The 144,179-nt window shown below is 36.9% G+C and overlaps 1 protein-coding gene across 1 annotated transcript; it reads left to right on the top strand.

Annotated features, from left to right (window-relative positions):
• The first annotated feature begins 48,014 nt into the window (after positions 1 to 48,014).
• Positions 48,015 to 131,256, top strand: LOC145690005 (uncharacterized). The gene is made up of 10 exons (XM_081764478.1): positions 48,015 to 48,222; positions 73,535 to 73,607; positions 84,618 to 84,722; positions 94,718 to 94,838; positions 98,624 to 98,806; positions 108,038 to 108,168; positions 121,411 to 121,641; positions 125,811 to 126,418; positions 129,089 to 129,456; positions 130,844 to 131,256. The coding sequence occupies exons 1-10, from the start codon at positions 48,209 to 48,211 to the stop codon at positions 130,867 to 130,869; spliced, it is 1,860 nt and encodes a 619-aa protein (XP_081620604.1). The 5' UTR covers positions 48,015 to 48,208; the 3' UTR covers positions 130,870 to 131,256.
• Positions 131,257 to 144,179: the final 12,923 nt, after the last annotated feature.

Below are 144,179 nucleotides of genomic sequence, written 5' to 3'. Positions count from 1 at the left end.
AGCGAAATTATGGCTCCGAAACTAAAGTGTGAGGTAGCTAAAGCCATAGTGGTTGTAACAACAGTTCTCGCCGGTTATATTAAAAAAAAACGAAAACCACAAAGAAGTATGTGGACAAAGAATTGGTTATTCCGGAGAGATGCTAATATTTAAGTTCTTTCTATGGTAGAGAAAGAACTGAAGCCTGAGGATCCTATTGCATTCAAGAACTTTCTGCGTATGGATAATCAAGCCTTCGAAAAGTTCTTCGTACAAACAAGGATGCTCCACATATTTTTCAATCAGCATAGTAATATCATCCTTACTCCAATTCATCTTTCTTTAATACAATTTAATTGCCCACACAAAACAAGAGCATGGATATTTGGTGCAAAATCTTACACTTCCTTTTAATACACCACGGCGCTGCAACCGGACCAGAAATGCTGAGGGAAGTGCTACGAAACAGAGCAGGTTCTATCGACAAGAAATGCCATAGGATATGCCTTGGCATGTGAAATGTTATAGCATTTGCTCCTTTACACCGTAGGATATCGGCATGCTATCGGATACGATTTTTGGTACGATAAATGCTTCCGTCTAAAACTAGCCTAACTGTACCCCAGGCATGTACCTCAGGTATCTAATCCGGATCACACAAACAGAAAACTTGCGTTAGCTACTCGGCGAAACGAAGGGGGAAATTTGCTACGATAAATGCTTCTGTCTGAAACTAGACTAACTGTTTGTACTCCAGGCATGTACACTCATGTCCAAAATGATTATCGCATATCTATAACTGTCTTCCCATAATAATATAATTTGATAAGTATTTTGCTGGGTACTTTTAATACTGATACTATGTGTATAATTGGGAAATGTGTATTTGTGGTAAATTTCATAGGAGAAGAATTGTAAATATGAAAATTAGAATGAGTAAAACAAAATGTTGCTCTTCAGAGTATGATCAAGAATTACATTTGTGCTTACAAGCTACGGTGTTGGGTTAAAACCTGTAATTCACTCTCTGACGTCATTCATCCTAGCAAGTACTGGAAACGTTTTAATGCTCTTTGCGGAAAACATGCTAAAACACCATATCCATTATTAAATGGTGACTTACCTATACAAACAGATTCCGCCAAAGCTGACGCTTTTGCTGATTTCCTCCAAGACATCTTCACACCACTCAGTTCCACATATTCATATAGTCATCCAGCTGACACAGTCAATCCATCTTCTCATGCCCTTCATACTCTTCCGCAAAATAAACCTCTAACAGAGCCAATCACAGTTCAAGATATTAGTACAGTTGTTCGCAACAAAAGGAATAGTGCACCTGGCTTTGATACAATAACCTATCTCCATATAAAAGAAAGCCCGCTTATATTGCTTACTCTGTTAGCCACGATTATTACTTTCATTCTGCGAACTGGCTATTTTCCTGTCACCTGGAAAACTTCTAAGACGTTAATGTTTCCAAAACCAAAGAAACCTCCTGCCAACTTATCATCCTACCGCCCAATTCAATTAACGTCTACTTTTAGTAAAATCCTAGAACGTATTTTAGTAAGACGTCTGCATGCATACATAAAAAGACGCCAGTTACTTCCCATACACCAAGAAGGATTTCGTCCAGGTTATTCGATCAACTACTTCGGTTAACCACCATCGTTACATAACACTATAACTCGGTCAAACCATCATGTCTTGTATTATTTGACATCGAGAAAGCATTTGACAGGGTATGGCACATCGCACTTATATACAAATTAACTCATCTTCGATTTCCTGTTCCATATATAAGACTGATATACAACTTTTTAATCGTCCGTCTGTCATATGTTTCAATAAATAACTGCCTCTCACATCCTATTTTCCTTCACTGTGAAGTACCTCGAGGATCGGCTCTGTCTCCACTTCTCTATCTTCTCTATGTTGCCGATATGCCTCCATTTCCTGATAAAATTCACCTATTTCAATATGCCGACGAGACTGCCTTTCTTGCCTTAGGATCTACTATACAATCCATCAACACTGCTCTACAGTTAGTAATTAACAATTTTCTTCGCTGGTGCGACAAATGGCAGCTAACGATCAACGCCACAAAAACGCAGGCCATTGTCTTCATTCCTCCGAAACGAACATCAAGAATCAGAAGAAATCCTAACCACCTTTCACTACAAGTAGACCAAACTCCCATCCAGGCACGATCAACTGTAACTTACTTGGGGCTCACATTCGATAAACATCTCACTTGGAAACAACATCTTCAGTCATAACTAAAGGCTACAATAGACTTAACTTATTAAAAAGGCTCACCGGAACGTCCTGGGGACTAAAAGCAAACACAATTCTGAACACATACAAGGCTCTTTTACGGCCTCTGCTGACTTACGGGAACATTGCATGGATTGCGGCCACCCGCACAATTTATGAAAAGTTATTAGTGTTAGAACGACATGCTTTCCGCATTGCATATCGAGTCAAACTGCCTAGTCCCACAGCAGACTTGTACGACCGAATTCAGTTTCCTACACTTCAGTTTCATCTTGAAACTTTACGTCTCACGTACATATGCTCTCGTTATAAAACCCAACACCCTTTACTTCTGAATACTATGCACCACTTAGCTTTCCATCCTTCTCCATCTCGATATTACCCTCCACCGCTATCGTTGCTCTATACTCTCTACTGCTACTCTCTACCCCCTGACGCCTTAGACCAGGAGCTCCTCACAGACTATCAAGTTCATGATCATCTTCCATTCATATTTCCATCATTTGTACGTACGCTGAATCCATCTGCTACTAACAGGACTCCCATTGTCTACTTTGAAGCCTAGAGCAGCCCCTAGGCGTGAAGATGATTTCATCTGTTGGACTAACACTTTTAGTGTTGTGATGTGATAGCACGCCTCGCCTCATCCTTCATGCTCATCATTCACAATCTATCTATGTATATGCCTTATCACTAGGTACCCTTTATTACTTTCATATTTCTGTTGTTCCAGTTCTGTACAATATTAAATTAACTGCAATTTCCTCGTTAATTTCCTACCAAATGTTAAGGATCGGAAAGATCCTTAAGACCTTAGCAATTATTATAATAAAGAACTTCTCTGAGACCGTCACAAAATCCCTTAAATCTTCCATTTACGCAACACTCTTCCATAAGAGAGGGCATAACCCTCTAAAAGGATGCTAGTCATTATGACTAGCTACAAACGAACGAACGAACGAACGAAATGTTGCTAAACGGACAAGAAAGTTTTATTGTTCTTATTTACTGGTCTTTTTACATGAAATTTATCACATACATGTCTTTGCCGATTATACACATATTAACGTTATAAGAAATACCAGACGAATTCGTTATCAAATTATATTCCTACAATAACATATTTATAGACATGCGACAATAATTTTGGACATGAGTGTACCTCAGGAATCTAATCCGGGATCACTTAAGGGTTGCGCCCTTTCTTTGGGGAAGTGTTGATTTTTTTATTATGGATACTATAAAAATTTTGACTGATCTAGAACTTCAATGTAAATCTAACCTCAGTCTATCATAAACATATACTGTTGCCATCTACAGGCAAAGCTCACAAAAATGGTATTTTTAGAACAAGGTAAATCTCCCAACAAGTATCTATAGTTGTATTTCATTCACAAAGGCGTGTTTGTACGTCCACACCTTTCCACAAAATAAAATTGGAAATTGAGAGACCCCTAAAACGGCAGTCTCTCGTCAGGAAAAGTCAGGGAATCGATCAAGTGACCAGGCACGCACCCTGACCTATAAACATACTCAAACTAACAGGGTGTATTGTTATTCTTTTAAAATACAAATAAAGAAACAAGATGAAAACTCAGAATGTTTAATCACTACCGGTATCTAATTTTAGGTTATATACTTTTCGTAAAGATGACTGTAAAGAAGACAATCTGAAAGTAAAGAATCACACAGTCTCCAAACTACGTAAGTGCTACCCTCTGTTGACAACATATTAATCTTTCTTTATAAAAGAAATTTATATTTTTCCTATACACCGTTACGAAATATAAACAAGTGAATTCTAAACGATACGAATTCAAAATTTAAAATTAAAAGTAGTACATCTATAGTTATATTGTACTTGTATAGAGGATTAAGATCAAATATAGAACTGTTCCTCAGAGACTGAATTCATATCAGAAAGCCTTCACTCGTTACCTCATTATTATTATTATTATTTGCTCTATGGATATTAATATTGAAACTGGAAGTGCTAATAGATGTTTATTAGTTCTGGTTGCAATAGAGGAACAAATTCAGAAGTGTCACATATTCTTCTGGCACTGAATCCATATCAAAAAACACTTTTCGATACATCTTTCCCTATTTGCTATATGAAAATAAGTACAGAGTGCCCCAAAAGAAGGTATGCAGACCAGCATCGACCAAGTATGACATTTTGATTTACTAAGATAATGCATTTATTTGCTTTGGTTTGTTTCGAGCTTAAGGTATAAGTGAAAATACATTAAGGACAGATAAGGAAGAAACTAAGTCAATACCTATATGGATAACAATAAGTAAATGATATAAAATGTCATGACCGATGAGTACAGGACTGTACATATACTTTTGGGCCACTCTGTATTTAAACCGGAACAACTTGTAAATTTCAACTACTTCCGGTTTTGATAGCCTGTTGCGGGTGATGGCAGTATGTTCTCTTGAGACACTGAATCGATTGCAAAAATAAGCTTATCATTAATAGGATTACAATTTTTTTGGTATGGAGACCTTCGTTCAAATCGGAAACGGTTGATTTCTACTACTTCCGGTTTGAAAAGAGGGCTAACGGAGGAAATGGAACCTATTCTTGAGATCCTTAATCGATTGCAAAAAACGACACTTTTCGATATTTTCTTCCGCTTTCGCTCTATTAAAATCAGTATCGACACCGGATGTAATAAATTTGTCTGACTTCCGGTTTCGATAGTATGTTGTGGATAGTTTTTTTTTTTTTTTTTTACGTTAAATCGTTTGTAAAAGACTGATACTCGCTTTCTATTAGACCTCTATCGTTTGCTTTTTCTGGCGATAATAATCGTTGAAACAGAAAATTGTTAACTTAAACCATTTCTGATTTAATAAAGGGTTAACGGAGAATATGGAATATATTCTTAAAACGCTGAACCAATTAAAAGAAAGAAAAAAAAAAGCTTCATGACATTTTTTGCGGTTTCTTGTTATACGAAAATCAGTATTGAAATCGGAAGTAGATCTACTAGTAAATTTTAACAACTTCTCATCTTGTGGACAGGCCCGTAGCCAGCCCAAAAATGTAGGCTGAAGTTACGGGGGGCCCGATCCAACCATATGATAGTTCATCACCATATTATAGTTCATTTGCAAGCCTACCGAAAAATTTTAGGGGGCCAGCAAAAATTTATAGGAGGGCCTAGATCCCCCCCTGGATACGGGCCTGTTGGCAGAGTGTTGCTAATAGTCATAATATGTTGTGTTAAGACGCTGGATCGTTTGCAAGAAACAACTTGTAGCTAGGTGTTAACCGTTTTCGGTGTCTGGTAATAAACATTGAAACCTAAAAATGACAAATTTGAACCACTTCGAGTTTAAATACAAGGTTAACTGAGGAGATAGAATTTAATTTTGTAATGCTGAATGGATATATATTAAAAAAAAAAAAAAAAAAAAAACGCTTCTTGATATCTCTTACCGTATTTGATCTGATACTTACCGACAAAGGATGGATTGACGGTCAGATAACGCCATTCTATAAAACTTCTGCCATCTATGCATAACGTAGAGCTCCTTTGTAGCCCTCTGCATTGCGTATGTGCCTTTGGCGCAAGGATCTTATAAAATAGAGGATCTGCCCTTACAACAAAATCTTGAAGCCATAGGTCACAGTTTCGCCACCCCTACTCTGCCCACTCCGCCCAATAGGATCGCAATGTTTTGAGCCAACAATCATGGCGGAAACGAAAATAGCCAATCAGACGATGACGGAAACGAGAGTAGCCAATCAGACGTGCCGATGCTCGGTTGTTCACGGTTTTGGCTTCATCGATTTAATAGGATGACGATACATATGGGCAGATCCTCTATTTATAACATCCTTGCTTTGGCGTAGGAGATCTGGATTCGATTCCCGGCGTAGCTCATCTGGTTCGAATACCACGTTAATTTGTAGCTCTACGTCTCGTATAGTCTCATTTGTGAGCGGAACGCAAAACTGAATCCAAAAACAATTCAATTGTGAACAGCATACTTTAGAAGTCTAAAAAGAAAGAATTCGAAGAGAACTGAAGAGAAGTAAGGCTTATTGATTCTGAGGAGGAATTATGGGAAAGACGGCCCCGGAAAAAATCGGACTACAACTCAACGCGACCGTTTTACTAGGGTTCATTTTATTTCCCTCAAAAATTCCATTTTTTTTTTGATACGTCGCTAAATTTTGTAACCAAATTTCAATTAAATTAGAGGGATTTTTTTTCAATGTAGAAATTGTCGAAAGTTTCGCTTTACTTTACTTATACCAGATCAGTGGCAAATTTAGAATTTCATTAAGGAGAAATTCGAACAATCTTATATATTTACAGAGCAGTGATTCCCAACCTTTTATGGCTGACGACATACGGTACTTTACTGAATACCCGAGTTATCCGTGTTGTACTATTGATTACAAGATATATATTACCTGATGTATATATTCAAAGGCGTCAAAACTGATATTCTATTAAGTTTTTATTAGAGACTTCATCTTTAATAATAATAATAATAATAATAATAATAATAATAATAATAATAATAATAATAATAATAATAATAATAATAATAATAGTATATGTCTGTCTCCAGATCTACAACCTATTTTCTTTTTCGATTTTCGGCTCAGGAGATGGGGAAGGGTCAGAAAGTATGCACATTTTTTGCAGTTTATAAGAACGCCTGACATATATACAACCAATATAATATATCTGTTATGCGGTTTACATACAGAACAAGATAAATACCGGGCAAAGGAATGGTTATGATGACATTTCTTTAAGGATATCCATCTTCTATTTTCATTCAGCTTCTGAATTTAAAGCCCGTAACGACGGGGGCTTGCAGCTAGTGTTAAACAGGGTGTTTTAAAACAACTCCAAAAACGTTTCAGAGGTGATTCCTTACACGAAGATAAGACAAAAAAGTATATACCTACCTGGGTGCAGAAATCTATTATTTCGGAGTTATATGCTACCGAAAACATGAAAAAAAAAATCAACTATATAGGTTCATAGCTCCAAAACTATGAGACCTACCGTAGTCGGGTCAAGACTTCACCTAGAAACTAGTATGTGCCCCATATATTATCATTTCAGATTCCTGAGGTACTCACACAACTATTTTTATAGAGGGAGTCTGACTTCGAGCATATAATTTGAAGTATTCACTAACTACGGCAGATCCCATACTATTGGAGCTATGGACTTTTAAAGTTTATTTTTTCATGCTTTCGGCAGCTTATAACTCCGAAAGGAAGCACGTGTGCACCCAGGTTAGTCTATACTTTTTATCTTATCTTGGTGTCAGAAATCACATCCCAAAAGTTGTCGGTGTTGTTTTGAATCGCATTTCTCTACTTTCAAAGCTTTTGCGTATCTATTATTGTTCCCGTGCGAACATCGGGCATTTCTGCTTGTGTTCATAAAGTAAAATATACCATATAGCTTCTAGACTTAAGGCTTCCTCTATGACAGAAAATTTAATTTTAAATTCTAAAATTTCGCGACACATTTCATGCTTCTGCTCGACACACCTGTTGAGAATCACTGTCTCAAGACACGTGTAGTCTTTGTATACCCTATACATTGTAATATAATTAATATGTATTTATTATTTATAGAAGGCCGCGGTGGCTCAGTGGTAGAGCGTCCACCTCTGGTGGTGAGGTTCTTGGTTCGATCCTAGCTCGCGCCAAGTGAGCTCTGTGGTGGACAAACACCGTGTGCGTGTTCTCGGGGTTCTTCCGTTTCCTCCCAGTTTCTTCATTCCACCATTTCATTCATTACTCATTACCGTCTCGTTTAGTCTCGCCGGCATAACAGTGCGACGTAAAACTTAAACATTTCATTTTCGTTTATTTCTCACATCTTGCTTAAAACTCCAAACCTCTCTGGCATACACGACTTAACAGACACTTGTGTTTACTTTATAAGTGCATATATAGCAATTTAACATTTTAGAGCGTTATCGAAATTGCCTCTTTATCAATATGTAATTCATTTCATGGAGGTAAGTTAGCAGCTGTGATAACGTTGAAAATGATAAGATTTAGTGATGTTGAGATAATGTATCATAAAAGTGTTATCAAAGTTACATATATATATATATATATATATATATATATATATATATATATATATATATATATATATATATATATATATATATATATATATATATCCATCAATCGGTTTACTTTGTTGAATCAAAATACCGAGAACTGAAAACTAAAAATAAAATATGTAGATAATACAAATACTGATAGGTGTTAGTGGTGCAGGCAAAAGAAGTTCTTGCAGGGTTGTTATTATTAGTAGCAGTACATGTTGGCTTTCTTTAAAAGATCCACCAACGTCTGGATTTAAGCGTTATCGAATTTTGGGTGGTTATATATACACAGGGTGGTAGGTAACTCCACCGACAAACTTTGGAAGGCGATTCCTTATATGAAATGAAAGAAAAAGTTCTTATAAATATAAGTCGAAAATCGTCTCATTTCAGAGTTATGAACCGCCGAAAATTCGAAAAACCATGTTTCGAAACGCCCTGCCTTAGAAACTATAGGACCTATAACAAGCGGTTTAAGGAATTACACAGGAACTAGTATGCGAACTATCTAAATATCCATGTTTTACCATCCTTCGTTATCGGTGAAACGAACGCGTTATTAGTACTTAAAAGAGTATCCCTATACCTCAATTTCCTTTTTACAGTTCGTTTGTAATTCCTTAAACCGCTTGGGATCGGTCCTGTAGATTCTAAGGCCGAGCGTTTCGAAACGCGAATTTTCAAATTTTCGGCGGTTCATAACTCTGAAAGGAGACGTTTTTCGTCCCATGTTTATTAGAACTTCTTTCTTCCATTTCATATAAGGAATCACCTCCCAAAGTTTGTCGGTGGAGTTATCTACCACCCTATATATATATATACTGTATAACAGAAAAAAAATACCTGTACAATCTTTTTTAAAAAAGAAACGTACCGGTATAATGTTTTCTTTGTACGTCACGTCTTTTCTTTGCTGAATTCATAATACGGCTATACAGCAGCCAGGGGCGCATCCATGAAGGGGGTCTGCTGGGTCCGGACCCCTAAATTTCCTAACTCAACGTACATTTGTATACTTTCTCAATATAACTATACTCGTTTAACAGAAAAATGATTGATGTAGCATGAAAATTTGGTCTTGCACTCTATTTGTACTCTTTCTCTTATGAAAACAATCTAGTTCTATCATTTTTATTCTGAAAATATACAGGGCGCGCTCGGTAGTTCAACACCAATGGGGATAGCAAGGTGTTGAACTACCGTGACATGGGGATACTTTGATCAAATTTCATGTATAAGAATCAATATCTCCGTATCTATCTACATTAGAAAGAAAATAAAGAACACGACAAATCGGTCTTGCTGTATCTACATATTCTATAATTGTAAAGTCAAATTGTTTTGTACTAGCCGAGAAAAGAAAGCAAATGTGTGTGATCAGTTATACTTGGTGTGGGGGATACTTTGATCATTCTTGATTTTGCCATGCAATATCAAAGAAAACCCACCGTAAAAGCTAGAAAAAGGAAAGGAATTTGTCCGTTAGCATATAGTAGGTTCATATGTAGGAGATGGAGGTAGTAAATAACCAAAGTAAATGACGTTACAAATATGTATAAACTGTTGATAGTGAGAATGTAGATGCAATACGGTACATTGGATGATTCGAAAGCTAGAAACATATAACGATACCAAACAGTGAAACACGTGAAAAAAAACGTGGTGAGATGTTAACATGGCTTGTATTTCCATCTACTGGTTTGGATCCTCACTCAAAGTACATGACACAAAACATGGCAAACAAAAGAAGAAAATGTAAGAAATGTGAATAAGAAACTTTAAACTCCAATCCATAGATGTTCATTTTATTCCAACCTCACTCAACCTCGCCCTCGCGCACCCTCGTCCTCGTGCTGAAAACTTGCCCTCGCCCCCATACTGGAAACTTCTCCTCACCCTCGTTCACCTTTGCCCTCGCGATGCGAGTTATCCATCGCCCTCGCCCTCATGCTGGAATCTCGTCCTTGCCCTCGCATACCCTCGCCCTCGCAATGGTAGTTGTTCATGGCACTCTCTCTCCCTCACCCTCATATCATTGAGAGTGAGGAAGCCCTCACGAAGGCCTCCCACGCGAGTATCATATCCTCAATTGTCTAGCCTATTTGCTGAATTATTTCCCTAGTATAAGTCCTAAACAAATAAAACTAAACATACCATCGTATAACTTACTACAGATCACCTAAAATGGAACAAATCATTGACTACTCCACGCTTAATATCACCATGAATATGTTCAGATAAAATTTGAATAGAGTTTCCTTTACATCTTTCGGTGCAAACTGGTGTTGCCCATGAGACGAGACGAAACATAAGGTTTGTCATCTCGTTTCATAAATCTTATAGGTCTCGTCTCGTCTTAATTCTCGGAAACTTCTTTATTGTCTCGATTCTCGGGAACTCACTTCTCGTATCGTTCTGTAAATTTACGTACACAATGTATTCCTTTATCTAGAAGCTCTGCGAATCCTTCTGCGTCACGAGAGTTGTAAGAAGGTGTATCTAACAACTAGTGCTCTCAAACAGGTCTGGATGACCCGACCCGACCCAACCCGAGTCGGGTCTGGTCAGCTCGAGTCGGGTCAGTCGGGTCAGTTCATTTTGGTCAACTAAGTTTAGTATGAGCTTAAACTCAGCTGGAGTCGAAAGCTACTGTTTTTCACTAGCTGCCTAATTAAAAATAGCAATTTTCAATTGATTTTATAGAAGCCATAAATCTATTTTGAGTACTTGCAGCTAGTGTTCTTATGGTAAATGCTTATTTTTGTACTTGTGTGTACTTTAATTTTTAAATGTGGAAGATTGATTTTACAAATCGACTGTAATATTAATATCTACGCCAATATGAAGTCTGTATTTAGAACAAAACTAGAAGTTTTTTAAGCAAGGCCAAAAGAAAGATTGGATATGGACGACCAAGCCCAAGCAGGGCCGCGGTAGCTCAGTGGTAGAGAATTCATCTCTGGTTCATGTCCATGGTTCGATCCCAGCTTGTGCTAAGTGGGCTTTGTGGTGGAGAAACGCCGTGTAGTGGGTTTTCTCGAGGTTCTCTTGTTTCCTCCCACTTTCTTCATTCCACCATTGCATTCATTTCTCATGGTCACCATATCCCTTAGCCTCGGTGCAGAATCGAGGGATCTTAAACTGAATATTTTATTTTATTTCACCAAGCCCAAGAACATCGATACAAGAATAAGATAAAGATTGGATATGTAAGACGAAGTGCATAGTAATCTTGCTCTTGGCCTTGTTTTGGTGATCACGAAGTAGCGATGAGCATATTTTCTTGCTTTCTGTATATATTATGAAAGACCATAACCAAAATCACATTTGGCCTTCATTTGTACCGATGAGGCGAGCATTCTTGGCTCTTGTATAGCATGAAAGACCACCAAGACTACGAAATGCAGGACCAAAACTTGACTGTAAGACGCAGTATTGCTGACCAAGACCCAGGGTGCGAATTGTTTGAATTTCATTTGTTGGGCTGAAAGTGATGAAATAAAATTAGTACTTTATAATTAATTATCATGCTGTATTTTTAATTTTTAAATTAAAAAAATTCATATTATGTAACTTCTTACTTGCAACTATATATACTGTAAAATACGTTTTAATTACCGAGAAAGAAAAATCAAAGTGGCGCTGGTTCCGGAATCATAAGAACCTATTTTGGAATGAAAGTTGAAGGCTTGGAAAAAATCACAGGTATTCTCCCGTTTCCTCAACCCTTATCATTGTAGTTAAACGATTTCCTTTTGTCTCCGCAAAGAGACTCTTGCTTATGCCTTCCGAGAAGAACCCCTGCCGTCCGAGCAGGTGAGAACACTGTCCTTGAATAAAAATTTCGTCACATAGAACTAAAGCAAGAAAAAAATAAATTTCTCCCACGTCGGACACTGGTATCAGTTATAAAAAGAAATAACCAAACCTCAAAAGTGCCAAATATTCATTAAGATGCATATACAAATCCCCCGCTTGATCTAGCTAGTGGTTAACATGTAAGACTTCGGTACACGTGGTCCGGGTTTAATTCCCAATGGGAGTGCATTTTGACGTTCACCCAGTGTCGTGACCATAGTGCTCTCAAATGGGTCGGGTCGGGTCAGTCGGGTCAGCTCGAGTCGGGTTGTCGGGTCAGGCTACTCGGGTCGGGTTGTCGGGTCAGCTCGGATCGGGTTATTCGGGTCAGCTCTGGTCGGGTTGTCGGGTCGGGTTATTCGGGTCGGTTTGTCGGGTCAGGTCAATCGGATCGGATCACGGGTCGGGTCGGGTCTGGTTGAAGACCGACCCGACCCGTTGAGAGCACTACTAACAACATATAAGCCATATTTATTATTGGAATATATTGTGATTTGAATATCTTTAAACGTTTATAAATGCTCTTTATTCTGATCGTACAATCCCTTTTATCAATTTATAGGTTTTAGGTACGGATCATTTAGCACCAAAATAACGTTTGACACCTAAGACTTGGGAGAACTAACGTTGCTCACGAAATTTGAAAAAATTCTCGTCTTGTCTCGTAGTGCAAATTGTAAGAGTGATAAGAGTGATGAGGCTTTAAAAGTGTTGTTTTCAACATAAGATTTACGTAAAAGATTGAGTTATTTGCTCGAAATTAGTTTGGTGAATTTTGTTTACAATTCCAGCAATAACACCCTTCGATTTCTTATGTGCAAAAATCTTTGACTCATTTTTTAATGTTACTTTTGTGTGTGGAATTTAGTGTCTATTTGTACTACAGTGCTAAGGAAGACGCCTCGACTAAATTCAAAGAAATCTCTGCGTCAGCACAGGACGAAGTGTCCTTTGTCCCTTCCCCTAGCGACACCATATTGCGGCACCTTCAGATCAGCGGAGAAACATTTCACTGACCCTACCTCCCTCCCAGGAGCCCGTCGTGAATCCAGCCCTGAGTTCCAGTCCTAGATTACCTGTAGGCGTTGTACCTGCAGATAACAACTTTTCTTCGGGTACCGTAAATTGAAGGTTCGTTCTGACGACTTTCCAAGAAATGCGTATTGGTTGGTGAGTAGGTAATATTATTTATTGTCTAATAATAATAATAAAAAAGTTAAGAACATGTGTCCGACCGAACTTTATTATTACTGCAAAAAATTAATTAAGAAATTATCATATTTAATGTATGTTAGCAGGACAATATGTCTTCGAACATATAATTAAAAGTAGAGGCTGTTCCTGAGGGAAGTCATATATTTAAAAAATTAAAGCTTTCTTGCTTCAAAGTAAGGAAAAAAAGGTAATCTAATGGACTTAGAAAGTGCAGGGCCCGATTGGGAATACTATTGAGGGGCCCCAAGCTCCCAATTAACTTCCATATATATTGGATATACTATATTACCCCAAGACACACACACACATACCCCCCCCATATATATATATATATATATATATATATGTGTGTGTGTGTGTGTATATGTGTGTATGTGTGTGGCTTGGAACATATAAAACTTGCTTTTGGATGAGGGAGAAGAGAAAAAACATAGAAAGAAATAGCACTAAGGCTATACCATCCGGATGTTCATGGACGTATTACATCACTTAATATCTATTTTTACAAGAGAAGTGGAAAACGTAAAGAAATCAACTACTGCTCAATCAACTTTAGAACACATTGCTTGTTTCCAGAAACTTAATACAGACTATTGAATCAGAAACTTAATACATAGTATTCATTTAATATTTAAGCGCCAGCCTCAATGAAATAAATGAGCGCGAGCCGAACTGAGGGAAGTGAGCCCGAGCCCGAGCCCAGTTGAAAGAAATGAGCCCGAGCCCGAGCCTAAGTGAACACGAGCCCAGTTGAAAGAAGTGAGCGCGAGCCCGAGCGAGCTAAGTGCAAAATGGCCATCTATGAATCAAAGTCATTCCATCAAGTCTTTTTCCATCTGATTTACTGCATTATGTTGGTTCTTTCTCTCACTGATTGTGTTTATGCAGATATCAGCACTCTTAAGATTACGTCATTTACTGCTGAATGACGTAAGTGACTGTCTGTCTACCAGCACTCTTTAAACATGACAGAGTAGATTTTTTTTTTTTTTAATCTAAAAAGTCTCTAGCACAGGCAGGGCAACAATGAGACATACTCGCTTCTAAACGTAGCTCTATTTCTATCCGGAAACTTTCATGAGAAACATGCAAATATTATGTTCATTTGCATTATTATTTTTGAGTACACAAGAGAAATTGTCTACTGCAATCAAATGAAAGGAATAATACGACCAATCTATAATCTTGCTATGACATCAACTTTTCATCTAGGGGACATGGCAGATGTTATTTTAAATATTATATCTCTCCAAAAATGGTCAAACAACAAATTCAGAATAGTTGTTAAGGAAGCTTGTCCTCCTTCGCGTGCCCTTGTTCTCGAGAAGAAAATTGTTCCTCGACGTCGAGCACCATCACCATCGCAGTGGAAGTTCGAACTCACTCTTGTTCACTGTCGCTCTCGCGCACCCTCGCCCTTGCAGTGACAGTTGTTCCCAGCGTTGCCAACTCGATCAGAAGATATTATCGTATGTAGCAATTAAAATTATCGTTTTTGCCGTAAAAGTATCGTATATTTTGTTTCAAGTCTAAGTATCAAGCTGTATTATTATTATTATTATTATTATTATTATTATTATTATTATTATTATTATTATTATTATTATTATTATTATTATTATTATTATTAAGAGAAAACTAGCGCGAATGCAAACAGCTAAAACTATATTCTTGAATCTTTTTAAAAAACAAGAATGAAGTTCTTTTCTTCACGAGTCTATCGAAAACAATTCTGCGGTTTTCCTTCAACATTTTATATGTTTACTTGTAGAAACTTATCTACATTAAGTAGCTAGTAATTCTCCCTTACTGATCGAATAGATAACGCGGGTTTCATGTTTATGTGTTCAGTGTATGTTAAATCCCAGTGATCCGATTAACCAATTACGTAGTAATAATAAACATGAGTAAACAGGTGAATTGGTTCGCATTTGTAACGTTTTGAGTAATTTTGTCACATTTGTTGCAAAATTCATACCTTTTTCACGCAATGAATGAAATTTCTTTCGAATTTCAAATAACTCCAGAACTATCTTTGCATTTTACCTGAAGCTTTTAAATTATCGTATGGTTTCCTTTTATCGTACATCAGCTATCGTACATCATACGGGGGTCAAAATTATCGTATGATTCGATAATTATCGTACATGTTGGCAACACTGGTTGTTCCTCGCCCTCGTTCACCCTCGCGAAGGGAGTTGTCTATCGCCCTAGCTCGCCCTTGCCCTCGTGTTGGAATTTCTCCTCGCCCTCGCGACTTTGTGGGCGATGGAATTTGGGTGATGATGCCCTCGAGAGGGTCACTCTCGCGAGGGTGAACATCCCTGCTTCAATCACATGGATATTCCTAGGAAAGACATGTTCCCATCGCAGTCTACATCAGAGGAAGGGGTTCTAAAGGATCTCAACTATATCGTCTGGTTGTATGACGCAGACATCATCAGCAAGAAGCTTGAACTCTCTTTTATTTGCTCCAATCCTTTTGAAGCCTATGATGAATATTTAGGGTTCAGCGTCTGTTATTTGACACTGTAAGTTTTTTTCTCTTCTCGCTGGGAAGCAATCTTTGCCACAACATACTGACCAACTTCGTAAACCTGTGGCTACTCTTGGCTACTGGGAGACAAGTTTGTGTGTGCGCCATCTCCGGATGATGGACGCTCTTCTATTCCAGGCAAATCAGTAGGGTTGTCGCTGTCAGTGTCTTCTTTAGATGTAGTTACAGCCGTAGATATACTACATCCAGGTGCAACATCCAGTCTTTTCTTCTTTCTGGGTAGTTTGCTTGACGTACCGGTGCCGAATCGCTGCTCTTTGAGCAGAGTGGTTAAAACATCTTCGACACCATGGATGCGATCTTCTGCATCATGTTCTGTGGGAAATCTGTTAAACAGTTGTTCATGATCAGTGGGATATATGCTACACCTTTGGAATCCATCGATCAAATTTCTCTTGATTGCTGATGCTATTGTGAAGTTGTGATCATGAGTATGTGTGGCACGTGCTACTATTGCGTCCATCTTCTTTAGAGTTTTAGTCAGTGGAGTTGAGAACATGTTGTTTGGTCCCAATGTCACGGTACTTGACATATTTGAAAAAAAAAAAAAAAGCTGTGGGGACGGTTTGATTGCGTGTAAATACGTAATAAAACGGCATTACTCTATGTACTGTACTTAAAAACACATTTACTGGTAAAAATTTAAGTCAAAATTAGAATCACATTTTTCAATCAAAATCATACACAGTACAGTTGAAACAAAGAAATTCAACAATGCACGCTTTAAATTACTCGCTTGAGTCGTGTCGTTCGGCTCCACGGTGAAATAGAGGGTTGAAGAGAGGGGGGAATTTGTTTACATCTATAGTACAATGCTGCAGTAGCGCCTTCTATCAGGGCTGTTTGTCAACAGCGCGTTGAACTACTGGGCGGCTGAACCTCAAAACCGTTGAAGTACAGAGCAATCTGCTAGCCATTTTGCCAAATGTTGAACTACCGAACATAGTGGCTGCTAAACCGTTGAAGTGTAGAGCGGACCCTGTGCACCAAGAAAATACTCAAAAGTATTGAACTACTGGGCTTTGTTGAAGTATCGAATGTTGAACTACCGAGCATGCCCTGTAGGTGGAAGCATCGTAGAATTATTTATAGTCTTTTCGGGTACAGAATAATACCCATTCAATACTACATGGACGTAGTGGTTTGTAATATTGGACTCTTCCTCTCAGAGCTTGGAGCTCTCCCAACAATTTTGCAACAACGAGTAATTTTGCCTTAAAACGGATTCAACAGTGCGAAGACCTTGGAAATGTTGGAAAAGTGTTTCGGCAATGGCGCTCTAAACAAAATAGCGGTTTACCAGTGGCGAGCACCCAATGGGCCAAGATCGCACGTGGTTTTCAGTCGGAAAAGGTGATGCTCACGGTTTTCATGGATTACAACGGTGTTGTACATCATGAATTTCTACCAGAAAGTCAGGCAGTCAACAAGAAGTATCATTCGGGCGTTATGAAGCGTTTGCGTGAAGCGATCCACCTATAAAGAAAAAATATATCTGGGAAAACAACTCGTGGATTTTGCACCATTTCAACGGAGCGTCAACGAATGCTATCATTAACAGTGAATTTCTCACCAAAAACGTAACGGATACCATACCAGCCACCGAATTCACCGGATTTTGCTCCATGTGACATTTTCCCGTTTGATGGACTCAAGAACCCTTACAGGGAACACGTTTTAGCAGCCGAGAAGAGATAATACGAAAATCGAAGACAGCTCTGATGGACATACCGAAAATCGAGTATCACAAATGTTTTCAGAACTGGATCAAGCGCTGATATAACTGTATTGCAGTCTATGGCGATTACTTGGAAGGGGCAACATCAATTTTCAGAAATAAATTTATATTTTTATTTTTGTGAGTGAATTTCGGGATCTTTTTGATCACGGTAATATTATGCTTTGAGGTAGAGACATATTCATATTCATATTCATATCGTCTTTATTGCAGAAACTTCAGAGGACATCTAAAGCATTACAATCGTCAGATCTTAAAGTTACAGATTAAAATGCATATACAATATTTACAAAAGGAAAAAATTTGGATACATAATATTTACAAATATGGATACAGAAAAGAAAGAAAGAAAAAAATATATAAAGATATAACTGTAATACATATCAATTGTAATTCCAATACAAAGAATAACGATCACTACAGAATACAATAGATAACTACTCGTACTATACACGTCTATTTATTTCTCGCATAGTTCTTCAATTTTTCACTTTAATTGCTTTGTAATTTCGTAAAACTCTTCTATATCATATATTGGATTGTCTAATAAGAGTGATTTGAGTTTACTTTTAAAAGTACCCACTTCGGTATCTCTCAGTGCTTTTGGGAGAGAGTTGAATAATTTTGCGGACGTGCCAATAAAACTCTTTTGTGTTTTGGTATAATTGAAATACACTGCCATTATATTATCTTTGTATCTTGTGTTATATGAATGATACCTGGAATGTTCAGGGAAGTTATCTCTATTCTCTTTTACATACATTAAACATTGAAAAACAAAAATAGCAGGAAGAGTCATTATTTTGAGTAGCTTGAAACTAGGTTTGCAGTGACTACGAGAAGGAAGACTACATAACAATCTGACAGCTTTCTTTTGCAGCTTTAAAAGCTTATAAATGTTACTAGATCCACCCCAAAGAATAGTACCATATGATAGAAAGCTGTGGATTTGGGCAAAGTAAACAATTCTTAAGATTTTCAAACTAACGCAACTTCTTAATTTTCTCAACATGTATATACCCTTTGTTACATTAGCTGCCGTGATTTCAATGTGATTATACCAGTTTAATTTTGAATCAAGTTCAAATCCCAAAAATTTAACTGTAGAATATTTTTCTGTGTAATCTAGATTGTTATATGTAACATTAAGATCTTGTATTTTACTCAGGTTTAAACACAAAAGGTTTGCAGTACACCAATCCTCAACTACGGTTGTTATATTTTGGGTTAATTGTTCTCTTTCGATAATTGATTTAGAACTTACACAGACTCCAAAGTCATCAGCGAAAAGATAGCCTTTAGCGGGAATAGTAGCTACTTTGGGAAGGTCATTGATATAAATAAGGAATAAAATGGGACCTAGAACAGAAGAACCTCTTCCTTTCGCTAAGCTTCTGATAGAAGTTTCTTATATAATAACATATTACTGAACATCGTACCTCCAAAACAAAGCACTCGACGACAGTTTTAGACATTTTTTAAGTAACCTTTTTTTTTTTTTTTTTTTGAAAGGGACAATTTGGTTACTGCATTCCCGTAATCTGCATTTGGAAATCTCATTGTCAGCGGGGAAAAAATGCTGAGATCAAGGGGAAACATTTGTCCACTTGATGGCGCATGATGTATTGGTTTCAAATATTTAATTCTGTGATCCATCAGTGTTTGAAGTCTACATAATAATTGAATTATCTTTCACGTCAATCATCATGAAGTTAAATTCAGAGAAAATACTTGTATGACATCATGGATCGACGTATACATACTTTTTGAATGATTTATTTTCGAAAGTGATGAGGTGAAGATGAAAGTTAATATTAACAAATACTAATTTTTCAGTTAAAAGAGAGTTTCAGCATTATGTTACCTATCTTTCTATAATGGAGTCCACAACTAGCGACACGAAGTTTCAGTAGTTCACTGGTAGAGTGATCATCTCTGACAGTGTGACCATTTTCGTACTACATCTAGTACCTTTTATAATGTTTTAGTGTTCCAATACGTTCACCAACAAATGTAGTACTTTTCTCCTGCTCTTCTTTTTCTCATAAATACATTTGGGAGACAGAGGACCTAGGGATGTTTAGGAGTGTGGAAATCTCGCGTACAGACTTCTGACACAAGTGATACCCAATCACCTGACCAGGTTCGAAATCCGTGAGTTCCGCGGATCCCAAGAGCTTCAGATATCCTCTGATATGATTGGCCGATACAGATAAGACATCACGAGTCATGATCTAAATATAGCACAAAGTAAACGCCTGCTGCTGTCGGCTCTCGTGACCGACAGATCTAGCGCATCATGCCAGCAAGTAAAATCGTTTTTGGCGTGGGTTCAAACCCTGCCTCCTGCCTAAGGAAAGTTTTTTATTAGTTTTAAAATTTTTACAACACTTCTTTTGTTAAAATAATATTCAGAAAGTGATTTGACGATTATTTTTTAAAATTTTCATTAAACTTCTTTCATTAAAACAAGTTTGCCCTTGTACTACACAGATCCAAAGTGATTTAACGATTATTTTTTAAAATTTTCATTAAACTTCTTTCATTAAAACAAGTTTGCCCTTGTACTCTACAGATCCATAGAAAAAGTAGTAGTAGTAGTTGTTGTTGTTGTCAAGGTTCGTGGTTGTTGTAATAGTAGGTGACGTCAGTGGTACGTGGCCAATAAGAATACTACTTCAGCCGTGTTTTGGATGAACCTCTTGGGATCGGCGAAAATGCGTTCCGTGGAGCGCCCCATTCTGCTTTCTCACGATGCCTAATGACTACAGAGGTTGCTGATAATAAGTACCTGGCAGTAGGTGGCAGCACAATTCACCTAATATGAAAAACGTATGTTTTTTGGGGTATCCGGATACTTTTGATCACATAGTGTAGGTGCCGTTCGGTCGCCTCCTCCAATGAGAAGGAATTTTGCTGGCTCCTCACTTGATAATTCATAGGGCTCGGGAAACGGATGATGGACCTAGTGCTTCTTTATGAATCGCGGCAAATATTTTTTGGGGAAGTCTTAGAGGAGGGGGAGGGGGGAGAAAATGAACCATATAGCACTAAAGCGAGATATCTCCGGCAACAACAATACGAAGAAACGGCACGGCAGATATCATCTGTAGATGATCCTTGGGCTGAGAAGAGAAGGGGGACTACCATAGGGAAGGGGGAAGACATTAACGAAATAAAATATCATAAATAGGGTGAAACGGGACCAAATAAAATTTTAGTACTTTTTTCTGCACAGGCTAGTACGAAATTTTTTTTGCTGGATGGTCACACTGATCTCAGGCCAAGTGAGGTTATAACGGACAACATCATGGCCGAAGGCTTTCTCGAGATTCTCCTTTTGTCTTCTACATTCTCATTCCATCAATACTTTAATAATTGATGGCAGAAAATGCAAGGAAAGGATGTATATCTCGATAGAGTCTGTGGATGATTGTAGTTCCTCATCGATGTAGACTAGTAGTAAACACAAGTTGTGTTTACTGCAGCAATACCTTTTCAGACAGCCCATGATAATCATCCAATAACACCTCTCTTTTTAGAAAATAAAAGTAATCATTCCTTTTCGCTATTGATTTGTCTCTTAGGGGTTAAATTAAATAATTCAATTCATTTTCATTAAAAAGTCAGTGATATAGTAGAATGCTCGTTAGGTTTAGGATCATGTTGCGAACTAATTTGGTGTTCGACTTCCTGTGGAAAACTTTGGTGTGATTAAATACTGTAGAAATGTCATTCAGATTACTTAGAAGACCATAGAGTCAAATGTCACTGGAGGGGCGAATTTAAAAAGTAAAAAAAATGAAAAATAATGAAGCGTTCCTCTTTTTCGTACTAGGGATTGCTGGTTTGATAACACCGTGACTCAGTTTTCTCGCGTTTGCTCACACATTCTCATTCCACCAAATGTTTTGTTTCCATTCCATTCAATTAATCCATACTGTACCTGTCATTTAGGGAGTTATTGACATATGATTAGCGCCATACTAAGACTTTGACTAATGCATGATTATCAGAACTATTCAGAATTTCTGATTAGAACGTAGTAGTTGACTAAGTTAATCACATGTGATTAATTAATCTAAGCAGAGGGTACCCTTGTTTAGCCACAATAAACTTACATTATAAGAATACAAAGGCAATTAATTTTGCCTGTCTTTTATTCTTTCTTTCACTCTTTCATTCCTTTCACCTCATCGGGTGAATTAACTATGAAGCAGCTATTAAGCCGAGGTCTCTACAACAGCAGAATTGTGTCTTAAAGTGAACAGTGATTGATGAGTAGAAAATTGTCAATTTTCTGAGGGATACATTATCTGTTTAATAAATTATCTTCCCTTATAATTACAAAATAATTTTTCTATTGCCATTAATATTAATTTACTTCTACTTTCCCCCCGTAAATACATCCGTCAGAAGTTAATTATAATTCGATTACGTAACTATTTATAGTTTCCATTTGGAATTCAATTTCATTTTTATGTCAAACCATAAAGAAAACATTTCGAACTTTCTATTTCATATATATATATTTTTTTAAGACTACGCATGCGCACATCTTGCTTTCAGTAGTTGCCACATTTCTTTTTCTCACCCGATGTATTGAGATTGTATTAGTTAATCATACCCAAATCAACTTATTACCCGAACTCCAAGTAGAAACTGAATACTAAAAAAAAATATACACCATTCTTAATACAGAACTAATACGACACTAATAACGTGACTAAAACTTGATTAACGAAATTCTGTCTGAATGAATACCCCCCTCTAAGGCATAAACGTTTGACGTAAAATTAGAAGAAGAGAAAGATTTTTTAACTACAGGAACTCCTGAATAGCTTCACAATGTTGATTCAACACGGAAAGTTGTACACCCCACTGAGAATCGGACCTATGTATTTTATTGAACTACATAGAAAAGAGACGGACTATTATTTTTCTAGGGAAGACGGTGGCTTAGTGGTACAGCATTCACCTCCAGTGCTTGGTATTCCTGGTTCGATCCCAGCTCGCGCCAAGTGAGATTTGGGGTGGACAAACACCATATTCGTGGGCTTTCTCATGGTTCTCCCGTTTCCTCCCACTTTATTCATTCCACCATTGCACTCATTTCTCATCCTCACTCTTTCCTTTAGCCTAGCCGGCATAATTGTGGGACGTAAAACTAAAAACAAAACATTTTTTTATTATTTTTCTAAAGATGAAAATTTTTAGGTTCAATATTGACAAAAAAAATCCTTCGTGACTAAGCGGTTAGTGTATGCGTCTTCGGCGTGGGAGTCCCGGGTTCGATTCCCGGCGGAAGCTCATGTTCGAATTCCACGTTAATCAGTAAGTCCCGTCTCATGTAGCCTCGCTGCTGAAAGGGACGTTAAACTCAAAATCAACTCAACTCAATACTGACAAAATTTTTTATAAAATAATATTGGTACAATAAACATCTATACTTAATGCGTGTCAACTACTTACTTACTTAAAATCAATATTAACGTAATAGATAAAAAGTTATAAATGTTTCGAAGTTGAACGCTACGATAATGTAATTATTGTGTGTTCTGAAGAAAACTAAAAATCATCTTAGCTATGTATTGCTAAACTTAAAGATAAGATACGAACACTAAACAAAAGAAATAACAACACAACTTTTCCAGAGATTTATCAAATGGCTTCTAGGTAAGATAAGGAAAAAAGAAAAGAACGTAAGAGAACATTTTTCCTTTGCACATTGGTAATTACTAATTCAGCATTAGTTAAATTATTTTATGGATCCTATTTTTAGAAGGTATAAACAAAATTTTAATACATGCTGTACAACGTCAACTGATACAGAACAATCCATTTACGTACAAAAGTGATTAAGAAAGTAAGGTACGAATGTTTCATGAACTCATTTTATTGCACAGATAGATAACTATACACGCGTTATTTCCGCAGGCAGATATACACACTTTCTTCTAGAGACAGATATATTTATACACAATGTATTCCACAGACAGATATAGACACTTTATTCGGCAGGTCATATATTTATACACACTTTGTTCTACAGACTCATATATTTATATACACTTTATTCTATAGGTTGATATACTGATACAGACATTATTCCACAGACACATATGCACATTTTATTCCACAGATTCATATATTTATACATATTTTATTTCACAGGTTGATATATTTATACACGCTTTATTCCACAGATAGATATACATACTTTATTACACAGGTTAACGTACTTATACAAATTTTTATTTCACAGGAATATATGCATATACACACATTATTCCACAGGTTGATACACTTTATTCTACAGACAGATATACATAGTTCATTCCACAGATATATGCACTTTATTCCACAGATGGTATACACACCTTATTTCACAGATTAAAATAGTTATATATACTTTATTAGATAGGCTGATATCCCTATACACATTTATATATAGGCCCTATACTTTGTTGCAAACCCAGATACTCTTATACATAATTTATTCCACAGGTAGATATACATATACACAGTTTATTAAGCAGACATATATAGTTATACACACTTTACTCCACACGCAGATATACGTATTTTATTTTGCTGCCAGATATATTTACACACTTTATTCGAAATACAGATATTGTTATCCTCACTTTACTACAGAGATATATTTCTACACAGTTTATTACAAACTAAGATACACTTATACGCACTTTATTCCACATGTAAATATACATTCTGCATTCCATAATCAGATACTCATTTTATTCGATAGACAGGTATACACAGTTCATTCCACTAGCAGATATATTAATACACCTTATTTCACAGTTAGATACATTTATATGTACTTTTCCCCTCAGGCTCATACATTTATACACACTTTATTATACGAGCAGATACATTTATACACTCTAGTTTACACGCAGCTATATACACTTTATTCCACAGATAGATATTCTTTTAAACCCTTTATTTCACAGACAGATATACATACTTTATTCCATAGGCTAATTTACTTATGCACTATTTATTCTACAAGTAGATATACATACACTTTATTCTCCACGCTGATATATTTATACAGACTTTACTTCACAGGTTGATATGTTTATACAGCCTTTAATCCAGATACAAATACACACCTTATTCTACAGATTGATATACAGACTTTATTTAACATGCAAATATATTTATTAATACTTCATTCTACAGACATACACACTTTATTCCACAGATGATTACACACTTTATTTTACGGGTTAAAATACTCATATACACTTTATTCAATAGCCTGATATCTCTATACACTCTTTATTCTACAGGCATTATAGTATTTATACACATTTTATTCTACAGGTTGATATGCATACTTTATTTTAGAAGCAGATATGAACACTTTATTACGTAGGTAGATATACTTGTTCATAGTTTATTCCATAGGCAAATATACCCATTTTATTCCACGGACATACTTGCACACTCTATTCCAAACCCAGATACACTTACCAGTATACACAGTTTATTCTACAGGCAGATATACGTATACACATTTTACTCCACAGATATAGTTATACACACCTTATTCCACACGCAGATATATGCATTTTATTCCGCTGGCAGATATACTTACATACACTTTATTCGACAGCAGATATTGTTATACACAGTTTATTCCACAGAGATATATTTGTACACCCCTTATTTCAAACCCAGAGACATAAGTACTTTATTCCACAGGCAAGTATACATTCTTTATCCCACTATCAGATAGGCTATACATACAATTTATTCGACAGACGGATATATACTCTTTATTCCACAAACAGATATATTTATACACACCTAATTCCACAGATAGACATATGCACTTTATTCCTCAGGCTCATCATATTTATTCACACTTTATTATACAGGCATATATATTCATACACGCTTTATTTCACAGGTAGATATATACACTTTATTCCAAAGGTAGTTATTCTTATTAGTGTTGCCACGAGACGAGACAGACTACTTGTCCCGTCTCGAAAACGAGACGAGACACGAGACGAGACGAGACGTCTCGTTAAATGTCTCGTCTCGTCTCGTGTCTCGAGAATGAAAACGCATTACTCAATAAAATTATTTGGTTCCGAGCATTTTTTTTAAAAAAATAATAATTGCAACAAATCTAAACATGCTAAAATGGAAAGTAGTTTTTGGATTGGTATGGGTTAACACTGTGAAACCTAAAGGCTGGAATATATGAAATCAAAGTGTACACACATATCTCTCTCTCTATTTATCTATACATCTTTCCATCTCTCTCTCTCTCTCTCTCTCTCTCTATATATATATATATATATATATATATATATATATATACACAAGGGCGGATCCAAGGGGGGCTAAGGGGCTATAGCCCCCCCTTGACGCTCAGGTTTACACTGGATAAAATGGGCTTCAATTCTGCTTTACTCTGGATAAAACGGCAAATTATGGTTTAGCCCCTCCCTTGATCATATCCTGGATCCGCCACTGTATATATATATATACACTATAAAGCAAGTGGGCTGATAGTATACGATAGTGTCGGGGATGGTGACACCTTTACATCGAAATTTCCTTGTCGTGCAAACATTATTTGACATTAGTGTCTTCATCTATGACGTACCTATGAGCGATTTACTGTATATTCGTGTATTGAAACTGGTGAAACAAATTTCAATGTTTTAGAATCTTAAAAAAAAAAAAAAAAAAAAAAAGCCAGGGTCGAGAAGCCTCAGACAACTAACAGCAGAGATATACAGTATTATCTTTTAAACTATTTGTCCTCGTCTTGTGAGCTTATTTGAATATATTTTTAAGACATTTAGGCAACTTTGACCGAATGGATGATGATGGGAAAATTAGTGGAATGAAGAAAGTGGTAGGATACTAGACAACTTCGAGAAAACACACACATTCGAAAAATGAAATTGAAATCTTTGAGTTTTACGTCCAACGCTTATGCCGGTTAGGCTAAAGGAGACAGTGATGATGAGTAATGAATGAAATGGTGTAATGAAAAAAGTGGGAGGAAACAGGAGAACCCCGAGAAAACCCACGCACATGGTGTTTGTCCACCACAAAAGTTCACTTGGCGGACTGGAATCGAACCCGAGACCCCAAGCACCAGAGGTGAACGCTCTACCACTGAGCCACCGCGGTCCGTACACATATTCAATATTTGTCCACCACAAAGCTGACATGGCCCTAACCGAAATCGAACCGACTACCACATACACCAGAGGTGAAGGCTTCACGGTGTAGCTACCGTGACATTTCTTGTCTTGTGTGTTCTGGGTAATACTTGTAACTAGAGGTCTGCGCGGATGCGGATATATATCTCTTTTCTGTGCGGATAGCGGATAAAGTTGCGGATAATGTTTCCTACATTTTTTCCACCTAAAAAAATGCTGTGAATTTTCTGATAATGGTGGAAAGAGTACTAGAAACGTTCGTTTTCTGTTAAAAGTTTTAAAACCAGTTGAAAAATACTAAAATCGAAATACAAATGTGTTTGAAGCTTGTTACTCAGTGACAGCAAAAGGACAAAAAATGACACGAGAGAGTTATTCTTTTATTGCTGTTTTCAATATTTTTAGCAGCCGTTTTGTAGGTGAATGACATCTCTGACCTAAACAAAGAAACGACAGGCCCCATCGCTACTCCTCAAGTACCACTATTTGCTGTAAAAAAAAAAGTCAAATAATTGCCGCCAAAGCCCCTCTGATAAAGCTGAAAATTTTCAGACCATTCGCTTTGAAGAGGAAGAAATATCTTCAAATAAAGTTTTTCTAGCCCGAGAGGACAGGAACCAAAACACCGCGTCCTCTTCCATAAACTGAAAACTGGTCAGCAGAATTATCTTTGCCTTTTGTGACAAACTGGAGAAGCACGTAGGTCCCCGAAATAGTAAACAAATCACATCATACGCTCATCTTTCTCTCTCCCTCTCTCTTAAAAAAATCTTCACTGTTTCCTTTGAAGTACAGCAGATACTGAATGCACACTTGCGACCCCATAGATTTCTCTCTTCGGAGAGGTGCCACGGACCTCAATGAACATTCTGAGGGATTGGAGTTTTATAACAGCAATTGTTTCCCTCTCTCTCTCTCTTTCTTCATGTGTGTATGTGTATATGTATGTATGTTCTGGGCCTCAGGTAAAGAAAGAAAGAACAACCAATGCATTGTTTCTCCTATCCTAAATGTGTCCAACAATGAGTGGGGCCTGCAAAGGAAAACAGTAAATTCTAAACTTCCTCTATTGCCTCTTCCCGAAATTAACGGTATAGACTTCCTATTTGTATTCGAAGTTATTTTCACTTCTAGTTTCAGTAAAAGCGTGGTCGTGAAAGCTTGAGTTGATTTTGAGTCTAACGTCCCGTTCAGCAGCGAGGCTATATGAGACGTGGGCCTACTGATTAACGTGGAATCCGAACCATATGGGGCTCCCGTCGGGAATTGAACCCTGATCTCCCACGCCAAAGGCGCGTAGGCTAACCGCTTAGCCAGGAAGGAGCTTGGTCGTGAAAGCATGCATTGTATTGCGTTGTTAGTTTCGTCACTTATTTTTTTAAATTTAGTGCAATTACTGGTGCTAATGAAGTTCGGGATATGTGGATGTGTTTGCGGTCCTGTGATTAATTTTTATTCCTTAATAACGATGATTTCTATTTCGCCTTTGTGTTTAGAACAAATGCCCCCCTTTTTTTATGAGTATGATGAAGTTTAAAAACTTAGTGACGTGCTCTAAAATTAGTTGATTGAGGGGATATTACCTACGTGGCATTATTTTGGTCCGATATCTACATTTGAAGATCTTGGGTAAGTACATAAATCGTTCATTAATTTCTAATTTGTATCTGGACGGTTTATATTGCATTTTATTTATCGTAGTTGGTATTTGATCACGAGGAAACTGATATAATAGGCTATATTGTTTCGTTTAATTCAGAAAAGTACCTGTATTATAGAATATGTAAGTTGTATATATTTGCTACCTCATTATCTGCGGATGCGGGTGCGGATAGAGATGTTGCGGATGCGGGTGCGGATAGAGATGCTGCGGATGCGGTACGGATGCGGATGTGATATTTTGTATCCGCGCAGACCTCTACTTATCATCATCACGGATTTATATCTGCACGGTTTATATTGCATTTTATTTATCGTAGTTGGTATTTGATCACGAAGAAACTGATATAATAGGCTATATTGTTTCGTTTAATTCAGAAAAGTACCTGTATTATAGAATATGTAAGTTGTATATATTTGCTACCTCATTATCTGCGGATGCGGGTGCGGATAGAGATGTTGCGGATGCAGGTGCGGATAGAGATGCTGCGGATGCGGTACGGATGCGGATGCGATATTTTGTATCCGCGCAGACCTCTACTTGTAACTTAGTTGTATCTTGATTAGCATGGTGCAGTCTGCTACATTTTCGTTTCGTTTCCATGGTATGCTACTACATTCTTTACGAAACAAGACGAGACAAAACGAGACAAACTAGACGAGACGAGATGGGACGGGACAGAACCTCTCGAGACGAGACACGAGACGGCACGACCACATTTTTTCGAGACGAGACGCGAGACGAGACATGCTTTGCACGAGACGAGACGAAACAACCTGAAGTCTCGTCTCGTCTCGTCTCGTGGCAACACTAATTCTTATAAACACTTTACTTCACAGACAGATATATGTACTTTATTCCATAGGTAAATTTACTTATGTATCATTTATTTCACAGACTGCTATACATACTTTATTCCACAGCCAACTGCATGTTTCAGACTTACGCCCTTATTGCATCAGACTCCTCAATTCTGCTTCGCTACAGAAGCATAAGTTGTTCGTATCACGAAAGTGGCTGGATTTGTAAATTACCACATCGTCATTTAAAAATCGTCAATTGGAAAATGTGGCTTTTTATTGCTTTCTTAGGACTTGAATACTATAGAGTTAGTAACTACTTTTTTCTCCCAACCTGGCGAGACTGTCGCGAGGGTCAGACGCAACATATGCTCCATAAAGAAGAAAAAAAAGAAAAAAAAGAAAAACGAACCAAAGGCGGAATATAATACCGTGAAAGATAATACTTTGTATTACTTTACTTTCTGAAACTTTCACATAAATGCGGCTACAAAATATGAAACCAATGGAAGAAATAACGGAACACCTTAATAAAAAGCGTTTCACTCCACATGTCCGACACGATTCTTAAAACTCGTTAGGAGCCTCCTTGCAAAATCTTTTGGCAGCGAAATCCAGAACTATAGAATATTTGGTCTAATTTATAATAAAAGAAAATATGAGCTCTATAAATCTTTGTGGTTATTGCAAGAATGTAAAATCTTCAAAATTATAATTACAGTGTACAAACTAAGGTAGATACGGTATTTATTACATGTAATACTTTTATAATGTAGAAATGCATTATATACAAAATATAAAATAGTATATTTGGCTATTGCATTAGAAATGTGTACATTATCATCAATAATAATTTTTATATCGAAATAAAATTAATTAATGTTAGTTAGACATCTGTCTGATTTCGTTGGTATTACACACCAAAATATCTTGAAACAGTTTTGTATCTGTGCACTGAGAACATCCTTTCTTAGCAACGAGAGTTTGAAATTCTCATTTATGGGAAATGAAGGAAAGTAGATGAGACTGTATAAAGCAGAACGAAACATTGTAGACACCACTTCTTATGAATATAAGAATTGTTAAATCTCTTTTCTAAGAAAATATTATATCGGCTCTCAGATACGAAACTGTTTCTTAAATTTGAGAAAGTGTTTCTAACGATATCAACAAATTGTTGTGAAAAGTGTGTTCGAGAGTTATTTCATTTTTAAGAGTTACGTAAAACAAATGCACTTATGCAGCGTGACGTAATAAAATATGCATTCTTTTGATTAACTTTCAAGTTAAAAATTTAAAATTAACAATTACAAAAGTAATATTTATGGTTTATTATTTCTTTACGTAAGAAAGTTTGTCATTTGAATTTCAAGTTGATTTAAAAAAATAATATATGTATTTTAAACTGCGATATTTATTATCTTCTTGTCATTTATGAAGTATCTTCTAGTGTGTTATCGTTTCTGAACTGACGTGAATATTATAGAAACACTTCAGAATTTACACTACGTACAATTCAAGATAATAATTCTATCTTCTTTTCCTAAACTGATATGACACAGTTACGTAATTTGGGTAACAAAGGGAAGCGAACAGTTTACATCAAAGATTGGCACCCTCACTCAGCTTACTGTACTCACCAAGAATGTTATAAAATAGAGGATCTGCCCATACGTGTCTTTATCATATGAACTCAATGAAGCCAAAAAACAACCGAGCATTGTCTGAGCCAGCACGTCTGATTGGCTACTCTCGTTTCCGCTATGATTGTTGGCTCGAAACATTGCGATCTTAGTGGCGCGAAGTGGGCAGAGTAGGTGTGGCGAAGCTGTGACGTATGGCTTCACGCTTTTGTTGTAGGGGCAGATCCTCTATTTTATAACATCCTTGGTACTCACCCTTATTTTGGTGCATGATGTGTAGAAGTGAGGCACCATTATTACTTGAAAACAGAGTGTGAGGACGCATTTAACTTGAGGGTATTTTGGGCATCAATAATATTCTAGAGTGAGGGTAACTGTAAGGGAGTTAATTGATAGCGAGGCCATATTTGAAGATGAGGTCGAGCAACTGAGTGTGAGGAAAAGAGGCATTGTGAATCAGGGTGAGGACGTTACTAGTATTTAAGTGTGAACAGCGGGAGTTAAAGAGCGTGAGCAGGAACAACAGTAATGTTTGGAGATGTGGGAAAGTGAGTGTGACCGAGTTGAGTGAGGGTTAAGAAAATGTTAATCTGTGGTTAACATATTGCTGTTGGCAGTGGCGGATCTAGAAAGTAAAAACTGGGGGACAGGCAGAACCCAGACTATAATAGGTATATCATGAGTTTATTATAAACTTTCATAAATATATAAATAATAGCTTAAATTATCTTTGTCACTTAAAAAACTGGGGGGCCTAGGCCTCCTTGACCTGGGCTAGATCCACCACTGGCTGTTGGAAAGGGTCACGGAATTCTAACCTGACAACTCCTAATCTTATAAAACCTAAGTTGTTCAAGTGTGGATTCATATCATGGCAACCAATAAAGAAGGCACTGTGGACTACCGTAAAATACCCACTTCACAATAATCACAGATTATTTCCCTGACGAAACAAAGAAGAAACAGGAGTGTTCGTTTGTGTCGCTTTGAGCTATAGTAAACTCATTGATAGACCATCGACACATTTTATTCATTTGTAGAAATATTAGACTTTCAGGTACGTAGCTACTTTTCCAGCACTATTTATACGAGCAACACGGTTCGTACGTCAACAAACCTTCAAACAGTATTATGAGTATGCGTTCTTGATATATCTGAAAAGAAAAATTGGGATTAATTTGAGAAATTTCTCTTTAAAAAAATCCCTTAAGATAGCATATGTTAGAACTATCTTAGTGTTTTAACTTCTCATTTCAAGACACACTGTAATGCTCAATATACTTGGCCGATCTTAAGTGTGGATATTAACTTTTATTTTTTTTAATCATCTATTTATTTTATTTAGGTCACGTCACATGAAGGTATCCAAGACAATGCTTTTGCAGACAGTGCCACAAAAGATATATCGAAATAGAGGTTAATCTTACCCGATAAAGTCCCTTCTCATAGCTATAAGTACTGTACTAATACAGAATAAGTATGAACAATATATTCCATGCTGAAAAAACATTGCTACACAAGTAGGCAAATTATACTGGTTAGTAGCTGGACAACAAGAGAGTATGTAAAAAGTGGACAAGATCTCAAATAATTCTATTTATTTATTTATTTATTCACAAAGCTATACAATACTAGGCCAATTAGCTTAAACTGTACAACATAAAGACAAAAAGTAAACAACAACAAAAACATAAAAGAATAAAATACAGAAAAAAAAGTTCAATTCTCAATATACAAAGTTCTCATCAATTGAGTTCTAAAGTTTCTCTCAGAAGTAAAAATGTTACATTCTATTGACTATGTATTACAATTATGCGCTAGACTGTAAAACAACGAGCGCTTTACAATTAATAACCTAAGTGTCTCATAAGTTAGCAAGTTAGGAGAACGAGTTCGCCGCTGAGGAACACGGAAGTTAATCTGCGATAGTAAAAATTCAGAATCAATTTTGCCATTAATGACCTTTTACAGATAAAATAAATCAGCTCCGCGGTGACGTTTGTCAGGGGAACGTAAATTCAATAAAGACATTAGTTCTTGTTTTTAGTAATAACCTAACTCGGGAATTCTAAATCTAACTATGGCAAGAAAGAAGTTTAATACAGAGTGAATGCGAGATAGATTAGTAGGTACTGCCATGTGCCATAAAGGTAATCAATATTTAATGCTCGGAGAAATGAAAGCCTTATAAAACATAAGGGCAGGAAGACCTTGCATTTCCGGAAATCTATAGAGTAGATCAGGTAGTTTCATAGCTCTGAGTAGAAGGGGGCGCACTATATCTAGCCGATTCAGCAAACATTTTTGTGACGTCATAGGCCAAAGGTTAATGCCCTTGGCCCAGGGTCATTGACCTATGGGTGCCTAGGGCCACAACTCTAGATTTTGGCGCGGGACCTTGGCCCACCCCCTAAATTTTGGCAGGGGTGCTTAGGACCACCACTCTTAAATTTTTGAAATTGCAAAATCTAAAAATTTGGTATGGTAGCCTATAACAAGGGTATGTACCTCTATCAGTATTGGGGGTCCATCTCGTTCCCTTTTATGGGTAAAAAGTTGCCAAAAATTTAAATTTCTGAAGTTTTTGACCTAACTTATCCCCTTTGATGAGGTCATATAGGGTCCAATTTTCTTTCATAAGTTATGAATGTTTTCTTGGGCCAGGTATCCCCTTTCAATTTGGGAATTGTTCAAACAAAAAAATTTGGTAGGACCCTTAGGGTGTCAAATATTAGTACGGTCACGTGATCGATGAATTTTTGATGCGACGACAGATCCCTGGTCAATGTTCTCTAGTACATGTCAGGTGGAAATTTTGAGCAAGATTCATGGCATTGGAAAATGTTTCCAACTTTGAAACTAAAAAATTCAAACTTTTTAAACAAAAATTTTTCAAATAGAAAATTATAAACTAAAACTTTCAAAAAAATTTCAAACTAAAAAAAATATAAACCATTTTTCAAACAAAAATTTTGAACAATTTTTTTCAAACAAAATTTTGAAAAATTTTCAAACAAAAATTTCGAAACCAAAATTTTCTACCTTAAAATTTTCAAAGAAAAATTTGAAAGAAAATTTTCAAACCAACATTGAAAAAAATTGAAAAATTTCAAACAAATTTCAAACAAAATGTTCAAAAATCTCAAAAAGAAATTTCAAACAAGACCTTGAAACGAAAAAATTTTCAAACTAAAAATTTCAAACAAAAAATTTCAAGCAAAATTTTCAAACTAAATATTTAAAAAAATCAACCAAATTTTTGAAACAAAATTTTCAAACAAAAATTTCAAACAAAATAGGTTCAACAAAAATTTTGAAACAAAATTTTTTTGAAGCGAAAACAGTTTCAAATACAATTTAAGATCAGTGATCAACTTTCACGGTTAACCGTCAAACTTCATCCGGTTTTCAACTATTTGATTAACAAATAAACGGTTTTCCGTTTCTTCGACAACATTTAACAGTGAGTACAATAAATGAAACGAAAATGTTCAAACTAAAACAAAATTTTCAAACAAAAAATTTGAAATCACTTTAAATACGAATCATATTTGAAACAAGGTGTTAGTGTTCATCATGAATACACAGTGGAAACATCCATTTACATGTATTCTCGCAGGACCTAGTGGGTGTAGCAAAACGTATTTTGTAAAGCGATTACTGTCTCATCTCCCAAGCATGATCAATACGAAATTTCATAAGGTATATTGGTATTATGCAGAATGGCAAAACGTATGTGCAACAATACCGGTTCCAGTAGAATTTCAAGATGACTTTCACGAATGAAAGATTTGCAACCTCAAGATGGACCACATTTGATTATTATTGATGATCATGTGCGAGAAGTGAATAGTGATATTGTTGATTTATTCACGAAAGGATCACATCATCGAAATATTAGTGTAATTTTTATAACACAAATGTTTCATCAAAATAAAGCAAATAGAAATATGAGCTTAAATTGTTCGTACTTGGTGTTGTTTAAAAAGTCACGTGATGAGTCACAAATCAAGCATATGAGCTATCAAATCATGCCTGAGCATCCATTGTTTCTTCAAGAAAGTTATGCAGACGCAACAAGAAATCCACATGGCTATTTACTGATGGATCTTAAACAAGATACACCCGATGAAATACGACTTCGTACAAATATTTTTCCGACTATTTACATCATTACGTTTACGTACCAACATTTAAATTGTTGTGCATGTGAAAAGGATGACTTAGTCTATCACGATGTCTCCTACAGTGAAACACGCTGATCTGCTACGTGCTCTGTACAAAGCTAAATCGAGATTACGTAAAGCTATTATTACCAATGCAGACGCTTCATTAATTCATAGTGTCTGTGAATGTTGTTATAATGTCTTAAAAGGCAATGTTTCACTGACAAGTGCGCAGAAGTCAAGATTAAAGCGTTACAAGAACACGCTCCGCTATCTCGTAGACAATACAAAATCATTGGATAAAAAGAAGAAACATTTAGCCGTACAACAAGGAGGAGGAAATCCATACTTCTGTACAAATTTCACAAAGTGTTAGATTAATGCTTGGATTTGAACCGAAAACTGATTTGAAAGATATGCAAAAGGTACAATATACACCTGATGTACGATTAGGTTTACTATCACGAATGTACGTCTACTGTGACACTATTCGTTCCACCAACGTATGCAAAATTAAATTTACAAGAATAAGCGAAAGATAAGTTGAAAACTATGCTGGGAAATGGATATCATAAACGAAAGTGGGACGACTGCTCTCAGTTTGAGGTTGACCTTCCAACGATCAACAACGCCATCAATCCTACTAATGTATTTACTCTTTTACTATGTAATGTATTGAATGTATATACTATTTTCTTTCATTATTCTGTATACGTTTGTTACTTTTCTTTTCACTTTGTTTATTCTTTTCTTTTCTCTTTTTTTCTTTTTGTAATGTCCGTCTTTATCAGCTTTACTGTATAATTTTATAAGAAAAATACCTGTAATACCTATTGTAAAGGGAGCAATAGCTCTGTAATAGGTAATAACGATAAATAAAATAAAAGAGATGTAAATTATCACATAAGAAGAAGAGACCATTGACATCGTCAGCAGATATTTTTGATTAATTCAACGATGGTTTTCTTGCATCATCAATCCTGTGAATGTGTAGAAAGTGAATTGGACATTTTTGCAACGTTACCCACGCAAACCAGTGTTTTGGACAATCGTATTATTGGCTACAAACCAATTAGTTCAATAGCTGAAAATTCACCAATAGAATTTGTAGTGAGTGGCAACAGTGATGAATATATTGATTTGCCACAAACATTATTGTACATCCAAGCACAAATTGTGAAATCAGATGGTTCCTTCTTCACCGAAACGGATAAACTAATTACACCTGTCAGTGATTTTCTAAATGCCATGTTTAGTGAAGTACAAATCTATTTGAACAATAAATGATTCAATTTCCGTCACGTTATCATCCATATCGTTCATACCTGGAAAAACTGAACAATCATAGTGATGGAGCTAAAAATAATACACATTTACAAACAGCAATGCGTTTCAAGATACGGCTGGCCATATGAACACAACCACCAGTGAGAACAAAGGATTTTAACAACGCTATGAACTGGCAAAACAAAGAATGAAATTCGATATGATTGGACATCTTCATTGTGACATTTTTAATCAAGATAAATTTTTAATTTAGTGAAGTGGAAGTACGTGTGAAACTTATTCCTGCAAAACCAAACTTTTGTCTCATGGCCAGTGAAAGTGGTGTCAGTGCGAAAATCAATATCCTAGATACATCGTTGCAAGTGAAAAAAGCCAGCATTAGCCCTTGTGTCAAATTGGCACACAATAAAAGTTTACAATCTACACCGGCGAAGTAACCTCTGACAAGAGTTAAAATGAAATCGTTTACCATCCCGAAAGATATACAATTTTTAAAACTATTGATAACCTGTTTATGGGAGCATTGCCAAATCGTATTATTGTAGAATTTGCATCGAATGAAGCATCCAGTGGAACTATTAACAGCAACCCATTTGAATTTCAACATCTAACATTAATTTCTTTACCCTGTACGTGAATGGAAAAGCTGTACCTTCAAAACTATTGCAACCCAGCCTTGAAGAGAATCTCTACATTTCATCGTACCACACTTTGTTCTCACACTGAGGCATACATTTTACCAATACTGGAAATACAATTTCAAGAGCCATCCGAGAAATGGAATTTAGAACGACATGGAGCCATCCGATTGAAAGTTCATTTCCAAGAGAAATTAGCAGCACCTGCAAACTGTTTTGTGTATGGGGAGTTTTCCTTACTTCTAGAGATTGACCACCAGCGCAACATTATCCTGGACTTTTAAATAACAAGGTACATATACGTTACGTACCATTTCTATTCACGATGTTGAATACACTACAATTAGCTAGTACCTTAAACGGTAGTTCATTATTCAGAAATCATTTTATCGGGGTGTTTGCAAGCGATGAGTTGCCCTCACGGGGTGTTTGCAATCATTGCGAATACAGATCCATCCACAAAATTAGGAAGCCATTGGATTGCAATTTATATTGATAATCGTGATTACGGAGAATATTTTCACAGCTATGGTCTTCCTCCTTATGTACCACAACATGTTGCATTCTTAAAACTTCATTGTATGTATTATAAATATAATAATAGCCAAATGCAAAGCCTTGGTTCATCCGTTTGCGGCTATTACGCTTATTTTTTTTTTTTTGTGCTGTAAAGCCGAAGGAAAATCTCTGCGTGAAATTCAATACTTGTTCACAACAGTACCCACGGTTAATGGTCGTAGACTGCTGCCATATACCTTCCAGGTAATTTTATCATATTTATCATTAAGAGTGCATTTTTTACATGTTTTGTTTCATCATCACCTATTTCTATATTAATCATCTTTTTTCCTGGTCCCTTTTAAAGAATTCACAATACGAAGCTTTGCTAACCGATACTATGCCTCATAACATGGAAACAAATCATCACAATCAAAAAGAAGAAGAAGAGGTGGAGGAGGTCTAATGAAGAAACATCTCAATGTAAAAAATGTATCTACAAACATTGTCAATACCTTACTGTACCAAGAAAGAAGGAACCAGAAAAATGAATAAAATACAATTTATGCTTATCTATGTGTTTTTATTTTTCATTCCATGTCAAGGTATACTATCAATATGGTACACACAACGTTATCAGATTCAAAGTAATGTTCTCCTAAAGAAGTGTGCGATATAAGACGAGAACCCTGTTCATGAATCTTGTTCAATATTTCCACCTGACATATGTCGTAGATAAAATTGGCCAGGGACCCGTCGTCGCATCAAAGACTCGCGCACCCCCCCCCCCAAAAACGTCGATCACGTGACCTTACTAATATTTGAAACCCTAAGGGTCCTACCAATTTTTTGTTTGAACAATTCCCAAATTGAAAGGGGATAACCTGCCCAAGGAAATACCCATACCTTATGAAATAAAATTGGACCCTATATAACCTCATCAAAGAGGATAAATTGAGTCAATAACTGAACACGTGGTTGTATTAAAATTTGGCAATTTTGTACCCATGAAAGGGAACGAGATGGACCACCGAAATTTATAGTAATATATATTGAGGTCCTGTACTATGATACCGCATGCTTAAATTGAACAATTTCCAAAATCGAAAGGTTGGGCCTAGGTACCCATCCCAAAATTTTAAAGGGGTTCACCAATGTACCTCTGTCTTATGATAGGGAATCGACCCCTATACATGCCCATATAACCATATAGAGTAATAGGACCTTATCAAAGGGGATAAATTGGGCCAAAAAACCAAACACGTGGTACAACGTATTTATTGCATACATTTATATTTTAGCAATTTTTTACCCATGAAATGGAACGAGGTGGACCATCCAAGTTTATATTGATATGTATTAGGGTCCAGTACTATTATACAAATGCTTAAATTGGGCAATTTCCAAAATTGAAGGGGTGGGCCAGGGTACACCTCCCAAAATTTTAAAGGGTTGCACCAATGTACACATGTCTTATGAAAGCGAATGGACCCCTGTATATACCGCTATAACTATATAAGGTAATAAGACCTCATCAAAGGGGATAAAGTACGTCAAGAACCTCCGAAATTTGAATTTTTGGCAATTTTTTACCCATAAAAGGGAACAAGATGGACCCCCAATACTGAGAGGTACATAGTATGGTTATAGACTACCACACCCAATTTTTAGATTTGGTAATTTTCAAACTGAGGGGGGTGGGCCTATGTACCCCAGCCAAAATTTAGGGTGTGGGCCAAGGCACCTCCTACCAGGGAGTGGTCCTAGGTATCCCTAGGTCATTGACCTGGGCGCCAGGCGCCACTAGGGGCGCCAAACTTTTGATCAAGTCAGGCCATTACTACTCTCTGGATGAAGCCCAACTGATATGATCCACAAAGGAAAGTTTTTCATCAAAGACAACCTAGATCTTTTTGAGATGAAGCGTGTTTGATAAGTTCATTGTTAACATTATATATCTGTCGAAGAACATTTTTTTTAAGGAAATAGAGATTGTAGTACATTTATTGGGATTTAAAGACATATTCCATGTAAAGCACCAATTACATAACATATCTATGTCAACTTGCAGTGAAGAAGAATCGTTTGCAGTGTTAGCGACTCTTAAAAGTTTACAATCATCAGCGAAAAGCAATTTATTTGATGAAGAGGTTGAGAAGATGTTAAGTAAATCGTCCATATAGATTAAAAACAAAAGTAGACAGCATGCTCCTTTAAAGCACCCCGGATAAGACAGGACTAAATGGAGACACGGATCCAGGTAGAGTGACACATTGTTCTCTCACTGAGACATAACAATCTAGGAAAGAGAGGACAGTACCATAAATGTTATATCTATTAGACAGTTTGTAAAGAAGCAAATTGGTGTTTGTGATGTAAAATGCCTTGGAACGGTATTCTCATTCCGACCAAATTATATCAAATTACAGGAAAGGATACTTACCACTGCTTTGTGGCAAAGGTCCAGGCATATTTAACCATATAATATACACTCTATGAAAATAATCGAAGGAAACTATTAAAAAAATACTTATCAACATGCACGGCAGTGCATGGCAGCCAAGTTCCGCGAAGCAAATGAAAACTGGCCTGCACTGCCGTAAGCATATTATACACGAACAAGAGTTTTCGGTAAAATCGCCGATTTCGAGGCTTTGTAAAAACGATTCTATTAAGGGTAGAAACATGAAATTTAGAATGTGTGGAGATATCCCACAGATGTACTCATATGCCAAATCTCACATTCCTACCTTCAACCATATTCGAATACTGGACCCCCAAAATATGGAGTTTTCAGGCTCACTGACTCACTGACTCACTCATCAAATTGATTAGATACTTCCCAATTAGATAGAAACGTGAAACTTTGCATAAAGGTACCCTATAACAATTTGAGTATGGAAAAAGTCCGAAATCTGAGGAATGTGCTATGGGAATTTTTTTATAGGCAAAAAACTGTCCTTAGCCAGGAAAAAAATCGTTTCACTCACTCACTCATCAAATTGATTAGGTACTTCCCAATTAGATAGAAACCTGAAACTTTGCATAAAGGTACCCTATTACGACCTAAGTATGGAAAAAGTCCGAAATCTGAGGAATGTCCTATGAGAAATCTTTTATGGGCCAGAAACTGTCCTTAGCCAGGAAAGAAATCGTTTCACTCACTCACTCATCAAATTGATTAGGTACTTCCCCATGAGATAGAAACTTGAAACTTTGCATAAAGGTACCCTATAACAACCTCAGTATGGAAAAAGTCCGAAATCTGAGGAATGTGCTATGGGAAATTTTTTATGGGCAAAAAACTGTCGTTAGCCAGGAAAAAAATCGTTTCACTCACTCACTCATCAAATTGATTAGGTACTTTCCAATGAGATAGAAACCTGAAAGTTTGCATAAAGGTACCCTATAACAACCTCAGTATGGAAAAAGTCCGAAATCTGAGGAACGTACTATGGAAAAATTTTTATAGGCAAAAAACTGTTGTTAGCCAGGAAAAAAAATCGTTTTACTCACTCACTCATCAAATTGATTAGATACTTCTCAATGAGATAGAAACTTGAAACTTTGCATAAAGGTACCCTATAACAACCTCAGTATGGAAAAAGTCCGAAATCTGAGGAATGTACTATGGAAAAATTTTTATAGGCAAAAAACTATCGTTAGCCAGGAAAAAAATCGTTTTACTAACTCACTCACCAAATTGATTAGATACTTCTCAATGAGATAGAAACCTGAAACTTTGCATAAAGGTACCCTATGACAACCTCAGTATGGAAAAAGTCGGAAATCTGAGGAATGTGCTATGGGAAATTTTTTATAGGCAAAAAACTGTCGTTAGCCAGGAAAAAGATCGTTTTACTCACTCACTCATCAAATTGATTAGATACTTCTCAATGAGATAGAAACCTGAAACTTTCCATAAAGGTACCCTATGACAACCTCAGTATGGAAAAAGTCCGAAATCTGAGGAATGTACTATGGAAAAATTTTTATAGGCAAAAAACTGTCGTTAGCCACGAAAAAAATCGTTTCACTCACTCACTCATCAAATTGATTAGATACTTCTCAATGAGATAGAAACCTGAAACTTTGCATAAAGGTACCCTATAGCAACCTGAGTATGGAAAAAGTCCGAAATCTGAGGAATGTACTATGGAAAAATTTTTATAGGCAAAAAACTATCGTTAGCCAGGAAAAAATCGTTTTACTCACTCACTCATCAAATTGATTAGATACTTCTCAATGAGATAGAAACCTGAAACTTTGCATAAAGGTACCCTATGACAACCTCAGTATGGAAAAAGTCCGAAATCTGAGGAATATGCTATAGGGAATTTTTTATAGACGAAAAATTGTCCGTAGCCATTAGGTACTTCCCAATGAGATGAAGATATGAATGTCTACACGAAGGTTGCTTATAATGGCTTGAATATGAAAAATATCCGAAATTTAAGGAATGTGCTATGGAATTTTCTATGGGTGAAAAATTGTCCTTACTCAAACAGAGATCGGTTCATTTACTGACTCATCATTGATTAGGTGCTTCCAAATGAGATAGAGATTTGAAACTCTGCGTAATGGTACCTACCTTATGTAATGAACTGTGTAAATAAAGGTTCCAAATTTAAGGAATGTACTATGGGAATTTTTATGGAAAAACTGTCCATAGCCATTAGGTACTTCTTAATGAGATGAAGATGCGAAACTCTCCATAAAGGTACACTATAACGGCTTGAAAATGAAATTTGAGGAATTTGCTACGGAAATTTTTCATTAGAAAAAAAAAACGGTCCTTATAATCAGAAATTGGGAACGATTCCGTTATTGAACACATCATGTGCATAGTGATAATGTCAATCGTCTAAGTGGTCGAGTTGGTGCCCTCCTCGCTGGTGTATTGGCTATACTTAACATACGTTATTCATATGTTACATACGCACTGCCCTCTTTCCCGCTTAGATGTTACACAATGTCGTTGCAGGATGTCTGATATCTAATAGTCTTCCGTACATTACGTACGTCAGCTGTAAGCTACATACGGCAATCTGTATGTGAGATCCTGACCGCCTACATACAGTCTTTTCGTTCGTGTGGAAAGTACGTTTATTCGGAACACTTATACGAAAAGTACGTTCAAATATACTTTTTTAGTTATACGTTTAGTGTACGTTAAGTCCAACAACTACAGGATTTAGACATGTAACAAACGTTTTTACGTACGCCACATACAGTTTTTCTCAGTGTGCGAGTAAAATAAGTGAAAGTTAGTAATAAGTAGTTAAGCAAGTTAATGAGGCACGTTCTGTGAATCAGTTAACTTTTAAAACCGTGGGCTAAGACACGTACATACTGCCGTAAATTTCGTGGTTGGAAACCCAGACAAGGAAAGCCAATATTTTGTCGTTTTTCGGTGAATATTTGTCCTTTATTGCAGTCATTGGTATTAAATAGATATTGAAATTAATTTGATAAGTAAGATAATGTAGAGGTGAGAATGTTTAAAATTAATGAAGTTTTCGGAGAAATGAGAAATCCAATTGTTCGAATTTATGTGAGACTAGCAACAAAATGTAACCGATTTCGTAAATATATTGGTACCAGAGTTATATTATAGTTACCAAAGTCGTTATGTAAAAATGTTCTTGATACTTCGTGTCTCTATCTGTGAACAGTGTGAGAATCTCTTACGCATCAGCCTTTTCATCAACAATGGATTTCGTGCCTTTTGCTCTTCATATTTTCTGAATTTGCTCTTCGGGGGTTCGCTCCCACACCCTCGCTTTTGCTAGTCCATCTTCCTCACACCTCTTAAGCTTACAATTCCCGAATTTCAAGTTTCTTTTCCTATTTCAACTATCTAAAAGATAAGATTTTGTATTCCAGGAAAATGCCTATTTAAATAACATGGTGATTTCTTCATCTTCCTTTAGACTCCTTAAAAATTAAAAATATTCAATTCTAGCAATTTTCCTGTTGGTTAGTCCCGGGAGAATACAATCGTGCCAAATTTCATCATTCTAACCGTGCCGGAATTGCCTAAACATTTTGGGGTTTAGAAGACGTCCAATATAAATAACATGGAAAAAGTTTTTCTGTTCCCCATGAAACCACTCTAAATTTGGATAGTTTCATTTTTACTGACTTACTTAGGTAATACTAACGAAAGCGTTGATGCATATCGAATTTCACGTTTGTATTCCAGTTTCAAGTACCTAAAATATGAGATTATTTGTCCAAGAAACGGTCTATTTAAATAGCATGGGGAACTTCTTCATCTCCCCTTTAGACTCCCTAAAAATTAAAAATATTCACTTTTGGCAATTTTTCTGTCGGTTAGTTCCGAAAAACTACAATCACGTCAAATTTAATCATTGTAGCCCTACAGGAAGTGCCGTATAATTTTGTGGGTAAAAGGTGTCCATATAAATACGTACCATGCGAAAGATTTTTTAGTTCCCCAGAAAACCACTCTAAAGTTGGAATTGTTTATTTTTTACTGATTTTCTTAGGTAATACTAATGAAAATGTACAAGCATACCGAATTTCAATTTTTTATTCCAATTCCAAGTTCGTAAAACATGAGATTATATGTCAAAAAAAAAAAATTAAATAACATGGGAAGATCCTTCATCCCACTTCATCATTCAACTTTCCACGTCAACCGGAAGCACCCCTTTAATTTATGCCAGTTCATGTGGCTTTATATACAGTTAGGATATGTTGGTGGCAAATATTATTAAGTTTACAAGCTATTTGAAAGGAGTATATCATTGGAAGGAAAACCCGAGGCAGTATGAAACTGCGCAACATGCGCGTCATGTAATGAACTCCGTAATTTCGCAATGTGAAAAGGTAGAGAACAACTAGGTATATTGAAACACCAACTATGTCTAGTGATGTAGCAGCGAGGATTCAGCATCAAGGGTTTTGGGCCCTGTTGATACTGTTCTTATTTAGGCAATGAAAAATGAGATGTTAGCGATCGTGATTTTGTAGTTCGGGTAAATGAATTGGAATCTCGTTTGGACATAACGCTCTGACAGATATTTGATAGAATAAATCCTCCCCGCTGTTCTAGTGGCTAGCATGTGCGCCTTTCTTGTACAGGTTTTGGGTTCGATTCCCGGTGGGAGAGCCCTTGGGAACTAATGTTGTATGTGACACATTATGACTCCTTTAAAAATGTACAATTTTAAATTTAAATCCAGCAATATGCCACAATTGAGAATTTCAATATACGATATTGACACGGTGAACTACAAAAAGAAGTGAAATATGAGCAAAAACACCAGAGGTGCAAAAAGTGCAGCCAAGTTCGTCAGCTTCAAAAAGTGTTGAGATGAGGATGGATGAGCCAAGTTCCTTGGCCACTGCATCTGAAAGAGAGACTGGAACTTGGCGCGAGGTGTCAAGGAAAATGATGTTAAGGAACCTTAGAGATAATGGTGGTGGGCGTGGTGGGTTTGGGACCACCATCAACCTTAGGAATATCAACTTTGCTAATGAGCTAAGGCACATATACAGAATGCTGCAGTAAGATCGGTGTTTCGAAACCCAGACAAGGAGAACTTATATTCCTCCACGAAGTGTCAAAGTAAATGATGTTAACGAGCCTTAGGGGTGGTGTTTATGAGCGTGGTGGATTTGGCGGTCACCACTAGCCTTAGGACTGAAGTGTCCCGGCCGTGAAACTAGGAACAGACATCTTAATGTATTCGAATATGTTAGACACCTCGCGCCAAGTTCAAGTGTTCCTTTCAGATACAGTGGCCAAGGTACTTGGCTCATCCATCCTCATCTCAACACTTTTTGAAGCTGACGAACTTGGCTGCACTTTTTGCACCTCTGGTGTTTTTGCTCATATAGTAAAGTTTTACAGAAATATAATTGGTTACTAACAAAAAAGTACAATTTCTTCAAGATAGAGCAGAGGTATTAACTTTCAATAGTAACATAAGAAAATAATAACTTTTAGAAATACCTGAGAGACTCCAAGAGGAAAACATTCAAAGTTCACCAGTACTGTACGTTATTTACAACAATTCTTAGGACAGGTTACAACTGGATAGAGACAATAATATATGTATTATCTATTCTAATATCTTCCAGGAAAAGAGTGAGAGAAAAATATTATCTCTTCGTAACTTTGCGATCGTAGGGCAACGCAAAATTTTCCTCTTGGTTTGCGATTTTACTTTGCATACAATTAAATATAACGATGTTAGACACATTGCAAAATTACCATCTGGTAGAAGAGAACTGTTCTCGATACAATAACAGTACATCCGTTGTCCGTTAACAGTACATCGTTTCATACTTTAAATATATATATATATATATATATATATATATATATAATCTCTCGATTTTCAAAATCATTTCGTAATTGCGAATGACAAGAGAAAACAGAGAAGGCAAAACAAAAGGAAAAGATAAAACGTTGGTGCGTAGGAAAGAAAGAAAGAAAAATAATATGAGAAAACAGGAAATTCTGCAGACTTAGTTATAAAAGAAAAACCTCTTCTAATAGTTTGCCAGGAGGTAATGTACCTTAAATAGAAGCCACATTGCCTCGCTGAACTGCTATGCAGATACGTTGTGTCAGAAAAATTAGTACCTCGTTTGTCGCCAGTAACGTGTGCAATAAATTGGCCAAATTCTTTGATGAAATTTAGACCTTCGAGACTCCACCGCTCCAAGTGTCGCTCGATTCAATGGCCACGGTTATGAACATGTACACTCATGTCCAAAATGATTATCGCATATTTATAACAGTCTTCTTGTAAGAAGATAATTTGATAATGATTCTGCAGGGTACTTTTAATACTGATACTATGTGTATAGTCGGGAAATGTATATTTGTGGTAAATTTCATAGGAAAAGAACTATAAATACGAAAATTAGAATGAGTAAAACAAAATGTTGCTAAACGGACAAGAAAGTTTTATTTTCGTTTCATTGTTCTTATTTACTGCTCTTTTGACATGAAATTTGATACATACATGTCTTTGCCGATTACACACATACTAACATTATAAGAAATACTGGGTGAATTCGTTATCAAATTATATTCCTACAACAACATAATTATAGACATGCGACAATAATTTTGGACATGAGTGTATCTATCGAGTAGTTTTTTATATTTTCTTCTTTTCTCGCATTCTCTGCGGGCTGCAATAGCTCCTTCTTGTGATGAAGAAAGAGTGAGATTGGATGGTACGAAAGTGTTAGAGCAGGTGAAATCCCAGAGACGAATCTTCTCTCTTTTTCGTGATACCAGTGTCATGCCATCTGGTCTTTTGCCGTCAGATCTGTTACATCCGGGAGGTTCACGAACAGATGGAACTTCCGCTGATGTGAGTGTTCTCCAGATAATGTTATTCACGTTCGAATGTCTCACATGTCTTCCGGAGCTACTTAAGCAAGAGAGACCGTGTAGGCCTTTCTGGTTGGCTGATGTGCCACTTTTATTGGAATTGTGTGATTCATATATGTCTACCCCTAGGCGAAGTGAATCTGCAATACGGAAACTTTCATTTGATAGGTGTAGTCTTAGATTGTGTGAAGGTAATGCCCATAGCCAAAGATCTGAAATTGGAGATGAGGAGGCGAGAAGTCTGGCTTTGTCCTCTTGGCTGTCTGCTTCTTGTAGTAACACTGTTTGATGCAATTTGATGATCGGGTTGTCCCAAACTGATTGTGAACATCTGCCAGTTATTTCAGGAGGATTTAAACCAACTAGGTTAAACCAGCCAGATATGCAGTCATGGACAACAAATTCTATGTGAGGTTCATTTTCTTGATTAGGAGTATCTCAATGGTATGCCGGGATCCATAGAGCGACGCTTAATATGCAGGATACACCAAATCGACAGTCCGACGAATATCAAGACCTCCAGAATCAACTGGAAGGGAGGCCTGTATCCATGTGTTACTATTTAGATTGCAGTTGAGTAACGATTCTAGTCCACTTTTCAAAACAGTGCCAAAGTTCTCTATTAAATCGACTTCACGCCAAGGAGAACAACATAAAAAATATATTAGTCTTGATATGGGGAACAACGCGCGAAGATAAAAAGCTAAATGTGCTGAGACTAAGGCCGGACGTGACAAGAAGAAATCTAATTTTTTAGTTTTTTCGACTAACAAATTACATGTTGATACAAGTTATGTATTGCAAAATTATATTTAATTTCGTTCGTCGCGAATTGATTGCAAATATTGCATTGTGATTCACCTATTCATGTAAGAGACTTTCAGGGCACAGTCCACTAGGACTTAACTCTGGAACCTTTAATTAATCTGTAATAAACGTTTGAAGGAAGAAGGTTATTTTATATACCTTGGAAAAAGGGATAAAATGGCTAACAACACATATAGAAATGTACTATACATCTATCGTAAATTTAGTACATATACACATTCAAATTTATAATTTCTGTCCATATTCTAGATATACACGTATATGACACGAGCCAATGTCCATTTTTGAATTGTATTTACATCAAAGGATCAAATACATGTTCGAACTTCTAAATATGGAATCAGATGAAACGAGTGAAGTAAGTATATTTATTTGTAAGTAGAGTATTTGTAGACAAACTAAACACACGTTTGATCCATTCTATCAGACATACATTATAAGTGTTTACATTAAGTTGCATAAAACCAAGAATGAAAAATATGAAATCATTTTGTCCGTAAGAACAAAGCATGTACAAGTAATTAAATATTTAATCAACTTCTTTTCAATCTGTACTACATGCTCTGTTAAGAATAAAACCCTAATACTAAATTACATTATTCTTTTTGTATAGATTTAGAATATGCGGTCAAATTTTTACATTTAAAGTTTCAATTATTCGTTGAAATACTGTCCTAGTGCATTTACGTTATTTTTGTTGTTGCATGAAACGTGACTAGGATTATCATATGTCCCGTTTTGACAAGAACATGCCAGTTTGGAGGCTTTTATTACCCCTGGTTCCGCCTGTTTACATTTTATCCGCGTTGCTTACATTTTTCAGTATTAATATTCTTTTCTTTACTGGTCAAGTTTTCGCTCACCACATTTCGCAAAATTTATACATAAAATTTAATACTCTGCATGAAAAGATATATTTATAAGGAAAACATTCCTACAAGCGACAGAATTAAATACAATGTAATACAGCTGTATTTTACGTTTACAAGTGTAGAGTTACTAGTTTATAATCATTACAGGCGCCGGGACCGCGGTGGCTCAGTGATAGAGCGTTCACCTCTGGTGCATGGGGTTCCGGGTTCAAACCCTGCTCCCCCGAAGTGAACTTTATGGTGGACAAACACCGTGTACATGGGTTTCCTCGGGGTTCTCCCGTTTTCTCCCACTTTCTTCATTCCACCATTTTCATTAATTTCTCATAATCACCGTCTCCTTTAGCCTAACCGGCATAACTGTGGGACGTAAAACTCAAAAATGTCATTTCATTTCTTCATTTTTTTCATTACAAGTGCTTTATGACAGATAAAATAAATGAATGCATATGAAAGATGATTCTATTATACGTTATTTTCTTCTGCGCAGTGTATAGAAGCTGTATTTTATGTTTATAAGTGAAGCGTTAGTATACAATATCTAATCATTGCCAAAACCCACTTGTTTTCACTATCCTCGCTTATACGTATACTCACCGTCGCTGACCAATCTGCTCCCTTCAGATGCACTCCCGCGCTACTTCGTGGACTTACCGCTTTCACCCTGCACTGACTAGTTAGCATTCGTGCTTGTTAATGGCCACGTAGCACAGGTTGGTTTGTATATTTTGCACTTTTTGTAGCTTTTATGCCATACATCCGGACGCCGTATTTATACGCAAATCTTAAAAGAAATGTAATTTATCAACAATTAGTTCTGATGGTCCCCTTGAATTTTAGCTATGCCGAGTAAAATATTTTCATGTCGGTTAGCGCAAATCTTTTAGGGGACAATAAGAAGGAAATTAAAGAAAGAATTATAATTTTTTTCAACAATTATTTCGAGTGTTGCGCAAGAACTTCACCTGCACGTTCTTTTCACCTGTTTTTAGTGTGCCTTCTATTTTCATTACAGTATTCTAAACTATTAATCTTGATATTACAAAAGGTTCCATTAACAGCTACATAATACGCTAAAACATTGATCGAGTTCTTAAGGTCCGACATATAGTTTATTTATAATCTTTCCTACCAGGGGAGGATCCAGGACGGACTTCTGGGGTGGAGGTGGGGTTGTAATACTGCTACATAGAGCTACTTTTAAGAGTTCCAAACTCTGGGATGGGATTTATCTATATATATAATAAAATAAGAAAGTTTTTTCTTCCGGGGGAGGGGGATTGCCGTCCCCTGGATCCGCCCCTGTTTCCTACAAATCATTACTGACGCATCCAAAAGGAATTAAATATAAATGGGTATTTTGCTGGTTTAGTACGTTCTACTGGTGGAAAAAGTAAGAAGAAATCTCCTACCATAATGTTGCGGTTTGGGTAATTTACCTTCGAGCAAAATGTCCTGGCTTTGAAGAACAGAAATATGTAATATGTACACATAACTTACTTGGCACACATAAAGTTCAAATAATTCTTGTTATTCATTGAAGTCTAGTGTCCCTTTTCAGCACCGAGGCTAAAAGAGGCGTGGACCAACAATTGAGGAGTTTGATGTAATAAGCGCGTAAGCGAGGTTACTCTTTTTTTTTTTTGCATCAAACGCATAAGTGGCTTTTACCGTGCTTGTTTAGCATCCTGTGAAAATTTCAACTTAATATGGGAATAAAATGCTGCATATTACATTGTTTTATTCAAGAAGAAAACAGTACTTAAATTTTCAATATCGGTTTTCTTCAAATGCATATTTCAGACATACGCCCTTATTGCATCAAACTTCTCAATTTAAGCTGGAATCCAAACCACCTTAATACGATAACATTTCTGGGCTCTCCTAGAAGGAATTGCTTCAGGAATCATGTACAAAGAAGGTCGCGCGCTATAACTACTAGACGAACGGGAAGGGCTCACGCAAATATTTGCGTGAAATCTAAAATTATTCCATATTGTTATTTTATTGGCACTTACCCACTAACTACGTACAGATTTATAATAGGTCTGCAAATTAATTCGGTATGCCGGAAAATTACACGTTTGCAAGTTTACACGCCACAATAAACGAAAAATGCAAAAAAACATGTATCAACCTGTGCTAAATGATCACTAAAAGCTAACCATTTGTTTTTTGGAATTCAGGGCACGAGTGTTGACGTAAGAGCAACGCGTTAGCAACGGTGAGTATACTTAGGAAGGCAAGTGGGAAATACACGTTGCAACTTTTCATTAAATCTTTATCTAGCACTACAATTGCAAAGTAATCAATCCAGTATTTGACGCAGTTTCTATGTTCATAGGTGATTTACATGTTACCTGTCAGATAAAAAGAAATCCTTAAACGAATAAATACTAAATAACCTACATCAATATGCGATTAGGAATTGGTTGATTATTCGTGCATAACATCAGTCTGCTATGGGACTTCCTTCAGGACCAACACCAGTTTCAGTTCGATGACATACAAAAAATATAAAAAGGGCAGGATTATCTGGAAAACAGTCATTGATGTGTTATTTGTTACTCCTCTACCTTTTTACTTTGAAAATTCTGCGGTTTTTACAATTTTTCCAGGGCAATAACTATCAACAATGGTTGTGCTAAGCAAAACAAAACACAGAGAAAGTTATGTAGAAATTTGTGACCAGATATATAGAGAGATTCTTTGATATGTATCCTGTAGCGTCCTTTAGCAAGTTATTCCTTAAATATTAGTTTTCCTTTACGGATTATCAAATTTTACCTGTATTGTTATAATGACTCCGCAATCTTAATTTTGTTTATCACTTTCATAATAATTTTCTCTCTCGTAACATGAAGTATTTATATTGTTGTTTTACACTTTAACGCACCTACGCAAACTAGAGGGATACTAGGTAAAGTGGTTTAATGGAGCGGAACGATTCCATATAATTACTGTATGAATATTAAAGGTCTCTTATTATCAGTGAAGCCATATCTAGCATCTTGGTGCTAGATCTCGCATAATCCACAAGCATTTAGCATCTAGCATCTTGACTTTAGCATCCTGGCCAAATCTAGCATAATTTCATTTTACCCTTTGTTAAAAAGAAAAAGAACGAAAATTTAGATGGTTTAAGGACCGTCGGGAATTATTCTTTTTAGTTGAAGCGATGGGTTTAGCAATGAAACCAGTCAGTATTTCTGCGGTTGTAATTTTTTGTTGAATTCAGACCAAACACAAATGTTCAAAAATAGCAAAGGTGACTGCAAAACATATTTACTTACCCATAGTTTTATTACTGCCAACTGACACCTGAATGTGTGATTATCTGGGATATTTCTGTTCCTTTCAATTTACAACTTGAGAGGGGAGGGTTTTGAGCGTCAGAGGACAACTGGTAATACACTAAAAGAAATGCTTCAGGGCTGTGTCAGAAGCGGCATGTTGTATATATATTTCTTAAAATGTTATCCATTCATAAAATATAAATTCGACCATCCTCCCCTATAACGTGCCATTTATCATCATTCCTAACAGCGTCATATTAAATTTGTACATGAATACAGTTAATACACTTCATTAAAATAATGAAGATAAGTAGAGCGTGTCTTTAAAATTAGTTAGGAAAGATAATTTGAAAATCTGGCATAATTTACAAAAATCTAGCATAATTCAGACCCGTGTTTGGCATCATCGCGAGTATCGAGTGTGGCAACCCTGCTTATTATACAGTAAGGAAGTATGATGACATGTTACAAACATTACGTATTATATTGCTCCTTACACCTACATAACAAAGAGCAGTTAACATCTTATGTATAACCAAGAAATAGGATCAAATACACAGAAAGTTCCGGACTAACATTGTATACAATATTTTCATTTACACGCCATCACTAACGCGCGTGCTTTTGTAAACTCATTCTGTTTGTGGGTCCCTTCCTCGCCCTGCTCGATGCTGAGTTAGATACAAACAAGCTAGTAGTGATCCATCTTGCACAATTTGATTTAATGTTAAAATGTCGTATTAGTCTCCAAAAAAGAAAATATTGGCTGAGATTTCTAGCGGATAATGAAATACTTCGAAATAGTTCTTCATTCAATTAATAGTATTTGCCACTAGCAGTACATGCTGCACTAATTGGGAAACGAGATTTAATTTGGTACGGATGTTTTTCAAAGTATTACATATTGTATGGGAAGACATTCAGAAATTTCCAGCTCAGCCGATCGATCGAAAGTGTGGCGCATGACGTGGCTAGGTACAGATTAGTGTTGAGTTAGCACCATTTCAACAATAGAACAAAGAGTGAACATCAACTTCTGTGTGTGCTTAGAGGCACGGAAACATTTGAAATGTTGAAAGAAGTGTAGATAAACAATTCCCTTTGTCGTCGTCGTACTTTGGAATAATTAAAAGTCAGTGGTGACAGAGAGGGGAACGGACAGAATGGCAGGACGACAAAATGGCAGGAAATAATGACAGGAGGACAAAATGGCAGGGGCCAAAATGGCAGGCGGACGAAATGACAGAGGACGAAACGGCAGGACATAAAGGCGGAAAGTGTAATTATGTTCCAAAATTCGAACTGTTAATAATATTTCAATTCTAATTGATAGTCATCTACAAACACCTTACTATTTTTTGCAAGCTTTCTATTCATACCAGCAGTGTCTTAATGGAAGAAATTAGTTTTAGTTGTTTTCTTTTATATATAAATATTATTTAAGATTTTTTTCGGGTACTACTAGAATGAAGCAGCTTTTATCTTTATTTCTCACTCTGCTCTGTATTAAAAACTATGTTTGAAAATACAGGAACTAGAACTGTCCAGGCTATATAAAGAAAGTGACGAATTCGCTTTATACTATAGCCAAATAAGTGGTCTAGCGTTTCTTCCAGTTAATGATGTGTCACAAGGTATGAACTTGTTAAGAACTATTGCACCTGATGAAGCTTTAGAGCTTCTTGATTATTTCGATTCTGTGTATGTGCACTGAGAAAAATCCATTATCCGGACAGCGGTATATTGTACAAATACAAGGATTCGTTATGTTTACTAAGGAAATCTGTACGGAGCGTACTTTATCCATATACTACATAGGTACTGCCTTTTACCCGCTTAGATATTACATCATGTCGCTGCAGGATGTCTGACATCTAACAATCTTCCGTATTTTACATACGTATACGTATGTTAAATACTTCAGCTATATGTTAAATACGTCCATCTGTGTGTGAGATCCAGGCCGCCTATAGACACCTCTTTCTTTCGCCATGGCTGACGTCATTGAACTACCGTCTTTTGCTTGCGAAACGAGGTTGTTTACAAACGGAAAAGAAGAGAGGAAGGAAACAAATGCTTGGGTTAGTACACTAGTTAACTATTACTTTAGTTAAATATTCCATTAATTATATATTCTTTTAGTGTAACTTGCTTTAATATAGTACTAAGTAAGTAATGTAGTTTATGAATACAATTCTTACTATTGTAAAACTCGTTAATGATTGAGGACAATGGAATGGGTGAATCTGAATTTTGAGAAATCTTTGAATATTAATGTTTTGAAACATTTTACATTTCAAGGTAGCAAAATGAATGTTATGTGTTTATTCATTCCGTTTTATATGTGACAATTTATTACTTGGTGCAGATTTACTACAGGGCTGCTTAACATAATTGCTAATAAACCGTTTTCAGCGCGAAAATTCCCTTGTGTAGTGAAGATTTAGGATTTAGATTTCTGGGCTTTCGGCATCAATGGCCTTGTTAGCCCGTCGCATATGAGGGATGACTTCCCTCGGTGATCACACTATCCGGGGAAAGGAAGGGAAGAATGGATTGGGGAAAAATGGGGCCGCGGTGGCTCAGTGGTAGAGCGTTCACCTCTGGTGCTTGGGGTCCCGGGTTCGATCCCAGCTCCCGCCAAGTGAACTTTGTGGTGGACAAACACCGTGTGCGTGGGTTTTCTCGGGGTTCTCCCGTTTCCTCCCACTTTCTTCATTCCACCATTTCATACATTACTCATCATCACCGTCTCCTTTAGCCTAACCGGCATAACCGTGGGACGTAAAACTCAAAGGTTTCATTTTCATTTTTGGATTTGGGAAGGAAGAAAACGGCCTGGGACCTATATGTTAGGTACCACTCCGGCATTTGCCTGCTGTGAATGAGGAAAAGCCAAGGAAACCTCATTCAGGATGGCTGGACTTAAAATCTTTTGATACTTTTTCGACCGAGTTCCCCCACCGGGATCGAACCCGGGACCGTTCGCACCGAAGGCGAGAGCGTTAGCGAATACGCTACGCGGGGCCACTAGTGTAGTTTAGAAAACTCATTTTTACTAGGATATTTGCAAGATTTTTTTTTCTTTTAGTTTAACGCCCCATGATTGTACATCAATGTAAGAGAGAAGGTGACGATGAGATACATGATAATGGTGGAATCAAGAAAATGTAAGGAAACTGGAAAGTCTTAAGAATAACCACACCTACAGTGTTCACCAAAAGCCTATTTGTCGGGAGCAGGAATCGAACCAGGGACCTACCGCGTCAGAGGTAAGCGCTCTCAGAGCTTTCTTTTGTTTAAAGAACTTGTTTACAATGAAATATATATATATATATATATATATATATATATATATATATATATATATATATATATATATATATATATATATATATTACGAAGATATTGACATATTTTACAGCCTTACTGAAATTTAAAAAAAAGTAGTCAGGGAGAGCTTACTTGTCAGGTTTTTATTTTTTAATTTAATTTATTTTTATTTATTTATTTTTGCTTTGTTATGTTCCCTAGTTAATTAATGTTTGGGTTACTGAAAATTAAAACCTTTTTAGTATTATTGTTATGTCATCACTTTGGAACCAAAACGTTAGATTTTTTTCTTGTGTTTTCATATAGGAAGTTGGTGAGTTTGTGCCTTAGCACTGGTTTGGTTTCTAGAACGTAATTGAAGGTCATGTTGAGTTGAGTCTTGGTGGGTTTGAGTTCGTGAAGTGTCAGGCACTGCTTGTGCCCCTGTCTTCTGTTTGTGATGTTTCCTGGCTTTGGGCTGTGACGTATTTATGTTGAGGAGTACCAACGCAGGCCGCGTGATATACAGGTAGCTACAACACAGCTTCAACAGTTACGAATGCCAGGCCTTTGAATTTCAGCTTTCGTTACGGCGTGACTAATGCAGTATAGTGCTTGGTTGAAATTCTATGGGTGGTAAAAACGGTATGGTAAGAAATACAACGTAATTGTTATTAGTTTAATTAGTGTTTCTTCATAGTATTGTTTCACTATTTCTAGAAGGAATTAAGGGATATAGTATACGAGAGTGCCTCATCATTTAGCGAGGACTCACGAAGTGCAGTCTTTTAAGGATTATTCATTGAGGATATAGGAACTTGAAAATGAGGTAAAAATGCGACTTTCATTTAATTACTGAGTAATATAAAATAAAATGTACGTCGGTTTGCGTTGCGTTTCGTTGTGTTTTATGGTATGCGAAGAATAATAATGTGCCCTTGTACGTAGTGTATGAGTATATGTGGGGGATTTGAAACACATATCGCATGTCACGTGCACGTGGATGCTTCTTACTACTTCTAAATGTAATAAAATCATTTTTATACGTAGTGCAACAGTAGGAAGTATCCACGCGCACAGATCATGAGGCACTGTTGTATACTATTACCGAATTAAGTATTAACGAAGTAATGAATAAGCAAAAGCACACATTGATTGACGTTTACTATTTCTCATACTCCATTGAGAATGTTTTGATCCTCAGTTGCGCAAACATCCAGTGTGCGTTTATTTTCTTTCTTTTTTGGGGGGTTTACACTGCCTCACAGATGAGCTCCCTCGTGGCTAAGTGGTTAGTGAACACGCCTTTGGCGTGGGACACCCGGGTTCGATTCCCGGCCGGGGGCCGCGGTGGCTCAGTGGTAGAGCGTTTACCTCTGGTGCTTGGGGTCCCGGATTCGATCCTAGCCCCGCCAAGTGAACCTTGTGGTGGACAAACACCGTGTGCGTGGGTTTTCTCGGGGTTCTCCCATTTCCTCCCACTTACTTCATTCCACCATTTAATTCATTGCTCATCATCAGCGTCCCCCTTAGCCTAACCGGCATAACTGTGGGACGTAAAACTCAAAGGTTTCATTTCATTTTTTCTTAATCTCTTGCACCGACCGACCGATCTCGATCAAATTTCCAACGTAGATGCGGTTCTGGCCTGGGAGTGTTTTTAGCTATTTACTTTGACAGTAGAACTTAGGGGAGGGGGAGGAGGGGGACAGAAAAAATAAATGACTTAATTTACTTTGAAGTGTAAAAGTGCGAGCGTTTTCTTCTCTCTCTCTCTCTCTCTCTCTCTCTCTCTCTCTCTCTCTGTCTCTCTCTCTCTCTCTCTTCACTTCTCCAGTCTCCTCTCACTTTTAGGACCGCGGTGGCTCAGTGGTAGAGCGTTCACCTCTGGTGCTTGGGGTCACGGATTCGATCCTAGCCCCGCCAAGTGAACCTTGTGGTGGACAAACACCGTGTGCGTGGGTTTTCTCGGGGTTCTCCCATTTCCTCCCACTTACTTCATTCCACCATTTCATTCATTTCTCATAATCACCGTCTCCTTTAGCCTAACCGGCATAACCGTGGGACGTAAAACTCAAAGATTTCATTTCATTTTTTCCTCTCACTTTGATTTCATGATTTCGCACTCTGATGAAAAGTATTAAATACCGCCAAGAAAAGTACTAATATATAACCTCTCTTTTAGGCGCCCCTCCAACCACGCGCCCGGGACACGTGCTTTGCTTGCTCGCCCATAGCTGCGGCTCTGTGAGCTACATAAGTAACATACAATGCTTACGTAATACTTTGGGTCATAAGTACTATTAAGAAAGGAAGAATTGCATTTTTTTAACTTTGGGAAAGGAGCTACTATGGGATTAAAGATAAGGTAGGAAAGGCAACACATTCCAGTCTATGCTTTCACCCAGCAGACATATTGTTTGGAACCAAAAAAATGTGACTTTTGGAATCTTGTACTTAGGTTCACAGCGGAAGCGACGAAATAACTTGAATCATCCATTGTAGCTCTCCCCGCAGCCAGTTTCTAAAATGTTGGCAATAAGTTTGCGAAACGAGAGGTGACGACTCCAATTTTGGGTGAAAAGTCGCTATAAGAAATAATCGAGAAATTCATTGTCTATAAGCATTGTAAAAGTTGTAGATGTAAACTAAACAATATGTTCTACTCACTGGCGCAAATCCCGGGGGGGGGGGATGACGGATACATGTCCCCTCCAATCTTGGAACTGAGGGGGACTTCTCCCAAATAATCCGATTTGAAATGTGTTTTTTGGGAGAAATTTGATGATTTTTGTCCGATTGCTACAAAGGAACGTGAGATGTCCCCCAGAATAAGCCTCAAATCTGCAGCCTCCTAACGCTAAAGACAACTCTGATCCTCCACAACATTGTTTTTCAACTTCATAAGTATTTTGGACATCGCCAAAAAAAAGTATGGTAACGGTCTTACCCTCCCCTCCCCCCCCTTAATGTTGAAGACAGATTTGCGCCGCTGGTTCTATTCACATCTTTGTAAACAGGGCGCAACCAATCCTTTAATTCAGGGATCATTTCAGGTTGTTTCGGGTACTTTTGTTCATGTTGTGGTCAAAATAGTTCCGAAATAATTAACACTACAGTACTTACGTTAAGCAATTTTTTGTAAAAGAAAAAGTGCAGAATAATTAAAAGACCCCAGAGGACAAATATAACAAACACCTTCTTCGCCTTTTTTCACGCATCTATAGCTAATCTTGTTGCTATCGGTATTGATGTATTACGTGTGTCTCTCAACGGAAACTCTGCGAACTAAAGGACATCAAGTTTGTAGTTATTCTTCGTTAGAGGGCAAGGGTAACATAACAATGCAGGATTGTGGAGTAGTGAGTACGCTGTATTTCCAAACTCATCACTTGCGCTGATTAAAACAAACAAACAGAAAAAAATAACGTAAAAACTTTTTTGAACTAATAATGCTTCTCTACAGATGAACATTTTGTTTGCAGCAAAAAGTCGCTAAATGTGTAAGTAGGTAAATCGTCATTTAAAAATCACCTAAAAAAGTCTCCAATCGGAATTTTTTTTTTGTCGTTATCGTAGGGCGACCATACGTCCCGTTTTGACCGGGACAGTCCCGTTTTAGGGGCGTGTCGCGGCCGTCCCATCAGTAGATGGAAAAAAGTAGTATTCGTCCCGTTTTATGTAAATGAAAGAAGTAAATAACAAACCCAGTACCTTTACTCCTTTTAAAAGTATTAATAATAACAAAGCGGCAAAAATTGAACTGAAAATCCCTATATTAAACATACTCTATAGTTCGCAGTACTGCTCGAAAGGCAGCAGAGGTTTTAGCAGTTGGTTGTGTGTTAAACAAACTTCAACGTGTCTTTCCTTTTTCATAAGTACCCGCTCTGTAACGAAGAGAGAGAGGGGGAACTCTGATATCAAGGCACTGATAAGAACAAAGGTAGATCTAAAAGTCTAGTGTTGCAAGAACCTGTCCCGTTTTTAACTGAAAATTTTATGGTCACCCTACGCTATCGTTGAGGTCGAATTCCCCTTATTTAGCGACTTTACCCAAAATTGGCAACATTGACCCCCACCGAACAACACCCCGTCATCTTGAGCCTAGCCAGCATAATAGTGGGACGTAAAACTTAAAGATTTCATTTCGAACAACACTCCCAGAAACCTACTGTTATACTATTCTCAAACCACCCTTTCGTACAGTTCTCCCTATTCGAAAAAAAAAAAAAATTGTAAATAGCAGTGTTCATACATAAATATGGAACTCAATTTCCCTGAATTTTGCAGGTTTTCCAGGTATTAATTTTGCAATTTCCAGGTCTAGTGGAAGAAACTAATAGTACGAGAACACATAAATTTTAAGAATACTATATTTATATATTTGAGAATGGCCACCCTTCTCCCCAATGAACGATTGCAATTAAATATTGAGTCACAAGAAAATAAATAATTAAGATAAATAAAATTTAAGTTGAAAAATATTAAGTTGAGAAGCCTACTAAGGGAATTATATAATACTTTTGTTCCATACTTGAATACATTCAAAATATACAAAAAAATATTGGCTTGGGGAAGAAAAAAGGGCCCGCGAGATTTTAACTGATTCTTGTAGTACTCGACGACAGAAATAGATTACTGAAAGAATTTTCAAAATCGGCACAGGCAAACATGAAGAAAATCGCATTTTCAGGTACCGGTTCAAAATGAGAAGGAAAAAGGACCGCGAGATTTTAACTGATTCTTGTAGTACTCGACGAGAGAAATCGATTAGTGAAGGAATGTTCAAAATCGCCACAGGCAAGCATGAAAAAAAATCCCACTTTCATGTACCGGTTCAAAATGGGGAAGAAAAAAGGGCCCGCGAGATTTTAACTGATTCTTGTAGTACTCGACGACAGAAATAGATTACTGAAAGAATTTTCAAAATCGGCACAGGCAAACACGAAGAAAATCTCATTTTCAGGTACCGGTTCAAAATGGGAAGAAAAAAGGACCGCGAGATTTTAACTGATTCTTGTAGTACTCGTCGAGAGAAATCGACTAGTGAAGGAATTTTCAAAATCGGCGCAGGCAAGCATGAAAAAAAATCGCACTTTCATGTACCGGTTCAAAATGGGGAAGAATAAAGGGCCCGCGAGATTTTAACTGGTTCTTGTAGTACTCAACGGGAGAAATCGATTAGTGAAGGAATTTTCAAAATCGGCGCAGGCAAACATGGAGTAAATGGCATTTTCATGTACCGGTTCAAAATGGGGAAGGAACAAGGTCCCGCGAGTTTGAACCGCTACGATGTATGTTCACGAATGTGCCCGTCTTCTCAAATTTAGTTAATTACTGTGACACTGAAACATGTGACACAGAGTCACATTGTGGATGACTCTGCAATCGGCAACCACTGCACATATACTCCTCCCGCCCCACAGTTTGATTATTTCGATCCATTCCTCACGTGCTAACGGCATGGTTCAACATCTGCAAGAAAGAGGTAAATGTAACGTTCAATTGGCAATAGCTTTCCACCAAATTAAGCTGCATGAAATCTGATTGCATATTTGACATACTGAGAAAATTCTAGCCCGTGGCCATATGTATCACGTATCCCACCAGTTCATAAAAATTTTGAACACAAAATTACGGTCGTCCGTGTGACGTACTCCCAAAAGGCCTAATGTGTATCACCCACCTCACATTCAATTTAACCACATCCGTGTAGAATTTAGAAAGGAACTTCTTATGATGTATACAGGATGTCTCAAAAGTTCCCTAACATAGGGTAACTCTGTTATCAGAGTTACAACAAAATGTAAGAGGAAAAAAAATCTCGAAATATGACGTTTTCAATCTAAAGTGAACACTTTAAAAAAATCGGACGAGATGTTTGTGCTGTATACTCTTTATGCACCCAATTTTAAATGAAAATGCAACGTTGCCATTTACCTGAACCCACAACATAAGTGAATGAAGTTACTGTTTGAAACGGAGGCTGGCCATCAACATGTTAGCGTAAAAGACAGTAACTTCACTCACTTATGTTGTGGGTCCAGGTAAATGGCAACGTTGCATTTTCATTTCACATTGGGCGCATAAAGAGTGTACAGCGCAAACGGGTCATCCCATTTTAAAAATTCCTTCACTTTAGATTGGACACATCATATTTGGAGATGCTTTCCCCTCCGACATTTTGTTATAACTCGGATAATAACAGAGTTACCCTATGTCAGGGGACTTTTGAGACACCCTGTATATCTTATTTAATATATGTTTGATGTCACTATATCTGTAGTATAATTTAGTTTGTTTAAATTTACAATTTAATAAGTAGATTCGGATTTACATGCGTAGGATTTTGTATGCATCTAACTAATGAATTCTTTTATATTCATACTTAACTTAGTGACTTGGCTTTGGACTGCAACTGATTATTGTAACCCATTATTGCTTGAGAAGAAACAAGATATCCGAATCTTCATTTGGAGAAATCGAAGGTCTATTGGAAAGCTGGGAATTACAACCATTAATTTCTACATTTCAAGGTGCGTGAATTATATATTCTGTGTTTATTATTACTATTATTGGGTTTAGAATCAATCAAGCATTTCATGATATTTTAGAGGGATCAAGATGGGTGCCGGATAGATAAGTATTTGAGCGTCAGGCTCTTATTTCTTTTCAATTTAATATTTAATCAATGATTATCTTTCTCCCTCATTATTCCACCAAATCGTATTCCAAGATCATAAATTTTCATTACTCATTTGTGACCGTCAGCCTACATAACATATTCGTAGGACGTAAAACAAAGATTTCGTTATTATTGTTTCTATCTCTTTTCTCCATAGCTGTGAAAAATAATGCCTTCAACATCATAAATTTGTATGCCACTTGCCTGCTTTCGCCTTCAGTCGTCTTACTCTTCGGACATCACGAAGCAAAGCAGGTACTTTGCAGTTTTCATAGTTTTGAAAGGATGTGACATAACATAATGATGTTGGTGTTGCGATGTTCAGTACCGTAGATAATTAAACAATGCTAGTAAACAAATCGAGTAGCAATTGTAATTTTTTAGCTTACATGCCTTTCAGACCGGCCATTTTTTTTACAACATATTGTTATTTCTACTCTATATGAAATATATTCTGAGGTTGTGTTTTGGGGGACGTGGTAGCTCAGTTGTGGAGCGTTCACCTCTCCTGCGTGAAGTTCCTGGATCGATCCCAGCACGTGCTAAATGGGCTTTGTGTTGGAGAAACACTGTGTGTGATTTTTCTCGGGGTTTTCCCGTTTTCTCACACATTTTCATTCTACTATTCCATTCATTCTCATCATCATCGTCTCCTTGAGCATATCCGGCATAATCGTGGAACGTAAAACTCAAAAATTTCATTTCATTTCATTTCATATAAACTTTGTTGCAAAGTAACCTGATAGCTGAAGATACTTTGCAACACATACAAAAAAGTATTTTCAGCATACGAACATAATGTTTCTGTGCAGTGTTTTCTCTCTTCTATTGATACATTTCACTTCCTACACAAAACTGCATGCAGTCTACAAATATTGAGGTTGGACTTACGGTATCGGTGTCAGTACTTAGTACGAATTATTGATATTTGTAAAGAAAATTATGTATTTTCTGGTACCGACATAGGAACCACGTTCTGATAGTTTAGTATGTCCCACAAAAATGGCAACTCAAGAACAGCAAAAATCTTCGAGATCTGATTTGCCTTGGTTGCTCTTTATATCCAAGAATATCATCCCAACCGTAATCAGTGGAAGATTTACGGGATTTGAGGCTTTCAGGCTGAAGCTCACCCAAATTACAGGATTTCTTTTTTACAAAATTCTGATGTTAGTCATTCCTATGCGTCTACGCTTCAAGCCCTTCAAAAAGTCTAGTCGTTTCTAAATAAAGGAAGTCTTTCTGTGTGAAGTCACTCTCAAACTATTTTTCTGAATCCGCCGCTTTTCGTAATTTATTTTCCAACAAGAAATCCATCCCGACATTTACCTGAATAGGAAATTTTCCTAAAGTTAGATGGCAGGAGGTACCCGTAGTAATAATTTCCTATCTGAGGGGTTACGTTTGATCGGTGCAAAGTAGCCCCGATTAGAGGCTGAAACAACCTTCTCCCAGTTTTATTTTTCTATGACTTTAAAACGTTTCACACTTCAATTTCAACTATTGTCTCAAAGTCCCATTATACACAGAGTATTCTACGAAACTGACTTGACTTTGACGAAAATTCTTGTAGGTGATATCTTTCAAATTTTGTCGGCCTTTACAGTGACTGCTTTCCATACCTCTACAACAACAAACCCTTCAGGTAATTAGAACTGATGTTAACCGCCAACCAAATAGTCAATGTTCTATCTTACGGTGACAGTTGAAACTTTCTCTTTACAGTCCATCATTTTACCGACAGAGGACTGTGAAACTTTTGCCGTATTTTGTGCAAAGTTAATCCTGAAGTGCAAAATAATCCCGTCTTATGGTACTTACAGAATATTAGTCAGTAATTTTCACATTAATTTTAAAGGTGACAACAGTTGGAGCCTAGGGCTGTGTGATATTTAAATCGAACGGTTGATATTTTCAAATATCAAAACATCGATATCGAAATTTTTGATCGATATATCCATATTCTTTTCTCTCTTTCGTATTTCTATATTTTCGATTTTTGATATTGTTTATATTTCGATATTGCTGTATTTTTCAATATTTCGAACAAGTTTCGATAGTTTGTCGATATCGATTATCTATATTTAAATTCGGATATCGCAAAGCCCTATCGAACCCTTCGGAAATGAAGTTTTTGGCTATGCACCTGATTAGGGATGCACACGAGACAAGACGAGACATAATTTTTGTTACGAAATTCGAGACGAGACAGAGCTCTTCCAATAGAAACGGATCCAGTTTTCGAGACGATACATAACTTTCGCGGCACCTTTTCGAGAGGAGACAATCTCAAATCTTTTCTCTTGCGCATCCCTAGACTTGATCACGAGTTCTCAAAAAAAAAAAAAAAAAAAAAAAAAAAAAAAAAAAAAATTGTTAATGAGAAATAACATCTAAATACAATATCGGTAGCTAAAACATTTTTGTTTTCATTCTTCAATAATGCATTGTTATTAATCTCAGTATTTTATAGTGTATTCTTAAGCTTAAGGTGATGTATAATTAAATTTTGAATTCAGTTAACTTATTTTGTTTCTTAGATTGTTTTCAAAATGTATGTACAAACGTTTATTTTCATTTTTGAGTGTTTAAAGTGACGTATAGTTATTAAACATAGTATTTAATATTGTACTCTTAACGTGAAAGTGATATACAGTTAACTTTAGAATTCAGTTAACATTTTTCTTTCTGAAATTGCTTTAAAAAGTATGTAAAAACGTTTTTTTCTTTTCTTTCTTGAGTGCTAAAAGTGATGAAAAGTTATTAAGCTTACTACTTTATATTGTATTCTTAACCCTAAACTGATACACAGTGCGTTTTTGAATAAATTATGTCAAGTTATTTGAGTGACGAACACTGATAGAAAATCCTGACTATTACTGGAACATTTTGATTTTAAGGTGAGGACTACTGGTGCAAGGATTTTAAAATATTGTTTTTCCTTCTACTCCTTTTTGAATTCTGACTACATGGTCATTATAGGAAGGATCAGTGAGTCTTTCCAACTACGGTATAGCTCCGACAGATTCACAATGCTCAGAGAAAAGACAAAATAGTATGTTTTCAACCTTAAAGTGAGAACCACTGGCGTTTTTACCCTGCTATGCAAAAGTAAGTGAGTACTCCAATGGGGTTCCAATGCGGTACCTAATTTCTGCATTTTAGATATATGGAAATACATGTCTCTAAAATGTAAAGAACTGATTTTTTTTTTAACTGAAAACTGCAATTCGGTAAGCCTTATGGATACCGAGATATGGGAAAATAAAGAGAGATACTATAGGTATGTGGGTCTTGCATACTTGACGCTACAATTCGGAAAATGAATTAAAATATGACTAACGGCCATCAAGATGATGTCAAATAAAGGGGGACCAACACACTTAAGGGGTTTTCGTGTTAGATTTCGCTAAAATTTCCGAAATCGTTCATGGACAGTTAATAAACACCAGTAGCAATTTCATCTTAAAGTAATTAGATATATTCATGGGGTGTTAGAACATCATGGAGTCTACCAATATTAAATTTTAAAAACTTTTGAAAATATAATGTGACATTTGTAAACAGTATTTGAAATATGTGTTTACCCAAAACTTCCAGCTAGTACATCTAACATCTGGAGAAACACTGTGAAATAAAAGTGTATGAGATCTTGAAATTTCGGAAACAATTATTGGTCGCAACAAAATTAAATAAGATGGTACTTCTATGGGTTAAATGAGTACCTCAGTACAATTTCGATCGAAAGATTAGTTCAGTCCTAGGTTTTCTTCAGGCAATTCCAAGGGTTCATCGAGCTGTACAAAAGAATGAAAATTCGCTGTCAATATCTAAGATAGTAACCAAGATAAAAGGAATTATATATTTTATGGCGTAAAAATAGAGATCTTTATATATTTGTACTTTTGGGTCTTTCCTATAAGAAAAAAAAATCAGAAAACTACTGTATATACCTTAATAGACAATTCAATGGGCGGGGACACAGTAGCTTAGTGGTAGGGTGTTTAACTAATCTTTTTTTTTGCAGAAACTATTGGAGTATTCACTTAACCCATAGAGATACGATCATACTTAACTCCCTATTTAATTTTAAATTAAATAAAAGGAAATATTTCAGTGTAGCGACCCACGATTATGCATTTCAGTCTCAGGGAGATTTTGATTAAAGCAAGTGAATGTTGTTGGCAGAATTGATGGAATGCAAAGGTGGGAGGAAAGAGAGAACCCCGAGAAAACCCACGAATACGATGTCCACTACAAACTGACTTGGCCGCGGATAGAACCAAGAACCCAATACACCAGAGGTAAGCACTCTACCACTAAGCCACTGTGCCCCCGCCAATTTAATTGTCTATTAAGGTATATACGGTTGTTTTCTAAAATTTCTTCTTCTTACAGCAAAGACTCAAAAGTACAAATCCATGTGGGTCTCTATTTTTACGACGTCATAAAATACACAATTCCTTATATCTCGTTTGCTATATTAGATAGACAAAAAATGTTCACTTTATTTCAGAGCCCGATGAACGTTTGGAATTGTCCAAAGAAAATTTAGAGCTGAATTAATCTTTCGATCGAAATTGTACTGAGGTGTCACTTTTTATTTCATCATATTTCGGTAACTGTTAGGCGTACCGACTTGCGGTTTCGGTAAACACACACCTCTAAGGTTCTTTAAAACGTTATTAAAACATATTTTAGAATGTTTAGAAATGAGAGTTCTGCGAATATTATGGTACCCGAAAACCCCCATCAGGGCGTGTGTGTAGTGTATTTAATTGAAACTACTTTTGAGGTGGTTGTAAGCTCTCGTAATTACGTTTCCGAAACTGCCCATCTAGTACGCAAACCCCACATTTCTATGGTGTCGTTCTTTATTTTCCCATATCTCGATATCCATAGGGCTTACCGAGTTGAGGTTTTCGGTAAACAGATATCAGTTCCTTACATTTTAGAGACATACATTTCCATATATCTAAAAAATACAGACATTAGGTACCCCATGGTACCCCGAACACCATTGGGGTACCCACTTACTTTTGAATGGTAATACATTTTGAGTTGTTGTTCAGCATCAATAAACACCTCATATTTTTTCTACGTGCAACCCAAAAGTCCATACCTGACCGAACAGATTTTTTCCATTTAATCTCAAAAAGGTTAAGATATTTTGTATTGTTAAGTACAACCAAATTAAACACACTGAATATAACATTTTAAATATTTTCTGATTTTTGTTGCAGGTATTTCGTGCTTCAAACCAGGATTCTGCTTGAAAGACAGTCAAAAGAAGCAGTGTAGGTTGTGGCTAAAAGTACGTCCTTTCTGAAGACAGACCCAGTTGTACTTACATTATTTTGTACGAATATATAACCCTAATAAAGATACTGTACTACAAATTATTTCTTTCTTCCATAAATTATAACAAAATATTATCTCTGTTTAAAGAAAATGATTGTTAATGTTAAGTCATTTTAATTCTTTTTCTCTGTAATAAGAACATTATCCCTCGCAATATTTTTTATCTTTGTGCTATTGCGATTGGATGAAGTAAAATTCTATACGAAGCACTATTATTTCAGACATGCATTAATAACTAATGTATTGTTCTGTATGTAAGACAATGTGTATACTGAACATGTCTAGCGAAGGTGTTGTTTTAATACAGAATCTGTAACTCAGCTTTTCAGTAGTCAACTTTATTGGGAATCCGAAGAAAGAAGTTAAAAAAAAAAAAAAAAAAAAAAAGTTGGACTTGTGTGTGTTCGTGTTGTGTGTGTGTTCGAATTCTGGACTAATCCAAATTATCCAGAGAAATCATTATATATTTCTTTGTTGCTATTTCAGATGTATCCTTTATCCAAGTCGTATGAAACGGAGACTTCATACATCGCTATACTTTCTATGAACTATGTTCCGTATTTACTTAATCACTTTGTAACTTTCTCTAGTGTTGACAAGACCGCAGGTGTCAATCGAATAGTTTAGTGTTTCACTCATGTCACCTTGTGACTAAGGTACGTCCTGTCGGTATATATATGGTACTGGGTTCAATTAGCGATAAAATACATTTTTAGCGTTAAACAAATGCAAAAATCTACACGAAATGAGATACCGTGATCTCTGACTTACGGATAACACCAAGCAACTAATGGTACTGAGTGTGATTGAGTTTACTAATTACTATTTGGCTAAAATCAGTGTTCCTTTATCTATAGTTCTTTTCGTGCTTTGAATTGCAAAGTTTGAAATAACCGTTTTAAATTGTGTATATATATCTTCCGAGTAATTCTGAGAATCATTGCTCTTTCTTTAAGCAATGTATGAGACTGTTAAATTGCTCGTTGCTTAAAATGTTGCACTAAGAAGGATGCATCCAGGAAAGTCCAAATTTGCAGAACGTCTATAGCAGGGAAGAATAAATATGTTTAGTCGATGGCTGCACAACGCCTCCGCTGTCACCACGTTGTCACACAGCGAATACAGCGAACGTTTAAGAGTATTCTGCACTTACTATTAGGTATCGGCCTGGGAACTTTGGCGCATCTACCCAGTCTCCTTCTTGGTGTTGCATTTTTAATAGCGAGTACTGAGTAGGAATCATCTTGTAAGCGAATACATTTTCGGCTGACACTACACTTTTAATTATTGCGACATTAAAAAAAAAAAAAGAAAAGAAAAGAAAAAAAAGAAAGAAAAGACATAACTTACCTGTTAATTAAAATGTACAGAGAAGTTATTTCTGGAAAATTCTATTCAGGCCTCTTGTGGTAACAACTGCACTTTAGAAGAAGATACTATTAAGGAAAGGAATGAGGTAAACTAATCTTTATATCGTACAAGCAATGGATGATAACAGCTTAATAAATGATTGTACGTAAATCTTGTTTGAGTTTGAATATAGGATTGTATAAGGCTGTGCATTTTGCATTATTATTGAAGTGCTGCAACTAACTAACTGCAAACCATATGATAAATTCTTACAGTAATATTGATTTACTCTGTATGGAAACGAAAATAGTTTAATATATGGTTAACCTCCTTTGTGCCCATAATTTTAAAATTAACGCTTGTGTCACTTTTCAACACTTGGCTTTGCAGTAGCCGGAACGAATTAGCAGGAAGCCCAAACTTATAGGACACCCTGCAGGTAAATACATTTCTTTGGACAGTTTCACTGCTCCAAACTAAGATTTGAAAAGTGTAGTATTGTTAATTTTATTATTATTGGCACAAAGGAGATCAACCATATTTTAAGCTATTTTTGTTTTCATACAGAGTAAAACAATATTTGACAACATTACAGTAAGAATGTATCATGCACTTTGCAGTATGTTGCAGCACTTTAATAATGGTGCACTATACGTACACTCTAGATCCTGCATATGTCCGATCCATACATTACAAGAAGGCAATACGTATTCGATACAGGTAAAATCTGTATATTTCATATGGACAACCTATTAGCTATATACATCCGATCTATACATTACATATGGCCAACCTGTACGCGACATACGTATAATCTATATGCTGCATGCAGACAGTCTGTAAGCTACATATATGCACTCTGTATGGTGCATACGGATATTCTGTATGCTGTATCTGGACAAGCTGTGTGCGACATAAGGAAAATCTGTATAATACATACGTACAATACGTATACTGTATCTAGTCGTACGTATGGGGCACAAGTACAATATAGATGCTGTCTCGGGGTTGAACGCAAGAAACATACGTACAGAACGTATATTGCATACTTCTTGAAATCATGCTCCGTCCTGATAGTCAGTGTATGTCGTCATTATTAACCCACATGCTACATACGACCCTGACGTCACAAAGCTAGATATTACCTCCGTATATACTTGTTACTGCAGATGACGTCACACGAATGACGTCATTGCACTTATGCAGACAGTACGTATAATACATACTTTTTCAGCTATACGTTTGCTGCAGGATGTTATATACGGTTGTACGTTAAGTCCAGAAACTACAGGAATTACGAATGTAACCTACGTTTTTAAGTATGCCACCTACATTTTTTTTTCTCAGTGTGACAGGCACTTACCGAAGGGTAGGGGTAAACAATGATGTCGTGAGGATTAAGAGAGTGCCACCAAGATTTCCGCCGGAAGTATTGGAATGCTCATGAGGCAACTCTGTCTAACAATCCTCGCACAAATAACTTATGTGAGGGGTGGAATCAAAAGTTTTTCCATTTGGTTGGACACAACCACTCAACCGTATGGAAACTCATACAAAGCCTCCAGAAAGAAAATTCCACCGTTCATTCTACCATTTCCCAGTGCGAAAGAGAACAATACCCCGTCAAGAAAACTAAAAAGGTTTATGTTGATCTGCAGCATAGATTGAGGAACGTACAGTATGTGTGGATTATGACACAAACAAAAGATCTCTTGAGGAATTCTTGCGGGGAATTGCTGACAACTTAAAATTTACGACAATGTAAGTAGCTATAAACATACCACAATGACTTGACACCCAGTCTTCCGTTCCAGGCGCTGCTATCGGCTGAAGGAATTCCACTCTCTTTCGCTAAGGCTCTCTCGCTTAGCAGCTGCTGAACCCTTATTGGCTCAACGCGTGGGTGTGTCGGGGTGTGAGCTTTAGTTCGCATTTTTGCCACGGCTCAAGTCATTTTGGCAGCACAATAGTCATTCTTATGACTGCAAGTTGTTTTTGTAGTGTATTTTACGGTATATTTTATTATATAAAAAATAACGACGGTGTAAATAATAAGCCATTCTTTTCTTACTACTGCAGAATGTTTTATAGCATGTTCTAGGATATGTGTTATAGGATGTTCACAACACTATAAGTAACTAGTCATTCTTACGACTGCAAAGTGCGTTTATAATCTATATTGTGATATATTTTGTTATACAAATTAACGCCGATGTAATTATTAGTCATTCGTACAACTGCAGAATGATTTTATATTGTGTTCTGGGATATATGTTATAAGATGTTAACAACCTGGTATGTAATTTGTCATTCTAACGACTGCAAAGTGTGTTTATAGTCTATATTATGATATATTTTGTTATATAAAATTAAGGACTATGGTTTAGTCATTCTTACGAGCGCAGAGGGTTTTTACAGTGTATTCTAGGATATGTGTTACAGGGTGCTAACAACACTTTAAGTAACTAGTCATTCTTACGACTGTAAGGTGTGTTTATATTCTATGTTACCATATATATTTTTTATGTAAAATTAATGCCGATATAAGTAATAGGTCATTCTGACGACTGCAGAGTGTTCCTTATACTCTGTTCTCCGTTATTATTGAGAATTAAGAAAGATGTACGTAATTAGTCATTCTTACAACTATTGTGATGCCAAAATGTCTTGAGCCGTGGCAAAAATGCGAACTAAAGCTCACACCCTCACACACCCACGCGTTGAGCCAATAAGGGTTCAGCTGTTGCTAAGCGAGAGAAAGCGAGTGGAATTCCTTCAGCCGATAGCAGCGCTTGCAACGGAAGACTAGGGATCAAGTCAATGTGGTATATTTATACAAGCTGTTTTTATAATCTAAAGGATATGTTATAGGAAATTAGAAAAAAAATTAGTCATTCCTGTAACTGTAAAGGAATTTTATAGGTTTGTACTATAATATGTATTAGTATTGAAGAATAAATAGTAACCATTCTTTCAGTTATCAAAATGACTACTGAAAGTATTGTTATATGTTACCTTTATCGCGAAAGCAGTTAGTGAAACTGTTATATGTTTTTAATTTTGTAAATAAAGAGATAGTTAGTACTTTGCATCAATTATATAAATGCAAAGAATTGACAAAAAATATGCGACGTAGCATGTTTAGCATGTTTAGAAAAAAATGTCATAAAAATTCTTATTCTTGCAACTTTTCACCCTGGTTCACAAGTACTGCTTGGATTAATTTTTCATCATAAACCCTTTCATTGAAACAGAAAGTAAGCCATGTAAAAAGGTTGCTTTTGGATGTATGTATACCGACAAGAGTACTAGATTCACTTTGAATAAAATATTTTTATGTTGTTTGTTTCAATCTGTGGGTTCTTGTATTTAGAATTGTTATAAGACTAAGATATCAGTTGGAAGATGGTTACAAAGAAATAAATTTAAGAAAAAAGTTAAGATTTGGATAACTGATATTTATCCTCTTTTACGCTCTTGGTTCAATTTAGTCGCATTTGTATGCTTTGAACATTCGAGTCAGAAATGGCTAAATCAAGACCGTTACCTACTAACGTACACAAAAGGTGAAACATAAAAATACGAGCCCTAGGAGTTATAATTTTTGCCAAATTAACTTCCTGCCATTTCGTCCGCTGCCATTTTGTCCTCCTGCCATTCCGTCTGTTGCCATTTTCTTCACCTGTCTTTATTTTCGGCCATTTTGTCTTCCTGCCTTTCCGTCCTAAATTCGGCAGAGAGCTCATGAAAGATGACGAGCGCCTATGTTCCTATGCCTCTCAGACCTATTAATAATAATAATAAATTGCAAAGTTCAGGATATCAATTTGAATGACCGAAATGCAAACTTCAGGGTAATATCATACCTTGTGTAGGAGAATAAGATTTTTCACCAAATAACAATGAAGGATTTAAAGAAATGGAAGTTGTGTACGCGTTTCATGCATCATTTCTTAACGGAAAAAGAGCAATGCAGTGATTGTTCGTGAGTTTTACGTCCTGAAAAGTATTTTTTTTTTATTAGTATGATCCACATACTTGCCATACCTGTCTCATGATTATTTCGTTTTTCCAAAGTAAATCATCATCATCATCATCATAGGTATTCTGCCTTTATTGGCAGGTCACTTGCCGCAGCTGAGAAGCTTCCATGCTCCACGGTCCTCCGCTAACCTTTTCGTCTTCGCGTATGATCTTTCTGTTTTAATATCATCCATTAATTGTAGTCTCCTTCGCCCCCTCCCTCTCTTTCCAAAGTAAAAACATCACTAAATTTTTGTTTATGATGTTTCTCTCATTCAAAATTAAATGTCAAGGAAATTGAACACCATTACAGTCCAATATTTCCAGTTTCAGAAATCGTACTACAGGGGCGGATCCAGGGCCGACTTCTGGGGGGGCGGTGGGTTGTCATACTGCTACCTTTAATGGCTCCAAATTTTGGGATGGATTTTATTTATATATATAAAATAAGAAAGCTTCCTCTTCTGGGGGGGGGGGGGGCAATCGCCCCGATCCCCCCCTGGATCCGCCCCTGCGTATAGAACTGTGTGTGAACAAGATGGTACCCTGCTTTCAACAAACCGAGACAAGTTTAGTCCAGTTGTTATTCAATTTAATTGTACAGATCAAGCCTCGTCTTCTAGTTGCTTCAATGTGTATCGTATATTTTGAAATTTTCATTTTTTAAATAACTAAGAAAGTTAGGAGTATAGCAAAGACGTATTTTACATTCAAGTTATTTTTATTTTGATTTATTTTTCTTAATAAAATGTAGTTTCCCTCTTTTAGTGTTCTGCTTGGTCCTGGCTCGGAGGACACTACTGCATCCCAACTGGCATTCAAGAAGGACTCTTTACTAAAGGTAAATATGTCAATTATTCTGCTGGTTATTGGAATGCTAAATTATTGTTTAGTATTATTGCACATGTTTATTATTGTACATATTCACATATATAGTCTTCTTAGAAACAATAAAACTGGCCACTCACAACCATATTTTCGAACCGTATGTACGAGTAAATATCAATACGTCATACCGAAATTCAGAACTCAATTAGTGAAAGAAGATACAAATTTGTTCTTAGTCCAGGACATTTAAAAACAGGAGTTAGGTGATCAATATTTTTTCTACAAGATTGTATATACATTTAATCGGTGCTTGCAAATTCCGTGTAGATATACGTAGAACAACTTCTAGAACCTCCTAGTAAAAACAGATCAACAAGATAAAACTTAGCAACATGGACAGTACGGCCAAAGGAAACGATAGGCCAGTCAACTGCCAGCGTTGGTTCTACGTAGTAAATGGCCACTTTGCAATCAACTCAATCGTCAACGTAGACAAACGGCCTAACAGTGAGAAACGATAGGCAAGAAAACTACCAACGTTGGCCCTATGTAATAAGTAGCCACTTTGTCAATCAACTCAATCATTAACGTAGACAGTAAGGCCGTACAATGGGAATCGATAGGCCAGCCAACTACCAACGTTGGCAATACGTAGTCAGTGACCACTTTGCCAATCAACTCAATCATTAATGTAGACAGTACGGCCGTACAATGGGAAACGATAGGCCAGTCAACTGCCAACGTTGGCCCTACAAAGTAAGTGGCCACTTTACCAATAGACTCAATCGTCAACGTAGACAAACGGCCTAACAGTGAGAAACGATAGACGAGGAAACTACCAACGCTGGCCCTACATAGTAAGTAGCCACTTTCCCAACCAACTCAATCATTAAGAGTCTTCATCCCGGCGAAATTAAAATACCGCTAATTTTACAGTAATTATGTGATATCTTCAAATAGATAAAAGATAATCGAAATGTGGAACAAGAGCGCCCTAGACAATATAGTTTTACATGAAAAACCGTTATCACGACTCACTTATCTGCTTTCGATTTCGAGCCATTTTGAAAATCGGCATTTTCGCTTTTCTAAACAGCTGAAAACGGAAAGGCACTAGGTGACTTGTGATAACGGTACCTCACGCAAAATAATATTGTCTAGGGCGCTCTTGTTCCATATTTCAATTATCTTTTATCTATTTGAAGATATCACATAATTACTGTAAAATTAACGGTATTTTAATTTCGCCGGGATGAAGACTCTTAACGTAGACACTACGGCCTAACAGAGAAATGATAGGCCAGTCAACTGCCAACATTGAGCCTAGTTAATTCAATTTATAGACAATTGTATCTGACATAGGAGATAATACTCATGCTATAAAGTATAAAACATGTTAACATGTAGATATCTATCCGCTATCCTTTTTTATATTTGATACTGACTTCTTTTATTAAGAGAAGTCTGATAGATCTGTTTCAAGTTTTAGTACTGTAATTTTCTCAAACTACATTAACAATCACAGAAGGAATTAAATATTCATACGAGACATATCAAGGCTGCAAACTCTAACTAACTAATTAATTCTATGACCTATGGAATCCGGAGTGTGAATGTCACACTGACAGAAGTTCTACATTGACTTCCGTCTTTAGGCAAATTGATCCAGTTTCTACATTGCACTCCAATTTTTGGGTTGCCAACTCTGTCAAATAAAAAAAGCCTGCACTTCTTCATAAATGCCTATGATATAAACCTGCCTTAATAAAACTGGCAGCAATATCTCCAGCTCTACCGGTAAAATATATACTAGTTGCCAACATTAGACATGACAGAAAATTATTGAGTGGGACGTGTCCTTCCGTCCCCCTCTAACAACACCTGTGCACTTCAGTGATGGTTTTTCTAATGTAATAGTTCACTTAAATAACAATAACAATAAATGTGTCACAGTGGATGCAGGATACAGACGTGTTCACATTATTAGACTTACCCTCGAAAAATGCGAAATTGATATTGCAGTCCTAATTTCGGAGTTCTAGAACAGGTAATTTAATGGTTTAAATCACCAATATAGGATTCTTCATTTGTTTACTGTACACTTGAAGTGGTGATATCACCGTTGAACAACAGATGGCATTAGTAGAGAGGAGGGAGTTTGAAAGTGGTATTTCAGTTGTAGACAGCTAATGTGATTTCTAACAAGTTACAATCTGAAGTATTGTGGTTGCAGTCGTAAGCAGTTACGACATTCAAAGCGTTTAGCAGTTCGAATGGGCCAGTTTAAAGTGATCTTGACGTGTTTTGTGCATTAATCTTTTATTCTATGAAGTCCTGTAATCGCGGCATAATTTGAAAAGCCAGAGACTTTTCTTCCCAAAACACTTTTTGGCGGAAGGAAGATATACACAATGATAATTTGAATTAGAGTTTGGGTAGGGCAAAAATCTGTGAGTAAAATCTTTGTGGTGAGGGAATAAAAGCATTCAGGCCAAGAAAGAAAGCAAAAATTACTCCATTCATTGCAAAGAATTGCCTCGAATGGGCACGAGACCTAGAACATTGGACTGCTGATGATTGGAGAATAGGTGTTTCAGTGATGAATCATGTGTCTTCGTGTCTGATGAATGTTCACAATATGTGCGACGTCGACCTGGGGAAGAATTCAAGTTGAAATGCCTCCAACAAACAGTGAAGCATCCTACTTCAGTTATGGTCTGAGGCTGCGGTGTGATGTTTATCTTCGGGCCTGGGAAACTGCATATAATAGAGGGAACAATTCAGCACAACCAATACCTACAAGTTCTTCAAGAAGAACTGCTTCCCCAGATTGCAATCTGGTTTGATGACGCACACTTAATCTTTATGCATGATGGAACCCCATTCCACCGGGGAAAACTATGACAAATTTCTTCGAGAACAGCGAAATTAGTGTTCTTCCGTAGCCGGGCAATAGTCCTGATATGAACCAGATTGAAAAACTCCGGAACTTCACGAAGGAAAAGCTAAAGAAGAAGCATATTACAACCAAACTTCAATTGATCAAGGAGATCAACAATTTGAGGTATCATGATCCTGAATTAAAGTCAAAATGTGCTAAACTTGTATATAGCATGCCACATAGGATAAAAGACTTAATAAAGAACAACGGACTTCATACGAAATAGTAATCTTTGTGTGAGACATCATTTTCTTGTAGGTATTCCATTTCATTTTTTGTTTCCAATTCAGATACACACACTGTATAGTATTTAAATGTGTATGTCACGTACGCATCTGTTTTATTGATATTGAAAAGCATGTGCCATGCTCACAAGAAATTAGAATAGAGTTAAATAAAGAACAGTAATTTGGACTAAGTTTAAACGCGTTTTCTGACGTAATATTGTAAGAATAGTAAAATATTCAGAAACTGAATGTTGAGTCTAATAATTTGAACACGTCTGTACATTGAGTTACATGAGTACTTACATAAAGAAGACTAGTACACTCATGTCCAAAATTATTGTTGCATATCTATAACTGTCTTCTTGTAACAATATAACTTGATAATGATTTCGCAGGGTAGTTTTAATACTGGTACTGTGTGTATAATCGGGAAATGTATATTTGGGGTAAATTTCATACGAAAAGAATTATAAATACGAAAATTATAATGAGTGAAATAAAATGTTGCTAAATGGACAATAAAATTTAATTTTCGTTTTATTGTTCTTATTTACTGCTCTTTTGACACGAAATTTGCCACATACTTGTCTTTGCCGATTATACACATACTAACATTATGAGAAATACTGGGCGCATTCGTTATCAAATTATATTCCTAGAAAAACATACTTATAGACATACGACAATAATTTTAGACATGGGTGTAGATGCACACAAACTTTCATTGCCGTAGTGGTACTATTAAATGTGCTATGACCCATTGTGCAGAACTTTCTGAACGTCCTTTGTATGTTGTAGACAAACAATTCAATTCGGTAAACGCTGTATTATTGATATTTAGAGAGCGAGAAAAGAAAAACGAATTATTTCGTCACTCCGTATCTGATGTAAAAATTATTAAAATAAAAATTATAATACAAACTTTTGTGCTAATATTGGCAAATTTATATTTTTGTAACGAAAAGAAAAGAAATAAAAATAAAAATAAAACCAATTTAATGACATTTCACTCCTTTTGATCACTCGAGACATGAGAGAAGACTTTCAATGTAACGCTGAATTGGGACGACGAGGGCTTACAAGTAACACTTTACAAATGTAACACTCCGATTTTGATAAAATTTGGCAAGTAGATACTATACATAAAATAAACGAATACGTGTTTGTTATTTTCTGCGGAAAAACGGTTTTAGGGGGCAAAAAACCCCAACCAAAATTTTGAAATTTCAGGCCCGAAAGACGAGAGGAAGGGGACCGAAGTGAATAAAATTGTGCACAGATATTGTAGAAATAATTGGGTTTCGTATTTTCCTAGAAAAAACGGTTGGGTGGGGCACGGACCCCTCCAAACCTTTTATCACGAAATATCAAAAGTGCTAGTAATAGTATGTCAGATGTGTGTAAAGGACATGAAGAATTGCAACGAATCTTTGTGTGTGGACCATACGCAAAAAATAAACAAATACGTTTTTTTTATTTTCTGCGGAAAAACGGTTTGTGGGGGCAAAAGCCCTCACCCTAAATTTTGAAAGTTGACGCCCGAAAGGCAAGAAGAAGTAGACCGAAGTGAATGAAATTGTGCGCAGATATTGTAGACGTAAAATGAGTCAATATGGGTTTCGTATTGTCCTAAAAAAAAAAAAAAAAAAAAAAAAAAAGGTTGGGTGGGACACGGACCCCTCCAAACCTTTGATCATGAAACATCAAAAGTGCTAATAACAGTACGCCTGAAGTGCCTAAAGGACGTGAAGAATTTTAACAAAACTTCGCGTAGGGACAATAAGCAAAAAATAAACAAATACGTTTGTTTTATTTTCTCCAGAAATATGGTTTTAGGGGGCAAAAGCCCCCACCCACAATTTTGGAATGTGACACCCGAAAGGCAAGAAGAAGTCGACCGAATGAATGAAATTGTGCACAAATATGTTTCAGTGTAAAATGGCCATGTGTTGTATCTAAAACCTATTATAAATAAATATTGTAGAGGTAAGATGAGGGAATAAGTGTTTCGTATTTTTCTTAAAAAAAAAACAAAAAAAAACAACCTTGAGTGGATTGAGGCGTTGAGTGGCGAAAAGAGTGGACCGAAGCGAGTGAAATTGTATGTAGATATTGAATATGTAAAATAATGCCTTTCGTGTTTCACAAGTGTCTTCTTCCGATATCTTCAAATTTGGCAGATCAAAAACAAGCACAAACAGTATAGCATATTTTATAGTATTTCCTTTAAATCTTACAATGTTTTTCCGCACAAACAAAAACACCTGTCGATTAATTTCCAATGTGTCAAATTTGAAGCAAAACGGATAGGGACACTTGAGAAACACGGAAGGCCTTATTTTACATAGGGTCTATACAATATCTACACACAGTTTCATTTACTTCGGTCCTCTCCTTTCTGCGCTATTAAGGTAATATTTATTTTTTTTCGGAGGAAGCCTAGGCCCCAAAACTATTTTTCCGTACAAATTAAAACATGTTTCATTAACTGGTTTGCAAATTGTCCCTATACGAAGTTTCATTGCAATTCTCCATATTCTTTAGGAACTACTGACGTATACTTTGTAAGGATGAGTCTTCGCCCTTACTGGTGTATTTATATTAAATAAATAGTGAATTAAAATTATGCAGTTTAGATGTTTAAAAAGGCAAGTCTGGCTAGACCTATATACTCTATAGTATAATTAATTATTATATTCATATATATGTGTGTGATGATAATATAAAATATTATTTTATATTTTATTCTTGTAATTGTATATATGCTTCGTTTATATTCTTGTTTTTTATATAGCTCTTCTAGTATGCGATGGATAATTCCAGAGGGTAAGGACGGTAACAAAAAACTTTTCAAACGATTTTTTGCGAATTCTATTTGCGAAAATAAGAAACAGTATAAAAAAAGATATGGTCACTCAAGGATATATAAGCGAAGGGGGCCATTGCATTGTGCGGGATTTGGGATGGAATCTTGGCTGTTAAAAGCCTCCCGTCGTTGGTCTAGGTCATTGCCTCGCCTGGAAATCTTTTTTTTGAACTTCCCTATCTGTTAGGGATCAATTTGAGTGCTAACCGAATGACGGAGAATTAAGTTCTCTAAGGCCTGAGTGATGGCTGTAGTATTTTCTTAATTATTTTTTTAAAAAATAGGCTTTCTTGAGGTACTAACCTAAATGGTGGTTAGAGCAAGGAAGAAATTCCTTGGGTCTGAGTGATGACCTCACTTAGTATGGAAATTTAGTTTCAGATAGAAATAAGCTTGAGTGATAACTTATCGGGATGAATGATTCCCGTAATCTTCTTCCTATGAGAAAGTAGGATATATATATATATATATATATATATATATATATATATATATATATATATATATATATATATATATATATATATACTAGCAGCGTTCACCCCGCTTCGCTGGGGTCACCCCGGAACGCAATAAACCTTGTTAATTAGATAATTTTTACTTTTTCGCTTTCAAGTGATATGATAAAAACCATAGTAGATTGCAGTAAATGTTAACATTATATCGCCTGTCATTTATGTTAACCCGCCGAGTGACACGGTCATGCGGGTTGCATATAAATACGTTTATTTTTACCTATGATGAACTAACAAAGGATTTGTACGTTATGGACACTTGAATGGTCAATTATCTCAAGACACTGGTAATTGAAAATTAAAGTGATATGATAAAAACCATCTAGGGTCCAAATCCTAATAACCCCCCAAAAATGAAAGAAATTGGTTCAGCCGTATTAGCGTGATGAGGGAACAAAGGATTTGTGCGTTCTCTTTTATATATAAGATATATATATATATATATATATATATATATATATATATATATATATATATATATATATATATATATATATATATATATTTTAAAAGAAACTTCTGAGGCAAACTTTATTAAGGTACTATTTTAGATTTTTTGTTAGGCCAGAGAAACCTAAGTGATGGTTTTCTCTTTGGAATGAATAACCGTCTTTGGACTGAGTGATGTCCTTTGACATTTCTGATTATTCTTAATTTTTTACTCTTCGGACGGAAGGTTGGAGTCAGGCCTTCCTGATAGATTTAGGGTAGGACTGAGCTGTGAAGAAATGACTGATCAGTGAAGTCTGATTAGAGACTGATATGATGTTGTTGTGCTTGAGCTTCAAATTTAAGAGACAAGTCTCCGAAGTTGAAGAGCCCTGAATAAAATTTTCTTTCGCTAATTGGAGAATTCATTTCGTTAATTTATTCTGATTTAATTCCTGAATAAAGATTGTTCTTTACCCTGAATCTGTTTACAAGTTTTATTGAGAGGTATTCACCTGAGTGGGTTGGATTTATTAATTATTATTTATGTTAGTCTTCCTAATAGTTATTATCTCCTAGAGGAGCCTGAAGAGACGTAAGAAGAGACCAGCGATAGATGTTAAAATTAAAAAGGTGGAAGAAAACACTACAGCTTATTTGCATTTTTGATATTTCATAATCAACGGTTTAGAAGGTCCATGCCTCACGCAACAGCTTTTTTCCAGGAAAATACGAAACCAAATTACCTCAATTTACGTCTACAATATTTGTGTACAATTTTACTCGATTCGGTGCACTTCTTCTTGCGTTTTGGGCCTCAAATTTCAAAATTTTGGATGGGCTTTTGCCCCCTAAAACCGTTTTCCCGCAGAAAATAAACCCGTATTCGTTTATTTTTTGCGTATTGTCTCTACACAATGTGTCGTTCCAATTCTTCATGTCCTTTAAGCACTTCTGACATACTGTTATTAGCACTTTTGATATTCCACGATCAAAGTTTTGAAGGGGTTTGCGTGCAACCCAAACAATTTTTTTTCCCCCAGAAAAATACGAAACCTGTATTCCCTCATTTTATGTCTACAATATCTGTGCACAATTTCATTTACTTTGGTTTACTTCTTCTGGCCTTTCGGGGATCAACTTTCAAAATTTTGGATGGGGGCTTTTGCCCCCTAAAACCGTTTTCCCGCAAAAAATAAAAAAATCCATATTTGTTTATTTTTTACCTATTGTCCCCACACAAAATTTCGTTGCAATTCTTCGTGTCCTTTACACATATCTGACATAATGTTATTAGCACTTTTGATATTTCGTGATCAAAGGTTTGGAAGGGTCCGTGCCCCACCTAAAAGTTTGTTCTAGGAAAATACGTAACACGTATTCCCTCATTTTGCGTCTACAATATGTGTGCACAATTTCGTTAATTTCAGTCCGCTTGTTTTTGCCTTTCGGGCATCAACTTTCAAAATTTTGGGTGGGGACTTTTCACCCCCCTAAAACCGTTTTTCCGCAGAAAATAAAAAAAAACACGTATTCGTTTATTTTATGTGTAGTATCTATCTGCCAAATTTTATCAAAATCTGAGTGTTAGATTTGGGAAGTGTTATTTGTTAGTGGTATAGCGCTCCCTCTGGTCCCTGCCTCGATCTCTGACTACACGAGTTTGTCGTAAAAACATGTTTGTATGGTTTCTCGGGGCTAATTGTGGGATGGAAACTTCGAATTTCATTTCATTTGATTTCTAACGCTGAACCGTCAACGACAAAATTCTTCCTGTTTGATAAAATTTATTTTGGGAATAATGGTGGAACATACACAGTTTCACCAAGCTACAAGGCTGGAAGGTACAGAAAATTACATTATTTTTAATTCACTGAAAACTGTACTTAAATTGTCTTCCCATTCTGAAGTTATTTACGAAACTATTTTCATCAAACTGAAAGAACTTTTGTCGCTGACTGTACAATCAAGCAGGTTTTCCCGATGGGGGAGTTGAGTTGAGTTGATTTTAGTTTAGCGTCCCTTTCAGCAGCGAGGCTATATGAGACGTGGACCTACTGATTAACGTGGAATCCGAACCACATGAGCTCCCGCCGGGAATAGAACCCGGGTCTCCCACGCCAAAGGCGCGTACGCTAACCGCTTAGCCACGGATACCGATGGGGGAATCGCAACAACATGTGTTTATTGCTGAGACACCATTTGCAAAGGATGTACCTGCACAAGAATGACATCTAATCAAATTTTTAATTAGCTCAGAGGGAGGAGATTCGCAAACGAAGGGGAGGAGCTCGTTCATGGCTAAGTGGTTAACGTACGCGCCTGTGGCGTGGGAAACCCGAATTCGATTCCCGGAGGGAGTTCATGTGGTTCGGATTCCATGTTAATGAGTAGGTCCCGTCTCATAGCCTCGCTGCTGAAAGGGACGTTAAACTCAAAATCAACTCAATGAAGGAGAGTTAAAGTTTCCATGGAGCATGCTTGATGGAATAAATATTGATCAAGAACCAAATTCAAAATTTCTCTATCCGGAGTCCGGTAATCAGAGGCGTGGTCTCGTAATCCAGACGAGATAGTATGGTGGAGATGACCTATACTGTGAATTTAGTTCTCGATTTCTGTTCTGTGCATCCGCAATCCATCCAGGAAAGTGTAGTTGCTTCCCGATGCCCGGCCTCGTGTTCGGAGATTCTTTCGCTCTACGGATCACAAGTAGCTCTTTTTCTGTCGGATGCATTTACTCTTCCTTGTAGAATAATATGATACAGTGGCGGACATACTACCTGGGGAAAAAGCTTGTTCTATCACCCAAATGGGGGAGTAACACGAGTACATTGAATCTGAGAGTGTGCATGGTAGCCCAGCGCGTAAAATTGAGGTAGAAAAGTCTGGGGTTCTATCCCCCTTGGATTCCAGGATATTCTGAAATTTATTGGGCTCTGCTGGGTTGCGGTACGTTGCGGTGTTTCGGCACCGAAAGGGAGATAAGAGCTTTCCTTAGCGCTTCGGCGCAGATACTGGATTTCTACTTCCAGGGTCGTTCCTTTCATCAGCAACTATGACTTGGAAATGGATCTCGGTTCAATGCACTAGTGGGCGGATTCCATTATCTTTCTTCAGAAGGGTTTTCTTTTGTTTAACATAGATTTCATTAACGAGCAATTCCTGCCAGTTTCTACAAACACAGGCTGGTTTAATGGAAGCAGATAGCTGCCTTAGGCCGGGTACACATCGACCAGAGGAAGACCAACCAAGACAAGGCATTGGGAGACAAGAGAGGACGCGGTGAAAGATGCCTGAGTTGATTGACTGTGTGCCTCACTCACAATGTTGAAGAAGGTTCTGTGTAGCATATGCTAGAGTGAATATACGGTACGAAGGTTTGTTACATTGCCTACAGGAACCTCGGCTCTGGTGTCTAATCTTCTGGTCAATATATTGCTGGCCTTAGAGTGGATGGTTGCCCATCACCCTCAAACTGCACTGGATTCAAGTTTAATGATCGTGGTTCCGAAGTGGAACTCAAGTTAATAGTAGCTTCCGTCCTCCATAACCCCGGTGTTGCATAAGGTCACAAAACACACACACGCATACAAAATAAAAACAAAGATATCCCGCAATGCCTCAATGCTAGCCATTTTATTCGCAACGGAGCTTACATGGAAATAATCAGTGTATTGACGTGTGAAGAGAAACATGGAGAATTCAGTATTATGTATTTATCTGGTCAAGTTCTGTAAATAAATCAAACATTTTCTGAGAATTAAAAAGTTGGACTTAGTGTATGAAAAAGGATATAACATAGAATCCAGAAACTGATAAATATTACTGTAGGATACCCTTTTTTATTTATACAAGGACATCCAATAACCGGTTTACTTGTAGATAGATAGGGCCTAGATAGCTTTGTGATATACCTGAACGGAACACGATCAAACATTATAAAAAAAAGCAGGACTTGATTGTTTAACGAAGGCTTTTTTTTTTTATCATGGAGACTATCTGGTAAGATAAGCTAAGATCTTTTTTATTATTATCTTATCAGACGAACAAGCTATCTTCGTTGCATACTCACCACATTCCCAGCAAATGGAAGATGGGATGTTGCCGGAATAGAGTGGTTCTGATTGTAGCTGGTTTATTTTGCTTGGTAAGTGTGATTAAATATTTATATTGTAAATAGTAATAGCTATATAAAATATTTGTTTTTCATGGTTTGTTTGAAGTATTGCCAAGCTTTAATTTGTAGATATTCAGCAACTAATAGCAACTGTAGGGGGTTTTGTTCGCAAATTTATTTGATTGTCAACAACATTTCTTTAACTTGAACTCAGCCTGTTTATTTCGGAGACATTTACTAAGTCAATTAATTAACAAGTTATTGTTTTAGCGTTTGTTAAATGAACGACTGGAAATTTTCCCAACAGGGCTTTAATCTATAATACACGGCGGTACACGTCACAGAGGCGGATGTAGCTCGGGGCGAGAGGGCCTAGGCCTCCACCTTTTGAGGACAAAAATATTTTAACGGGGCAGACTACTAAATATTTTTCAAAAGCTAACAATTTTTCTTTTGCCAGTTTTTCGTAAGTTAAAAGAGATAATGAAGTGTAACTTACCTCAGTAATAGATAATGTTATTCTACATCCGAAAATACGAATCAGAAGAATTTTCAGAGTTGCCATCCATAGATATCACAGTGTGACCAGAATTTGAGTTGAGTTGAGTTGATTTTGAGTTTATCGTCCCGTTCAGCAGCGAGGCTATATGAGACGTGGACCTACTGATTAACGTGGAATCCGAACCACATGAGCTCCCGCCGGGAATCGAACCCGGGTCTCCCGCGCCAAAGGCGCGTATGCTAACCGCTTAGCCACGGAGGAGCTCTGACCAGAATTTGAATTACTCAAAAATCTAGGTTACGGCAGCGACTAGAAAAATGAACTTAATGGCAATTGATGACTTATCATGCTATATGTGTTCCTTGTTAATTACTTTTTAAATAATATTTGTATTTTAATTCTACTGGTAATTAAACATTATTTATTTTGTACTCGTTATTACAAAATAAATACAAATATTATTTAAAAAGTAGTTAACAAGGAACACAGACAGCATGATAGGTTATCAATTGCCATTGAGTTTATTTTTCTAGTCGCTGCCATAACCTAGATTTTTGGGTAATTCAAATTCTGGTCACACTGTAAATTCTATGGATGGCAACACTGAAAATTCTTCCGATTCATAGTTTCGGGTGTAGAATAACATTATCTATTACTGAGATAAGTTACATTTCATTATCTCTTTCCAATTACGAAAAACTGTCAAAAGAAAAATTGTTAGCTTTTGAAAAATATTTAGTAGTCTGCCCCTTAAGCTATTATTAATGTATTTTTGAAATTTATTTTTAAAAAAAAACTCATGATATACCTATCATAGTTTGGGTTTTGGCTGCCTTCCCCGCAATTTTTATCTTATAGATCATCCACTGACATGTCGTTATACCCTCGGATTAATCTTGGTCATTAGAATATTCCTTTTACATCAAGGCGTATAGCACTTTTGTTCCGTTTATATTTGTTTAATTTATTTAATTGGGTCATGAAATCAGTGATAAAGTTATTATATCACATTATTTTCTATCCTGTTCTTAGCTGCCGTTCAAGTAGGCCTGTGTCGATCACACGAAAAAAGAATTCTTGCTAATATGCGATCTCAAAATAGATTAAGTTTAGCGTTTAATAAATTAGAGTTTAGCGTTTAATTCAGCGTAGAAGCTATACATGAAACGTGAATCTACGAAGGTGATTCAAAAAGTAATGCCTCCAAGGTGACACCTTTATTTGTGTTTGACAGATAGCACCGATAATGGTGACATCATTTTTCAACTTAGTCCCCATTACGGACAACACACTTCCTCCAACGCAATACAATATTTTTCATGCTTTCGGCGAATAATTGTGGCTGCCGAATTGCTGCTTCCACCTCCGCGTTACAACTATAGTGTTGGCCCTTAAGGTGATTCTTAAGTTTGGGGAAAAGCTAAAAGTCGGAGGGCGCAAGATCCAGACTATAGGCAGGATGAGGCAGAATGTCAACAACACTTTGCCAGCAGATGGGACAACTTTGAATATTCTTGGCAGAGGAAACGACGTATGGCGGTACTCCATCCACTGACGCTTCGTTTCCTGGTTGCAATGGTGCATCCACGACTTGTCGCCGGCTTGAACGTTTCTGGGTGCACAAGCTTCCGCAGTCAGAAATTCAATGGCAGCCCACTGTTTTAAATGGATGTTATCACTATGGATGGCTCCATTACTCTGGAACAAGAAGATATAGAAAGTGACATTCTATAGCTTAAACATCAGTGCATTTATGATAAACAGTTCAGAATGTTTGCAGTTCTATTGGTCAAGTAGTTAGCTTAGAGGCATTACTTTCTGAATCACCCACGTACATCTTAAGATGAAATCCGAATTCCATGAGCTCTGCCATGAATCGAATCCGGGTCTCCAGCGCCGAAGATGCATGCACTAACCATCGTATAGCCACAAGGAAGGATAAGATCACAAGAGAGAGTGAAAGAGGGAGAGGAAGAAAAATTGAAGGATTACGTAAGTTCTGTCTGTCAAAGCTCGTGTTGTCTTGATTAGTGAATATCAATACGAAAGCTTTATTTAACTGTGATGTTCGTGTTTCCACTTACTAGTTCTCACAATTTTCTAACTATTTCTAGCATCATCATCATCAAAAGTATTCTGGCATTAATGGCAGGTCACTTCCTGCAACTAACAAGCTTCCATGCTCCACGGTCTTCCGCTAACCTCTTCGTCTTCACATACGATTTCTGTTTTGATATCGTCCATTAATTGTAATCTTCTTCGTCCCTTCCTTTTCTTTCCTGCCACCATACCTTATAGCACGTCTCTCATGATACAGTTCCTTTTTAGCCAATGTCCCAATCAGTTTCTCTTCGTCTTCTTAATAAAAACTAAAAATTGTTCTTCCACTACTACCATTTCTAACACTCTCTCATTTGTTTTCCCGCTCGTCCCATCTAATTCTCTCTATTCTTCTCTACACCCACATTTCGAAAGCTTCCAGTCGTTTTTCATCATTTTTGCGTATTTCTAGTATATAGGACGTTGTTTTCTACAGGGTGTCCGAGAAGTCCTTCCCTGATTATAGAAATTGATAACTCAGGCTAGAAATAAGATAGAAATATGAAACTGGCGTTGAATTGTTTACAAACTATAAAAGTTTTGGTCACATCAATACACTTTCACATGAGCACCCTTGGTAGCACGTAGCACATCTAGGCGATATTCAATTTCCAGCCACACATTAGCCAACATCACTGGAGGGATCGATGCAACGACTGTGGTTATTCGTTGCTGCAGGGTTTCAAGATCTGGTACACGTGTTCGGTAGACCTCATCCTTGACATAACCCCATAAAAAGAAGTCTAATGGGGTTATGTCAGGAGAGCGTGGAGGCCAAGCTGTTGGCCCATCACGACCAATCCATCGCCCAGGAAATGTCCTATCGAGATAGACACGGACGTCCAAACCCCAATGAGGTGGTGCACCGTCTTGCTGAAAAACGACATCGGGGCGATACTGAAGCAGCTGAGGAACAGCATACAGCTGCAACATATCCAGGTACACTGCAGATGTGATGGTATCCTCAGCGAAGAAGAATGGCCCGATAATTCGATCGTGCAATAACGCGCACCAAACATTCACCTTTGGACTGCCCCTGGTGAACTTCCTGACCTCCCTGGGGGGTTCTGAACCTCAAATGCGTACATTATGGCGATTCACTACTCCACTGACAAAGAATGTCGCTTCGTCGGAAAAGGCAGTTCGTCTGAGATAACCATTATCTGTGCCTTCTCCTGGTTGGTTGGCATAGCTTCTTGGGCTTCTTACTTACGCACTACAAACCTAAAACAAACAAAAAAAAAAAAAAAAAAAATTGAGACTTGGTAAAACAGAACAAACCTAACACAGACAAAAACTTTTATAGTTTGTAAACAATTCAACACCAGTTTCATATTTCTATCTTATTTCTAGCCTGAGTTATCAATTTCTGTAATCAGGGAAGGACTTCTCGCACACCCTGTATGTTCCTTCTCGCAGAGGGTTGCTTGCTTGTGGGTACTACACCCATTTATGTTATTATTGGAGTGATTATTTATCTAAGGAGTATCATCAAGAAAATAGCATAAAATGTTTCTTCTTAGGCAGAGTATAAAACAGTATCGCAGTCTTCATATGATGTTTTCAGTTCACAAGGGAATTAAGTCCACTTTTTAAAGTCATTTTAAACATGTTTCATCTTTAAAATCTCTGTCTGGAACTAGTTTCAGAGCTTAAGAAATTTATGTTCAGATATTGTAAATATCTCATAAGGTTAAAAAGGAATAGTGTTAACTTTTCAATGTACTTGTACTTAAGTATATAGCATAACCTCGCTCTCTTTTTCTCTTTGGTTACTATGAATGCCCCACATTTTAATGGAAAAATTAACATATATGCATTTCATATTGTTAACTAAAAGAAATGCTTTCTCCATTGCCATCTTTTATGTCAATCATTGATGTCCATAACACAGCGTATATCCTGTGAAAGGTTTTAGGACTTTAGCACTGTATATGACCCAGTTAACACTTTGTTTCCCAAAGAATGAATTTATGAAGAAAAAGAAAACAACAAACGTTCAACGTCAATTGGCTATACAGTTTCAGCACGAATGAAAATCCTGGAAATAATTTACACTCCTGTCCTTACATGGCTTGCAAAGTTCATACCAAAAGATGATTTCCTTCTAAATCCACTAGGTTGCACGGAGAAAAGAGTTAAAACTGTGGTTTCACACTGAAACCACTAGGCCGGAAAGGGTCAGGATTTTCCGTTTCGGGAATACAAAATATTGTCTCTTTTATAATGATAATAATAATAAGAGCCGCATATGGGTTTGATGAAGCTCTAAACTATTGAAGATAATGGGGCCCTTTATAAGTTGAAAGCTGTCCTTTATCAAATTGCCGCGTTATTCTATATGTAATATAGGATCTTATATACAGAAATACATACCTAGGTATCTTATGTACAGAAATAAACAAACTAGTTGTATTTTAGGAAGGAGGCTAGCAGGAAGGACCCCACTACTTACATCATAGGAGCCTACTTACATCAGACGCACACCCAGAGGTTATCCTTGGGAGGGGTCCAAACTTTGGCGGAGAGATCCAATATTACAACCATTACTAGGGATGTGCACGAGACGAGTCGAGACAGGATTTTCCTGACAAAATTCGAGTCGAGACACGGCTCTTCCAATAGAGAAATATACATTTTTCGAGTCGAGACATTATTTTTACAGCCCATTTTCGAGACGAGACAGCCACGAATCTTGTCTCGTGCGCATCCCGACACACTACGTCTATACACTATTTAACCAACGTTGTTCTATACCCTAAAACACGAAAAGTATAGTTTATTAAGGAAATGTTCAAATGTATGTTGAGTTATAAAGTTTTTTTTTTTTTTGGAGGAGGGAGGTGGGGTCCGGTCTTAGTGCGTTCCCGTTGATGTGCTCTTTGATGTGTGGTGCACATATATTTTGTTCTAGTGACGTATTAGGGTCCTAACAGAATTAAAAAAAAAAAAAAGTCAAATGTACTGAAAACGTTTCGTAAATCACGTGAAAAGTTAAACGGTTGTTCAATGGTAGAGCGATCACCTCTTGTGATTCTATTGAACACACACAATATCTTATCAGTGTGCTTTTCCCGGGGTTTTCCCGATTCGTTTCACATTCTTTTACCACCAATTCTTGCATTATTTATTTGTATATTCATTAACATTTCTCATTCGTCTCCCGTTTCTTTCAGCCTACAGGTAGGGACGTACGCAGAAATTTATTTCGGGAGGGGTCTAAAGCATTTCGGGGGGATTCAAATACAATTTGAGGCTAAATTATATGAATATTTCTAAAATTGCCGCTAAAAGTAGACTACATTTACAAAAAAAGTCGGGATTTCGGGGGGAGGGGTCCGGACCCCCAGGCCCTCCCTTGCGTACGACCCTGCCTACAGTTAATAACACTCTCCACTAAGTTCATCCCGGCTTTTTGAAAATTTTAATGATTAATTTATAGACAATGACTATCTTTATTTTTTGTTTGTTTGTAAAAACTAAGCCAGGAGCTTTCTATAAACTGCTATTAAATATACAGGATGGGGCAGGAAAACGGGAAAATTTCAATTAACGCAAAATGCACTTCTCAACATAGGAAAAAGTACATTTAATGATTGAGATGCATGTAAAGAGTGTGCTATTAACAATGATATTAGCTATGGTGCTTACATGTCCCTTTATGTCTTGAAGACGACATCGGAAAGATGTGCTCCATCTTGACATACACATTATGATGCTATGCTTTGAAAATTTGGCGGAATGCTCTGTGTATTATTTCTTGGAGGAACGTCAGTGAGTTCTTTAATCACCAGTTTCAGTTCAACAATGGTTGTGGGACGTGTACTGTACTCTTTGCTTTCGACATGTCCTCACAAAGAGAAGCTTCAAACACTGAGTTCAGGGGAACTCGGAGCAGGGACGTCATTTAGGGAGAGCAGGGAGGGGCAATTGCCCCCTCTGAGTATGAGATTTATATAGATCTTATCAATAAAATGGTAGTAAATCTGTGAAAAATGCGAAATTTTACTTATATCATGGGGTCTTGAACCCTCCAAGCGAAACCTGAAATGACGCTCCTGACTCGGAGGCCATAGAATGCCATCAAATGCTTTCACAATGAACAAACATTCCGCACAAGTCCAGTGGTTCATTATTACTAAATGGCAAAGTCTTCTCAATGTTGTCTTATCGGTCCCAAACAAGTGCCAACCATACAGTGTTGCTAATTCTAGATTCAAAATTTCCTGTTTCCCTGCGCCACTCTCTATTAATGATAGTTTCTAAACCTTTTCTTCTAGACCAGACACTTCAATATGTACTTTATTAAGTTATAATTGTTGGGCACCAAAATTTATAGGAAATGTCTTTAACACAGCATTATTAGTTTGACTATCCATGGCTTTGGATTGATTATTTTAACAATACACAAACACACTTTTAAGCTTTGATCGGTGTTTCTTTTGTTAAAATTATTAGTTTATATAATAACATTTTGAAGACACCATCTGCCTCAGTTCTAAATATTTGATGTACTTGATTGGCTTTAAGTTACTCGCGGTAATATTCACACAAAAGAAGAGGTTAACTTAGCAAAGAGCATTAACTTTATACTGTCAGTTCAGAGGCGGCTTTTAGTTTATACTGTATGTGTGGTTAACTGTATGTTGATTGATGTTGTCAATCCTTTCTTACTTTTTAAATCGGAGTTCTCTATCTTCTAATTACTTATACAAGTAAATTAACCAATTCCCTCATCATGTTGAACTAGCATCAATAAATTCTATGTAAATCCTAAACTTCAATCGAGCACGAACTCTAGCAGCATTAGACAGTAGGCCCAACAGCGGGGAAACGATAGTCTAGCCAGCTTCTAATATTGGCTCTACGTTGTAATCGTTCGCCTTGTCAAGCATTTGTCAACCAACTTAACCGCCAACTTATCCCTTACAAGAGAAGTAAAATTGCGATTGGATGCACAGGGTCGAAACCGTTGTATAGGTGACGGCAAATTGTTGGTTGGCCAATAAATACTTTATAAACAAAACTCAATCAACATATGTTGTTTACAGGCAGAACTCTGTTATTTATAAGCAAAAATCAACATCTGTTGTTTACAAGCATAACTCAATCCTCATATGTTGTTTACAAGCAAAACTCAATCAACATCTGTTGTTTACAAGAAGAACTCAATCAACATTTGTTGTTTACAAGTAGAACTCAATTAGCATCTGTTGTTTATAAGCAAAACTCAATCAACATCTGTTGTTTACAAGAAGAATTGAATCAGCATCTGTTCGTAAAGTTATTTCTCTTGTTTATGAACAGAATTCAATCAGCAGCTGTTTGTAGAGTGACTTGTTTCCCCAATATAACGTCCTGTATATTGCACGAGACCTGTATAACTTTAACATCCGCGGTTGGGTATTGATTTCGAAACTTTTTACCATCGTTACCAAAGCGGTAGAGAAAAAGTGGCCTGATGTGGATAGATTTAAAAACATTTGTTCGTCCAAACGTCTGAATGATAATATGGACCGGTTAATCATCTTTGTCTTTGCTTCCAGCAACAGGCAGGGTTTACATATGGCGGACTCTTAAAGAGGTGTGTGCTCCTGGCTGCTTACATTTTACCGTAAGACATCTTACCGTTACTCTGTCCTGATGTGGGCGCTAATTTCATGTTATCGTGTTTTTCCTATTATTTTTGTCACAGAACGACATCGTGAAAATTTTAGGCGTCAGGTATATCCTACGGCACTACATATATTGTTCTCAAACAGTCACTCAACTTCCCAAGCTGATAATGCGCTAATGCACCTCAGCCAGTTGTGCTTTTAGGAACATCAGGATGAACTTCAGTACCTCCTCTGGCCCATTCAATCCCTCGACTTGAACATTATTGAAACCGGAACAGACTTCCTCCTCCAGTACCACTGATGCTTCATTGTATTGTTACATGTCCGCCACGAAGGCCGAAAAAATGTTATTTAAGCAATTAAAACATTGTAAAATAGTAAATAACTCTAAAAACTACGTTTAAAAACCATTAAATAGCAATAAGCAAAAGCCAAAATTAAATTAAACTAAGCCAAACCCCACATGGTAACTTCCATGTATTTTTTTCTGTATTTGGTTCTGTTTAAGTTTCACTATTTATAAATTTGTCATGTGTTTGGAATCAAAAACTTGATTCATGTTTATATGTGACTAAATTAAAAACTTTTCTATGGACTGTTAAAATTATCTAATGTACATCTTTAAATTACTTTTACCACGATTATGTACAGTTTTTATTTAATGACAGATACTGAATCTCAACACATAAATTAAACTGAAAAGATAGCTGAAGAAACAATCGTTTTGACGTCATTAGAACTTGATAATACTTTGATAATTATGGGAGTTAAGACGATTATTTCTTTATTGATAAAACGCAGTAGCAGGATTTGATCACAATGTAAAATGAAACTAACAACTTATCCTTTCTTAGAAGTAGCTTTTACCTTTCTCACGATTAGTAGAATATTAGATGATTGTTAGAAAACTACGACATATTTGTTTGTATGAATAACAGAATCATACGATTTTCCCTCTTTACCGTTACACTAAGTCAATCAAAACCTCCAAAATAACAATAAAAATTTTGTTCGAGCGGTGGGAGGAATCAAAATGCTAGGGGCTGCCCTGCGACACTACAAAGTATTTGGTAAAGGAAATACTTTTCACAAAAGAAGCAAGTAACTGCATTAAGGGGGTGGTCAACTCCATTGAAGGACTCGTGGTAGTACGCCTGATAGTAACACTGGCAAATTCCGTATGTGTACAACTTCATTCCAACACCGATTTGTCCTGCCCTGACTTGAATTGGGTCGATTTGACTTTGAGAGACAGTGTTGGAATGTGTCACGAACCACTATATATTGAAATTGCTCAGAATGGAAATAAAAATATTATCAATATGTACAAATTAATATATACATATATATCTAATTGGCACTAGCAAAAATAGTAATGAGAACGGTCGGATTGGGTCTGACAGACTCACAAGTTATTCAGAGGTCTACTGGAAGCACATGCACATTGACAATAAATCAAACCGGGCTGCGATACTAGCGCCTCTTCTATGGCGTTTTAGGGTTGGTATGCGAAGATACAATTCGCACTGCTAATTTTAAAGTGAAAATTGCATTTAAAAAAATAATTGCATACAGAGCCAGTCCAGCTAGTCTGGAGATACAGTTTGTCCTAGAATTTTTATAGTCTTTGTGAAGTTTGGAAATTATTTGATTACTACACACACACACACACACACACACACACACCGTATATTTAAGTAGCATTAGCCTATAAATGTTTTGCATGAAAATCTGTTGAAGTTAAGTGTTACTACAAGCCTCTAAACATTAGCCCATCAGTTTAATTCACTTTCTTTTTCTTGCAGCTAGAAGGAGCAACATGGGTTGTTTTATCCGCTATAGCGATGATGCTATACAACTGCAACTATCTAGTTGAATTTAATGCACAGAGATTTGAAACATACATCTACCTTATCTACTTTCGAAGTGAGTATTCTTGAAATGTCTTGTTGGTTTTTTCTTTTAAATATTACATTTATATTATCCCTTTGGTAATACGGGATATTGCTATAACCAAGAAGATTTCCCTCCTCATCTCCCTTGCAATTCGCACACTGTCAACAGATGAGACACGAAGCGTCAAGGACACATTTTACACATCGACTGTGGTAACCATAACTCGTGATCTCAATATATTTACGGAATAGGTTACATTTTGTTGCTAGTTAAGATGGAACATTCAAAGGTTTTACAACTGATTTGAACATTTTTATTGTTTTATTCATTATAAACATCTAGTGAATTAATATTTTAACACTTTAAATGTGCACTACCACTTCACGAAAAATAACCCCGAAGTTCGTTTACCAAAGTCTGCTTTCTCCTTCTTAGTCATTTTAACTTTTAAGAAGTTTGATTTACCAAAACTGTTTTATATATGAACCTTATCTGTTTGCGTGTAGGTTTGCTCGGGAGACAAAGAACCTCAAGAAGTACTTTGATCAATACCATCAATTTTCGCCAAGAAAATAGGGTTAACTGTTAGAAAACATGTCCATGGATGGAAGTGATATGTAAACCGGTAATGGACAAAAGCAATAACTTCGGTTTTTACGTTGATCACTATAGGCCAAAAATGGTAACAGCCAGATGTTGTTTCCTACAATCGATTAAGCGTCCGGTTTCCGGTTTCTATACTAAAACCGGAAGTGATAAAAATCCTCTACAATTTCCGGTTTCAATATTGATGTACGTAGAGCGAAAATGATAAGACATAGCGAGAAGCATTTTTGGAATCGATTTGATGTTCTTAAGAAGTGTCAGTTTTCTCAATTAATCATATCGCTATAGAATAAAAAAGGTAATAGATAGCGATAAGCAGTGTTCTCTAAGCAATTAAGGTCACAAGAATATATTATATCTGCAATCTCTTTATACTAAAATTTGAGACCCGGGTTCGATATCCTGCGTGAGCTTATGCTGTTTGGATCCGATGTTCAGTTGTAGGTTTCTATTGGGTGTCTTACATAATCTCACTGCTGAATGGGACGCTTAAACTTCAATCCAATTAAGTAACAATGTCTTTGAAATAACATCTTTGACACAGGTACAACTCTTGGTAGTAACGTGCTATAAAAGATATAATGATTTATTATTGAAAAAAAACGTTAAATCCTATATAAAAACGTTACTAAATTGATTAATTGAGATATAGATTTTGACGTTCCTTTACATCATTGAGGGTACATAAGAATTGCCCTTCCATTTCATCGCTTCTCAAAAAGGGGGCGTGGTTTGGCAACGCAAGAATGCGACTACTTAGAATAATCTCATTGTCCACATTTACAGTGACGCTACTTCTGCGTGAGTCACACTTTTAATATTTATGTACACATTGCCAATTGCCTGAACCATTTTTCTGATTTTGTTCAGGTTGAATCTATAACCTTCGTGGATCAACAACATTTTCGTTCTTATGCCTTTGATAAACTGAACTCCCTCCGTTTTCTGATCAGAGAAACTGAGAAGATGGGTGAAGAATAAAGTAAAGGTTGATTCTGGCGCTTGACTAACATGAAATTAAATTACTCGTCAATTTAGGGTATACTGAAACGGTAAAGCCAGTAAATTATATATGAGTAATAAAGGGGAACTCGTAACCAGTCAAAGCCACATTCGTCATCATCATGAGCGATAAAGTGGGACGAACAACGCGTCCTTTCCGAGAAGCGATGAAATGGGAACTGTTGTAGTGGGCATAAATCCTATAAGAGAGATATGAAACACTACTCCCACCGAAGATCGAATTCAGCACCACGTGCAGAGAAGTCCATGAAAAGGTCAATATTATAACTGATTATACAAATTATACAACACGTTGGACTTTCACTTTGTTTTTCCTGATCATCCGATAATGAATTCCTTGAAAATGGAAGAAAAGTAAATCCCTGGTAATACAAATTGTATCACTTTTAAAGCTTTGATGTAACAAGAATAAATTACTTTTCTATTTCATTATCCCCGATCATGCCCTTAAAGCTAGAGGAGGTGGGTGGCTAATGAAAGTGAGTGATTGGTAAACTAAATATTTCATGCTCTCCCATTGGGAATGAAACCAGGGACCACGTGGACCAAAGGCACACGCACTAGCTACTAGATCAGCGGCGAGGGCTTTTTGCATTTTTAATCAAGACTGGGAAAATGATAAGATTAGTTTCATTGAATTTGCACATCCCAAAACGAAAATTACGTAGATAGTAGAGCAACACTAAATTTTGCTTAGCTACAGTTACCGGCTGCAACTATTTGTATTTGCCATTTTAGCTTACTAACGTCATGGATTTCCTTGTTTTAGTCGCATCGTGGAGTTTGGAAAGTCTTATTGCCATCCCCTTGGTTTGAAGACTTCCTTTCAAATGACAAGGACTATTTCGCGGGATTCAATAACTATAATACCAGAGGTCTGCGTTGTACTGTTAAACGATTCTTCCCGCCCCTGTCACTGATCTATGGTTTGATGTTCGTATTAGAACTGATTGAATAATATTTACACTATGGGTGCTCTATTAGCATTAATGACCGGATACCACTAAGTGCTTATTCACCTTACGCTGCTCAAATCATTATGTGTAGGTCTGCCATTTGGCGGGACGACAGCCTCAACCCTTCTAGGAAGACTTTGCATAAAGTTACGAAAGACTTTGTCAGGTATTGTCCTTCGTTTTTCCTGCAACATGGCAAACAGTGCGATGGTGGTTAGAAGCATTGTTATCTGGCCAAATATAATCAATAAAGTTAAGTGGCACTGTGGGCCTGCCAGTCAAGCAGGTGCATCTCCATCTCCTCAAACCACTTTGTAAAGGTATACGCTTTAAGAGTGTTGGTATTATCATGTTGAAACACGAACGGCTCATTGTCGAACTGCTGCTGAAGGGTAGGTAGCGCAGAATTACCTAGGATTACTTGACAGGCATCATCATTCGTGATTTGACGCACTAATACCATGGGATCCCAGTTGAATCCATGAAAACCAAACACATATCATGATTGGTTCAACGCCATAGTGGGAACACTGAGTGAAACTCAGTGGTAAGTAGTGAAACTCTGTGGCTACGGTGACCAAACATTTTTGCCGGTGTGTGTTTTCACTTTCCGTCTAGGACATCGCTGGCCCTTATCATACAGTTTTCGTGATGTTCCTGGACGGGGTTACGGTTTAGCATCCCCTTTCGTTCCCATTTCCCCATTATGTCAAACACGCTTACATGTGGGATCTGAAACTTGCCGAAACTCTAACGAATTGAATGGCTGAATTGGTGGGCTCCAATGATCATGTCCTCCTTTAAGCTATATTTAACCCTCTTCGTCCGCTTATTTTGACTACTAGTGATCATATTATGTTCTCTGGATCGCGCACCTTCTTTCTGTTGCACATTTGTGACACCCAGATGGGTAAACTTGACTTTCGGGCTGTATTTAGTCATTAATGCCAATGAAGTTATATAAATTTATGTATTTCTCATTTCCTGGGTTTCAGATTCGACTCTTAGTTTGGATTCAGACTTTTTGACGTTGACCTGCTTCATGAGGTAATTTACAGTCTCTTGAGTTACGGACTCTGGTTTATAATGAAAACAATGGTGGCAATATGAGCATCTGATTAACTACACATCACCCAACTAAATTGCCACCTTTCCAGCCCATATCGAATGGTTAGCAGGTAGGAGTAAAGATATAAGATTTGTGCTTATTTATTTATTTTTTAATTACAGATGGAAACTGTGCAATGCCCATTACTTTTACTCCACCAACCGATGTTACGCTGGGAGACGGTTCTACGATTGAACCTGTTACATGGCCGTATAATCCTTATCCAGTGTACAGAACCTATCAATGGATGACAACGTACCTGGCACTTAGTTCATTCTGGGTTTTCACCTCACTCGTCCTAACAGGTAAGCATTTTAAAAAGACTCATTGATATTCAAGAAATGAAAAAGAGCGACTGGACGGAAAATTGAAAAAGCGTTTCCGTCTTATCGTGCCAATGGTCTGTAGTTAATCTGAGGAAGCACTGCACAAAGTGGCATGTAAATCATTAAATATAATCTGCCATTATGAAAGGCCACTTGCCGCTACTGAGAAGCTTCCATGAACTACGGTCTTCAACTAACTTTGTCGTCTTCACGAACGATTTTTCTGTTTTAATATCACCCACCAATTGTAGCCTGTTGCCTCTCCCTCTTTTTCTTGCCACCATACCTTCTAATATGTCCCCCTGGTAAAATTCCTTCTCAGTCAAACCAGTTTATCTTCCTCTTTTCAATTAAATCTAAAATTATCATTTTCTCCTCTAATGTTTATAGCACCTTATTCAATTCCCGTTCGACCCAGCTAATTCTACATTTTGATGGATTTCAGGCTATTTTCATCACTTTTGCGTAATGTTCATGGTTTCTTCCCATATAGTACAACACTTCACACGCAACATCACAGGTCTTTCAAGTCTTTATTCAAGAATCCAAAAATAGACTTTTCTACCTTCTAAAGACTTCTTACGTCAATTTTGTCCTTGTTTTTATTTAGCGTTCGTACTTCATGCCAGCACTAACATTACTGCCTCGATATCGAAAACTAGTCATATGTTGTATTTTCTCCCCTCTTATTTCTATATTTGATACTTACCGTTTTATTCCAATCTCCGTGGCTTTTGTCTTTCTAACGTTTATTTTCATCCCATATTCTTCACAACTCTTCCTTAACTTTTCTAAAAATTTTATTAATTTTCTTTTCAAATTCCGTTACCAGCACCCAGTGGCGTAGCAGCTGCCCCCGCAACCCCCGCAGTGCGGGGGGGCCCGAGGTATAGGGGGCCCCGAAGTCTTGTGATGAATAAAGATTTAAAGAAGAAGAACTTCAACCTTACTTCTGTCGGCTTTACAACTAGGGCCCCTTCTCTATACTTTGCGGGGGGGCCCGCAAAAGTGTGCTACGCCACTGCCAGCACCATATCATCTGCAAACCTAATTCAAACCTAGCGTCGTATTATCTATACCTAATTATTCTACTTCCTACGGTAACACCATCTTCATTATATATTCTCTCCTTCACTATCTCTTCTTCATAGACATTTTATAACGACGGTTGGAGACAACATCGCTGTTGAACTCTCCTTCCAATTATATTCTTCTCTGGCTCTACTTTTACACTTACTTGCTGGTTCATATATAAGTTTCTTATGAGTCCTTGATCCTTCTACATCAACATCGTTACTTGTTTGTTGGTATTCAGTCAATAATTATTTTGTCCATCGATCATAATTCCTTTTAATATGTTCATCCTACTCCCATCTTAATGCTTTCATTTCATAACAATCTTCATAGGGACTGCGGTGGCTCACTGGTAAGAGTGTTCACATCTTGTGCATGGGATCCTTGGTTCGATCCCAGCTCGCGCCAAGTGAGCTTTGTGTTGGACAAACACCGTGTGCGTGGGTTCTTCCGTTTCTTCGCACTTTCTTCATTCCACCATTTCATTAATTTCTCACCATCAGTCTCCTTTAGCCTAGCCGCCATATGCGTGGGACGTGAAACTTAAAGATTTCATTTCATTTTTCAACAATTTTCATCACTCTTGTCCTCTTTCGAATTCACGGGCTTCTTCTACTACCTTTACGAGTGTTTGTTATCACGCTTCGTTTTGTGGCTCCTCGGAATTATTCATAGATTCCTTTAGCCTTGGAGCATAATCATGGGATGTTAAACTAAAATAATAATAATTAAGATATGGAAATAAGGATAAAGAGAGAATGAAGTATTTCTTATAGACTACAATTGCTCTTGTAAACAGATAATTGTTAAAAGTTAATTTTGCGTCATTTATCGCTTACGTTTTCGTGACAATCAATCAAGACAAGTGTGTTACGTCAACGTAATCGGGCCTTGTTACCTGATATAATTAACAATTCATTCATCGTAGATATGAATAAAAACAACACAACAAACTGAATAAAGTACTCTACTTATCTCGTATTAAGAATTCCTTGACTTGGCTTTTTTTAAAAGTTTTTTGTAAGCTCAAATTTTCCTTAAATCTGTTTTTCCAATTTACTTATGAATTTAATAATTTCTGTTCGGTCAGAAGTTCATTTTGACATGCATTAGCTCAGAAAAATCACACACACAAAATAACAATAGAAATGGCGCGGGACAATTGAAATTTGACCCATGATCCTCTGATCCACGACCAACCGTGACCCATTCTGATCCGCCAACTGCCATGACCCACTCTGACCCATCACCCACCAAAACCCTTCGTCATCAACTCCTCTCCACTGACTAAAAAGTTTTCACTTGTAATGAAACAAGGCTGTAAAACTATCATTAATCGTAATTTGAATTTCCACGATCAATCGCTCAAGCACCGCTCTGTTATAGTACGGTGGATCCGACATAAAATAATAAAGCGTTTGTCATGGGCATATTACGATGAATTTCAATTTAATTACATTGAACAACAACAACAACAAAAAGACTTGTTGAGTATTTCCTTTCCCAAAATACTTGATTCTTACTAATTGTGGGGCGAGAAAAATGAATCTGACCTCACATTTCTTTTATTATGTAGCTACTGTTTTTGAGAAACAGCTGTTGTAATGTAGCTACGGATGCGCACGAGGCAAGATTTGTGGCTGTCTCGTCTCGAAAATGTGCTGTAAAAGTGATGTCTCGAGTCGAAAAATGTATATTTCTCTATTGGAAGAGCCATGTCTCGACTCGAATTTTGTCAGGAAAATCCTGTCTCGACTCGTCTCGTGCGCATCCCTAAATGTAACATTGGGTGTCAATACTTTATATTATGTATTGCATGTATTACATGATATGTATTATCATCTTTATTCAATGCCTTTACTAACTGTTTCATTTATCCCTGTTTGATATGTAACGGAGGCAGGAGGATGCTTTTTATAGGAACAAAAGGGGAATGTTGTATATTCTTCTCACCAGCCAGAAGTCCCTTCTTGGTGGCCCCATCTTTTTGATGTAGGGGCCGCGGTGGCTCAGTGGTAGAGCGTTCACCTCTGGTGCTTGGGGTCCCGGGTTCAATCCCAGCCTCCGCCAAGTGAGCTTTGTGGTGGACAAACACCGTGTGCGTGGGTTTTCTCGGGGTTCTCCCGTTTCCTCCCACTTTCTTCATTCCACCATTTCATTCATTACTCATTATCACCGTCTCCTTTAGCCTAACCGGCATAACCGTGGAACGTAAAACTCAAAGATTTCATTTCATTTTTTCATTTTTTTTTTTTTTTTGATGTAATGGGAAGACCTTCCCAACCATCCTATTCACACACACACACACACACACACAAAAAAAAAAAAAAAACAACGGTATTTGGTGGAACCCAATTGCAATCCTAACACAATAACGATTACTTTTAGGTCTCTTCATAACTACCATTGATGAACATTGTACTGAACTACTGCGAGTATTTGTTTCATGTGTTGATAGACTATGTTTCCTTCATATAGACAACATAACCAATAGGCACTGATGGAAGATAATTGGAATTGTGGGGCAGGACAGTTTTCATACTAAACTTAGAACTGTCTATGAACAGTCTCCACTCCTGTAATTTGTATTTGGAATGAAATTTGTTCATCAAACCAATTACATCATGACAAAATACCACGGTATCCTGCTATGTGAAATAAACATCAAACTGCTTTTGATGATTCCCGTATATTGACACTTTCACATTACCTTGCACTAAGTTCCATTCCTTAAATCGTGATGCAGAAAACTCAGTTTTGTTCTTAAGCAGCTAAAGATCTCAAATGAAATGATTAAGTTCTGTTTGTGAAAGTAGGCGTGGGACCTTTAGTGTTGCACTGCGTGGCATAGTTTCTGTATGAGGGCCTTTATGCTGTCTCCATGTCATCTGTGTCCTCTTCGTCTTCTTCGTCTTGAACATTATATTCGTTTCGAGGACTAGGTACAGGGAGATCTTTGCCATGAGAGATCAGTCTGAGGGCTGACGGGATTTTGGGGTATTGTATAGTTCCTTTCTTCTTTTTGGACACTCCATGTATAATTGGTGGTACTAAACAAAAATAGCAGTCGTTGACATGATTGATTGGCTCCCTCCACACCAATCAATCATGGAATGACCCTTGTTTTGTAACCATCCACGTATATTTACACAGCAAATTTAACAGCATATATGAGGTACCCGTGCCTTGTCCTGGTCCCTACTTTCACACCAAAATAGTGCAAAAATGCTGTTCCCACAAGCGGTATCAAAGGACATTTCCGCTTTCCAAATGTGACTTCACCACACACATAACAAAAAATGTTTGAACTGCTGACACATTGACGATGCATGTTGCTCTTTTTAATCACTCAGCACCCTTTAAGATACCTGAATGGAAACAAGAAAACCATCATTATAAATACAATTTGTGTGGTTATCACTTTAGTACATTTTATTATACTTAAAACCTTATTTTTTTACTTGCAAACGGGACTAAGAATAATGACGTCACCATATGCGATATCGGAATGATGTTTCGCAGGAACATTCCTAGTATGCCAACGTATTAGTGTTTCTTGCTTTTACCCAGAGTTGCTCTAGAGGGCCCGAAACGTCCAGAAAAGGATTTTTTCAAAGAAATTTCCCTGATACTTGCATGAATAAAAATACACAGTATAGTTTAACGAGATTTGGCACAACATTTAAATTAACCTCCAGGGCCGGACCTAGACAATTTGCCGCCCTGTGCAGTGGCATTATTTGCCCCCTCTTTCCCCAGAAAGAACAAACCTTAAAAGACACGATTTTAAGTATGCTACCCCGTATGAACAACGACGGGGAGGAAAAGTGCACTCGCACTCAGAAATGCCTAAACATTACAAATACAATCTCGTTTTGTCTTTTTCTTTAAATAATATTGTTTCTATGTTAGTGTTAGATAAAGCAAACACACCTGTAGAGGACGTCGTTTTATAAAATTCAATATCAAGCTTCACTCTCAAACAAGTTTGCAATTCCAGTGCAACTAGTTCATTTATCTTTAATTATTGATTTTCGTCTGTTAAATCTACGTCTGTTAAAAAAAAAAACTTGTTTCCACCTTCAATGATAAGGAACTTGTTTGTGACAAAGATAATCGTTGTTTTCGTATTGAAACTGAATAACTTACTACATGGAACAGGTGCTGATCGAGAATAGAGTTCTTGTAATTGACAATAATCAAGCAATTCACGCTGGAATTTGTTTGACCATTTGCTTTAGCACTGTCCATGTGAACCTTAAACTAATGCGACCCAAACATGATTTGTGAATAGCCTCGGACAAGGACTGATAACTTGGCACGACCTCGGCAAAAGAAAATGGACATGAGATTTGGAACATGGAATATTAGAAGTCTTTATAGGCCAGGCGCGTTAAAATCTGTTACGAGTAAATTAGAGAAATACAGGATGGACCTAGTAGGAGTTCAGGAAGTTAGGTGGGAAGGAAATGGATCTAAGAATTCCGGAAATTTTACGTTCTTTTACGGGGAAGGAAATAAAAATCACCAGTTAGGAACAGGGTTTTTCGTTCATAAACGTATATTACCAGCAATTAAACGGGTTGAATTTGTTACTGACAGACTTTCTTTTATTACTCTCAAGGGACGGTGGTGTGATATTATTGTTTTAAATGTACGGTACATGCTCCAACTGAAGATAAGGGTGACGATATAAAAGATAGTTTTTACGAAGAAGTGGAACGGATATTTGACCAACTCCCGCGATACCATATGAAGATTCTATTAGGGGATTTCAATGCGAAGGTAGGACGAGAGGATATTTTCAAACCGATTATAGGGAACGAAAGTTTGCATAAGGAAAGTAATGACAACGGTGTTAGACTCGTGAACTTTGCAACATCCAAAAACCTAATCGTGAAGAGTACAAAATTCCCACATCGCGACGTTCATAAATACACTTGGACATCACCAGACGGAAAAAACACATAATCAAATTGATCACGTTTTAGTAGATAGAAGAAGGCAATCTAGCATAATTGACGTCCGGTCGTTTAGAGGGGCTGATTGTGACACTGATCACTACCTGGTAGTAGCGATAATACGGGAGAGATTATCGTTCAATAAAGGTAATATTCAATGTCCGAAAACGGAGAGATTTAATTTAAAGAAATTAGAAGAGAGCCATGTAAGAAAGGAATACCAGATTGAAGTTTCGAATAGATTCTCGGTTTTAGAAGACTCGGAATGCACTAGTGTTGAGGATACTTGGATTGAAATTAGAGATAGCATTAAAAGTTCAGCAATAGAAAAATTGGGACACGCGGAAATACGTAGGAACAAACCATGGTTCGACCAAGAATGCATTAAACTAGCAGAGAAGAGAAAACAGGCAAAATTACGGTGGCTACAAAATCCGAATGAAATAACTACACAAAATTTTGCAGATATCAGGCGGGAAACTTCCAAAACATTTAGAACAAAGAAACGCAATTTTTTGAAAGTTAAAATTAAGGAACTTGAAGATAATAGTAAAAATAAAAATATTCGGGACATGTATAAGGGGATCAGCGAATTTAAGAAAGGCTATCAACCTCGTGCTTATATATTAAAGAAAGCTGACGGAACAGTTCTCACTGATACGCATAGCCTCTTAAATAGATGGAAAGATTTCTTTGACGATTTGCTGAACACGCAGCCAAAAACTAATGCGCGTGGAGAAAAGGAGATACACACCGCAGAACCGTATATTCCAGAACCCAATCGAATAGAAGTAGAAGCCGCTATAAAGAAATTAAAGAAACACAAATCTCCGGGTGTGGATGAAATTCCGGCTGAGTTAATTTTAGCTGGAGGCAAAAAAATGTGGAACAAGATACACAAACTCATTCTCCTTATCTGGAACAAGGAAGAATTGCCACAAGAGTGGAAAGAATCAATCATTGTTCCAATTCACAAGAAAGGCGACAAAACTGACTGTAATAATTATCGAGGCATCTCTCTTCTGTCAACATCCTATAAAATCCTTTCAAATATTCTATTAGCAAGACTGACCCCATACGCAGATGAAATTATTGGAGATTATCAGTGCGGATTTAGACGAAATCGATCAACTATCGACCAAATATTTACCATTCGCCAAATACTCGAAAAAAAGTGGGAATACAATATCCCGGTACATCAACTATTTATTGATTTTAGAAAGGCTTACGACTTGGTTAGGAGAGAAACATTGTACAACGTTCTTACAGAACTTGGAATACCGAGAAAGCTAAGTGGATTAATTAAGATATGCTTAAGTGAATCCCAAAGTAAAGTCCGGGTAGGAAAATTTTTGTCCACGAGCTTTCACGTCCAAAATGGCTTGAAACAAGGAGATGCGTTGTCGCCATTATTATTTAACTTTGTGCTAGAATACGCTATAAGGAAAATCAAAGATAGCAACCAGGGCCTACAGTTGAACGGTATTCACTAGGTGATGGCATATGCTGATGATATAAATTTAATAGGGAATGATAGGAGAACAGTAGAAATAAATGCAGAGATCTTATTAAATGCTTGCAGGGACATGGGTTTAGAAGTAAATGCAGAGAAAACTAAATACATGGAAGTGCGTCGGGACCGTAATACGGCAAATTGTGGAGGCGTTAAAATATTAAATAATACTTTTGATAAAGTGGATACTTTCAAATATTTAGGATCAATATTAACAGACGAAAATCATATTCACGAAGAAATTAAATGTCGACTAAAAGCAGGGAATTCGTGTTACTATTCGGCTCAAAATCTCTTGTCGTCGCGAATTCTGTCGAAGAATTTGAAGCTTAAAATATATAAAACGATAATCATGCCTGTTATTCTGTATGGTTGCGAAACATGGTCACTTACTCTGAGGGAAGAACATAGACTGAAAGTATTTGAGAACAGGATCCTGAGAAGAATATTCGGACCCAAGAGGAACGAGAATGGGGAATAGCGGAGACTTCATAACGAGGAACTACATAGTTTATACGGTTTACCCAACATTGTTAGGGTCGTCAAGTCTAGGAGGCTTAGGTGGGCAGGTCATGTAGCTAGAATGGAAGAAAGTAGAAACGCTTTCAAAGTCTTGACTGGAAGACCCATAGGAAAACGACCATTAGGAAGACCTAGGCGCAGATGGGAGGATAATATTAAGATGGATCTCGCAGAGATAGGAATACAAAGTAGAAAATGGATGCAATTAGCTAAGGATAGAAGTCAGTGGAGAGCTTTTGTGAACGCGGCACTGAACCTGCGGGTTCCATAAGCCATAGAGTTAGTTAGTTAGTTAGTTAATATTCAAATATAAGGTCAGCTTAGTAAATTTAACTATCATTATCATGAAGTATGTTTCCAACTAAAAATATTTATTTTAAATAATATAATTATGACAGATTTGGCTGGCCTTCCAAACTTCCCGCCTCGTGCAAATGCTCGAGTTGCATTTATGGCAGAGCCGATCCTGTTAACCTTTAAACTTCGTAATTTTTGTGTACCTACAATATTGCTAAAAGATAAGACAGATATCAATTGATACACCATATCGAGCTGAAGATAATAATATTCTTGAAGGTGTATTCTTATGTGTAGTTTTTAAGACATACAAAAAAGGTCGTGCAGCTACAAAAACTATGTCGTTTGTTCCCAACAACTGAAAGTTGTTATTCTGCTGAAATAAATCAATTCTTTTTTTTTTTTTTTTAAATATACTGTATACATAAAAATTTGCAATGTTAACTACCCTAGTAGCAGAGACAACTCGCAAACCGCTTGCTGTAAGCTTGAATTGCAAGTCGGCCAAGCTTTTGTATAGGGCTTGATTGAGAAACGTACAAGCATGCCGCAAGCTGGATTCCAGTAACGAAGTTACATGGGAGCAACCTTGCATTCAGTGTTCTATCCAAGCTTGACGCAAGCGTTTTACAAGTCCAGTCAAGTCAACCAATGAACGACCAGTGATGCTATGACGCTCAGCGAGGGGTCTAAAGCATCGCTTGCAAGTGCAACAAAAGACAGACAGATTGTATAAAAGCATGTGTTTCAAGTCCAAGCGTAGAAAACCAAAAGCGAAGAAGAATTAACTTATATTAACTGTATTAAATAAACTTATACTTAATAAACGTTCTTATTTTTCAGCTGCTGCTATTCCAAAGCCTACAAAAGTCACTGTTATTTTATACTATCCTTGGATATTCATGTCAACTGTTATGTGTGTGACAGATATAGCTGCCAGTATTCGCTTCGGTCTAGATATATCAGAGACGAAAGTAAGTGTGTTATAATAATTTAGCAATCTTTAGCATGTGTTAAGAACGTGGATTAGCTGAAGTTACTACTTAACGATGCTTCGACCGATTCATATGTTTTTAAGCAAATACTATTAAGGTATAACAAAAAAAAAGTCGAAATCTATTAATATATCACATTGAGCTAAACAAAATGGTGAAAGTGAAATTGTCACCCTTAGTTTTCGATAAAAACAATTTTCTTTTTGTACAGCACATATTAATTTGTATACTTAAGAGTAACAGTACCACGTGTACAGAGGCATAAACCTGACATGGTAGTAGAATTTTAGTACTTCCGGTTTCAGTAGAGAGATTAGAGTGAAGACGGAATATACAGGATGTTTCAAAACAACACCGACAACGTTTGGAAGATGATTCCTGATACCAACTAACTAACTAACTCTATGGCCTATGGAACCCGGAGGTTCAATGCCGCGTTCACAAAAGCTCTCCACTGACTTCTATCCTTAGCTAATTGGATCCAGTTTCTACTTTGTATTCCTATCTCTGCGAGATCCATCTTAATATTATCCTCCCATCTGCGCCTAGGTCTTCCTAATGGTCGTTTTCCTATGGGTCTACCATTCAAGACTTTGAAAGCGTTTCTACTTTCTTCCATTCTAGCTACATGACCTGCCCACCTAAGCCTCCTAGACTTGACGACCCTAACAATGTTGGGTAAACCGTATAAACTATGTAGTTCCTCGTTATGAAGCTTCCGCCATTCCCCATTCTCGTTCCTCTTGGGTCCGAATATTCTTCTCAGGATCCTGTTCTCAAATACTTTCAGTCTATGTTCTTCCCTCAGAGTAAGCGACCATGTTTCGCAACCATACAAAACAACAGGCATGATTATCGTTTTATATATTTTAAGCTTCAAATTCCTCGACAGAATTCGCGACGACAAGAGATTTTGAACCGAATAGTAACACGAATTCCCTGCTTTTAGTCGACATTTAATTTCTTCGTGAATATGATTTTCGTCTGTTAATATTGATCCTAAATATTTGAAAGTATCCACTTTATCAAAAGTATTATTTAATATTTTAACGCCTCCACAATTTGCCGTATTACGGTCCCGACGCACTTCCATGTATTTAGTTTTCTCTGCATTTACTTCTAAACCCATGTCCCTGCAAGCGTTTAATAATATCTCTGCATTTATTTCTACTGTTCTCCTATCATCCCCTATTAAATTTACATCATCAGCATATGCCATAACCTGGTGAATGCCGTTCAACTCTAGGCCCTGGTTGCTATCTTTGATTTTCCTTACGGCGTATTCCAGCACAAAGTTAAATAATAATGGCTTCCTGATACCAAGATAAGGCAAAAATTATAGACCAACCTGGATGCACAAATGCTTCCTTTCGGAGTTATAGGCTTCCGAAAACATGAAAAAAAATGGTCTTTAAAGGTCCATAACTCCAAAACTATGGGACCTACCGTAGTCGGGTCAAGACTTCACTTAGGAACTAATGTGTACCCTATTCAAAAATTTGTTTCAGAATCCTGAGGTATTCATTCAACATTTTTTGTAGAGAGAGTTTGCCTACGGATATATAATTTGAAGTACTTACCAACTACCTCTATAAAAATTGTTGGGGAAGTACAGCAACCTTGTGATATTTGGATAGGGCACATATTAGTTTCTCAGTGAAGTCTTGATCCGACTACGGTAGTTCTCATAGTTTTGGAGCTATGGACCTTTAAAGTTCATCTTTTACTGTTTCCGGCAGCCTATAACTCCGAAAAGAAGCATTTGTGCACCCATTTTGGTCTATACTTTTTGTCTTATATTGATGTGAGGAATCACCTCCCAAAGGTTGTCGGTGTTGTTTTGAAACACTCTGTATACTCTTTGGACCCCTAATTGACTGCAGAAAACAGTTTTTGGCTCTGGAATACCCATCTTATTCTATAGCGAACAACGTTATACTCTATAGGAAAGTGGTTGATTTTTGCCACTTTCAGTTTGAATAAAGGGTTAAGAGAGAAGATGGTACCTATTTTGGAACACTAACTGGACTTTTGAAAAACACTTCTCTCTCTACCTCTTATTGTTTTTATGGAGTCACGGTGGCTCAGTATTAGAGCACTTACCTCTGGTGCGTAGGGTTCCTGGTTCGACTACCGGTAGGGATACGCACGAATCGAGGTGTGTCTCGAATGTCAACTCGACTCGAATTCGAGACGAGATTCGGGTCGAGACACCCTGTGAAATTCGAGACGAATCGAAACAAATACATTTCTCCACTCGAAAGTTCGATTCGAGACATGAGTCGAGTCGTGACTGCTCGTAAAAATCTCGACTCGACTCGAATGTCTCGAAAACCTTTCTATAATTTTTAATATTCTTTTGAAGAAAGTATTCACTCAGAAATAACCTTGAAACCAATTCCCTTGAGCATCCATGTGTTTAGTTCAGCTCGGGCAAGGCACTATGACGGGCGAGGTGTATCGCACACTGCTTGTAGACTACGTACACTCCTTCATGACGACAATGTTTCCTAACGGCAGCGGCATTTTTCGACAAGATAATGCACCATGGCACAAGGTCAAGAGTGTGATGGAGTGGTTCGAGGAACACAGGGGCGAGTTCCAAGTGAAGTGCTGGTCCCCCAACTCGCCGGATCTGAACCTAATTGAACATATCTGGGAAGTGATTGAACGTGACGTCAGAGCGCATTGCCCCCTCCCCAGAATTTAGGGAATTAGGCGACCTCTGTGTGTGCACATGTTGTGCCAACTCTCTCCAGCGACCTACCGAGGATCATTGCATCCATGCCAAGACGCATCGCCGTTTTTATCCGTGCCAAAGATGGGCATACTGACAATTAGGTAGGTAGTCACAATGTTCTGGCTGATGTGTGCGTATATTCTAACTCGTATATTTTGTCTCGACTCGAATTTCGAGACGTCTCGTCTCGAATTCAAGTCGAGTAGAGACAGAAACTGTCGAGACAAAGACATATTTTGGAGTCGAGAGAAAATTTTCTAAAGACGAGTCGAGACAGCTCGACTCGACTCGAATCGTGCGGATCCCTAATTACTGGCGAAGTAAGTTTGTCGTGAAGAGCATCGTGTCCTTGACTTTTAAGGGTTACTCTCGTTTCCTCCCACAATGTCATTCCACCGATTTGTCTATTATTATTGGCTTGTCTTAATTATCCATATCCTTTAGCCGTAAGAACATAATCGTGGGACGTTAAACTAAAATATTTCATTTCATTTTCATTTTTATCGTTCTTGCTCTATGTTGATCAATTTTGAAATCAAAAGTTGCAGGAAACTGCTTCTTCTTATTTATTACTGTTTTTACTTTATAGCTGTGGTCGCCAAAGTTATGAAGCTTCTGAGCTACCGTTCCGTTTTTAAATTCTACTCTGAGCTACCAACCATAAGAACTACCAACTTTTTTTTTTAAATCTTACATTTCTAGTAAATATGAAATCAAAATATAGAAGTTAGCAAATGTCTAATACACACACGAAAAACATAACGTTTAGCAAATGTCTAATATACATACGAAAAACATAACGTTTACCAAATGTCTAATATACACACGAAAAACACAACGTTTACCAAATGTCTAATATACACACGAAAAATATAGCGTTTAGCAAATATCTAATATACACACGAAAAACAACGTTTAGCAAATGTCTAATATACATACGAAAAATATAACGTTTAGCAAATGTCTAATATACACATGAAAAACATAACGTTTAGCAAATGTCTAATATACACACGAAAATATAACGTTTAGCAAACGTCTAATATACACACGAAAAATATAACGTTTAGCAAATGTCTAATATACACACGAAAAACACAACGCTTAGCAAATGTCTAATATACACACGAGAAACATAACGTTTACCAAATGTCTAATATACACACGAAAAATATAACGTTTAGCAAATGTCTAATATACACACGAAAGATATAACGTTTAGCGAATGTCTAATATACACACGAAAAACATAACGTTTAGCAAATGTCTAATATACACACGAAAAATATAACGTGCACAATCCCACGCGTATCCAATCAACTGTGAGATGAGATTGACAATGACAGTTGCGCAGTTACAACAAGCAGTTGTTGTCGTCAGCGCCCTCTGTCGTTAGCATCAGCTTACTGGAGGATTCAATGTTAGCCAATTGGAGCGTTAACGCGATCTACCGAAAATGTCCCCACGAGCTATTAATAGCTCGCGTTCGACTGTTTGGCGATCACTGCTCTATAGTGATGAAAATTGAAGCCTTTTTTTTTTTTTTTTTTTTTGAAATGGTTGGCTTCTACTACTTTTGGTTTCAATATTGCCTTCAGCAATGAACTCGAATCATGACATTTCACTCACTATATTCTAGCCAAAATTCATAATGATTCGTAAACTCGTTCTTGAGCAGGGCTGGCCTTAGGTGATGCGGGACCCGATTGGGAACGTTTTGCGGGACCCCAAGTTTACAACTAACTTTCACCAAGATCTGTAGAAGCATTATATATTATATGTATGTGTGGGGCTTGAAAAATTCACATGTCAGTGGCAAGGGCGCCCATCAGAAGGGGCAAGGTGAGGCGCTTACATTAGTTACAGCAAAATTTGAAACTATATTTGAAACTTGCCCCCCTTGGAAACCACAACATGGGCGCCCTTGGCCAGTGGAGATTTCATTTTTTTTACATTTGTCGAGTAAAGTCCGATCAATCAAAAACGTGTTTCATTCCAGACACAAAAAGATAAATAAATACAATAAAAAAATATAATATTGCAATCCACCATCATGTTGAACGATCTTTTTTATTCGTATCGCAAAGCGATTTTTTGTTATATATATTTTTGGATCAAAAGAACCAATATTTCAATCAAAAATTTTCTTGTACACCTTATATCTGGGGAACTACATATGTATCGAAACCCAAACTATCACTGAACTCAGTATGATGTGCTTATTCCATAGGAAATACGAAAACTCGATTTAGGGGCCGTTCAAAAATTTTGCGGCCCCTGATCCAAAAACTAATTATTGGCCAAGATCACAATCTTTCGATTTTTTTTTATACGCCTAAAATTCTTGTTCAGAGAATTAACTCAAATAAATGAAAATACAGACAGTGACTGAATTTTAAAATACATATTTCACCCTTGTGCCTCAAAATTTTTCAGGAAGGTTCTGTACCAGTATTTGATTTTTCTTCTCTTACAAGTAGAGTAAACCTATCGATGTTGAAATCTAGTTTCTTGAGCAAAGTTGGCAGAGAAGTGTAGAATATCAAGAAACGAGCGCAAGCAAAATTTAAAGTGCTTCCGTCTAGACAGCTGCAGTGGCCAAAACCTGATTGATCAGAATAAGCCATAACTATTTATTTCAACTTTGGAAATTTAATTTAATTTGTAAAGTGGGTAAAGGGGTTAAAAACAAAAACACATTAACGGACACCGGAGAAAGTATACATCTATTTGAGGGTATGTTTATTATAGCTGCCATCTTGAAGTTGGTCATCTTGTATCTAGCTCGACTTTTTTAAATAGGAAGGGGGTCATATCAAATTGAGCTAGAATTTTACGAGAAATACAATGGTGAAATCTGGTTCCATAATATAACTTAATATTGGTAAAACATAATGAAATGCACATTGATATGAATTCGTTGGTTCAAAGATTTCTTAACAGCTGTATCTTTTTGAAAGAATTCAAATCAGGAAAACCTAATGTAAGCTAGTAAGAACATCGGAGATAACTACTTATGAAAGGTATCAGCTTGAAATCATACTCGAGTGCAGACATAATGAAATGGTGATGAGACGATCACAAACCTAAGGAACTGATGGAGTATGGATGATATTTTCCATTGGATTATTCGAGTTAGAAGACAAAACTTTCATGAGCAGTCACCTATTCAGTACGTACTAGTATGCCTACATTCGGTTTTCCTGACTTAATTTTTTTAAAAATACATCCACGGGATTTTTCGGAGAAAAGGGCAAAGTTTGTCCTTTGGTATCGTATTTTTAATATAGCTATAACAAGGGAAATGATATGCAAAGAAGTCGCACTGACGTTAATTTATTTGATACCATCTCGGCATTCACGGTAGTATCACACGATATATAATGATTAAGAACGTCAGGAACTTTTACTTAGTCGGGTGTTCAAAATAAAAGATGGTATGCATCCCGAATAATGATATATTGTATATTTTTGCACCAACTCAAAGAGAACAATACTTTTACGCCCGGTGTGTGTGTAGGTAAATTTGGGGGCTTGTCAAGGGTATTGGGGTTGTGTAGAATTCTCCCTGGACATAAGATCTATTTTTACAACAGAAGTTGTAAAAATAAAAAAATATAAAGAAACTTCTGCAGCATTAAATTCAGAAAATATTTGCTTATTCATGTACTTGTTAGGGAGAGGACATACCCTCCCTTGTGGAGTCCATGGATGTACCTGTATTGCAATATGTTGTTGTGTGTAAATAAATATCGAGAGTAGCAGAGCCAATTGTGTGAAACGGGAATACTTTCAACTTTGCGATTCCCCGTGTTTTAAGGAACCAGTTAAATCATTTGATTGGATGTCAGACAAACTGGATGTTTCTTTCTAACGTTGTCCGTGACATAGGTGTGAAAAGTGTTTTGACAACTAAATTCTTTCACCAGCCTCTGACCTTGCTTCACGGCAATGCTACTTGGAAAGAGGTTTCTCAGTTAATGAAGAGTGTTTGGTAGAAAACTCGGCAGAAGAGTCGCATGTTGCTCAACTAGAAGTGTACGGAGCAGTTATTAGCTGCAGGAATGATTGTTGCGATAATTATGAAGCAATGAATTCGTCCTCTAGAAGATAGGAAGCTGTAAAGGATAAGAAGAATAAAGAAAATAAGTGGCTACCAGTAAGAGAAAGGCTGTACAAGAATTAAGTATGTTGGAGATGAAGAAGAGACGCAGCAAACACATGAAGAAGTTGATTCTTAGGACAGAGAAATTACAAATCTAAAAAAAGAAAATGTGTATGTAAGTGTGCTTAGTCTAACATACATGTTCTGTTAAAAAATATTTAGGGACTGCTTACATTTTTACTTAGTAATGTGTATTTTTATTACTTAAAACGCTATTTATGAGATGAGTGAAGATAAATGTTTTATGCAAGTATAAATGTGCAAGTTACCATATCTGTTGCATGGTAGTGAGTATTTGTACTTATTAGAATGATATAAATTACTGTAATCACATGTAATCTCTGTCATTTAGTAGTAGTGTATTCACAGAGAAAGTGTTAATTATAGCACAAGGATAAATAAAGCCATACCTCATTCAGGATGAAAGTGAAAGTGTATTCCAAGAGGTAACACTGAAATGATAAAATTAGGTAAATTAGATCACTCTTTACTAATTTTAGAAGTTACTAAGACAAAAGTGTCTTAAGACCTTTATCTTAACCGTCCATTTGTAGGGGATTAAAAAAAAAAACACACCTAAAATACTGTAGTACTTGGCCAAGAAAATTTGTAAAATCGTCAAGAAAAGGTCAAGAAATTTGCATTCTCAAAACTTGCAGACACCCTGTAATCTTTCCCAAATCAACTGATTAGCGTAACTATAAGAAGACTCTGAATACTAAAAAGTGCACAGTCCCTAGTACAGAGATATTACGACACTAACTAATCGCGTGACTAACGGTTGAATAACGATTTTTTTCTGAATACTGCCCATCGAGTATTTGTACATCAACTTCTTAAAAATAGATGCTGTACGACATCCGCGCGATCTATTAAAATCAGATTGATGTTGAGGTATATGGTGATTAAGTTTTTCGTTGTAGCATGGCGTCGTTAGCTTTTAAATCTGGGGGATCGGGTGAATCAAAATCAAAATCCTAAAACAAAAGTTATATATACAAATAGTATAGTTTCTTTAAATAAATTTGACTAAAATCTGGGAGGATGCGTTCCCCCGACCTCCCCGCTAACGACACCCGTGGTTGTAGGTCAGTCCATTTGAAATCACCCATCGCTTCAAAAATTTATTATTTTGTAAAAGTTTTGAGCACAAAATTATACTATATTTAGAAAATAGAAAACAATCATTAATTTTTTTTAGATGTTCAGTTCCGTTTCTTTTTCTTTTTCTTTCTTTCTTTTTTCTTTTTTTTTTTGAGTCGCCAGTTTGTATAGGCGTGTATGCCTATTTTGCGCTTTACAATGATTTACAGCAAACACTGCAACTCCGTTATCTTTTTAAGATACTAGCTGAACGTGAGCTCTCTTCACAGCGTATCAATCACATATGAAGACTATAGGGGAGAAGGTAAGTCAGTTGTTTACAATTTTACACAATTGCCCTGTTTTCCACTGACTAACCTACTTCTTCCCCTATAGGCGAAATCTTTAGCATTAAATTTCTTAGTGACTAACTTTCTTCTTATTGTGGGATTTAGTTCACGCAAACTACACCTTTCAGGGTATATTATTCTGCTGTTAACTCATTTTTGACCATTTCTTGACTTGCCTCCTTTTTCCCCTCTAGTCTTCATATGAACATGAACCCCCTTTTCATTCCTCACAACATTTGTGCATGTCTCTTCACAGATACAAGGGAAGGATCTTGATAGAATCGGCAAAGGGTGTCATAAAGGGAAGATTTTTTCGATTATATTTTCAATATTTCGCACTGTTTTCAAGATTTTAGCCTAGTTCCGGTTGGAGTTTCTAATTCATATAATCAGCGTTTTCCTTCTTCTTCCATGCAGTATGTGATAAGCATATACATTACACACACAATTAATTATAATGTCAGTGATATGTGGTATTCATTGGGCAAAACACTTCGAACAATAGATTCATCTTAGACGGGAGAAATAGTTATTCTTCGTTTTTCATTATCATTTGGCCGTGAAACAAATGCCGAAGAGATAAACTAACTCCGTATACAAATATGTGGTGTTGGAAAGTAGAACTCGTAGGATATGATGCTTTATTTTTTAAAAATTTCACTACTTCCGTTGTACCCCTAAAAATGTAATAAACAAATAACGGCCATCTTTAAAAAAATATTCAATTAGAACTGAACAATCTACACAAAATTTGCAATCGATTAGTGAAAACGGCATCTTTCTAGAGCTTGTGGTTTCCGAGATATCACTGTCAAAAGCATATAAACGACCACAAATATATAAACTTTTCTTGACCACAAACATATAAACCTAGCATTTTAATAAATACATTGATTTGATGGTTTCATACAAAAACTATTTAATAAAATAATAAAATGTACATTTTATGTCCAGTGCATATTTAAGTCTACTACACTACAAATTCCTGAAAAAATTGTTGAAAGTTAAAGTTTGAAAAACGCAAATTATTATTTCTGAAATTATTTTTTCTTAGACAAAATGCTTCGTGGTGTACAAGTTCTTAAAAAAAAAGTTTGGTCCTGAGAGTTTCATCCTATCTCTGTTATTCAAACATTGCGGTTTTTAGAAGTTACCTATATTCTACTGAAATATCTCAAAAGGGACACACTAGACAAATTTCAGGTCTTCACAAAACAATTGCTATTTGAGTAGTAATGAGGGATTATAATTGATCACTAAGACTTAATTCATTTTTGAGTTGAGTTTTTTTTCTTAATTTAGTGATATAAGAAGAAGTGATAATACATTAGTAACACTGTTCTAGTATAGTTGTTTTATTTTTATAAAGTCCACCAGAAGCGGAAACACAAACAACTGTTAATCAGGAGTGTCATTTCAGATTTTGATTGGGGGGGTAAGACCCCTTGATATTAGTAAAATTTCGCATTTCTCACTGATTTATTACTGTTCTATTGATAAAATCTATATACATCTCAAACTCGGGGGGGGGGCAAATGCCCCTCCCTGACCCCCCTAAATGACGCCCCTGCTGTTAATCCTTCTGTTTTAAACTTCTGAAAATCTCATTGGTGAAAAATGTTGACTGAATTCAGTACACACAGTTTTTCGCTGGTATTGAAACTTCTACCTGTAGCTGCTATGTTACTCTATTGGTGATAAATTCCTTTGCATCTTACTAATCAGAGCCCACGCTTTGTCATCTTTAAAGATTTGGAAAGAAGTTCTAAGCCCATGTTGGTGAAAAAAGGTGAATGAAAAGATCTTTGTTTTCCTTACATGTTTCTTAATTTTCCTTACTTGTTTCTTTATTTTCCCGCTCCACCAGTTTTTAACGCAAAGGCATGTGGGTAATTTAAACGTGAGTATATATAACATCTACTTTTTGTTTGAATTTTAAATACAAATCAATGACTTTGTTTGTTGAATTCAGGAAAACACTTTTGTCTTCTTGGAAAACAGAAAGGTAAAATCTAAGGAATACTTTTATCTTCTAGGAAAAACAAGGGTAAAATCTAAGGAATACTTTTGTTTTCTAGGAAAAACAAGGGTAAAATCTAAGGAATACTTTTGTGTTCTAGGAAACACAAGGGTAAAATCTAAGGAATACTTTTGTGTTCTAGGAAAAACAAGGGTAAAATCTAAGGAATACTTTTGTTTTCTAGGAAAAACAAGGGTAAAATCTAAGGAATACTTTTGTGTTCTAGGAAAAACAAGGGTAAAATCTAAGGAATACTTTTGTCTTCTAGGAAAAAGAAGGGTAAAATCAAAGGAATACTTTTGTCTTCTAGGAAAAACAAGGGTAAAATCTAAGGAATACTTTTGTCTTCTAGGGGAAACAAGGGTAAAATCTAAGGAATACTTTTGTCTTCTAGGGGAAACAAGGGTAAAATCTAAGGAATACTTTTATTTTCTAGGAAAAACAAGGGTAAAATCTAAGGAATACTTTTGTCTTCTAGGAAAAACAAGAGTAAAATCTAAGAAATACTTTTGTCTTCTAGGAAAAACAAGGGTAAAATCTAAGGAATACTGTTGTTTTCTAGGAAAAACAAGGGTAAAACCTAAGGAATACTTTTGTGTTCTAGGAAAAACAAGGGTAAAATCTAAGGAATACTTTTGTCTTCTAGGAAAAACAAGGGTAAAATCTAAGGAATACTTTTGTCTTCTAAGAAAAACAACGGTAAAATCTAAGGAATACTGTTGTTTTCTAGGAAAAACAAGGGTAAAATCTAAGGAATACTTTTGTGTTTTAGGGAAAACAAGGGTAAAATCTAAGGAATACTTTTTTTCTTCTAGGAAAAACAAGGGTAAAATCTAAGGAATACTTTTGTGTTTTAGGGAAAACAAGGGTAAAATCTAAGGAATACTTTTTTTCTTCTAGGAAAAACAAGGGTAAAATCTAAGGAATACTTTTGTGTTTTATTTAAATAGGAAAAACAAGGGTAAAATCTAAGGAATACTTTTGTTTTCTAGGAAAAACAAGGGTAAAATCTAAGGAATACTTTTGTGTTCTAGGAAACACAAGGGTAAAATCTAAGGAATACTTTTGTGTTCTAGGAAAAACAAGGGTAAAATCTAAGGAATACTTTTGTTTTCTAGGAAAAACAAGGGTAAAATCTAAGGAATACTTTTGTGTTCTAGGAAAAACAAGGGTAAAATCTAAGGAATAATTTTGTCTTCTAGGAAAAACAAGGGTAAAATCTAAGGAATACTTTTGTCTTCTAGGAAAAACAAGGTTAAAATCTAAGGAATACTTTTGTCTTCTAGGAAAAACAAGGGTAAAATCTAAGGAATACTTTTGTGTTCTAGGAGAAACAAGGGTAAAATCTAAGGAATACTTTTGTCTTCTAGGGAAAACAAGGGTAAAATTTAAGGAATACTTTTGTCTTCTAGGAAAAACAAGGGTAAAATCTAAGGAATACTTTTGTCTTCTAGGAAAAAGAAGGGTAAAATCTAAGGAATACTTTTGTCTTCTAGGAAAAAGAAGGGTAAAATCTAAGGAATACTTTTGTGTTCTAGGAAAAACAAGGGTAAAATCTAAGGAAATTTTTGTCTTCTAGGAAAAACAAGGGTTAAATCCAAGGAAACACTTTCGTCTCCTTGAAAAAAGGATAAAATCCAAGGAAACACTTGAGCTCCTTCGTGGCTAAAAGGTTAGCGTACGCGCCTTTGGCGTGGAAGACGCGGCGGGAGCTCATGTGGTTCGGATTCCACGTTAATCAGAATTTTCCGTCTCATGTAGCCTTGCTGCTGAAAGGAACGTTAAACTAAAAAAAATCAACCATGGAAACACTTTACACTGAGAAAAAAATTGTAGGTGGCGTACTTAAAAAGATAGGTTACGTGCGTAATTCCTGTAGTTTTTGGACTTAAAGTACAGCAGACGTACAACTGAAAACGCATGTTTTATAATACTTTCTGTATAAGTGTTCCATGTATACGTACCTTCTGTATGAAACAATGTAGGCGGTCAGTATCTCACATATAAATGGATGTAATGACATATAGCTGACGAAGGTAACATAAGTATATGCATGTGATATACGGAAAACTGTTAGGGGATCAGACATCCTGCAACGGCACGATGTAACATCTAAGGGCAGTGCCTATGCAGCATACGGATAATGTTTGCTCCGTACTGATTTCTACAGTAAGCAAGAGGATACCGTATATTTGTATATACAATATACTGCTGTCCGGAGAACTGATTTTTCTCTGTGTAGTCTCCTTGGAAAAAAGGATAAAATCCTGGCAAACATTTTTGTTGCCTTGAAAAAAAAAAAGAAAGGATGAAATCCAAGGAAACACTTTAGTCTCTTTGGAAAAAAGGGTAAAATCCAAGGAAATGTTTTAGTTTCATTGAAAAAGAAAAGTAAAATTCAAGGGAACACTTTTGTCTCCCTTAAAGAAAGAAGGGTAAAATCCAAGGAAACTGTTTTTTTTTTCTTGGAAGAAAAAGGTAGATAAAATTCAGGGAAACTCATTTGTAACCTTGGAAGAGAGATAGGTAAAATCCGAGAATATATTTTTATCACATTTTGTGCTCAAAAGTGATAGCCTACTAAATATCCTTTACTACAAGAAATTAATAATTAATAGTGCTTTTAAAAATCATCACAAAATTTCTTGTCTTTTAACAAGGATCGGCAGTCTTATCCTCCAATATAATAATAATAATATATCTGCAAAACCTCATATTGATGAGGATAACCATGGATATCGCGAATATCTGCATCACTTAATCCATGAGTTATAAAACAGTAGTAATGTATATGAGGTGTATTATTTCGTCAAATTGCATAACATGATTTTCACTTTTCTCATTATGTTTTTGTTTCTTACAGACACTGAAAGATTTGGCAAATTTCGTTGGAATTTCTAATTGGGGCGAGGACCTTCAAAATTATTATGGACTAAGTAGTGATTTTGATCGCTTCACTATATTTCCATCTTTAATTCTGGTTCTATTCTTCGCTCGATTCATCATTCTGTGGATTATCAATGTGATTCTCCTAATCTGGGGATACATCATTACGAAAAATTTTATGAACGAATTAGAAAGGAAGCCGTCCTTGGTAAGTAAAACAAACAAAAAGTTTGTTTGTGATATATATAGATATTCAAATGGCCATTTCATAAGTTTCAATTGTGCTACCTACAACCGCCAAAAATGTTGTAAGAATGGAAACACATTTTATTTGCTTGAGGATCCCAGGAATGTGCCACCAGCAGATGGGTGTGGGGGTACTAAGGTATCAGCCCTCACAAATGGCAGTGTTCCCGGAGAATGATAAAAGTCAATAAAGAGGAATATTCTTAGAACACCCATCTTATTCACCCGATCCTTGCGACTATGATTCCAGAAGTAGAGTACCCATTGCGTGGGAAACGCTTTGCCTCCACGGAGGACATCCTAATGTTTTGGTTTTGCGCATTGATGTATCACACTCCTGATCTTATTAACACTTTTCCGTTGTTGACAAAGATGTGTGGACTATTTTGAAAGTGTTAGCTACTCGCTATGTACCCAACGCACTTTTGTTTCTATATTTGTATGCTATTGATTTGTGCATATTAAAGCTCACTCGAGCAATAAATTCTTATGTACGTAACTTTCGATTGTCCCTTGCTGTTAACTCTTCGACACAAATGTCATTTGCTGGTGATATTGAAAATACCTTGTACCGTTTAAGTTTATATTAATAGATTTCTAAAATATATATATACACAGGGAGTTACAGATAAAACGTTTTGTACTTATAAATAACAAACAGTTGAACATAAAAAGATGAAACAAGACTGAGATAGAAAAATGTGAGAAGGCGCATCGAATAGAGTGTTTTGCTTTTCCCACAGGGCCTCCTATCATGACGTAAGGGGGTTTTGCGAAACTTTTAAATCGCAAGGTGTACAAATTTTAACATCGTTGAAAAGACGATAAAAAACAAAACAATTTTTGTACGAACATTTTGTTTGTATAAGCATCATTTACGCTATGCTCATGCTCACCATTCAATTGCAAGTTCTTTCACATTCAGCGTAAAACCTCTAATAATTGTAAATTACAAATGGCTAGAAATAGAAGAGTATACCACATATGAGATAAGATAGTATCAGAGGGCGCATCAAATGGAGTATAGTCTGCTTGCTCCCAGGGCCCGCTACCACGGGGCTCCTAGGATCTGAGGGATCTGAAGAAGCAAACAACTTGGGGAACCGTTCATTCTAGTGAATTTTTGCACTAAGTGTTGTCCAATTGTGTTTGTTAGAATCACGTTTACTTTTTCCACGTGTATGACAATGTTTCGTCGTCTCCGGGTCACGAGTCTGTCTGAGGCAAGCTGGATCAAGAGTCACACTGCTTCCAGGTTACGGATCACAAGATCCGTTTCATCACTGGCTCACTATACATTAAAGTTTCAATTTGAATTTTAATTCCGTTTAATCTTTTATTTACCCGAACACAACACTTTGAAGTCCTCCTTTTAGTACCATTGCTACCTAAGGTTCTCTAAATATAGATGTATGTATAGCATGTTTACTTTTCGTGTGCATTATCCTGAATCAATACAAACACATTTTTCGGACTCCAATCTTAAACTGTAGGACTTACTCGGTGCTGAAAAAGAGATAATGTTAGACAGTCATTTCGAACTTTCTAAGTGTATGGAGTAGAAGCTAACTTTTGTTATCAGAAACAGGAGAAAGAGAACAGATTGATAAGAAAAAGGAGCAACGAACTAGGTAGAATGGAATAAAACAATATTGGCAGTGTTCGATTCGTCATGAATAGCTACACGTGTAGATTATCTGCAAAACCATTGAGTATGCCTTATTTTGCCTGTCACGACTGTTCTTGCATCAACACTAGCTCTGCTTACTGTCTTCTCCTTGCTCTGGGTTAGGGGTCACTGAGAATCCGAGTAATGAACTGTTGAGTCACGGAGCATCCAATGGGAAATGACTACCTTTAGAGTTAATAAATTTAAAAGAATATTAATTTGATGCATTGCTGCTTTCTCCTTGCCCTGTGTGAAAGGTTACTGAGAATCCAAATAACAAACTGTGAAGTCACGGAGCATTCAATGGGAAATGACTGCTTTTAGATCTAAATAAATTTAAAAAGAATTAAATGAGCTCCCTAGCGGGAATGAAGCCAAAATTTTCCTAATCTATTCCGACAAACTAATATATTATTATTATTGTTTAATTTCTTATGATTTGTTCCGAGACTAAGAAAGACGATGCTAACGATATTGAACGAAATGTTGGAATGAAAAATATTGGAAGGAAAAAAGGCCCATGCTCAAGGTATTTTCCTATCACAAAGGCCGTTTGGCACGAGCTCGAATCGAATCAGGAACCCCGCACAAGATGTAAGCACTGTACCACTGGATTTTATTATAACTAAACATAGATACATTCTACGAGATGCATACCAAAAGTACGTGTCGTTTTGGTATAGATCTAGAATGCGTGACAGCATTTTAGTGAAATTGCAGAGATTGAACTTTAGACTTTAAGGTATAACTATGCCAAATCGCAAATTTCTAATCCCAGTATTTCTTTTCACGAGAAACCTTTTTTTGGATATTGGTGTGATATCGTGGATTTTACGCTGGGGGAGCAAAAATTCTCACGATGTTTCTGTGTGCGTGAGGTGAAAAGGCTGTGAATATTCATTGGTAGCTGAATTGGGTACGTGAATTCTCGTGCGGGAATAAACGGATGATTTGCTCCCAGAAAACATTACCCGTGTTGAGAACTTGTTAATGGAGGACAGATGGCGAACTGTGGAGGACGTTTCCAAGATAACAGGATTCTCACATGGTGTCATAAAAGGCGTACTGACTGACCGCATGAAGCTGAGAAACGTCAGTATAATTTTGCTCCCTATGCAGATATTAATCATTATTTTTGTATTAATTGAGAATGCACGTGAATTTGTAACTACATTACAGAGTTTCTCGTGATGTCAAGGAATCCTGCCAATCTTGACTTTATTGTTATTATACACGTATCTTCAGTATATTATTTTAGCCAAACTATATATATGTTACAAATTTCACAATAAAGTGATATCGAATATTCTGTTGCTGGAGATGTAATTCGTCTCTCTCTCTCTATATATATATATATATATATATATATATATATATATATATATATAGTATGGCGCTAAATTCGTTGTACAAAAGCAGAGGAGTGATTCCTGGGGCGAAAACCCCATCGTTTACGTGTTATACTGCTGCGCCGTTAAGGTGTTGGTAATGAAAAATGGCTCAATGATGTAGGTATCCCATATTCCACACCACACCATTGCCTTTTCTGGACTATGTTCTCTATTCGGATGAACTCAGTGCGGATTTGCGTCACACCAGTATCGACAGTTATGCCGATTGACCTCCCCGTTCAAAGTGAAGTACGTCTCATAGCTGAACAATATGTAAAACGACGAATCCCGTTCCTGTTGTTCGGTGCCCACATGCAGAACTCCAACCGGCAATCAGGGTCATCCTCGTTAAATTTATGTAGCATGTGCAGGTTGTAAGGATACCACTGATAGGTGTACAATATCTGGATCACGAAGGATTGGCTTACTCCAGAATCCGATGACACACGATGGCTACTCCATTTAGGACTTCACAAAAGATGCTATCACAGACGTTGTTGTTTCCTCAGTGGTGACAGTCTTTGCTCGCCCATTACGTGGCCTATCTTCAGCAGAGCCAGTCTCCTGAAATTTGGAGATCACGTGTGTGACCGTGCTGTGCGATACCGGTTTCCTGTTTTGGGTGCCGTCTGTTGTAGTCATGTGCAATTGCTAGATAACTGCGTTCCCCGGATATATATAGGATTTCCACCTTCTGTGCCTTTGTCAGACCAATTTTATATCACCTTCAACAAAGAAAAATTCTGTCAGTGTCAATGTAACTCATTTTATTTATATAATGATAATTAAACGAAACTAATTTATATTCTTCTGGAAAATGGTATATAAGAAGAAAATCAGTTTTGATTTGAATTTTATTTTTAAAATTAGCTTGAACCTGTGAAATTTAAATATTTTAATATTGTGACAAAGGGCTAAACCTGTTTAATTGACAATTAACTTTTGTTTCATTATGGATATTTTACAAAGTGCTGTATATTTGCCTAGTGGCTTACGTAGCACTGAAAATAAAGTTATTATTGTTATTATTATTATTAATACGAGAAATTATATTGCAATTATTATTTTCAGCATTTGCGACAAACTCCTCCTCAAGCTGGATTCGGAAGTACATCTGTACTCGCACGAGAATTTAGGCCAGTGTCCAGGGAAATGCTGCGTGAAGAGTCGAGCCTCAATTTCTTTTCCCGGTCCCTCCGAAGACTTCCCAACTTTATGCATCAGTCCCAGAGTCACACGAGTATCGGCGTGCCATCTTCCTCTTCGGATACTCGAATACGTAGTGCACCATCCAACGCAAGGGAGAAGCCGAAAAACGAAGCTCAAGCACCATATAACGCTAGAAGGGAGCCCGAGATGGAATACGACAACAGACTTGTTTCTGGTGAATTCCTGAATAACGAAAAGGATGTGAATTATCCAAGACCTTTCAGCTACGAAAAAGGTATTCAAGAAACTTCATTTTTCAAGGCAAATCCTATTCCAGAACAGAATAATGATAGGCAAAAGCCTCCAAGACCACCACCACCGGTTCCGTTAAAACCAGCTATCAAGCAGTCCAGTAGATACGATGCCAGTATCCAGTCATCAGCATCAGAAGGGAAAAGTAATCTCCACCCCAGGCGCAACGAAGCCAACGCCCAAGATAGTGGCTACTATGCCGAATATGACTACAATAGGTAAGTGTGCAATAGATAAGGATGTTATAATCTTGAGTATTGGCCCATAGCTATCTTCGTCCCCGTAACTCAGTGAAGCCGAAAAACAAGCACGCATCGCAGGCTTCTCTCTATTTCCCCAAAAAGGTTAGCTCAAAACATTAGGTCCTCCGTATGTGAACCATACATAGTGTTTATTGCGTTTATTTTTTTTCAAATGTAAATTTTCGTTTTTACGTTCAAAATGGTTACAGCTCAGCTTACGGGCTAGTGTTTATTACCTTCAGTAGGAATTGCTCTCCTATTCTCGCTGAAGCTCGCGTTTACTTGGGCACAGATTCACATGATTTAATACGAATCGTACTTACTAGGCTCTTTGGATCTCGTGTTCACTAATTTAGTTGATATATGTGCTTACTTTGGCTCGTATTCACTACATTCAGTGGGGCTTGGACTCACAACTCTACTGGGATAAGACTTATTACTCTCAATAGGGCTCACGTTCAATGACGTCAGTGAGGCTTGCAGTTGTCTGGGCTCGGTTCGTTTCCTTCAGTGGGGCATGTACACACTATTCTCATCGAGACTCGCCCTTGCTCGGGCTCATATTTTTCAATGAGGCTCGTCCCACTCGCTAGTTCCCTTGGAGCTGGCGCCTTTTTGGAGCATGCTCTTATTTGGGCTCGGGCTCACTACACTTACTGGGGCTTGTTATTATTTGAGCTCAGATTCATTTCCTTCAGTAGAACTCGCGCTTACTATTATCGTTGAAGCTTAAATTTCTTATTATCGTTGAAGCTTACAATTACTATCCTCCTCCAAGGTCAAGCTCACTAACCTGCTTCGGGTGCGCAACTAGTTGAGCTTGGGGTCACTACACTCAGTGGGGCTTGTTCTTATTTGTGCTCGGCTTCATTACATTCAGTGGAGTTCGCGTTTACTCGAGCTCAGTCTCATATCCTTTAATGAGGATCACGCTCACTGTTACTTGAGCTCGAGTTCACTAACCTCAATTGGACTCGTGCTCACTCGCGCGGCCTCACTTCCATCAACTGGACTTGAGCTCACTAACGTCAATGGGGTTTGCACTCATGTGGTCTTGGGTTCATTGCTATCAGTGGGGCTTGCGTTCATTATTCTCATTGAGACTCGTACTTACTCGGGCATTAACACATCCTTCAATGAGGCTCGAAGATACTCGGACTCGTACTCATTCTTCAATGAATCTCCAAATCTCTAAGCTTCTTGAAGGTCGAGCACACTAATCTTTTTCGGGTACTCACCTACTTGGGCTCGAGCCTACATTCAGTGTGGCTCGGCTCCTAATCTCAAGTTGGACCTGTGCTCACCGTTGCTCAGTCACACTGACCTCAAGTGGGCTGGGGACCACAACCATCAATGGGGTTTCAACTCATAATGTCAGTAGAGTTTGTACTCATTTGGAATCTAGTTCATTCCCTTCAGTGGGGCTCGCACTCATTATTCTCATTGAAGCTCACTTTACTAGGGCTCGGGCTAACCTCTTTCAATGAGGCTTGCACTCACAAGTCTCCTAGAGCTCATGCCCAAGGATTTTTTTTCTGGTTGTGCTCACTTGCTTTCAGACTTACTATTCCTCAGTGACGCTCACGTTTACTAATCTCAATTGAATTCACGCTCGAGCTCAGTACCCCTTAATATGATTCGTGTTCACTACATTCAATTGGGTTTGCACTCGCTTGGGCTCACGATCAATTTCGTTCAGGCTTGCGGTCGTTTACCTTCAATGGAAGTTGGGTTAATTACTTTTAGTGGGGCACATGCTCACTCGAAATCCTGTTCACTTATATAATTTTTCTCGTGTTCATTTGGTCTCGGGCTTCCTAATCTCAAATGGACTCGCGGTTTCGTTCACTTCCCTCAGCTGATCTTGGGCTCACTACACTCAGGTAAAGGTTTTGTCTTTACTTTTTTCTTGCAAGTTTCTTCTTAGTGTACCAACCATCTTTCTTCCTCTTTTTAATTACATTACAATACTCTTCCTAACATTTCCTGTTCATTTTCCATTTGAATCTGCTTATTTTCTCCATTCTTCCCCACACCAACATTTCGAAAAAGTTTTCACTCCTTTTCTATACATAGCTTTTTCATAGTGTCCATGTCTGCCTCATAGAACACAATACACCACACAAAACATTTAGGACTTTTTTTTTCTCCTTAAGTGCCAATAGAACAACAGAAATTTCGGTGTTGAATCTATTTTATCAGGTAATTGGGAAGAACTTTAAGTACTAGATTGTGTAAGATCTTGCTCTAGAACGACAGCAAGTAGGGTGAAGGAAGCTGATATAGGTACTATCCACACATCAGCAACTAAGTACTGTTTCACTTTTTTGTAACGTTTCTTGAGATGCAATGTAAGGGAATGCATTTTTAAAACGACATATTTAAGATATAAATGATTTTAAAGATCAAAATAAATTACTATCTTTCAAAGACAAATTAACATTGGTATCTCGAGGATTGTACAAAACATATTGTAAGTGCGGAAAATGAATCACAGGTGTCTATTTTACCTGCGGATGATAATTATTTCTCTATTCCAGGAAATGAATGCTTTGTGATGGTTTAAATTACCTCGAATTAGTGTTAATGACGATGTTTCATTATTATTGTAATCAGCATTGTAATCCAAATTACTGTTATTTGCAGAAATTCACCATACAAACGATCACCAATCAACTCCCCCGGCCTGCCACCAGATGAACTTCGCAACCAGATTCCATGGTCGTACTTCCAACCTCGAGACGAACCTCCGCATCTGAAACAATCTTTCGACGCCAGTTCCATCAATGAGGACGATGAACTTCCTCCAGTGCCCGTGCCAGACTACACACTACACTTTCAGAGGAGGAAACCGCCGAACATTGCATCCGTGTCCTCACCAGCAGCATCTTTGGATAGGAATAAGCCTGCGCTGAAGCCTGCTTTGAAGAGAAGCCGTGCTCCAGAACCACCTGTGTTCGATGCTCCGGTAATGTTACCAAGAAACTCTTCGGCCAGTGACTACAGTAGGGACAGTAAGTTGTAGTTCTGTACTTTCATTTATCTTTCTGCGTATTTGTTCATCTTCGTGAATCTTTGGATCTTTGGTGGCCATGACACTCATTCCGTACTAACCTTCGCAAAAATTGCGGAATGTAACGCAACGTAAAGTGACTCAAAAAATGCAAAAATCAATTATAACAACTGTTTTGCACATTGGCGTATTTAGGATTTTGTTTCGGGGGGGGGGCTATGCACAACATGTGAATAAGCACTTATATTTTTCCTTTTGGGTGCCGACAAATTTTAATGAAGTTTTCATGTAACAAATTTATTTCGAGGGGGGGGAGGCTTGAGCCCGATACCCACTCCCCTAAATACGCCACTGGCTATGCATATTATTACAAACTACAATGCAGATTCTGTTTTGCGTTGACGCAAACCGTTACAGAATGAACCCTCACGTGCTGTACAATAACCACAAATTCCGACATTGTTGAACACGAAACTTCCTTCACAGGCGTTATCTTGCGTAGATTTCCGATGCCTTTGAATGTCCTTGTACTCTCTGACCACTGTTATATATGTCGAAGTGGCATCACCAAATGCTGACCTCAACCTCTGGTTACAATCTGCCTCTCCTAGGCGAACGCGAAAGTCATAGTAAATCATGTCTGGAAATGCTTCACGTGACAACTTGATTGCCATAACGACAATGTTCCATCATCCATACAAAAATGAGAGATCGCGTGCCGAAGTGCCTTGTGTCTTCAAGCTTCTCGATGTCTCATATAACGAGAGAGAGAGAGAGAGAGAAAGAAAGACAGAAAGGGCAGAGTTTTATCTCTTATAGTTTCTGCGTATTGCAAAATATATTGAGTGGTCCTCGTATAAATCGACCATAAAGACACATTTACGTTCTGTCATAGTCGCTCACATGTTATAGAAGTCACATGACACAGGCATTGCAGTAACCATTGGCTTCTATGACCAATTTTGTGATCTCACGTAGTTGTCATTTGACACCTTACCTAGTCACGTGTATCATATCTTTTGAGTTATTATAAAAAGAAATGAATTACTTTCTGTTGGCCACCTACGTAACTTAGCCGCAAAGAATAACACGAGTACAGCAGAGGCGGATCCAGGGGGCGATTGGGGTGATAGACCCTACCCAGAAGAGGAAACTTTCTTATTTTATATATAAATAAAACCCATCCCAGAGTTTAGAGCTCTTAAAAGTAGCTCTAAGTAGCAGTATTACAACCCACCGCCCCCCCCAGAAGTCCGTCCAGGATCCGCCCCTGAGTACAGATATGGTCTCTAAGTTCACTACCTGTATACATCCTGTTGAATTGGTTTGATTATTCTACAAAATTAAAAATTAGTTTTCAGTTATTATATTCTTTTCATAATTTACAGGTAACTATCTACAACAGCGGTATTGATGACCCGTAATACAGATACCATCAACACATTGGAATGAGACGAATGTCGTGGGGCGCATCCGAAAGACGTCCGTTCCAGAAGACTGCTGTAGTTCAGGTTTTTCCCCCCAGTGTAAAGCATATTGTACAAATAACTAGGTACCATGTTGTATGTATATATATAAAGATATTACAACTGAATCGACATTTGTACTAAAATCAAGAATTTTCATATTTTTTTTAACATATGAAAGAATTTCTAAGATTTGTACAGCAACAAAAACAATTTATAATGTAATGTAAAGCGGCGCTTGAAAAGAGAAAGATGTTGATACATATATGCTGATTCTAAGTACAAATTATTTATTATACTTCACGCAGTATACAAAAGAAGAAAATAAAGTTACTGTACCATTTATGTTTATGTATTTTAGTTTACTAATATTAGATCTATCTAATGTTTGAGTTCACGCAAACTGCTTCTGGTCCATTACAGAATATTTCGGAATGAATCTATACGTCGTATTAGTCGAATAAGCACTGGTAAGAGCGACGTGGAAACATGTAATCAGTGTTGCTAACAATCTCTGAAGAAAGTAGGCTAAATGACCTTCAGAAATAAGCATTTTACCCCCCCCCCAATGGCTAGATTTTGAAATGCTAACCTACAACCCACATTGTAGATTTTAAACCCCTTTTTTGTATGCAGGATTATAAGTAAGTTAAAGTAAGATTTGAAATGTTGAATTTTATTCGCTGAAGATTAACAAGCAACAATGACTTTAAATTACAATAAAATCAATTAACAACTCATTCGATTTGTGAAAGTCAACAGCCATGTTGTCAGATTATTTGAAATTAGTCATCATCGATGACGTTGCAGTTAGCCGAGGCGATGGAACAGGATGCACCATCGTTGAATTGTGGATTGGTTATGTAGATTGCCATTGTCTTAATTTTCAGAAGTACTTCTTTCGGCAGATCATAGTCGTTACAACGCTTCTAATTTCTCCGTACACCCACACGAATCGTCATGATTGATTGTTTTCAAGCTAATTAGATATCCTACTTGTTTCCTTTAATAAATTAAAACCATCTCTGTGGCTAGAAGAACCAAACAGTTACTAAATTCGTATAAGAGAACTGTCATTCTTGCAACGAAATGCGAAAATTAAAGTAATTAAAAAGTACGAAACAGGACCGTTACGGGAGTGACATTAAAATTCTTTCTTGAGTAGACGAGTACAGTAGGAAGTCGAAAAGCCGAACTAATTGGGACAACAGGTAGTTCGGATTTTCGAAAATGACCAAGAAAATGCCATTTAGGCTTAAATATACTGTACGGTATGCTCTTTTATCGATATAGTGGTTATACAGTACATACAGTAATTACAATACCGTACGTATGGCTACTTATACTTAATATATCTGAATAACCTATTCGTATGCTAAATTACACTTTTCTTGTAACTCTCACTTAAAACTAAACTTGTATAGGCCTAAGAGAAAATAAAAATGAAAATATGTATGACAAACAATTACATATGAATGAGCTTTTGTAAAAACACTGACTTCACACAACGCTGATGGACAATTCTATTGTTTGCTTATTGCTAGCGCTGAGACAAACTGTTAAAAAGCTTCTAGGGACCGCGTTCGGATTTTTGACGTTCGAATTATCGACGTCCTACTGTATTGCTAAGTACCTATAAATCTGTGGGTGGGGAGATAAAAGAAGAAGAAACAATGATTTGGTGCGTAATAAAACACTCTCGGTCAAGAGAAATCAATTAATGCAATGTCAAATATATAATGGCTTATTACATTTGATTTTCAAAGAAAAAAGTAAATTTAGAATTTATTTAACGGCTAATAAAAGAGGCCAAAAATGGCAGAAAAGTTTCATAAAATAAGCTATATTTAAGGCTATAAGTATTTTGTAGATTTGTATGGTTAGATGACTCTCCAAATACGCTAGATTTAGCCAAAAATAGGCTAAATTGGCATCACTGCACGTAATTCTTACCTTTGCTGCAACGGCGCCACAAGTGCTTGCACATTTCCGCCATCTTACTTATCTATATATGAACTACTTGCAAGCAGTATCAAAGGTCGTTCAAGAGAGACTTACAGCACATGATGTCGCTACTGTCGACTGACAGCAAACTGAAACAACTTAGATTTTGTTTTTTACTATTGTTGCAACTAATAAAGTTTTGTATTAGTATTTGAATATTTGGGTGGATTCCAAGAAAAATAACAATATAAGGTTAATTTTATATAAGCTTCATTCAAAAGTTTCTCCTTATAGTTAAATGCATACTTGAACTATGGCCATAGGAGGTTTGTATGCTGTGGAAAGGATGGATTCTTTAGAGCAGTGGTTCTCAATCTAATTCCTATCATGACCCCCATTTTACCATATCCTCTTGCAAGCGACCGCTTTGTAATTTCTGATTTATAATAAGCTTGTGTGGAATTTTTAATATATCTTTCCAGAGATCTCACGATATCCATCTATTTCTATAATAGTAGAATCCATTTCTTCAGGCCCGTATCAAGGGGGGCCTAGGGGTGCCGCCCCCCTAGGGGTGGCGACCCGCAGGTTGAGAAACCCTGCTTTAGAGAATTGAAATTGCTGACAACTCTGATGTTGGGCATCGTAAGGCAGAAGATACTTTCTCGTGGAGTGGCATATCCTGAAAGTGCATTCATGTTTACCGCAACTTGTTTAGGACAATATCTTAACGGTACAATGGCGTTTCTATTATAACTACCTAACTACATGGCATTCAGTAAATATCGGATAAATATTTGTTTGTAATTTGCAAGTAAAAGACAAATAATAGATGGTAACAATCAATGATTTTTTCTACTAGGGGTCAATTTCATTTTTAAAATAACCACTTAGTGTCACTCAGTTGCTGATTTGGTTCTAATCCCATAACAGTCATATTTTTAGAGCCATAAACAAAAGTCAATAGTTCTCTTGGAGGTGAGATAATTTTGTGGGGAATTCCACAAATGTTATACAGGATGTTCAAAAGCATAAATGGCCACCTTAATAGAATGGTAAACATACAGGCAGTTGTTGAGGTGAGTGGCCAGTCACAGATGATAAATGTCTGTGTAGTGTATCCCACGCTCTCAGTACAACGTCATGTAGCTATTGTCATTGCCGTAGCCGTTCCTTCTTGGTGATCTTCTAATCATGTCCCATTCGTGCTTGATTGGGCTTAGCTCCGGAGACCTAGTAGACAAGGGTTGCAAGGGGTATATCAAACTGAGAAATCTGGATCTCTCAGGAGATATGAGAACATACATTATCCTAGCAAAAGATGTGGTCCCGCAAAGTGTCCAGATGAGAAAAGAATATAGATTTGATATCACAAGCACATATAAAGCATTACTAGTTCATGCTTCACTAAATGAAGGCCAGAAGCAAGTAGCATATTGAAGTTTAAACTAAAGAGTAAAGTTTCCATAAGAAAAATTACAATCATCTTTGACTCTTATTAGGCCACCTATGAAGTGGCCTTTGCTGAAATATCACTTTTTTCAATAACTGTTAGCACAAAACTAGTACAGTTAAGTCACAAAAAAACAGTTAGAAATTACGTTTAATCCTGTGGTAGTCTCCTCCCACAGAACTCTGCTGGTGACGTCACCCAAAGGGTTAGCAACACTGCTGTCCAGTCGGCGAGCCTGCGAAGCGGATATACTCGGAAAGCAGCGGGAGAGGCTCGTCCACTTCGAACTCGACGGTTGCTGGTGCAGGCTGGAGCAAGTAGTGAGCTCCTAATCAAGAAGGAAGAATAGGACGTGCTAAATGGAAGAATAAATTGCATAAGTATCTCAGTTTATCTGAACAGTGGACAAATATTTAGTTAAATACTTCCGCAATATAAAATATTTTAAATTTTGTACTTAAATATTGAGGCCCTCAGCCTAATAAAAATTGTTGTTTATATTCGATTGTTTTCGTTCATCCACCTGGGTGAGTCGCATGCCATTAGCTGTAGCTTTTCTTACATGTGTTTTACCTACGTTTTAAGTAAGTAACGAGGAAGCGTATTCCTGCTGTGAGCTGCCTTGGCCAACAACGGTGAAATTTTCACTTGTTGTGAGGGTTTGTGGGTTCCTTGGATCATTTAATTTTGAATATATCTTCAAAATTATTTTAATTAAATGAGCCGGCGACCACAAATTAAAAGATTATGAGACTCAGGTCTCGTTTTCTTGCTCGCAGAACGAGATAACACTGTGTCGTACAAGGTACAAGGTCGCCATAGTTTCGACCACGTGGCATGCAGAGTGGATGTCGGTAGCGACACCTCCGATTTCAGGTTCTAACACGCCTTCACGCCTGTTTTGTGACAAAGGAAAGAGTCAATTTGTGCTATTTTATGATCACGTGTTTATTTTCGGCAGAACTATCGTTGGCATTCTGAGTTTAATTCCTACCTTCATTTTGACGTTCCTTGCACTTTTTATCAGTTTTTCCACCAGATCCCATGGAAGCAATTTCCATTCATGAATATTTGTCCATGTAGCACGTCCTATTCTTCCTTCTTGATTAGGAGCTCACTACTTGCTCCAGCCTGCACCAGCAACCGTCGAGTTCGAAGTGGATGAGCCTCTCCCGCTGCTTTCCGAGTATATCCGCTTCGCAGGCTCGCCGACTGGACAGCAGTGTTGCTAACCCTTTGGGTGACGTCACCAGCAGAGTTCTGTGGGAGGGGACTACCACAATTCAAAGACAGAGGTTATTAATGCCAAAATAAATCAAAGATCACGAAACAGAAGGTTCTTATTTCTGATATTGACAAGTATCAACTAAATTGACCTATCTTTTAGAGAACAATAAATTACGTATGTTTGAACTTGACACTAAAAATTTAGGAGAATGGGAAAAAATGACACTACATCTTTAGCAAGTCTTTAGTCATTACACTACTAAGCTCGGGAAGAACTGTAGGAGTCATTCAAAGCATTTAATAACAACCGGTTACTAGTATAGCAAGCTGACTCTGTATTTATATTATTACCTTATAGACTTATTATTTGTTCTAGTGATAAAAGAGCCCAGGATTAAATCATGTAGCATTCTTATAATGTCATTTAGCGTTAACATAAGCCTAGAATTAAAAAGAGACCAACAAAATAAGTTGATGTTCCGAAATCTTTGGCTATAGAGACAAAGCCGTGACACCTGCATATGAAAGCTAAAACACAAAAACGTCAAGGAGCCCCATTTCGTATCGGCTAGCGTCAGTACAGTGCAAAATTTGCTTTTCTCAGTAGAGTGAAATTTCAGATTTTGTCAGGGATGAGGAAGGGTACAAGATGCTCTACCGACATAAGAATTTACACGTTTTTATTATTATACATATAAGTGCCCCCAATCAATTAAAAAGTACTATGGACTTCTCTTTGGGAGAGGTAGAGAAGCAATTGCCTCCTACCCTCCCCAAATGACGCCCCTGGAATTTCTGACAGAAAACTAAACACGTTATAGAAACATAGCAGAATTACATTTCCATTGATGGGATACTGTTGAAAATTAGTGTACTTCAACTGCAGTACATGTTTTAATTGACTCTTTAAAGTCTGGAAAACAAAACTGTATACTAGATTTTGATAACTATTACTAGATTCTTCTTCTTCTTCTTCTTCTTCTTCTTCTTATTATTATTATTATTATTATTATTATTATTATTATTATTATTATTATTATTATTATTTGCCGTTAAAGCTGTATCTAGAAGTCGAAAGCATTTTAGAACCCGTTACGTGAACCTGCGAAATTTTATTAACTGATTCAGGCGAACCCGTTGAATAACACAATTGGTTACAACTAAGCTGAATTCGTCTTTACATTTCATTATTATTAAGAATTCTGCTGTTTGGCAGGTCCTGGGACTAATTAGGATTTTTTTTTTTTCAATTTTAGATTTGGGCCTGGAAATGTTTCTTCCACTTTTGTCGATCTTCAGCTTCCTCTTTTAACTCCCAATATTTTCCCCTATCTTTCAAATCATAGATCAGTTGTATTCTTCTTCTTCCTATTCTTCCCTTCCCTTCCATCTTTCCTTCTATGGCTGTGTGAAGAAGACAATTTCTTCGCAAGATGTGTCCAATCCAATTGGCCTTTCTACGGAGGATGGTGGCTAGAAGTGTCCTCTTTTCTTCTATCCGTTTTAAAACATATTCGTTTGTTGCTCTCTCTGTCTATTTTATCTTCTCCATCTTCCTCCAACACCACATTTCGAAGCTCTCCAAATATTTCCTATCTAACTTCCGTAATGTCCAAGTATCTCTGAACCATACAGTCCAATGCTCCATATATAACACTTGACCAACTTCTTCTTAAGTCCAATATTGAGCCTGCTAGTTAAGAGTGATCTTTTCTTGTTGAATGCTTCTTTAGCTATGACAATTCTTGACCTGATTTCTTTGGTGCAGTAAGCGTCTCTCGTCAAAGTACTTCCCAGATACTTGAAACTATCGACCTCTTCAAGTTCTCCTTGTTTTACTCTGGTCCGTAAGGACGTGTTTCCACGGGATATTCTTATGACTTTCGACTTTTCGATGTTAATTTCCATTTCATACAGTTTCCAGTGTCAACTATTTTGTCAATCATCTCCTGTAGTCCTCTTTCGGTTTTAGCTATTTATAACCGTATCATCTGCATACATTCTTGTTAATGATCTGCCCTCCAATCTTGAAATCCCCAATTCCCATTAATGCTTCCTTTATTAAACATTCACTGTAAGTGTTGAATAATTGGGGCGACAAACTACATCCTGGTCTGACTACTCTTCCAATCTCTACACTATTGGTTTCTCCGTCATTCAAGCGCAGCTTCACTCGTTGTCCTGTGTACAGGTTTTAAATGAGTCGTCGATATATCCAGTTGACTCCAATTTATTTAGGTATTTTCAGAAGTTTCGTCCAGTTGACTCGGTCGAAAGCTTTTCGCCAGTCGATGAAGCACAAACACAACGCTTCCTTTATATCAAGAATTCTTTCTGATATAATTCTCATCAATCCAATAGCATCTCTGGTACCTTTTCCTTTCCGGAATCTAAATTGATCTTCTTCTAACCTATCATCTATCTTGCTTTCCAGCCGCCTATTTAGTATGCGTGCAATGATCTTTCCAGTGTGGGAAATCAGGCTAATGGTTCTGTGATCGCTGCACTTCTTTGCTTGCTTTTTCTTGGGCAAGCAACCATTGTAACATCAAGAAAATCCTTTTGCCATTCTCACTCAGGTAGATCTTGTTAATAAGTAGTCAGTACTTTCATTGCGTTTTCTCCTATCCCTTGAGCAAATCTACTGGTAAGTCGTCATTTCCAGTGGCCTTTCTCCTTCGCATGTCTTTGATTGCTTGTACTACTTCACTTTTCAATATACTGGATCCTTTTTCATCATCAACTACCTCTTCCTCTGCTTCGATCGCAATATCTTTGGTGCGGTTCTTCTTATCATACAGATCTTTTATGCATTCCTCCCAAATTCTAAGGATTCTTTGATGGTCAGTGGTTACATTACCTTGATCTTCGATTCCGAACGTTCATATACTTTTGTTAGTTTTCCCTCCTTATTCTTGTGCTTTCTGGTACATCAGATCATATCTGCCGCGCCGTTGAAGTTCCATTATTTCTTCACATATCTGTTCCATGTACTTTTCTTTCGCTTTGTCTGTTTCTCTTCTCAATTCATTATTCAGCCTTCTGTATTCCTTGATGTCCGTGTTTTTCGCCTTCTGCGTTCCTCCATCTTCTTAAGCATTGCTTCAGTTATAAATGGTTTTCTTGGTGCTCTTTCCATCCTGCCATTGTTGTTGTGGAGTGTGTCAAGTAGAATCTGTTTCACTTTTACCCAACTATTTTCTATATTGCCAACCACATCGCCCATTGCACAGAATTTTTCTTCAATTTTTTTCACATCATCGTCGATATTTCTCAGTCACTTTAAGTTCCATTTTCGATTTCTCCTCCCATTTTTCTTGATCAACTTTAACCAGGTTTGCAATTCCGCCACCAGGAGATTGTGATCCGAATCAATGTCCGCTCGTAGCAGTGTCTTCACGTCTCGTACACTATTCCTGAAACGTTGCTTCACAATAATGTAATCGATTTGGTAGCGTTTCTTATCTCCTGGAGTTTTCCACGTGTACAGTTTGTTTTATCTTTTGTTACACCACTTGTTCATCGCCACCAGATCATGTTGCCTACAGAAATCGATAAGCATTTGACCTCGTTCGTTTCTTCTACCTAGTCCAAATGGTCGGACTACCTTATTCGCAGCTCCTTCTCCTACTACGCTGTTGAAGTCTCCCATTGCTATGGTGTTGCCCTTACCTCTTCCTTCCTGATGCAATATGTCACTAATCTGATCATACATTACTTCTACTTCATTATCATCATGGTCGGTTGTTTGCATATACACTTGTATTATCACAATATCCACTGATTTTGCATGCAGTTTTACAAACATCAAGCGGTCACTGCAATATTCCACTTTGGCTACACTTCTTGTTACTTCGTTCTTCGTTGCTATCGCGACACCATTCTCGCCCTTATCACCACCCGAATAGTATATTCTGTAATTTCCCGAAATACATGGAAGTAATATGGCAAATTATGGATGCATTAAAATATTAAATAATACTTTTGATAAAGTGGATACTTTCAAATATTTAGAATCAATATTAACAGACGAAAATCATATTTACGAAGAAATTAAATGTCGACTAAAAGCAGGGAATTCGTGTTACTATTTGGTTCAAAATCTCTTGTCGTCGCGTGTCCTGTCGAGGAATTTGAAGCTTAAAATATATAAAACGATAATCATGCCTGTTGTTCTGTGTGGTTGCGAAACATGGTCGCTTACTCTGAAGGAAGAACATAGACTGAAAGTATTTGAGAACAGGATCCTGAGAAGAATATTCGGACCCAAGAGGAACGGGAATGGGGAATGGCGGAAACTTCATAACGAGGAACTACGTAATTTGTAAGGTTTACCCAACATTGTTAGGGTCGTCAAGTCTGGGAGGCTTAGGTGGGCGGGTCATGTAGCTAGAATGGAAGAAAGTAGAAACGCTTTCAAAGTCTTGACTGGAAGGCCAATCGGAAAACGACCATTATGAAGACCTAGGCGCAGATGGGAGGACAATATTAAGATGGATCTCGCAGAGATAGGAATACAAAGTAGAAACTGGATCCAATTGGCTAAGGATAGAAGTCAGTGAAGAGGTTTTGTGAACGCAGCATTGAACCTCCGGGTTCCATAGGCCATAGAGTTAGTTAGTTAGTTATAATTTATAATTAATTCATTTTCCCTGCACAGAATGTGTGATAGATTTCTAAGTTAAAAAAAAAATATTGTTCGATAAAGGAATCGTGGTTAGCACCACTGCTGGGAGGCTCATCGAGCAGTATCTCAGGCGGCAGTAGAACTACAGCCAAACTACTCAGAAAATCCCGCGAGAGAGCGTGCTGGTAATAACCTGCGAAAGAGACCGGCCTCAGAGCTTATAGACTTTCGTTTCTACATAAAGCGCTTCTCTCGCGACCTTCGATTTCGATTCGATATGTCAAACAAATAAAGAGCAAGCGAACGTAAGGCCCCATTCTGTACCGATTTTGCTTAATTTTGCGGACTCTAACGCAACGCAAAAGCTGGAACAAGCAATTCCAAAGGTGCTACTCCTATTATCGCAAACTAATGCACCTTCATTCCGTTACGTTAGCGCAAATCTGTACGAAATCAGACTCGTTGAGTTCATTAGAACTGAGTAGAGAGCATGTTAATTGAGACACTGTGAGTGACATTTTTTTCTTACATTTGCAAAAGTGAATGAGAGAAAATGTTAGTAAGTGGAGAATATGAACATAATATAATTCTTATTAAAGAATCTTCTATGTCAGTGGTCTTTTGAAAATTAATGTGTTATTAACGAACGAAGGCCAACTCCTGTGTTGAAAATAGAGCAAAAAAAAAAAAAAAAAAAAAAAAAAAAGAGGTTTACGTGCATTGGTACAATATATGTATGTAGTTGTTGAAATAAAGAGCAGCGTATGAAGAAAAAATATTTAAGTCTGATTCTGTTTTTAAAGGGGAATTAAGTGACACACAAAATGACTTCATTGAATGCTTGTTTTGAACAATATAATTAAAAATGAAATTACAACCAGAGTTTGTTTCAGTACTAGGGATGCGCACGAGACAAGATTTGTGACTCTCTCGTCTCGAAAATGTGCTGTAAAAGCGATGTTTCGACTCGAAAAATGTATATTTTTCTATTGGAAGAGCCGTGTCTCGACTCGAATTTTGTCAGGAAAATCCTGTCTCGACTCGTCTCGTGCGCATCCCTATTCAGTACAAGTAGACTAAACAGCATATGCTTCTTGTGAAGCAAAGATAATGCGAATCGAATAAGTGCTGTCGATGGTCTACAATTACGTTAAATTCGTGTGAATTTGTCTTCTTGTGTTTCTGTAGTAAAATATTTATGTCTAATCTGTTTATTATTATTATTATTATATTATTATTATTATTATTATTATTATTATTATTATTATTATTATTATTATTAGTAGTAGTAGTAGTAGTAGTAGTAGTAGTAGTAGTAGTAGTAGTAGTAGTAGTAGAACATAGGGCTTACCCTCTTGAAACTGTCACCCTTCGCCACTGGCTATGAATAGGAAATGACCGGTCCACCACTGAGCGACCAAGTATTTCTGAACTCAATGATAAGAAAGAAGAGTGACGCTAGTACAATAATAAAAATAGTAAAAATCCATTCGGTTAGCAGTGCGAGCTCATGTGGTTCGGATCCCATGTTTATGCTGTAATTACACGTCTCATATAGACACTGTTAAGAAGGACGCTAGACCTTAGTTCAACCAACCTACCGATAACAATCCAGAATCATTCGCTAAAAATGCAAGGAGGAAAATACATGAGCAAATTACGGTAATCCGTTTAGTGCTTCATAAATCGAAAAAGTTTGATGCGTCTGAAACAGGAAAATTTTGTGGTCTTTTATCTCTTCAGGCGTTATAGTAACCACTTTCTTTGGCAGAAACGGAACGTTCAAGACATTCTTTATTTGTGTTTTTCAATCATTTACATCTTATTCACTTGAATTTATTTGAATCGATCAGCTATTGAAAGGAGTGCTTTTCCAACAAAGGTCGTAACATCAATTGTTTTCGGACTTCATAAAAGAATACCGAAAATACCTTGAAAATGCAAGGAATTCTGTCTCTTCTCAGAAACTTGCGTCAGATGACATGATAAACCTCCTTTTTAAAACTATTGATCTGTTATCTAACTGATATTCTGTTAAGTTTTGATTATTCTTTTTTCCTTATCAGTTTAGGAGTATTTCATGATATTAGAAATGTCCCAAGATAACACATATACAGTGGCGTATTTAGGATTTTGTTTCGGTGGGGGCTAATGAAGTTGGGCATATAACTCACTTATTTCAGGGGAGGTTTGAGCCCGATAGCCACCCCCTAAATACGCCACTGCAAATATATAACGATAGATTTCATTGAGGTAAACAAACCGATATTGATGAGTTTGAATTCTCATGCGTAGTTCTCGGGAAAATTGACAAAAGGTTAATTTTTTAAAACTAAAAGGTGATGCTGTATGATCACCACGCCATCTTTTAAGGTAAAACAGATACTGAAGCAGTTATTGAAGAATAAGCTCTACCATCTGAGCTATTTCTCTACTATTTTTAAAGAGGATCCTTAAATTTCCTTTCTTAACTTTGATCCTTGATTTTAGTCAAATGGGGCCACAGTAGCTCAGTTGTAAAGCGCTTACCTCTGATACGTGGGGTCTCTAGTTCGATCCCCGGTCAAGTAAGTTTGTGGTGGACAGCATCGTCTTCATGGGTTTTCTCTTGGTACTCCCGTTTCTTCCCAGATTCTCATTCCACCAAATGCTCCATCATCATTCACTTGTCTTAATTATTCATCTTCCTTTGCCTAAAGAGCATAATCGTGGGACGTTAAACCGAAAAACATAATTTTACTTGTTTCTAGTCCAGTGGTTCTCAACCTAATTGCTATCACGACCCCCATTTTATCACATCCTCTTGCCAGCGACCCCCTTATAATTTCTGGTTTGTATTAAGCTTGTGTTTGGCGGCGCGGTGGCTCAGTGGTAGAACGTTCGCCTCCGGTGCTTGGGGTCCCTAGTTCGATCCCGGCTCGCGCGGTGTGGAAATTGTAGCGGACAAATACCGTGTGCGTGGGTTTTCTCGGGGTTCTCCCATTTTCTTCCACTTTCTTTATTCCACAATTTCACTCAATTCTCATCATCACCATCTCCTTTAGCCTAACCGGCATAACCGTGGGACGTAAAACTTAAAGATTTCATTTCATTTTAAGCTTGTGTGGGATTTTTAATATATTTTTTTGCTGAGTTCTCACGATTTCCGTCTATTTCTCTAATAGTAGAATCCATTTTTTTATATATAGTGAATACAGTAACAGTAATATATTCCCTACGATGAAAGTGTTGGTTCAAGATAGATAATAAACCTCTTCATAGAAGAGGCCATCAAAGTAGCTGATCTAAGCCCACAGTTTCTTGACCAACTAATAGAATTATCGTGCGACAAGTCCTTGCAACTAGTTTTCTGTAACGAAGACTTGGACAAGTTTTGGCTGGAGAGGAGAGAATATCATGGTCTGGTATCTGCTGCTTTAAAAGTAATAATTCCATGTGCTACATCATACCCGTACAAATGTCTTTTTTCTTCCACGGCAAGCATTAAAACAAAGACAAACAATCCCCTATCAGTTGAAAATGACTTGATATTGTGCATCACAAAGATTGAACCAAATATTGCCGCACTAGTGAAATCACACCATTCTCAGATATCTCATTAGCCTTCAATTTTAATTGTATTTAAATATTGTAGGTTTTGTTGCGTTTGTATTTTTCTGGTATTTCAATTTGCAATTCTCATTAGTTTCATCAGGGCCGTGCCGTGGAGGGGAGCGAGTGGGGCGACGAATCCGGGCGACGAAGTAAGGGGGCGAAAAATTCGGGAGAAACTAGGAAAAAAGATAGGAAAAATTGCTTGGAATATATGTATGGGGGCGCCGTCGTATACTCTCGCCCCGGGCGCTGATTTTCCACGGCATGGCCCTGAGTTTCATATCATACCTCTTTCATTTAAATTGATTTTTAAACAACTGTGCACCTGTTGAAAATGTTAGTAGATCTATTTCTTGTTTTTCTTAACAGTATGTGTAAAAATATGTCTATCAGAAAAAATTTAAAATAATAGT

The sequence above is a fragment of the Thermobia domestica genome, chromosome 7, assembly GCF_964235325.1.
Source record: "Thermobia domestica chromosome 7, izTheDome1.hap1.1, whole genome shotgun sequence".
Lineage (NCBI taxonomy): Eukaryota > Metazoa > Arthropoda > Insecta > Zygentoma > Lepismatidae > Thermobia > Thermobia domestica.
The sequence above is the reverse complement of the archived record's forward strand: the minus strand, read 5'-3'. Positions and strand labels throughout refer to the sequence as shown.

Bases quoted from the DNA above. Each gene is read 5' to 3' on its own strand.
- LOC145690005 (XM_081764478.1), top strand. The intron at 73,608-84,617 runs GTAAATATGTCA...TTATCTTATCAG, and splicing joins AGAAGGACTCTTTACTAAAG to ACGAACAAGCTATCTTCGTT. The intron at 121,642-125,810 runs GTAAGTAAAACA...TATTATTTTCAG, and splicing joins TAGAAAGGAAGCCGTCCTTG to CATTTGCGACAAACTCCTCC.